The following is a 144,179-nucleotide window of genomic DNA, read 5'->3' as shown; positions in this document are numbered from 1 at the left end:
AGATTATCACAGTGTCCGTGAAAAGCATCACTTTGTTTTAAACCATCAGGCTTTTTTGTCTGTAGGATGTGTTCCAAATGTCTCAGCTTGCCGTTTAAAGCTCTCTGAAGCTGTCTTTAGCCAAACTTTACTACATTATTCTCCCAAATCTCTTTGCAGACCATTCAGGCTGTCTTCTGATTGTGCTGGACAGATCGCTGCAAACACTTGTGAAGCTCTGCGTGCACACGTCCCTTATCATTACTAATCCTACTCATATTTCCAGATGCATCTTAACTCCTGTATCCACCAGGGCATCTTCCCTGGCAAACTTACTTGGGAAAAATGTTTGCCTTTTCTAAAAGTACTCAATATGCCATTTGCAACTATCTTGTAACATCATTAATCACTGAGACACACTACAGTTATTTATATAGATGTCTTATTTCACCAATAAATTACAAACTTATTAAAATCATAGCTTATAATTTGGCCTTTGTTATACACTCAATACACAGTTTCTTGCACTCAGTAGGTGCTAAGTACATATTTTCTTTATGCTAATGCACCATCTTAAAGTGTCCTTTCACACCCTCACTCTATCTCTGCAATTTACAATATAAACCATTCTTCAGTTCCATCTCCTGCATGGATCCCTTTCTTGATTCTCTAATATTGGAGGGCTTCCCTGGTGGCGCAGTGGTTGAGAGTCTGCCTGCCGATGCAGGGGACACGGGTTTGTGCCCCGGTCCGGGAAGATCCCACATGCCGCGGAGCGGCTGGGCCCGTGAGCCATGGCCGCTGAGCCTGCACGTCTGGAGCCTGTGCTCTGCAACGGGAGAGGCCACAACAGTGAGACGCCCACATACCACAAAAAAAAAAAAAAAAAAAAAAAAAGAATGACTCTAATATTGGAAATAAACTAAAAATATGATCCAAAGCATCAAGGACAATATATCAGAGTTTTTATGTGTAAGATTAGGAATTTTAGGTTAATAGATTAAGGTGGAAGCAAGATGGCAGGGAAAACTAAGTAGGAGATGAGAACGTGAAGCTCAGACTAATTCATGGAACAGAGAAAAGAAAGGCAAGACAGCATTTTGAAGCACACTGATGAGTTAAGGAAGGGCTTTATTAGATCATATTTACAGAAGGAGTAATGAGGCATGCTGAAGATACAGGCCAGAAGAAAGATCGATTAATTCAGAATCCTCCTGGAAATACAAATGTGTTTAGAGTTTTAAATCTTATCTGAAACTTGGAAATATGTAAATATCGAAAAACTGATATATACGAGATGGTTGAAAAACAAGCCCTGCAGTCAGGGTTCCGTATCACATTCTCCAAATGCCCCGGCGTTACATTCACAGCTGAGGTACAGCAAGAGCTAGCTGAAGAAGCTGAGTGAAGGATCCTTTGGGGCAGCAGCGACAGCACCTGCAGGAGCTCACAGCAGACCGATTAGAAGCAGAGAACTTGAGCACTACATTCCAGACTCCGTTTTTCCAGGTCCCCTGGGGCCCCGTGGCAAAGCCAGGCAGAAGCGTATGTGTTCCATCTTGCCAGCTCGTGCCCACACCTATGGTAGGAACCAGTCCCGGCACCATGATACTCATCTCTAAAGAATCTAAGGGCCGGGCAACACTCCTACCACAGTCTACCTCCCAGGCTGATGCCAAAGGATTTTACTCACTGAGTGTGATGATCTTCACACGAATAAAAGTTTTACACACTGTAGTGTACTCAATTGCATTTTTTGGAAAATGCTCTCTCTGGCTTGAGTGACTGGATGAATGAATGAACACCGAAGTGCTTGAGTGAAGACTATTGTGGTCCATCGGCTACAACACATTCTCTTATCACAAGACTGTAGGGGCAATACTGTCTTTGCTGCCACCTTTCTTCTATTACTAATGTGGTTTCTATGTCTTGACTCTGAATACAGGCCTTCCCCTTTGGTGGGCTCTACCACCCTCCCCTCCCCACCATTATCTCTCTGCCACACCCCGCAACACTGTCAAGTAGGATTATCTGGACCAAGATAGTGGAGAGTGCAACACAGATCCGGTCTTCAATACCTCCTGAATGAAAAAAGGATTTATAACAATTCTGTGAAACTGATATCACTGGACAAGAATTTGAGGGTTCTTTTTACTTTTGTTCAATATTTCTGACGTTACTGATATCCCAGAATGAAAATGTAGAGCCCTTATCATTTAAAATTAGTTGAGCTGGAAGTAGGATATTTCGATGACATTTCGGTTGTATTTCAGTTGCAAGTGTTTCAATTATGAACAGCCGCAATCACGTAATTCAGGAGAAGATTTACGTGACAATATTTAAGGCAAGTAGCTGCCCCCCCTCACAGTTCTGGCTCCCACCCTTTCCTCTCAAACTCTCCAGTATATTAGAGGGAGCTCTGTCAGACCTATTTTTGGAAAATTCCATTTGATGTGGAACAGCGTGCATCCTGTTACTTTTACCCTTGAACAATTTCTTTCCTCTGGTCTTCAAATGTATACGTTTGTTAAAGGAGGTAAATGTTTATATTGACCTCTAAAACATGTACTCCTCCCCCTTCCTGGTGCTCAGTTAAAGCATCTATATAAACCATTCTCTGCCCACAAAGCTAATTGATTAACTATTCAACAGAGCACTTTGTTAAGTTGGTATCTTAAATCTTTAATGGACACTCCTTTATTGGCTGATTTGTAGCAGGGTGTTATGGTGTTAGAAACAGGGATATACCAAGAGTTTTTTGGGGTTTTTTGTTGTTGTTGGGGGGGCGCTTCCGGGTTTCCAATGGGAGGGGCCTGCTTTCTGCTCCTCCCAGGACTGTCCCTGGGTTACTAGATGATGTTCTTATGTGGCTGTGACGGCCAGGCTGACAAAGTCACTGCCCTTCACTTCCCCAGCTCAGATATGGCGACCTACCCCTCCCTCTGACAGCTTCTTCAAGCTCTAAGGAGCCTAAGCTGCAAACAGGATCCTCTTAATTGCAGCTCATCAGTGGCCACTGCTGTAAATCTAGCTGCTTTTTGTCTGGTTCTCCCTCTTCTTGGTGGGAGTTCTACTATTCATGGTCAGAGTTCACAGTCACAATGATTTTCTTTTCCTGCCTTTCCTCAGACCTGGCAATTATTAGCTACATCCTGTCCTTGGGGAAGGGCCTCTGGCTGCTGGCAATGAATTAGAAAAGCATCTGTCAGCCTCTGGGTCTCACTCGATTTTAGGAAACCACCACACGCTCTTCAGGAAGGGTCCAGCTGGCAATGAAGCAGGAGTAGACACTGCTTCCTCAGCCCTCGTGACTCTCCCCTTACCCGACACTGGCCAGGCCAGCACCAGAGGCTCGGGAATAGGCTCCAGCTCATTTCCAACAGCACACACGGCCCAGCATTGACCTGAGCAGCTTCCGAAATTCCGTTTCCCAGCTATAAATATCTGGATGCCCCCATGTGCTTGGGCTGAAGTGCCTTGGTTCACGGGCAAAGCCACGGGCTGCCCACAAAGGCTTCCTTCCACGGGGTGGACGGGTGAGGGGTGCTTCCACCCCTGAACCTGCGCCAGTAGTGAACCTGGGAGCCGACCAGGCCTTGAGCGCTATGCTCTCCAATTTCACGGGTAGCGTTTAACCTCCCTGATCACGGTGCTCCCGAGTCAGTCCTCCAGGCACAGGTGCAGGAGCGTGCAGCCCCGAGTCACGCTGCCGTGCTGTGAGTCCTCAGTGCCGCAGCGAGGACCAGGGCAGAGCCAGGCTTCTACATGGGTGTTTGGTCCTTGGAATCCCTGCCAGAAAGCAGCTCTGCTCTAAGCTACGGAACTGGACAACGTGGAAAAGCAGAGGGTTATTTGAGGGCTTACACTAGAAAAATAAAGGTCTTAACATTATCGGGCTGAGAACATAGAAGAACTATTTTTTCTACTTCTCAAGCCATTCATGAAAAATACTTTGAACTGTTTTTTTTTTTTTTGCGGTACGCGGGCCTCTCACCATTGTGGCCTCTCCCGTTGCGGAGCACAGGCTCCGGACGTGCAGGCTCAGCGGCCACGGCTCACGGGCCCAGCCGCTCCGCGGCATGTGGGATCTTCCCGGACCGGGGCACGAACCCGCGTCCCCCGCATCGCCAGGGGGACTCTCAGCCACTGCGCCACCAGGGAAGCCCTATTTTGAACTTTTAAGAATCTTGGATTAACTCTTATCAGGCTACATCCCTCTTGTTGAGCTAAATTTGCATAACGGTGCTGGGTGCTACCAATATTTTAAAATGATCAAGTTATAATCAAAGCACAATTAAAGCATCCTGCTATTTCAGCCTCTTCAACTAGCCAACATTCTTAGAAGTGTAAATGCTGGTGAGGATGTGATGAAAAAGGCACTCTCATCCACTGCTGGTGAAAGTATAAATTGTCACAAGTTTTTTCTGAAATAATGTGGAAATATATTTCAAGATACTTAAAAATATTCACATTGTGTTAAACCAAGGAATCGATCTTGAAAAAATAATCTGAAAGTTACAAAGTTTCATGCACAAAGTTACTATACGGCAAATAATAAAAATCAAACGGTTTTCAGCGGAAGGAAAGAAGCTAAATGCGTTAGCGTACATCACATGATAAAATCACATGCGGTCACTAAAAGTAGGGTTCCAAACTGTCCATTCAACATGCAAATAGATCAATGAAAATATCAGAGACTATCCAGACATATATATATATATATATATATATATATATATATATATATATATATATATATATGGAAATTTAGTACATGATAAATGTTGAATTTATGTCAAATAAAGATTAACTATGTTGATATAATTTGCTATATACATAGAAATAATAACGTTCTCTTACACCATAGTTTTTCCAGATGGGCTATATACTCACACACAAACATATGTATACATTTAATTGGATATATACCCATAAATTTCTGTATTTTGTATACAGAAATTTATGTATGTGTTTATATATACATATATACCTCTTCACTAATTAGAAGAAAATATAATTTTTTTTGTAGTATTGTGAATGGTGATGATAGCCTTACAAAGCAACAGTAATACCTGGTTGTCATAAAGTAATAGATCAACAATTATCTATATAAAATTTAAAATATATCTATGTCTCTTACATCAAAAGATAATATGAATAAAGTTAAACTGGGAGACAGTATGCTTTAATAGAGACAGTATTCTCAAGATAAATAAGAGATAAAGGCACAACTTCCTCATATGTAAACAGCTTTCCATACATCTATAAGAAAAAAATATAAGCAATTCAATAAAATGTTGCAGAAGGCACATTAAATAGCAATTCACATAAGAAATGTAAGCAGCTTTTAAACACATGAAAAGAAAAGGAAGCTCGGTATCACTTGTAATAAATAAGGAGAAAGTTTCTTTTTAAGTTGTATTTTTTCTGTCACAGTGGCATATAGTAAAATAATTGCTGATACACAAAAGGTAGGAAAAGGGTGCTTTTATACATTGTTTGGGGAGTCTAATGTGGCACATATTTTCAGGGCAATTTGTTAACTCTATCAAACTGAGCTGACATCTAAAATTCTCAATACACTTTGACTGCAAAATTTCCACTCTTAAAGATACATTCTCATAACTATTCCTCCAAGTATACAAAGATACTTCAAGAATGTTTATTAAAGTGTTGTTTCTAATAAGTAAGTGTAATGAACCAAAATATCTAAAATAGGGAAACGGTTAAGTACATTGTAAGTCTACATATACTGTCTTCCTCAGATAACAGAGAGATGTATTCATTAAGGTGATGCTAGCCGTATAACAGATGCACCCTATAATTTCAAGGCTCCAACACATGGAACTGGTTCTCTCTCATAACTCGCCAGGGTAGCAGGTGTTTCTGGTGGGTGGGAAGTTTTCCTGCACCTGTTGATTGAGAAGGAGCCCCCTGACCCCCGTCCTTGAGGGTCTGTCACAGTGTAGGGTCCCCGAGCCCTCCCTCCAGCCTCTGAAAGGTGCACACAGCCACCTGCACAGGGGCTACACCGGGAGGGGCCCTCCGGACTTCCACTGACTGGGTTCCGTCACGTGGCCACACCCACTAGGGCGGCTGGGAACTCTGGACTCACGGGGTCCAGGTTTGATGGGCAGTGAACAGTCCCCGCCCGAGATGACAGCTCCCTCCCCGCTCCAGCCCCTCTACTGGCAGAAGAGGAAGAAGGGCAGTTCCCGGCTTCCTGGCACCAGGGGAGTCATTTGTTTCCATAGATTTCAGAGCATTTCCCGAACACACAGCCAGAGGTGTTAGATTGCATAAGCCGAGGACTTTCGCGTGCTCACAGGGGAGCAAGTGGAAAACCCCAGACTGAGACTGGACTTTCAACGAAGCCAGGTAGGTGGCAGCCACAGCAAATTCAATGTAAAGACAATTCAAATAGTCAATATTTTGCAATAAGCTATAATGGAAAAGAATCCGGAAAAGAATAAATATGCATGTGTATAACTGGATCGCTTTGTTGTACACCTGAAACATTGTCAATCAGTGGTACTGCAATTAAAAAAAAACAGAAACAAATTCGTTCACTAAATAAATAAATAAATAAATAAATAAATGAAACCATTCAAAATGTAAAGCAACTGTTACGTTTCTTAATCTTCTGAAATATGTTCCCTGCTTTGAACTGTGCAATAAGGAACCAGGAGATAAACTTATATCAGCTTGGGGTAAAAGTCTGAAAGAATTAGCCAGAAGGAGGCCAAGCATCAGCCAGAGTGTGGGTATCACTGGCAGGCTGATAAAATGCAGGTAAGAAAGAAAGGAATAGAGTTCCTCCCCTCCCCCAAATTGCTATGTTATAGCCTCCAAAAAAATATATGTACCCCCAGTAAAATGTATCATCCTTGGTAAAAAATATTTCCTGGACTTTCTTTTCTCATTTTAGAATTTTCTTTTTTTCCAGTCACCTGAGGGATGTGGAGGGATGTCGGGCACACCTTAAACATCAGTTTGTGTTTGGTTTGGGTACGGCTTCGAGAGAGCAGCAGCTTAGCTGTAGAAGAGGTAGCAGGGGTCTGTAGCCAGAGAGCAGAGGCAGGAGGTGCCCCTCCGTGTACACTTAGGGGCCAGGAAGATGTTACCTGGAGATTCCCAGAGAGACCTGGGAAGTATAAACAGACCAGACAGCACACAGCCACATAGGATGGAGTTCAATGTACTGCCCTACGGGTATTCAACAGAGTAATATCCCTGAAATTTGATACATTTGGGTCATAGGGATCTATATTTACATTTTTTGATCCTGATAGACACCCCTTATCATTTGTAAAATGAGATCCATCTTTCAAATCATGTAAATGTTGGATAAGGTGGTACCTATGTCCTTTCATTTTCTTTTTACTTTTTTCCAAAACGCCCTCATATCATAATGACACATTTTGTAATCTTAGAGCTGAGGAAATATGTTGTTAAATATATTCAAAGAAACACTGGAAAATAATGCACAAAAATATTAATCCCAGTTATCTGTGGGTGATAGAATTATGCACTGTTGTGCATTTCTTTGTACTGTCTCAATTTTATAAAATTTCAATAGATCAAAGAAAAACTAATAAATGTTATTAAAAGCCCGGAGAGTATTCAAAGCAAGGAATCTGGCCAGAAATTAAACAAGATTGCCGATTGCAAACAGCAGACAGTCACTAATCCACGTCATGGCTGTGCTCTGGCTAGACACCCCCCCAGGGGAGTGACAGAAAGAACCACACTAATTGCGCCACTGAGGAGCACACCTCAAGGCCCCGCCAGAATTATTTCCTGGCTCACCCGAAGGGCAAGGTGCCCAGAGCCACGAAAAGCAGTGCACTAAGCTGTAGGGAAAAAGGAAGTTCCACCTTTGCGGTTCTTTGGGGGTTCAGCCTGGACACATTTCTTCCTGCTGTGCAGCATCTAGAGCCCGCTCCATGCTGGGTGTTCATTCGCTCTGCCACCCCCAGACCCAGAACTGTCTTCTCCCCTGGCACCGTTGTACCTTGCGTCTCCCCCTCTTGGCGTTAGAAACCCCAGTGACCCATCTCTGTTAACCTTAACTTGTTTCCTGGTCTCATTCCCAGATGCAACCTGAGAAGGAAAATCTGGGCTCTTGTGGCATTGACTAACTACCTTTTCCCCAAAATACGTTTGCAATTTAATAGGAAGAGACTCCAAAGATAGGAAACTCAGCTCCGCAAGAGTTTACTGGAGAAGATAAAATAAGGGAGATATTTTTAGGTCTGTTGCTCTGTTCATGCTCCCCAAAACACCCCTGCAGTCAGCTACTTACAGTGAGCTCTACTGCACCATGGCAAACCTGCAGGCTGGGTGGATTTATCATTGAAAGCCTAACTTGCTGGTGCAATAAATGTATTTAATGTGACTTTTAAGAAGCATTTAAGTATTTTTCCTTTATACATACAATTTTTAGTTTCTGAAATAATTGTCTAGGTAATTATATATTATTGTTTGTATTATCTTTTGAATCAGATATATTCTAAAAAGTAAAACCATGCTCATGAGAACATGTTTTATTTAAAGTCTCAACTCCCACTTTGAATAATCAAACAGATATTGTGTATTTCTCTTGGAGTGTCTAGAGCTCAGACAAGTGGATGGTGCTACAATGTTCCTGAAATTTCGTTTCATGAGAAGTGGGTGTTTTTGACGCTGCTCTTGTATGTTTGTTTTTCTACTGATTCTCATTTTACTTACAGCCTAGCTGAACACCTGACACTCAGTAAATCTTTTTTGATTTTTGAACAGACCGAGTTGGACTGAAGCTGGGGCTCCTCTCTTCAAGCGATGTAATATTTTTGAGAAGATGGGAACCATGCATGGGAAAAACAAACCAGCAATGGAGGAAGCACATGATCAATGCCAAAGACACTTGACTTAGTTATATTAGTTACATTTCAGGTACTTAGAAAAGCAGATATAATTTCAAAAAACATGCAATATACAAAAGTCAAGTGATTATTTGGTCACCTACAAAAGAAATTTACTTATTCAATGTTCAAGTTAGATCAAAAAGATGTAAGGCAGTAGGCAGTTAATATGAGCCGTGCCTATAACTAAGTTTTCTAGTAACCACATCAAAGGAAGTGAAAAGGAATAAATCTAAATTTATTTTAATAATGTATTTTATTAAACCAAATAGATCTAATATATGATCATTTCTAAGTATAGTTTACTTTAAAATATCAATTAGATATTTTACTTTTTTGTAATAAATGTTTAAAATCTACTGTGCCTTGTACCCTTTCAGCACATGTCAATTTGGACCAGCCATGCTTCAAGTGCTCAAAAGTTACACGCTGCGGCCAGTGGGTACCTTATTGGATGGTACAGATAAGGCTTCCAATAAAATTATGCCCATATTTCAAAATGGCTAGTTTGGGGTTATCCTTCACTAAGTTTGGAGTTAGTGAAAGTGAAGGCTGTTTAATTTTGTAGGAAAGAGGATGTAGTTAGACAGACTTAGTTATTCCCAACAGTCAAGTCGGCCTTTAACAAAAGACCATTCCATTCCAGGCCCTTGAAGAACATGCTGTGTTTTGTCCAGGTGGCTCATATGTCTGTATCATTCTTGTTGATAAACCTGCAAACCAAAGAAAAACCTAACCGGACTTGAATTCATTATCTTCCACTCACACAGCTGACAGGCTGTTAAAGTCTGTGCACACCAGCTCTTGTTATGAATTCACACCTTGTGCGGCTCAGAAAGCCCTTGCATTAACCCCACCTCTGTGGCACAGGACACGCACTGCTGTCACGCACACACATTTCATTAGGCGTCTGACAGCAAGTGGAAGGCCATTCACAGTCCTTAAAACGAGTGATGAGGGGACCACATTCGAATGAAATGGATTCGGTGGTGCTGAAGGTTCAGGAGCATATTTTCAGCAGAGAGAATAGGACTTGGATGTGTGATTCGTTTGACAGTTGATGAGAATCGAGTGATGGAGGATCAAAGCTCCTGCCAATGTGGACCATGCCTGGCTTCATCCCTGCACCATTCACCTGCATCCCTGACCTGTTCCCCTGCATCCCTGTCCTTTTCCCCTGCATCCCTGCACTGTTCACCTGCATCCCTGCGCTGTTCACATGCATCTCTGCCTTGTTCCCCTGCATCCCTGAAATGTTCCCCCGCATCCCTGTCCTGTTCACCTGCAACCCTGTGCTGTTCGCCTGAAGGTCAAGAGGAGGGTTTCCTGCTTGGCACTGCCCTTCCTTGTGCAGCCCTGCATACATGCTGAAGACACAGACACAAAGATCTGTCTTTCCTGAATGCTGTTAAGTTAGACTTGACAGGCCCCTTGGGATGACGGGGAAACAATTTCTGTTATTTGGTTTGTTAATGGAAATGTTCAAAGGAAGAATGGAAGAACATGGAAGACATAAACTATGTATACAAATTTTGACTGGGCCGTTAGGCGGTCATGGGCCACAGATGACCGAATGTCTGGCCCATCAGCGTAGTGAGGGTTGGAACTCCGCCTAAACTGCCGGAATGTACCTCATCACAATGTTTCATTTTAGGACTCTTAAGACTTCATTACCTACTGCGGGGCCTGAGGGAGAGAACGATGATTTCAAGGAAAGCAATCCCAACACTTTGGTTGGGTTGTTTTTATAGGCGCCGAGGTTAGAGTTTTGACATGAGGGATTTGACTGAAGCAGGAAAATATGATGGATTTTCACATCAGATTTACACGGTTGGAAGCAAATACTTACAGGCTAAAGCGGAATCTTTCCAAATCACATGTTGTAGACGAAATGGGAGATTCCTATAGGACCACACAGAAAGAGAATAGGGCCCATATGGTAATAACTTTATATTAGCCAGAATAACATCGAGCATCTTCTACGATGATTTGAGTACACAGGTGTGCTTGCTAATAGATTTTTGTATAATCTACTTTCAAATTGTGTGAGTTCTAAAAGTGGAAAATCTAAGTCAGACAAAATTTCACCTGGCGAACAACTTTACAGCTATGTCATGTGGTTGTGTACCATAAGAGCATGTTAATTTCTTTTCAAGATGTCAAACTCCAGTTTCAGAAAGAGGACTCTTAACTCAGAGATGGTTTCGTCCTGATTAGTATCTCTGGGGGACCATTTACTGCTAAACACATCCTTCCCACTGCCCTCCTGCTTACCCATAAAAATGTTGTAGTGTCAATAGAACAGTCAAAATCAGTGAATTAAAACGAAGTTACGTAAATCTGCCTAAGGATATAAAAGTTTGGTAACCACAGCCCAAGGTTGATGTCACTGAGTTTTTTAGAATTTCTTATGAAGAAAGAACCTTCTATATAATCTTATGTAATCGTCTCCCTCTTGCCAGTTAAGAAAACTGAGGCCCCCAAAGAAGTCGTTCCTCCAAGGTTATATAGAGCTAGAGGCTGCACGAGTCAAAGTATAACAAGTTCACAGACCAGGAAGCTACGGCCCTTTCCAGCTCAACCTTAAAAGTTCAAATAGACACGTGAAACACTGAGCCTGGATTAAGGAGGACTTTTTCATCCCGAGTAGCTAAATTGGCAGGCTCTTACTCTGGCTTTGATCTGAGCCAGTTTTCTCTAGACATTTGTTCTCAATCTTGGCCTCAAATGAAAATTATCTGGAGAGCTTGTTGAAAACACAAGCTTTACTCTCAGAGATTAGTAATTATTTGATGTGAAGTAGACCAAGGGAATCTGTCTTTCCAACAAGCTTTCTGGTTATTCTGATGGAACTGGTACCCAGATAAAGTTTTGGAAATCGCTGTTTAAGGTAACACTTTACAAACTTTGAAATCTGTGTCATATCTGTGAACTTCACTGGAAACATCAGAATGAAGTTCGCCCTTTCAACCACACACACTCAGAACATATCAGGAGGCAAGAGAAAATACCCAGCACCAGAAAATGCTAATATCACCTTCACAACACACGAAGTTAGAACTAATGTGGCCAGATTGTGGGAAAATGTGGACATTTTTCTACCCATCCCTCATTTTTAGGCAACCTCTTCTTCTTTACATTTGATTTTATTGGACAGCTGGTTTGGGGTCCAATTATGATAATATGATTAATTAAGTAAATTGACAGTGGCTCCCAGTAACTATCTTTCTTTCCTCAGTCCAATCCCTTACTCAAAATGGCTTTAAAAATAAGAAAATAAATTAACTCACATAAGATTGTGTCTACAAATAGGGTTCAGGGAATGGTTGACTCAGTGACCCAAAAATATCATCCTGAACCTAATTTTTGCCATGGCCGAGCTCTCTACTGCCATGACTGAAAGCCCACTGGCCAGTAGCAGGAAGTGATGCTGACTCTTATAGCACCATTCTTTGAGACCAGATAACCCCTTGGTGGCAGGTTGATTATGTGCAACTTTTCCCCAGACCAGTGGACTCGATTTTATGGGCAAGTGATGTGAGTCAATAGGCGTGTGTCCACAGGTATTACCATGAACCCCATCACATGGAAGCATGTAGCCTGATGGAAAGGTGCACTGTCTGGTCAAAGACTGAGTTTGGTGGTGGACGTTAAGAGGTATTGGGGAAATTACTTCCAAGATGCAGCATATATGCTGAACCAACAACTGTTACAAGGTAATGGGTCCTCAATAGGTGGAATATATAAGCACGGTGTCCAAAGATGGAGGTATGATTGGCCTCTTCACCACTGCTCTCATTGACCCTAATATCCAAATGTGGAACTCTCTCAGTGGGGACAAGCAGAGATTACACTGACCTGGAAGTTCTGTCTACCTTCTCTCTCCATTGATCTCCCCAGGCAGTGGACCGGGAGACCAGAAAGCATTATTAATGTAATTGAACCTGGATGATGGTCTAAGATTACTGCTCTGGTGCTTCTAGACCAGGGGATGGATGGGCAGAGACTGATGGCTGTCAACAACGAGACAACTAGGGGCTCCTATCCTTCCAGGAGGAAGGTTGGGATCACCCCACCAAAGAAGCAAACCAAACTGCTCAAGCTGCTGGCCAAGGGCAAGGTGAATATAGCAGGGTAAGGGAATTCCCAGTAGGTCTAAAATCTCTGAGCGGGGAAGAGGAAGGCAGTGAATATCAATGTGGTCTCCAGATCAGCTCAGCGGAGAGTTGTTTTCTTCTCTTTGACTTTGTTTTGTCAGAAATATGGCCAGGACTTCCCTGGTGGCGCAGTGGTTGAGAGTCCACCTGCCGATGCAGGGGACACGGGTTCGTGCCCTGGTCCGGGAAGATCCTACATGCCGTGGAGCGGCTGGGCCCGTGAGCCATGGCCTCTGAGCCTCCGCGTCCGGAGCCTGTGCTCCGCAACGGGAGAGGCCACAACAGTGAGAGGCCCGCGTACCACAAAAAAAAAAAAAAAAAAAAAAATATGGCCAGTCACCACCTCAAAGGGGACTCTATGGCTCTATTTGTTATGACAAAAAAAAACCCTTGAGATTGGGATCCGTATATAACAGAGGCCATGATTTCTGGGTAGTGCAAGGTATGGGTGCATGGGTTCCTTCTTAGGTACCTCCTGGCCCCTTGGACATTTGCCCACACAATGCATTGGTGTCCAGTGTCAGGGGCACAGCCCCACAGCCCTTGTCCTTGCCCATCTATGTATCTGTCACCTCAGTTGGGAGGTGCCCTGTTGTAGCTGAGCATGAAACCCTGTGAAACCCATTTGTGCCTGTGCAGCCTACCAGTATAGGGACTTAATGCCTCCTAGAGTGAGCTTTGGCCAGTGGGAGGTAGGACCTAGTGGATAAATCCTCCCCGCTCCCACCACAGATGGAGCTCCAGAGAAGTCAGTGGTCCATGTGGCATCTCTGAAGACGGCTCCTTGGGATGGAACAGGAGGCTTTTCTTAATGCCAAGCAGAATCCAGCTCGGTGATTCACCCCTTGTGCTTTATTACCTCCTTCACTGTCTCAGTCCCTTTTCCCTCAAGCCTGATGATGCCCTGGAATTGTTCCAGAATTGCCTGGATTTGCTCTGAAACAAATAACAATGGTTAAAGTCTGAATTATAAAAGTTAAAGATGGTTCTGTACCTGAATTGTGAATGTGAAGACGTTGCAGAGACGATAAGTACCTGTAGCTGACACAAAAGTTCCAGTGCACAGAAGGGATCATTCTGACTTGGCCAGTGTGGTCCTTGAATGGCGCCAGACCCAGCAGATCAGGGGTCAGTGAACTGACCACAGGCCAGATCTGCCTTGCTACCTGGTCTTGTACATAAAGTCTTATTGGATAGCAGCCGTGCTCGCACGCTTGTGCTTTGTTTATGGCCAATTTTGAGCTACAGCAGAGCTGAGTAGTTGCAACAGAGATCATATGGCCCCGAAAGTCTATTTACTGTCTGACCATTTACATACAAAATTTGCCACCTGCTTCCATGAAGAATCAGACATAAGACCAGATGGTAAAAGAAAATTGTTTGAACAGGGTCAGGACACAAATGTTTCCCTTACACATGCTGAATGGGGGTTTCAACATAGCCTTAGTTGGGAGGAATTTGTAAGTAACCATACAACCAGGCTATCCATCATCTGTTGATGGGTAGACATACATGCATTTGTGAGGTTTTGTACATACACGCACTTGGGTTATTGCTAAAAGTTTAACACATAAGTCAAGGTGTTACTTTCTAAACTTCTTGAAGTCATCTTTTATTCATCTTTGCATCTTCAGAATCTGTCATTAATCAATTGAGAATATAACTAATAAATATAAGGTGTTTAGCCATTTTAAAATATTCTCAGAAAAGCCAGACAGGTAACTTGCATTCTTTCCAAAACAGCATTTGAGAAAGGTCCTATCTGTGTTCTGAAGATTCCCGGCCCAGCTATGCTAGAGAATCAGAATGAGAGGGGATGCATTTACGATTTTTTTTTGAGAATTAACACTGATTTCCCGTCCCCCACCAGAAGGGTGCTGAATCTCAAGAACGATGATAAAACCTGGGCAGGAGGAAAGCTCCTGAGGAGCAAGACCTTGTGATGAAGGGCGTGGGGCAGGGATCAGGTAATGACCCAGGAGGCCTCCTCCAAGGATACCTAAAATAGATGCACTGCGCTGGCTCCGTGGTATCAGGATGCAAGACTTCTCCAGGGAGGCAGCCCAAAACAGACCGGCTGGGAGAGGGACAGGTAAATACCAGCTACCGCACAGGGAGAGGAACTCCTGGAGCACCAGTGGGCCCCAGACACACAGGGAGGCCCAGAGAATCACTGCCCCCAGGGGAGAAGTGGAGTGTAGGGACAAATCTTAGTTCTGCATTTTTGGAATGAAAATGTGTCTGTGTGTCTGTGTGTCTGTGTGTGGGCATGCTTGTGTGTATGTGTGTCCGTGAATGTGCATGCATGTGAGTGTGTGCATACACATGTATGTCTAAGGAAGATGCAAAGTGCAAATCCAAAGGGAGGTTTGGCACGGGAATCGGTGTTTGTTTGGACACAGGTAAAAAAATGTAGACTGTCTATAGTTTCCGTAGCCCTGGATTCAGCTCCTTCTGTAACCAAATGGTTTGCAAGTGCCCTTTTAAGGGAAGAAACGACAGCGAATATATATATATATATATATATATATACTATATAGTCTATATATAGTCGAGCTAATATAGACCTTGAAACCTGACAGCACTCACTTATAACCTATGGATTGCTCTCAGTTCCCTCATTTTTTTTTTTTTTTTTTTGTATTGGCTGCACAAGATGATTGCAATTTTGGAGAAGTGCCTAGGACAGCACCTCGATAAGAACCAAGCTACGTAAATGCAGTTGAACTTGTGTTTGGTATCGAGTGCAGGAAAATGGACTTCACTCTGAGAGGGTCTGGGGGGTGGGTGCAAAGGCCAGCTCTGACCATCACCCAGCTTAGAAGCTTTCTGCAGCATACAACACAAGGCCCCGGGCCAGGCCTGCCACCGAGAACAAGAAGCTGCGTGTACGCAAACACTGGAAGGAGAATGCGATGGCAGTTGAAGACGTGAGGCCCAAATCCAATCAGGAGGGTGGCGTTGTCACTTCCGGGTGGCTTCTTACAGCACTTGGGGAGCTACTGGGAAGTGGAAGCTGATACTCACGATTCACCCGCTGGTGGATTTTGGGAGAGTGATTTCTTCATGCAACATGGGAAAAGTCAACTAGCAGAGACTCGTACTCCTGTTAGATAGGAAACGTGTGACACATCTAACTGTTCATCTCCATAAACTCATGAGTCCATCCATTCTGAATGAGGCTGTGAAGCTTTTTAATTTTAATAGTTATTAGTCTACTCTATATTGCTGAAAATATATTTAAATTTCACCAGAAGTATGGTTATGACTATGTTCTACTGAAATCTCATTTCTTGCTGACAGATAATGTAGTGCCAGGAAAAATGACAGGATTGGGTGTCAGGAGGAGAAGATTCAAGGTCTGGCCCAACCACTGTCCATGATTGTACATGCGTTGCTAAACCACCCACCACTTATCGTTTGCACCTGTAAAGTATGTTAACATCCTCTACCAAAAAAGTCGTAGTCATAACTAAATGAGATAGGTTGTAAGAACTGTACAAATAAAAGGATTTTTGTGTGTCTAAAGTGAATCTTACTCTCATTTAATTTTTTATGAAAGAGAAAGGAAGATGCCTTTCCCTCATTCTTGATCACCATCATTAAAATGGATTTCTAGGGTGGAAATCACAGTTCGGTACCCACTCATCATCTCATGACCTGTGTTATGTTGGACAGGTCACGTTTGAGCTCTCCAAACTCAGGTTCCAATGTCTAGTTGGGGTAATTACATCACCTGAGTACTAGAAGGTGTGTGATTCCATGAAGCACATGGTAAAAGTTCACATATGTCAGCTTTGTTCCTGACTCAGTCAGGACAGCGCATCCTCTGCTCTTGGAGAAGGGCTGAAGCATGTTCCATTGGACCTTTTTCTGGGTAGAATTGTCGCCTTTTGAAGTAATGAAATTACAGTCAGGGATATGGTCAATCATAATTGACTTTTGGTTTATTCATCCCCAAAGGCTCATGTGGTTCATGTCAACGGTTTCCTCATTTTTGTGTCCAAGCACCACTGATGTGTATTCCTGCTTCTCGGAGGCTATTACCTGCAGCACTTTGTCTAAGTGCTGGGTTTGTATTTTCTTCATGCACCCAATTGCTCTCAGACCAGTGGAATGCTTTAAGTCTATCATGTAAATAAATCAAATAATTTCCTCACAGCAGGTGTCAAGGGCTGAGTGACTGTGTGCCTGATTTACTGAAAATCCAGAGGGATTATTTGGATTTGCAAAAAAGCAAAGAATTCCTCTCCCCTGATCCTATGCAGAGTAGACTGAGAGCTTCCTACTGCTCAGTTTAACTCTTCCGGTCCTTCTCTCCACCGTGTGGATTCCTCTTTTCTTGCTAAATTTTCTTGCTCAGAACAGGGTAGCTCAGAGCAATGCTAAAGGAGAGATTCTTATAAACACTCATTAAATAGCAGGAGCAAAGCAGTAGAGGTTTCCCGGTACAAAAGCTACTTGTGTCCCAGATCCAGATCCAGACCCAGTTGGATCTGTCCCAGATCCAGTTGGAGGAAGCAATCTTTTCTCAGATCACAAAGCTAGCTGGTGGTCAGTTCTTCTGAGGCCCACCCTGCCCAATGTTTTTTGGTAACATTGCAAAGGTATTTAGATGTTGCTGCTGCTTTATAGATAGATATAAAAGTTAGATTTCGCCCATATTTCCTCTTAGGAGAGGACCCCTATCCCCTACCCAATGACCAGCCAAGTCCTACTTGGGTTTCCTTTTCCCACGTTGGTTCCAGCTCAGCTCTGCAGTAAGAGCCCCGTGACTGTAGCCCACACCTGCCCCCTCCCCACCCAGACACTGGAGGCCAGCCACTTCCCAAAACCGAGCTGTCTCAATGCTTGTTTCTTTTGATCTTAGCTCCTGAAATATCTCGGATGTCTGCTGGCTCCATCTCTGGCTTTTATCTCTAATCCTCCCTCCACTCTATTTCCATCTATAGTCTTTTCTCTGACTCAAGATTTAATTTATGATTTCCACCCAGCCATACCAGCTCTAAAACCTTCTACTTGAACTCCCTAAACAGCAGTGAGAGTTCATTGTCTTGAGAGACCATTGGAGGCCAGTGGGAGGAGCACGGCCAGGAGTCCAGCACGTGTCAGTTGTCTTGAGCATCTGCCTGGTCTAAGAAACCTCCCCCAATTACTGGTACCCACGTGAGTGGGTCTGGAGAGTCATCCTGACACTCATGATTCTGTCCATCAGCCACAGCTGAGGACCATAGAGCTGGGCTCCGTACCCAGGGCATGACAGACATTCTTTCTCCTGGGAACTCGTAATGGGGATTCAGCCGCACTAGCTGGTCTCTGCTGTCTGTTTAAGCTTTGAGTGTGTAAACTAGCAGGTGTGGGATGGTGGTGATGCTCTAAGAGATGGAAAGCTGGTGGGGGTGGGGAAGAACGAGAGATGGGAGCAGAGGGGACAGTGGGAGACAGGCAAAGAGAAAGAGGGATACAGAGGCGGAGATGGACAGATGGAGGGGGAGGGAGAGAAGGAGAGGGAGGGGCAGAGAGACATGGAGAGAGGAAGAGACGCAGGGAGAGAGAAGCAGGGAGAGGGGGTGGGGAGGCAGTGGTTCCCTTAGTTCATTGTGACTTTTGTAATCTGCACTTTCTCCTCTGGAATTCCCTAATAAACTTTATAGTAACGCCTTTTCTTTACATTTTTTAATCAGGTTTGAGGAAACTAAAATAATGTTGAGTAACATTCTCCTTGTTCCCTCTCTCAACAGCTTTTTCCCCCTCAGGAGCCATGTCTGTCCCCCTTTCTGTCTCTTCTCCTCTCTCCCCAGGACAGAGGGGCTCAAACGTGAGCACATCAGAATCCGCGGTGGGTGGTGGCTGGCGAAAACACACACTGCTGGCCAGACCCCCAGAGCTTCAGAGTCAGCAGGTCCTGGCTAAGCTGGAGAATGCTCAGCATTCACAGGACCCCAGGGCTCGTGGGCTGAATTGTATTGTCAACATCTTAAACCCTAGAACCTGTGAATGTGACTCTATTGGAAATAGGGTGCTTGCAGATGTCATCAAGTTCAGACGAGGTCCTACTGGACTAGAGCAGACCCTAGTCCAATGGCTGGTATCCTCACGAGAGGCGGAGAATTTGAACCCAGAGGCTCTGGGGAGAGCTCCACGGATTGAAGTAACGTGTCTACCAGTCGGGGACACCAAAGATTGCAGGCAAACGCCAGAAGCTGGCAGAGGCAAGGAGCAGGTCCTCCCCCAGAAGGAACCCACACTGATGACCCTTGATCTCGGACTTAACATCCAGAACTGTGAGGGAATGCATTTCTGCCGTGTTAGGCCACCCTGTTTATGGTACTTCACTGCAGCTCTAGGACATTCACACACCTGGTGATGCTGCTGCTTCCCGGGGGACTCCACCATGACACCCACTGACCTCAGCTACAGCCAAGGTCTCCAAGTGGACTCTTCTCTCTGCTTCACGGCTTTCCAGTAATTTGACATTAGCAATCCGAAATACAGATCAATGATGGCATTTCCTTGATGGAAAGTAAGCTGAGGCTCTTAGCAAAGCGTTCAAGGATCTCGGTGATGTGGTTGCATTTTGTGGGTGTGTATGTGTGTCTGTCTGTCTCTCTGTGTGCCTGTGTACCCTCAGCCCTGGACCTGACATTCAAATACCTGCCTGGTGCCTGGCATGCTTGCCAAGCTCCACACCACTGTCCAGACTTTAGCTGCACCCAGAATGCTTGTTCAGCCTAGAACATCTATGTCCTTGACCTCTAGAAATCCCTCTCATCCTTCAGTGCTGAATTAAAGATGGACTTTCTCTAGCCGCACGGGTACACATGTATGTTTACATGATATATATTTTTATTACAATGTTTTGACAGCTTTAATCATTTGATTGATATTATTCCTGTGAAGAATAGCACAAGTATCATTATTTTTATTTCCTAGAGGGAAATTCAATTCACTAAGGTCCTATAGGCAGCTGGCAGCAGAGATGGGATTGGAACCCAGAACTTCTGATTTCAAATTGGATACAAGCTACCACTTGTTCTGTGCCATCGCATAAAAATGCCTCTGCATCAATGTGAGCATATATTTCATTTCTTTGTATTATTGTTAATTGTTTATACATAGAGTCCATGGGAAGAGTTATTTTTGGACCACTTAATACACCTGGCTCAAATCTGCTATATATTAGAAAATTAGTGTTTTAGAAGCAAGAAAGGAAGGAAGAAAGAAAGAAAAAAAAGGAAGTAAGGAATTTCAACATTATATCAGATTGGATTGGGGCAATACCTTAGATGACATAATCTATTTACAAACTTACATTGCTAAGCGAAAAGCAATTGTATCTGTGTGCATATATTTGAGCATTACATGTGTGTATGATTGAACCTATGTGCTGATCATACACAAATGCACATGCCAACTAAATTCTTAATTTATCCCCCGAAGGTACTTGTTTTGGATACTGTCCCCATATCAACATTTTTAAATAAAGGATACATTTCAGAGCCCTGGGCCCTTGTAGCACATTCGCTGTTATTCATGTGTTTTTACATTACGATTCAATCTATTTTTTTTAGTATCTTTCAGCCATATGCTGCTCTTGATCTGCCTTATAAGAAACTCTCCTAATGGGACCTAGATGAATCCAGGATAGTAACCAGCATTCGTGCCATGTTTTTGTTTGTTTTGCTTTGTTTTAAGAAACTGGCAAATGCATGCATTTCTGCTTTCTACTAAAAATGCAAGATTTTGTTTTCCCAAATCCTGCCTCTTTATAGAGCCAGTGGTTGGACCCTTTTAACGGTAGAGCTTGGGAGTTGTCTGAACTGCTATCAGAGGGGATCCTGGGGGATGGACTAGACACAGGCTGGTCTTCTATGAGAAATGCGTATAGCGATTCAACTTCTCCAGAACTGAGCACCTGGGTGTCCTCTGAAATTTTGGCACGTCCCTCCCTCCATGCTTCCTTGTTTGGCAAAGGCATTTTCCTGGGACTTTTTAGCACTTTTCATAGGCCCTAGAGTCAGGCCTTACCCACTAGCTTGTGGACAAGCAGTGGGTAAGAGCTACCGCTCCGCAGGGCTTTGTGTGCAAAGCCGGCTATCCGCTGGGGTACGAACACTGCCGTCCAGGCCCGCCCCCAGATCAGCGCGGGGCAGGGAGGAGGGCGCTTTAGAAAGCGCAGTTTTCTGCCCCGCACCTCCAACCGCAAAATGCCACCAGGCTCCTTCACCGCAATCAAAAAGCAAAGGAAGAGCTTTCACCCACGCATGTTGCATGTGAGCATCACCCCAAGTTATACAGACAAGGACGGTCGAGTTCAGCAGTCAAGCACAGAAAGGGAAACCCAGCTAAATCCAGTTATTAAAACCCAGAGAGAGGCCTGCCTTGCTGGGTGCCTCGCAGCAGCCCGGGGCACATTTCCCTTTAAGATCAGAGTTGGGGGACCTTTGCTGACTGTGATTTGAAACTCCATCCCCGAGGGCTGGATGTCGACATCTTTGTTCTCTGCACACAAGCACCAGGCTGTGGCTTAATTAGGGCCGTGTCTTTGGGGTGAGCCAAATTTTATACCCTGGCCTTGGGGGAGGTGTAAAGTTGCAGCGGCGGCAATTGTCTGGCGATGCCAGTGGAATCCGTGTTCCCTGAGCCTGGGGCTCCGCGGGCGGGGGTGGGGGTGAGGGTGGGGGTGGAGCTTGGTGCCTGAAGCAGGCTAATAAACAAGAAATGAAGAAGGCAAGTGCTGTCCAGGATGTTAGTTAGTAAGATTCCCGCTGTCATCTTCTGGTGAAACTACATCATTTATGAGATTTTTTAGGCTTGAATCTGCAGGACGATTATTTTCCTTCCCCGCTATTTGCATATTTCCTAGGAGACAGGGCCTCATCTAATCATGGATTAGGATTTGGGAAATCAGTAAACCTTATGGTGTTAGAATATCATTTTCTCCGTGAAAATTGAGGTACGGGTAGCTACTCCTTGTTGTAACGACTGTGTTTTCCGTACCCAATGTAAATCAAAGTGCATGTAAACACTACTTTAGGAAAATGCATATTGGATTCAAAAGAACAGGGATACTTTCCGTAAAGGCTTGTCAAAATACAGGGCTTGTAATATATGGTCTCTCAATATCTCTGCATCAGAATTCCTCAGGGAAGGAACACTAACCGGTCATAAAATGCAAATTAAAAAATCATATATTTATATATATATATATATATATATACACACACATATATATGATAGAGCATATATATATTTAGAATAAAATAAAACATTTTTCTATGGCTAATATTTGCAATGTTATCGTATTTTAAATACAGTTTAAACATGTATTGATATATTTAATCCATATAATAGATAAAGTGTATTTAAATATCTTAAGTATACATACGTGCATATGTATGTATAGGTATACGTGTAAACATATATACATATTTTTGGTGGAAAATAAATTTCTATGTACTTATTCTGAGACATTTTAAGTAGAAAATAAAGAAGCAGTACAACTGGAGGATGAAGAGTGCCCTGTGGTGTGTTCCTGGGCTTGCAGGATGGCTAAGTGCTTGAATTACATTACGCAAATCTGGTTCCTCCTTTTTAAAAGGATGGGGCTAGACCAAGTCCCTCTGCAGGTCCTTCCCAGCACTGTGCCAGGAGACCAATTCCTCACAAATTGAAGGTCTTGCTTTCTATATCAGATCAACCATTTACAGGTACTATTATTATCAGTTTAAAATAAGAAAATTAGAATTACTGGGCACAGAAAAAACAAAGAGTAGGTCCTGACATACCAAGTGCTTTGGAAAGCATCGATTTATTTTACCACCATGCCTAAGGCCACATGCAAGCTACTTCTTCCTTCAGCAATTCTAGATCAGTGCCCCCTCCTGCCGGGCATTCAGGAATCAGGAATGAGAAAGAGCTAGATCATCATTGTGGCTTAACTGGGCTTTCCTTAACTTGGATGCTCTTTGGAGAAAAGAAAAACGAATATGGGGGAAAAACACACACACACAGTCCCAGCCTCCCAAACATCTCTGGGGGTTTTTCAGAGGTTTCCAAAGTCGGTCAGTTGCCTCTTCTATCAGCCAGTGATACTTCACTCCACGCACACAAAACCCCAGACAGGCAAGCTGGAGGAACTTTGCCAACTGTTATTTTGCTCATGAGACCTATTCCTAAAGACGGGAACAGTGTGGGCACCCCAGGGCTTTGCTTTCAGGTGCAGCAGGAGAAATCAGAGCTGGATGAAACCTCTCTGATTAGCTTCGGAGCCCTGTCGAGGGTCCTCTGTGCTGGCCTCCAGGGCCAACAAGAGTGTAGATGACCCTTCCATGCTCCTTCCGAGGGCACCTTCTCTGCCCGCTGCAGGGCTTGCTTTCTTTGTCTCTGACTGGAGGATGTCACCTGCCATCTCTACTGTGACGTTAACCGGTGCCACAGTTGTGGACTCTGGGAGGACCCCCTTTGCTTCCCTTTGGGAAGCAAGTCTGGGGGAAGAGCAGATACAGGAACATCACAAAACAAGCAGGATCCACTTTTCAACAATGATGCAAATCCTTGCAGGAATCCAGAGCTTAACCGGCAGGGTTAGATTGCATTTTGGAGACGGAGAGGAGCATGGGACACAGCGGAAGGAAGACGAAAATGCTCATCTGGAAACTGCGGGCGTCAGAGGTCTTTGAACACCGCATGTGACCCTGCAGGTCCTACATGGACAATTCCAGCCCATGATAGATACATGGAGTCTTTCTAAGACCCTGCTGTGACCCGCTTGAATAATGTACATGCTTTGACTTGACTTTTTTTAGACATTTCTAAAGATATCCCCTCATTAAAAAAGTATGTTTCCCCTCGCAGGACAGCAAGCTGACCTCCTCTATTTCTGGGAGCACATTTTACAGGACGTGAAGGCCCCTGATTTTATCCATTTCCTCCCCACTTCACCCTCTGTCTCACTGAGACTGCCTTGTCCCCGATGTCTCTGGCCTTCTTTGCTCAGCTGACAAAGGCTGTAGCAGAAGCAGCTCTCCGAGGAGAAAGCAACCTGTTTAAGGCACAACTTCCAGGAAAGGCTTCAAGGCTGTGTGGTCAGGTGGCTCAAGAATGTACCTTCTGAAACAGCCTCTTGGGAGACAGAGGGTTTGAACAAAGTGCTTTCGGTGCCTCCCTCAGCATCTGGCCTCCTTGACAAGTAGAAGGTCAAGACAGATCCCTCAAGCTCTACCCTCTCAAGTCACCAAAGCAGCTGTGTTAGCAAGATGATATGCCTGTATCCTAGGTGTGTATACGAAAATAAAAACAAATTTTAAATTTCAGGAAAATGCAGACAGTACCTGTGGGCAGATTCTATGTGGCTAAGCCTTGTAGAAATGCCAACAGCTTAGAACCCTGCTGAGTACATGGGACGTGCTTAACCTCATCCATCTGACCGGAACTGAAACACAAGGAAACAGCGGTGTGACTAAATGCACCCCTGCCAAAGTCAAGCACAGCTAGTCGTGTTAAGAACAGGGCCTTCGCATAAGGCTCTGAAAGACTTCACTGGCTGGGCAAGGAATTTTGCAGCCCAGCCAGCAGCAGAAACTATCAAACTGACATTTTAATTTGCAAGTGTGAAATCTGACCCGGGGCGGGGTGGGGTGCAGGTAGCCCTGGGGTGGGCTGCCCAAGGTGCTTTCTGAAGAAGCCTTACCACAGCGTTTACCCTGTGCCAGAGAGCGATTTTTGAGTCGCTTTCTTCCAGCACACTGCAGGCTCCACTCAACTGGCCAGACAAGGTCTGTGGCAACTCATGGGAAATAAAAACCTTGCAACTTGCAGTCGGAGTCCTGGGCATTTCCTCTGAGGCTGAAGGGGGCGGAGCAAGGAGCAGAGAAGACCGTTTGTTTCTGCTTCCTCTGAAAGGCACCGGCTTAAGGACCCTCCCTGGTCTGCGCTCCCCACTGGTCACCCTGCCCTCAATTCCCCGGGATGGGGGCTGGAACTCCTCAGGAAATGCAGTAACACAGCCGCAGCTGGAAATCACAGCCTGGAAACCCCAATGTGGCGTCTGATAGTGTTCAGGGCTGCATCTTGGGGAATAATTCTCGTTTCCTGCCTTGCCGTGTAGACGGGGTGTGTGTGTGTGCGTGTGCGTGTGTGTGTGCGTGTGCGTGTGTGTGTACACTATGCCTAGGTTTTTAAAAGTACTTAAAAAGCATTTCCTGCATCAGCAGAGTAAGACTGCTTCCCGATATCTGTCTGTCTGTAGGCTGCACCCTGAAAACTGCAGTACAATCTCTGATTGAGATAGAACATTTGGTGATACATTGATTGATCAATCAGTTGATTGAATGATTGATCAATCGATTGATAGATTGATTTCAGGAGACTTAGATATTCCAGGGTCACCACTGCTTTACTATAAGGAAGTTAGAGATTAGGGGTGTATCGGATAAGCCCCAAGGTGTTGAGAAATGGGATTCCAAACGAATTCTTCCCCCTGACTGTGTGTGTGTCCCTTCTTTCCGGGTCAGTTTTCCATCTGTAAGTTACAGTGGTGATTTCTGGGATAATTGAGAAAGAAGATGGAGAAAGGGGGGTTTAGTCAAAAAGAAACTCAGAAAGTTTTTGTTAATGCACATGAGATAGTCAAATTAAGGTAAGAGGAAAGGTGGCAAAAGATTGATTACATGTAAAAAAAGAAGAATTTTTCCATGCTGAAGGAAAATACAAAGAAAGGTAAAATCAGCAAAAGAAATGCTTGTCTTATGTCTAAATGTGAACAGAGCCAAAAGCATGGGTTGCACAGTCGGTACCTTGACTTAATTCTTGGACCTGGAGTAGATGACATTTCCCTGAAAGGACCACGGGGGTGTTTCCTGTCTCATGTTTTTCTAGAAGCTCTCGGTGTCCCATGAAGAGCTAGGGTATGCTTCCTCTCCCACAGAAACTGGCGGGCCTCTGGGACCACAGCAAGAAATGCAATACTGAGGCAGCCATGCCTCTTAACAGCTGAGGCTACGTTACAGAAAGCAGTGCAGCAGCTGCTGGAGTGGATCTCAGCACATTCGCCCTGGGAACCAGCCACCATGTTGCGAGAAAGCTCAGACGGCACAGAGATCACATGGTCCAGGACCCGGCTAAGGAATCAGCTAGTCAGTACCAGCCCAGGCTGGTGAGTGAGTGGTCTGCAGGCGTCACAACCTTCGACTCTAATGCCAAGTGGAGCAGAGAGGAGCTGTCCCTGCAGAGCTCCACTCACATTGGGGATTCAGGGGCCAAATGAAACTGTGAACTGCTGGGGAGGTTTGTCACATCACCATGGTAACCGGATCAAGGCATAGGTACCAGAACCTAGTGAGAGAAGAGGTTTTACCTCTTGAGGTGAAAAATCTATGTCTATACGTGTTTGACTGCTGTGTCAAAACTAAGTTAAACAGGGGCTGATGGATAATGCGGATCTCTGTTAGTGACTCTGGGTACGGGGCAGACCCAACAAGATTTCCTCACCCGGCAAAAGAAGTGCTCAGAATAGTGCTGATCTAGCATGCAGGAAGTGCTCCATGGTATGTGTTAAATAAGATGAAAATAACTGCGTTTTGTCTGCACAGCGATGTGGAGAAGGGACATAAGAACATCTCCCAAAGCCAAGGAAACGTGCAAGCTGCTGCCCATGAGTCCTGATAAGAACGTTCGTGAGAGTCACTTTTGGGGTTTCTGCTCCAAGGCCCCAGAAGAGCCAAAGCCGGGGTTCCTACCTTGCCAGCACCATCTTAAAATAGGTTCCAAATCCTGTACTTGCCAATCTTGTTGTACTAACTGTACCTTAAGATTTCATAGGTTGGTTGAAAAGGCAGACTCCCTGGGTGGCCCCCATATCCAAGAACTCCTAAGGAAATGAATACCATCCAGTTAATCTCCAGAGTGAAGGCTGTCATCATTGCACCGAGGCCAAATATCTCACATAAGTTTCTACTTTTATCTCTGAGACACAGAGAGAGGACTACTTGGAGGACAGCAGAGACTGGAGTGATGCAGCTGTAGACCAAGGGGGCCAAGGATGGCTGGCAAACTACCAGAAGCTGGAAGAGGCAGGGGAAGATTGTCCCCTGCAGGTCTCAGAGGGCGCATGGCCCTGCCGGGACCTCAGGTTGGGACCTCTGGCCTCCAGAACTGTGAGAGACTAAACCTCTGTAGTTTGAAGCCACCCGGTTTGTGGTACTTTGTGACAGCAGCCACAGGACACAAATACTGTGTGGAGGAACATAACACAGGGCTGACGAATGTGATATCTGGAAACAGTGCCCAAGTTCCAGCATTCCTAGACCTACCATGTTCCCTAACAGTGACACATTACTCAACCCTAAATCTCCCTTTTTGTCCCTAAATTTTGTGCTCTGCAGCTGGCATTTGGGGTAACAATAGTAGGTAGCTGCTAGGAGTCCTTTGAGCATGAAGGGGTTTTGTACAAACAGCACTTGGTACAGATCCTGGCACGTAGGAAGCCAGTGGGAGGAATCTCAGTGTCTTCTCATAACATTGACCTTTTGCCCGCCCCTGTCTGGTCCTTCTCTGCTGTGTTATAAACATTGTCAGGAGTGGGGACCAGATGTAACCCTGCACTCTGGGTACAACAAACCATCATGGTTTAATACAAGAGCAGAATAATATTTTCCTTTCTCCTTTCGGTGCAAAAGGTCATGCAAATCCTGTGCTTCTTATCACTGTTTAAATTAAGTTCTGCCACTCAACGCCTGTGCCGTTTGATAAGACATCGTGTTGTGAAGCTCTCGGTCCAGAGGAAGACAGAGCTGGAATGTATTTATTTGCCACATTCTATGTATGTGTGTGTGTGTGTTTGTATGCAAGTGAGTGTGTGTGAGTGCCTGTGAGCATCTGTGTGTGTGTGTGTGTGTGTGTACCGTTTAAAATGGCCAGGGGAAAAAATTAAAAAATAAGATAAAATGGCCAGGGGATGATATTGAATATTAATCATTAGAATTAGTGGGGATGGATGGCCCGTATGGGAGAAAAACATCAAATTCAAACTCTATGAGTCAATACGAATGATCAATTTAAGTTTACAAATTGCAAATATTCTTTAAAAAGACTGTTAGTGCAAAAAAAAGAAAAAGTGCATTGAACTTACCAGCGCTTCTGTTCTCCAAACACTTCCTTCTGGCCTTCATCTGTTCCTGTCTTGGCTTCCTTTGAACATTGTCTAAGCACTCACATTTGCTGGTCAAAGCCTCGCGCGCCCAAGGCCTCCTCTTCGTGGCCTTGCCTGCATTCCTCACACTCACACCCAGACTGGCAGCCTCTGTTTGGAACATTCACACTTCCTCGTGGCGTGGACCACATTCGCCCCGCAACTCATAGGTTTGTCCGCTTTGCTGAGGAAGAAGCTGGGCGAGGTACACTTGCCCAGAGAACAGTCTCGGACTTCCTCACCTCTCCTTCCCCTGTGGCGTGTCGCACACAGCAGCCTCATACATGTTTACGGTGTTCACCATGCACCCTGCGCCCACGTGTGCCTCGTCCAACTTACCACAGCCACGCGGGGAATAAGGGAACGCCGCTCACGTTTCCGGGGACATAAGACACACCCAAACGCTAAGGCCACCGGGGACTGTAAGACCCCAGAAGAGGACAGAGGGTGGCCGACCGGAGATGCTGGACCAGCAGGGCAGGGTGTCCACTTCAAAGCACGCTTTCCCTCTTTCTAGGGGTGTGAGTCATTTTTTTAAATCCCTCTGATCTCCAACGTTTTCCTCCATCGAACAGGCGTAAGACATATCTCAGGGAGTTGTGTTGGCAGTCTGGGGGGTCCCAGTGTAGGACAAGCCTGGCCTAAGGCCTCCCCGAGGGGGAAGGGGGCTCAGGAACTGGGCAGAAGCAGAAGCTTAGAAACAGCCCCTGGGGCCACCCTCCTCAGCCTCTACACTTTCCTTAATGACATTTCCTCTCCTGGTCTCTCCAAGGCTGGCCTTGAGGGTGGTTTCAATCAGATTATACCGGCATTTATAGCTTGAAGGGAGTAACCAAGGGGGTGCCGGCAGGCTCCAGACAGAAACAAATGCTAGCAAAGAAATCTCCAGGGAGACATCCAGAGCTTTCCAGGAGTCCTAATGTACCCAGGACCCACCCCGGAGTTCTGATTAGTGTTCTCTGAATGTCTGCCACGAGTGGGCTGCTCAGGAAAGCTGATGGGGACTGACACTTGCCTGAACACTGAGTCTTAGCTGATTAATTTAAGAAGCTCTTGGTAGGCACAGGGCAGTGGTGTTTCCTTGAAATCTAGGCAACTTCCGCTTGATTTTTGCTCGATAAGAAACAGTGTGAGGTCTCCAGTGGCCGCACTCCCAAGCCCACCCCTCTTGAGGACTTCTGGGCTATTGGAGAGTTCAGTTTTCTCCCGCTCCGACTCTGTCTCCGTGGCCCGGTGGTCTGCTCTGCTCCGGCATGGCCATGTCGGGAGGTGGTGCTCCAGGCGTCCTCCCATGGCAGCTGCCAGATCGACCCACTCCCCGGAGTGAGAATCCCCTCACTCTGAAGAATGGGCAACTCTTACTCACCCATCACTGGAGACATTTTCATGTATTTCATCTTCACAACAGTTTTGGAGGGAAGTCTTAACAGCCTACATTTACAGGTGAAGACAGTGAAGCCCCAGGGAGTCAGGCCATGTGGAGTCAAATTCTCAGATTCAAACCGAGATTCAAATTCAAGACTGTATGGAAAGTCCGAGCTCCTTTTTTTTTTTCTCTTGGTCGCGCAGCATGTGGGATCTTAGTTCCCCTGCCAGGGACTGAACCGGTACCGCCTGCATTGGAAGCGTGGAGTTTAATCCCTGGACCGCCAGAGAAGTGCCTGAGCTCTTTTAGAGGGACACCTTGGCTATGGGGAAGAGGGAGCAGCAGGGGAGGGAGAATCCAGCTGGAACAGACAGTCGTGGGTGGGAAGCTTGGCCAGCTGGCATCAACGGCGCATTCAGCCTCCACTCACCTGGGGGCAGGTGGCAGGGCAGGAAGGAAGCAATGACAGGCTGAAGAGCTTATGCCAGCCGAGGCCAGGGCTCCCTTTCCCTTTACTCTTTGGTGAGTCTGGAAGCGTGTTAAGAAGTAAACCACGGCTTCTCTGCTGTCACAGTGGTTAAGAATACGCCTGCCAATGCAGGGACACGGGTTCGAGCCCTGGCCGGGGAAGATCCCACATGCCACGGAGCAACTAAGCCTGTGCGCCACAGCTACCGAGCCTGTGCTCTAGAGCCCGCAAGCCACAACTACTGAGCCTGTGTGCCTAGAGCCCGTGCTCCGCAACAAGAGAAGCCACCGCGATGAGAACACATGCACCACAACGCAGAGTAGCCCCCGCTCGCCGCAACTAGAGAAAGCCCGCACGCAGCAACGAAGACCCAACACAGCCAAAAATAAAAACAAGTAGATAAATAAATTTATTTAAAAAAAAAAAAAAAAAGGGGTAAGCCAGCTCACACTCTGCAGCCGAGCAAGAATTTGAACTCTAAGGCTCCAATAAGTAACAACAGCATCGCCTCTTTATTTCTCTGCTATTTCGCATCTTTCTTCTTTCCCATCAACACTGGCTCCCCTCCCACCCCCGCCTCCCCTCCCACTCCCGCCTCCCCTCTCACCCCCGCCTCCCTTCCCACCCCCGACATCCCCCTGTATCTATCTTACTCCTATACCTCTGTAGACACGCTCATTATTTACCGGATGATAAGATAGGTCTGCACTGCCTTCTAGGAAAAACGCACAGATATTATTTGCAAAGGCTAGAAAAGCAGGTGTTCTCAAGCTTATCTGAATATTTTGAGTAAATCCCTATTTTGAAATGTAAATGCTCCTGCAGCCTGTCTGGTTTGAGATAAAGCAGTGAACAATGAGTTAATCCTTATTTTATGCAGTTCATTATCAGAAGCCTGTGACCGGGCAGCCACCTTTCCAAGCATAATGGAGGTCACACCCAGGTAGATAACTCCCTGACCCCCGTAAATCGCATTTATTAGGTAGATTATGTTGGACATAAACGGACCAGGGTATAAATGTTTTATATGTGCTTACATATGCAATACAAAACGATGATTACCTTAAATATTTATTCAATATTAGATATCTCAGTACTTTATAAAATTGGTTCATTATTGTTCAGGTAAAAAGCAGATTTTATTTTTTTCCTTCCCAGGGTAAAAGTGAATGTATTCATCTCACTGGGAAACATGATTTAATCTTTCAGAGTGGCAGTGGGAAGGAGTGTGGAATCTCTTTGATTTTTTTTTTTTATCTTTAAATAATTGCAAAGAAAAAAATGAAGTACATTAATCTGCCCAGGTCCATTAAAGTAAATCCTATCAACATTCTCCTTTCTTCTCTCATGCCTCTCCAAAAACAAACCAGCAAGCAAGCAGACAATTGGACCCCGAAAGCACCCATGCTACTGCACAAGGAAAGCAGGTGCAAGGCCCTGGTGTAACGGACGACTTTATTTCTGAGGACATTCTTATTGTTGCCATAGCACAGAGTTCATAGCTGAAGCAATTATTAACAACTATCTAATTCTGAATTCTTTCATTTTACCTTCAGTCCCAGATAATACCTACTTCATGCATTTTATAATTGTTTTTTTCCTAATTTTCCCTCTGTGGCTTGTTTTATAGCCTCCTTTCTTTTCATTCTTTTCCTTTGTCCTCTTCTCTCTCCTACCAGCTTCTTGGTTCTGTCTTTATGCTCCCCATTTTATGGACACTTCGGCCCCTGTCTGCTCTGCGGTAGCTTTCTACATCAATGACACCCCTGGGAACTGAGGTTTTCGTTTCCCGGTGCAGAACCGTCAGTCTGCCTGCTCTATTTATTATCCTCTTGATTCCACGGCTCCTCCTGGCACTGGCTGGACCTTGAACATTCCATACCTCTGCACGCTAAGCATCAACTAGGGAACTTTCTCCTTTTACATATTCTTCTGTGTAACTAGAATACTTAAAGGAAAGAGACAGCCTTGGAAAAAATGTGCCTTGGCTGTACCTTGGCTGTGAACCGGTAAGGGTGGCACTGAAGGACATTTCTTTGGGTGGAATCTGACAAAGAAAAGCACCCTTTTCTCCTGTGTCCCTCAGGGCCACCTACAGCGGCAACTTGCTGCCTTGTTTGTTGAAGACCTGGCTGTGCTGGAGGAGATAAGAGCTGATTTGTGTATTTAGAATATCTGCTGGGAAGTAGGTGTTTGCATAGCTTATTACTGGGCAGCCGTGTAGGTTTCTCAGACATGGCTTAAAAGGTAGATCAATTTGTTTTATTTAAATATTTGATTCTATTTTTAATAGGAATGATGCAACTGTGGCCGTATGCTTCAGCTTCTATTGACTGCTTACTGATGGCATTAAGTAGTTTGAGAAAATGTGCGAATCCATATTTTATTTATAACCAAAGCAGAACCACTAAAACTAAAATAGGACCCCAGGGCTACATCTCTCAGACACACGCCCATCACAAGTGGACGTCAACACGAATACCAAGTCTTGGCACCTTCTGGTTTACAGCCCTTAAAATAAATCCATCCACAGATATCTGATGACAGTCAAGGTCCCAGCAGCAGGAAAAAACAGATGAAGACATCAAGGATGCATTTTTCCAAGACGGATTTATTTTACATGCAACACCAGCTCAATCACTGGCACTGGACGGGCTCCTTATTTCTGAGGAACGTCGATGGATTTTTAGGTTGTATTGACCACTTTAATTTATTAGGTCATTTCACTCTAAATGGTTAAATTGTTTTGCTCACAAGAACTCTGGCAGAACAACGACCTATACTCCATGGGGGGTCCCTAGGAGAGGAGGGCACCGGATAAATTTCAGCCCCTTGGATGTCATCGTAGTGAAGATTTTGCTTGGTTTCAAGGGCAAGTCCACAGACGCTAATACTTAGTGAGCACCTGCTTTGTGCCAAGCATGAGGTTCCTACTTCTTATGAATACTGTATGGGTTTATGGGAAAGTGGCTGTATCTGAGCTGAGGGTCGTCCTGGAGCAATGGCTTTCTACTCGTATTCATAATGTTGGATCCATTTACTTAAACAGGGCCTCCTAAATTGCATTAGCCTCGGGCCTTACCAAAGCCAGACCCTCCATTTATATATTTCACTACAAACTTGCAGTTGTGTGAACTTGATTAAGACTTAATCGACCCCGTTACACCAAAAAAGCAAAAGAATAAAATGAACAACCAATGAGCTTCCAAAACATTGCGTTTTTTGTTTGTTTGTTTGTTTTTTGCTTTGGGTTTTTTTTTTTTTTTTTCCTTTTTCTTTTGGCCACACTGTGGCTGGCTTTCGGGATCTTGGTTCCCTGACCAGGGATGGAACCCAAGCCCCAGCAGTGAAAGCGCCGAGTCCGAACCACTGGACCGCCAGGGAATTCCCTCAAAACGTATTATTTTTATGAAACCCAACTTTGGTACTTTTATTACAGCAAAACATCACTTTTGATTAGGCTTGCTAATTTGAATTGTATTGGTTTTATTGCTGCCTTGTATTAAATATGTAAATGTGCTATTTACACATAGTCTGGGTCAGACTATACCCAGAGGGCTATATAGGTGATCTTAGATTTGTTAGCATATAGTTCATTCTAAGACAGTTTATCTAAGTTAGCAAGGGAATCCATAAGAATTTTACCCTCCAAAGAGAAATTTAGAAAAGACTCAAGTTTGAAATATACCACAGCAGCCTAAAATCTGAGTGCAGTCCGTAATCAGAGAGGTGTGGAACACGTAGATGTCTTCAGCTTCCCAGTGAAGCTGAGACAGCAGTGCGAGGATGGAGAACTGCCCCAGTTCTCAAGCCCTCACAGGTGACCCTGCCCACTTGACCACCTCCTGAACTTTATCTTATGGACTGATTGGTTGATTGGCTGTGGCCGATGCCTAGAGGCTGCATGTGGCCTCTGTTTGCACTGCCTGAGGAGAAGCAGCGTGAAGCCCTGACAAAGGCGGGCTTGACGGGGACCTGGAGCTCTTCTATATTCAGTGGCTCCCACTGCCTGCAGGCCAGTGTCCAGGTTCCTGGGCAGGACACACGCAGCCTCCGTGACTGCCTCTCTGTCTCCCCTTGCTCTCGCGCTGACGGGCCCTTGTTATCCCTCAGCAGTGCTACCCCTCTCCATCTCCAGCCCCATGCCCTGGGCTCTGGACAAACCAGCTTCATCATACCACTTCCTGCCCCACTCAGCTCACTCCAGACTCAGCAGCCACCACCAGGGAGACCTCTCCCAGCACCCTCTCCACCATCATCTCCCTAAGGACACCTTTCCTGTCACTCATGAATGAAAAAATGCTGCTGCCGTATCAGTAAACACAGGATGTTGGGCCATCGAGCCATCACATTGCAGCCGCCCAGATGGTGAGCCCTGAGGGAGCTCAGGATGGAAACAGGATGCCCGCCACCAAGCCCTCAGCCCCTGCAGCCACCTGGTGAAGACGGGGCCCCCTGCGGGGACTCAGGATGGGAAAGCACAGGATCCTGGTCCCAGGTAGCTGAGGTGCGGATCAAAGGAACGATTCCGGTGAGCCCAGACTCTTGCATCTTCCCATGCATAGAAAAGGGCTGAATTCATTAACCTGAGATGTCTGGTTTTCTTTAATGAACAGTAAACTTTTGATGTTCCAACTACCTGGTCTTTGTTGCAAAAACCCCTGTAGATCCTGATTCCTCCCCGACCTCTTCACAGAGGTCCCTCAGCGTGATCTGAGAGGCTGCGCCCTGGGCTTAAGTCCTCAGTTTTGTCCGCCAAATAAAACATAACTCTCAACTTTTAGGTTGTGCTTTTTTTTCAGTCACCACCACCCTGATATTCCCTGCATGACACAAACCTTTTTCCAGGGCAGGGTTCTAGGACCCCCAAGTTCTAGAATATTTATTTTACTAACTTGAATACAGGACCATCTCCCCAGTTCAATTATCCCCCCTGTGTTGGGCTTAACAGCATTCAAGTGTATGGGTTCTATTTCATCAGTGAAGGTTTCCCTGGTCTAACTGTAAAAATAATGGAGTGCACTTTTACATCCTGTAGCTTTTGAAGTTGATCGTGTAAATTTCTTTAACTTCTGACTTGTTTTGAAACTTGGATCTGTAGTGTTGAAAATTGTCAGAAGGAAGTAGGACTTCAAAAGGTATCCACTGAATGAATGAGACCCTGAATTTCCCCGTATTTCTCTAGCACAGACTAATAGGCCACGGTGATTAAAAATAGGTGATTTTCATCATTTTCAAATCAATCTTATTTAATACAGTTTTTTTCTTTTTTCTTTTTTTTCTATAAGCCAATGCAAATGCAGAGGATGTTTCTCTCTCCCCAGGGAGAAATAGATTTCAGAGTTTGAGTTTAGTGGGAGTTCATTTTCAGTTCAAACCAAGTGTCTGCAAAAGTCAAACTTTGCTGCTAGTTTTTTCCTTCCTTTTTCTGAGTTAAACGGCTGAGCCTTATCTACAGAGGAACGTGACTCACTCATTGCTGCCGCTGTACCCCCCAAATTTCACAAATGTTTCCATGTGGGATTCCCATGTTGATAAGATAACCTGGCCAATCTGTGGAATTTTATAACTAGAGACAAGATGAGCAGAAAGAAAAGTACGTTGGGGAGTTTTAATATAATTCAGGGAATTATTAATCTATATTGCTGGGGATATTCTCTGGTTTAACCCTCACTTAGGAGGGAGTACAGGGTGATGATTATAAGCCAGACACCTGACTCTGAACCCCATTTCCAGTCGGCATGTTGCGTGACCTTGCTCAGCCTTGCTGTGCTCATCTGTAAAGTAGAGATAAAAATAGAGCTCCAGGGCTTCCCTGGGGGCGCAGTGGTTGAGAGTCCGCCTGTCAATGCAGGGGACACGGGTTCGTGCCCCGGTCTGGGAAGATCCCACATGCCGCGGAGCAGAGAGCTCCGGTTCATCTGTACCATTTTTCTAGATTCCACATATATGCGTTAATATACGATATTTGCTTTTCTCTTTCTGGCTTACTTCACTCTGTATGACAGTCTCTAGGTCCATCCACGTCTCTACAAGATGAACTGGCTTGCAAGACAAATAGAGACTAAGACGTAGAGAACAAACGTATGGACACCAGGGGAAAGAGTGTGAGGGGGGTGGTGGTGGCACGAATTGGGAGATTGGGAATGGCATGTATACACTGATATGTATAAAATGGATAACTAACAAGAACCTGTTGTATAAAAAAATAAGTAAATTTAAAAAATCGAGTTCTGTCATAAAGCTCTTGTGAGGATTAAACGTGACAGTGCACCCAGTGAGCGCTGAATAAATGTTAGCTGTGATTGAGACGAGGCTGCCCTTCAATCAGAACACTTTCCCCAAGACACGTTTAAGTTTTTCTGAACTTAAAGGGCATAAAAACAGCTGAGAAGCTGCTTACAAGCCTGATTCCTGGACCTTCCCCTGGGTGAGTATGATCCGGGGGTCAGGTGTGCCTTGGGCCTGCACCTGGATCACGTTCCCACAGTGATTCTGATGGACCATCTGTGGCCTGAACTCGGAGCAACACAGGGCTACCATGTCACCTTCCAGGCAACTTTGAAAGCCGGGTGCAGAAATCTTCATTCCTACTCCCTGATTCTTCGCTAAGCCAATGCTGTAGGCCCACAGGAAGAATTCCTGCTTTCTGGAGCACAGGATGGCGTTGGCAGGGATTCTTGGACTCCCCAGCATCAGAAACGTTCATCCTGTGTCTTCAAGCTTCCACCAGACCTGGGCACCCACTTTGTAACCTCAGGAAGATGCTCCTTAGGTACATATGTGACAGAGTGTGATGGAAAGAAATTCAGGCTCGGAAGTCAGACAAACGTAGGACTGGACCCACTTCTGTCATTCACTCCCTCCATGTGCTTGAAGGAAAGGAAGAAAGAAGGCAGGCAAGAGGCAGAGACAAAAGAGCGAGACCGCTCTTGGCCTCCATGCAAAATAAGGTAGCACCTTGTGTCACCAAGGCTTGATTAGAAGGTCTGCACGAGATGTGTGAAGCCTGCAGTGTACACTCCCTAAGTGCTGGTTTCCTTCCCGTGGCTTTCCTGAGACCGTGGCCTGCCCATCTCTAACTAAGCAGTCAGTTCTTAACCACTCACTTAACACTGGATGATATAATGGAGCTATATAGCCACGTAACTGTTGTCCACGTCGCCGTTTGTCTTTCGTTAGATTACAAGCTGCCTGAGATCACGACCTGTGTATCAGCTTTGTTCTGTCTTCCACCGCCCATTCTTACATTTCCCCGCAGCCCCAAAGCCCTGACCTCCGTGTCTGTCCCTGCGAACGCTCAGCCGTCCGAAGTGGTGAGAGAGGAAACAATAAACAGACCACAGATTCAGTGCCTGACCCAAGAGGTGGATTATTGGGCAAAGCCAGAGCCGGGAAATACCAGCCGATGACCCACTGGTTGACAAAAAAAACCAGACAGAGGACCTGCCGGCAGTGGTCAGGGCTTCCAGGAGCTAGAGGCACTGCTCAGCATTTTCTGAACGTGGTGCCTGGACCTTGTGTTTGCCTAAACCCCAGCGAGCCCACACCCTTCTAAAGCTGCTAAGGAGGTCACATTCCAGCTGGGAAGGCTGCCCCCAGCCACTATGTGAGCCTCACTTTAGGTGTCCGTGGCTTGGAAGAGTAAGATTATTATACACATGGACATTGAAGGCACTCAAACATTTGTTGAAGGAAGAACGTGGAGCCTAACAGTTTGTGTGTGTATCTCTTAAGGGTACAAGTTAAAATGAGCCAACGATATATGTCAAGAACTATAGCATTTTCTTGAAAACAAATTGCGCACAAGTCAGACCAAAGCTTACAGAATATCCCTGGGTAATTTAGGAGCTGTGCTTCTAAAGGAGAGAGTTGTGAGGCTGCCCTTTATAGGTTTTGCTTTGTTGGAACCTTCTCGCAGTGTCTGGGGACACAGTTACAAGTTGTCATCTGTCTGCTCCGGGCTCCTTCCGAGTCCCCAGCTCCAGAAAGGAAGGTGTGCCTGGAACTGTCCTAGGTCATCCTCACAGCAGTCTCCTCCCTCCTCCTCAACTCACAGTGCTGAGGGATTCTTCTAGATGTCTTCTTTCTTTTCTCTCAAAAGTTCTAACCCTGCCTATAAGCTAACGTTTTAAAGAAAATACTTGTTCATAAACCAGAGGAAGGTTCTCTTTCTGGGCAGGCAGGGAACTCACCCGTGAACACTGAGTGCCCTTTTTCCCCCTCCACCCCCGAACATTTGATTTATATTAACCGAAACAGGCTATCTTTACAAAAACACATGAAAGGGTTTTGTCATAATCAAAACTCCATGTGCGTGAAGTTTAACTCATTCTTTCCCAAGTAGATCACAGTCTCATGCACCTATCACTTGGGGACTGGTCCCCTGTCTCTGTTAGGTCTGCTCCTCTGTTTGTAACATGTAGAGTTCAGCCCATTTAGTTTGCATTGGAGGCTAAACCTCCACCAAAAGACGAAAGGCGATATGTTGCACTGTTCACGTGACCGCTTCTATTAAACCACACCATTTTCCCACCTCCAAGCAAGCTTTAGGGTACACTGAAATAAGCTGTCTCCGGAGGCCCCAGGAGCCCTTGTAATTCTATTTTAATTTATAATGACAGTAATACCGATGATAACAGCAATAACATCTATCACTTATAAAGCAGGATTTTAATGTTTTCATGTACATAGTACCCACTGGCCCCCTAAAGAAGGCAAGAAAGGGAACCTTGATCAATTACGCAGGTGAACAACACAATTTTTTAAGTTTCTCCTAAGTCAGAAATCTCTTTTTCTTCCTTGATTATAACAAGCTATCGTGACCACTTAAGTTAGTTTATATCACTTACCGCATTTTTCCTAAGACAGAAATCATTACTATTTTTGTTACACTACCTTACTCTCATGAAATCTGCCCAGACCGTCTATCTATTCTGCACACTGTATCTCATCTCATTCACCCCTACCCCCCTTGGAAGTCTTTTCATCCCCATGTTCCCGGGGATCCCTGGACCCCAAGGCTCTGACTTTCCCAAGATCCTTTCCCAAGAGCCTCCAAATTTCTAATTCTCGCTTTCTTATCCCAGGTCTTTTTGACTTTAACTGAAAGAAACAGCTTTTTTTAATCAGGGCTAACGTTTTTCTATACCACGTAATAAAGTTTGTATTGGATACACTAAAGGCTGTAGACTGACCAGAGGCCTCAGGCTTTAGGACCCGAGTCCATGGCGCTGGAATAATTTAAAGAGAAGAGTCCAGAGTTACAGTTGTTACCACTGCCGGCTAATGGAAAACAGCCCTGCTTCGAAGCCATGTTCTAGTAAAAGGAATTCGTTTGCAAGAGACATCCAAATGGCAGCTAGGTTAGAGTCTGGGCAGTTTTGATCTGTCCCGGTGTCCCTGGTTACTCTCTTCACCAATCTGGGTCTCAGTTTCTGCAGGAAAAAAAAAAGGAGACATTTGTAGCTTGCCTTTCAAATCTAAGAATCTATGAAATCCCCTGAACATAGCATAAATGGGGATTAACCTGAAATCCAAATGTGCTCCTGTTTTTGCTACAATGAGTGTGACTTCTTCTGCTTTTGAATGCAAGGTTTTAATGTACGGCTCGATTTGGCAGTTCTTACTGAGATAAACTGCATTCAAGGCCAGAGAAATTTCTGGGGCAGAAGCTGAAAGACACAAGTGAAAAGTCCAAGGAGTGTGAAGCTACGTAAAGTTACATAAATTTCAGATGCAAAGAGTTGTTCTACTGAATTTAAAATTAAAAGCAAACAAAACAAACAGAAACCATAAAAGAAAACGGAGTTCCTTAGCAAGGCCACCTAAATAAATTCCCTTTCCTGCACACGGACCGGCTTCTGCTCTGTGACTGAGACTTGCCAGCCTTCCTGAGGGGAAAACTCCTTCTATCAAAGCAAATGATGAGGGAATCTCTCCTGTATGTGACCTCCAACGCTGTGGCCCGAAGTGTGAGAGAAGCTTGGGAGACACTTTTTTTTTTTTTTAGTTTTGTATTTCTTTGGATTTTCAAATGATAATTTCACCCAACCAAGGGAGCTTCATTTAGTCATTTTCCAGGACAGCTTTTTAAAAGGCCTCACATGAAAGTTAAAATAAATTGAAAAAAAAATAAAAATAAAAATAAATAAATTGAGTTAGAGATCTTGGCCACCCCATATTTATCAACATTATAATTGATTTCTATTCAAAAGTAGGTGACAATCAGTTTGTGCTCGGGCCACTCGATTTATGAAAACACAGCTGCCAACTTCTTTAGAAATCATTTTTTTTAATTGAAATGCATTTTTTAGGGTATGGGCTGTAACTTGGAATAAAGCCTCAAGTTAAAGGTAAAAAAGCCTATTAAAACATGACAGCTTTTCTTGATATATATATATATATATAGATAGATATCAAAATACCTTGATCACTATATATCAAGAATATATATCATATGATAAATATATATGTATTTATTATATATTAGCATATATTAAATAATTTAGATTTATATATTTCTATATGTAATTCTTAATATATTAAAAACATATATACAATCACATAAATTTGACTCTCTGGAATAAAAAACATTTCACTTAAAAGAAAATATCTATATTGATCCTTACGAATACCTCAAACGAAGCAAACAGCTTGAACTAACACGTTTTCCCTAATATGTATCTTATCACGGAATGTGTATTTTTCTAGGCTGGTAGACTTTCACATATATTCAGTTGCAAGGGTAAATCATTCCTTCACTTGCTTTATGGCTCCACTGAGACCTTCCAGATGTCAGTAAAGAGAGAGAGAAAGGCTTTATCAATTCAATCAGAAATGGTTAATTCAGTAATAAGGGCTTAGAGCATTTTAATGTCCGTTTATGATGCTAATGTATGTTAATTGCCATTCTCTCCCAAGACTTTCTTCTTTTTCAGGACTTTTTAGGTGAGGTAGGGGAGGTGTGCTCTGCATTTGTTATCCAGTCCTGGGAAGGCCTCCTTGTGATTCGAATGGAGGAGCTTACCTGAAAACAAAAGTGCAGGCCCTCCACCTGCGGTTCCGGGTATCAGCCCTAATGCCTAATTCCTAAACTCTAAGGCAAATCTTCTGCTTAAGGTGTGAGGGCAATTTTCCCACCTCTTTCTTCCCACAGCTTCAGAATAAAAAGCCAACATTAGTAAATCTGTTAGACATTTCCATCATAAAAGTAGCGTATATACATTACTGAAAACTGAGGAAAAACATATATATACACACACCACTCACCACACAGAAAATCACTGCTGGCATTTTAGTGTATTTCTGTCCTTATTCTTTTTTCCCACTTCTTTCCAGAAATACAATCGTATGTCCTACTTATTGACAAATAAACCAAGCAAAGAAAAACTTACTATTTTCGTACAATTTTGTCACCTGCCTCGTTTCACTTCACAGCACCCGAAACGTCTAAGAGGTGGGTGGCAGAAACACAAAGGCTAAAATGCCGTCACAGTTTGGGGCTGCTGTTTTCTGCCACCTCCCCAATGCCTCCTGGGGCAGCCTGGCTTTCCAGAAGGGATCTCTGAACTGTTGTTAAAATTGGGGTCATCCTCTGCAACCTCTGGGATCCAGCATTCAGCTTTCCCTGTAGTGAGAGGACTGGAAATATTCTGAGACTGAGGAAAGCCATCATTTTAATGTCTCAGAAAGAAAAATAAGACCGTTTGTTTGCACTACTCAGGCTGCAAAAGTCCACTTGACTTTGGGGACTGTACTTTAGATCCTTGCAGGAGGTGGGGAGGGAGAGAGACAGACAGAGAGCGAGAGAGAGCAAGGGAAGCAGAGTGGTCCAGAGAGAGCCCCAGACAACCAGAGTTTGCTCTGTCACAAAGGCTTTATGTCCAAAATGGTTCCAGACCCAAGATGAGGAAGTGGCCGCCCTCAGCCCTGTGCCTCCCCCGATGCTTAAGTGCGCTGTGTGTGTGCATTTGTTTGCCTTTCCAGCCTGGAGCCAAAATCCTGAAATCTGACACCTCGGAGGGCACAGCCCCCTGAGCTCAAAGGCATCAGCATTTGGGCTGGCTTCTCCGGGCCAGCCTTCCCGAGGAGAGACAAGTCGAAAGACTTCTAAACAGTAGTCTATTCAGCCCGGGCTCTGAAGCGCTCCAAAGAAATAAATGTGTTACAGCTGTTCCGTGGGGGAGGCCCGGGCCTTTGGGGACCAGAAGGAATTCCGGGACTCAGGGAGCAGTTTTGACTCGGCCGCTTCTCTGGAGGCTGGCTGCCTGGAGGTGGCTTTCTGGTGGGGCTGACGGAGCCGGGTCCATCTCCTGGAGGTGGGGACATGACCGTCCGCGCATCTGCTTTGTGACAGCTGCTGACGCCACTGCCGCCCGCTCAGAGCAGCGTCCCTGATTTTATAAATAGGCACTTGTGTACGCCGAGTGCGCAGGCACACAGCTCATGTTCTGTTATTAATTTAAAGTTTGGACCATGTTTTGTTTTTTTTTTTCTAATTCTTAAGAGCACCTTCCTTAAAAGATCTTTAAGACGTGAGTGACAGACAGCAAAACCATAATGGCAAACAGACAAAACCCAAAACAAAAAAATCACAGCGATTTTTGTCTCCTTACTTGTGAGACACACAGTTTTGCTTTGCTTGGTGCCAGTTTACATGGACGTCAAGCTCATTAAGTTAAGATGTATCCTAAGCAATTCTTTAGTAGCATTGATTTTTTTTTTTTGATGCACGAAAACTTCATTAAAACCATTGTAATATCCAAAATGCTATAAACTAATTTAATAAAGATCTAATTTTAAAGGACATTATGACAAGACCTAAGTATTGTTATTGGTTTTTTTTTTTTTCTTAGTTTGCTAATTTTAAAGATGAGTTTTTTTGACTCCTGTAGGGGAAAAGAACATTTTAAAATAGTAACTGTTAATATTTAAATAAATGTTTCTTTTCCAACTTTATTAGTCTATCTTCCATTTAACTGTTGTTTTTCACCCCCTAAGAGGACTTTTAGTTTTAAGAGGAAATGTAATTTTCACAACAAAGTGATCAAGAAAGTCTGATACTTTCTGGTTATTTAAAGTATTTCATGCATTTATTTATTCAGGAACATGATGGCACCAGATGTATGTGTGTATCTAATGTAATGTGTGTGTGTGTGATGCAGCGTGTGTGTGATGTAGTGTGTGTGTGTGAAGCAGTGTATGTGTGATGGAGAGTGTGTGTGCATGTATGTGATGCAGTGAGTGTGAGGAGTGTATGTGTGTGAAGCAGTGTGTGTGTGATGCAGTGTGTTTGCGTGTGTGTGATGGACTGTGTGTGGTGTAGTGTGGGTGATGCAGTGGGTGTGTATGTGTGTGATGTAGTGTATGTGTGATACAGTGTATATGTGATAGAGTGTGTGTGTGTGTGTGTGTGTGAGAGAGAGAGAGAGAGAGAGAGATGGAGTGGGTGTGTCAGTTGACAGAGGGAATAGCTGGAGAGGTCTGACTCCTCCCTCCAGCTGTATATACTCTGGTCCCAGCGTGCTGTGTCCTTTGGGATTTTCCGGTGCCTTCCTGCTCAGAGGGATGGAACCCCACGGGCACGTGAGCAGCCTATTTCTCTTCGCTCTCTCTGTCTCACAGAGCAGACTTGCCATATCAGGCTCTGTGAGCTCTGCCTCACCAAAGCTGTTTAATGCTGTATTAATAAATGTTCCAATGCAGAAGAAAGCCTTCCCTGTCTGTCACCCAAGAAGGACTGAATTTATAAAATGTAGCATACACCCATCTTTATCTAGGCCAAAAGTGTTCCCACACGATATCATTTGATGCCAAAACCCTCTCCCCCATCAGAAGCTTAAATGCTTAGAAGTGAGGTTATCTGGGTGAAGTCATCATCACACCACACTTGGTTTCCTACTTTGTCATCATCAGCATAATTCAGATAACTTTTAAGGGATCCAGGCTTAATCTGCTTCTAGCTGCTTCTTCTTAAAACCCGCTTTGGTAGGTCACTTTCCTGCTTAGAAATGTTCCATGTCTATCGCTCTACGCAGAATGAAGTCAACTTTTCAGCCAGCAACTTAAGTCCTTTTGAAATATTCTAAGTAAAGGATGTTTCAAGTGTTATCTCTTACTGCTTCCCAAGGGTAACTTCCAGCCCAGCCAGGCGGGACAAGAGAAAATCCCTTAAACATCCTCCCTCTTTAGTTTCCTCTACTCTTTACTTCAACTTTGTACCACTTCTGGCCAGTTCTTCAGCTCACTGAAAGCACGCTTGCCTGCCGTTTCTTCTGTTCACTGAAAGCTTCCCTGAAATCAGTGCAGTGGACCTTCTGCTCTTGGGTCAGCCTGGAGCACTAAGGATCCTGCCATCACCTGAACGTTGGTCTCCTTAGTCCCCCCACCCAAATGGGGAGCTCCCTGAGGTAAGTGATTGTGGCTTCCTGTAGTTAACAGTCTTTAGGTGTGTCTGCTCTCATGACCATGATGACTTATCACAACACAAATAAGTATGTTCCAGGCACAGACGGTTGTAAGAAATATTATATATACATAAAGATACAGTTGAAGAAATTATCTCAGACAGGAGTGAAGGAAGCTGTGTCCAATGCTACTGACCCCTCAAATAAGATGGGGAATTGATCACTGGAGTTTGCAATAAGAAGGACATTGATGACTTGAGAATTATTTCTTTAGAGTGATGGGGGCAATAGCCTGACTTCAGTGACCTAAGATGAACTGGAACAAGAGGCTTTGGACGCAAAGTGATGTGGACCATATCTGAGGGGTCTGCAATAAAGGGGGATGAATGAAATGGAGAAGTAGCTGGAGGAGAGGTAGGGTTGAGAGACATTTTTAAGGTGAGAGAAATTACAGCATGTTTGCACATGAATAGGATGATACAGGGGAGAGGAAAAGATGGATCATTTAGTCAAAATACAATAATGTTCACAAGTAGACACAGGAGCATGGGATCCAATTCCAAAGGGGTTTGGCTTAGGAGAATGGAAAGGTCACTCATAAGAATAGGAGCAAAGGCAAGGGTGTAGTTTCCTGGATGTGTGTCATAAGGACACAGAAACTCTCCTCTGGTTGCTTCCTCCCTTGGTTTCCAGAGGGCATTGGTTCCAGGACCCACCATGGATACCAAAATCCACAGATGCTCAAGTCCTACAGTTGGCTCTTTCCTCCGGATCCACAGTTCCACATCAGCAGATTAAATCAACCACAGACCCTGCAGCACTATATTTAGTATTGAAAAAAGTCTGCGTATAACTGGACCCATGCAGTTCAAACCCAACTTGTTCAAGAGTCGACTGTATTTTCCTCAAGGATACAGGAGGCAAGGTCAGCAGCTGAGAATAAGGAAGAGGAGGAAGTACTGGAGGTTTGATGTGAATGAGGAGCAAGGTACTCGTCCAGTAAAAACAAGAACTAAGTAATCAGGAGAACTGGAGGGTGGATGAGCAACATGAAGGGCTCAGGTGAAGCTGATGGTCATGAAGGATAATATACTGAAAATGTGAGAACCATTCACTGGGTGAGTTAGTTTAGTATCTTGGTTCAGCTGGTATATAAAGAGAATCAAAGTAATCATGGTTTAAACAACAAATACATGTATTCATACTACCAGGTAAGTAGTCCACAGGTAGTATGGTGGCATCACCACCAGACACCTACTGTTCGGTGTTTTGCCATCTCAGTACAGCGTCCACAGAGAACCTGTGAGGGCAGCTCCTGTTCCCACTTTGTCTCCTTCTACCCTGTGGGAAGGAGAAGCCAAGGACCTGCTCCTTCCCTGAAAGTGCAAATCAACACATTATGTGAACTACACCTGGTGACAGTCCATCAGCCAGTGTTTAGAGACATGGCCACTAGCAGCTACACGGAGATCTTGAGAAGGTGGTCCTCGGCCAGGCAGCCAGGTGCCCAAATAGCAATATCATTTCTATGTAAAATGGGGAGAGTGGACATTGGAAAACAATCAATAGGTGATGGAAAAAATCTCAAGGATAGACAATATTTAAGAAAGAGAGACTCTATGGGCTATATTCTGTGATTTTAATCTAATGAAATTAGAAATAAGTAATGTAAAACATCTTAATTATTTTGAAATTAATAGCACTCCTTTACTTGAAATCAAATGAGGAATTTCAAACTATCTAGAATGCAATGAAAAGAAGACGACTTTATACTAAAACTCATAGGTCACCATAAAATTTGTATGAGAAAAAAATGTATATCAGTAAATACTTTCATTAGAAAGAAAGAAAGAAAGAAAGAAAGAAAGAAAGGGAGGGAGGGAGGGAGGGAGGGAGGAAAAGCAGGGGGAAGATCATATCCTGATTTTAAAGAATTATAAAAAGAATAAGAAAATAAACTAAAAGAAGGCATGAAGAAAAAACATGAAAGAAGTCAAGTTTGGTATCAGCAACAAACAAAACAAAACTAGAAAAAAATTCAAATGTTGATTCTTTATAGAGAAAAATTAAAAAAATAAAATCCTTCAGTCTGAGAAAGAAAAGAAAAACGAAAATGGGAGAGATTAAAAATGAGAAAGGAGACATATGCAAGTCCCAGAAAAATTAAAAGAATTACAGAAAACACAGCATACAATTCTATGATATTTGTAACCCAGATGAAAGAAATAAATGTGTAGGAAAATATAAATTAACAAAACTGAATTAAGAAGTGGAATTTTGAACAAAAAAATTCCCATAGAAGAGATTGAAAAGATAATACAAATATGCATTGAAAAGATCGTCATAGAAATTAAGCCTCTTAAGTGTAAGCACATGTACACAAGGATATTCGCTACAGCATTGTAGTGATTAAAAAAGAAAAAAAAGAAAAGAAACCATAGTAAATGGCCATCATGTGGACCAGCTGAATGAATTATGATTCATTACACATGGAATCTTACTTGGCCACTACAAAGAATGAATTAGAGCTATCCCAGTTGACCAAGGAAGAGTGTCAGCAGACAGAGCTGAGTAAAGGAAATAAGATTCAGAAGCATGTGGACAACATAGTTTTATTTTTGCAGAACAATTAGCAAAATGCACTACACAGTTATACGTGTTAGCATGGAAAAAACTGAGAGAATAAATTCTGAGCTGTTGACTAGGATCACACGGGTGCGGGGTGAGCCCCATAAGAATATGAAGAGGAGGCAGAGAAAAGGCTACCATGCAAAGGCATGAAAATATAGTGTACTAAAAGCAATGCACCACAATAAAACCAAAGCCAAGTTGTGTGTATGATACAGTGACACAGCCAGAATAACTTGCAATGAAGGCATAGAAAAGAAATGTTAGCATATATGGGAGTCATTCCCAGTGTGAAGCCAGGTTTCAAACCCAGGTTTAGCCGACAATGAAAACATTGCTCTTCTGACTGTGCTGTGTTCCGTCCAGCCATGACCTTCAGTCTGCCCCACTCGCACCCTTTTATCTACACCAGGAAATGTAAGCCCTTGGTCCTACCATCTGTTCACACTCTCTCTCATGTCTTCCTTATCTTCCTAACCCAGCTCAAATTCTATGGTTCAGCTTTTTAAGCACTCACTCATATATCCTCAATTCTTCTGTGAACTTCTCCAAAAAAAAAATCTAGCATTAGTTTAATTCTCTACCTCTTCTTTGCCTGTATTTCCAAAGAGCTGAACATCACTGAATAAAATATAACCATGTATGACTCCCAACTTCCAATCGTCTATTAATCATGCCTGGCAATCCTACTACATTTTCCTAGATGAATGGTTTTCAAACTCCATTCTCCTTCAGAATCACCTGGAGAGTTTGGAAAAAATAGCTTGTTGGGCAGCATCCCTAAGAGGTTCTGATTCCGTAGGTCTGGGAAGGTTACAAGAATGGGCATTCCTAACGGATTTGAAGACAATGATGATAATACCAGTCCAGAACCCTCACTTTGAGAACCACTGTCCTAAAACAGTCTCTCTTACTCTCCTCCATGACTGTGGTCTTTCAAACCGTCTCCGCTGTTAAGTCTCCAATAACTAGCCCCACTTTTATACTGAGTCAATGATCTAGTTCTCATTTTTGCAATTAAAAGATAAAAGAACTATCAGCAGAGAATCTCCGCACCTCTACCCCACATCAGCCAACCTTCGATCAGCACCATACCTTGACATTTCTTCGTGGTGCGACCAATGGACCATCCATGTTACCGTGACAACCAGCAACACCTGTGTACACTCCTCGCCCCTCTTTCAACACCAAGCCAGTGCTACAGCAATCCGCCCTGTCTCTCCTCTACCACTGTTATTTCCTCTTTATTTACCCATCCCCATCAAAATCGAAACATGCTGGAATTTCTATCATTGTAAAAAAAATCCAGTCCCCAACTCACATTTCTTTCCAAAAACCACTGTTGCATTTCTCTATTACCCTTCATAGCAAAACTTCACAAATATGTTTTCTATGTTAATCATCTCCAATTCCTCTCAACCCATTCTGTCTTGAACTCACTTCCATTAACCTTTCGCTCTCAGGGCTCCGCAAAAATCGTGCTCACAAGTCACTGATAACATCCTGATGCTGGATCCAGTTCTCAGTGGTGGCAGCAGCAACACCTGTTCCATCACTCTTCTGTCACAGTGCACAGCCTTCACTTGCTTCCAGGGGTCACACGCTTCTGGTTTGTTTCCTTCCTTATTGGACACTCTTTTACCGGTCCCTCCTCCTCCCCCTTATTTCTTTTTTTTTTCTTTTTTTTTTTTTTTTTTGCTGTATGCGGGCCTCTCACTGCTGTGGCCTCTCCCGTTACGGAGCACAGGCTCCGGACGTGCAGGCTCAGCGGCCATGGCTCACGGGCCCAGCCGCTCCGCGGCATGTGGGATCTTCCCGGACCGGGGCACAAACCCGTGTCCCCTGCATCGGCAGGTGGGCTCTCAACCACTGTGCCACCAGGGAATTCCCAGGTTCTGCATGTTTTGCAATAAATTTTTCAAGGCAATTATGTCACCATCCATCTTAGTAGAACTTTGGCCATGTTATGATTTTCCAAGCCCACTTGGTTTTCCCTGTTTTTTTAGATTCATCCCAACATTTATTTATGTTCAAGTAGATAACACCAAAAACCAGACCATACCATCCAGACGCCTATATTTTTTTCTTTGAGTTTAGTGGGATCATTTGCACTGAAAATAAACCATGACTTTTGCTGCTGTTGTCATTTTAATGTTGCGTTAGCAATGATAACAGCCTTTGTCTTACCATTCTTGGAAAGGGAAGAGGGTCAAGGGAATCTGGTGAGAGAGGGGCTGGGATTTCTGTCACTGAGGCTTCTGGAGCCATCGTCATGGTGTGAAGGTGACAATTTCCATCTCACAGGGAGCCGACTCATTCCTGCCCGCTTGGAGTAGCCGCCGGCCTCACTCAGGGGCAAGGGGACACGCAGATGTTCTTCAGTGTCGGAGGTGGCCTGTGGGCGCAGAAACACAGACAGGCTAATTGAAAACTGGCTGCCTCCTGGATATGCCCGTTTCATTACTGCTTCTTAACTACCCGGAAAGGGTGAAGCCCTCAGATCTGTTATATTATGGCTGGAATGGCTCCCTGGGTCCCCAGCTTCACACCATTTTATTAATTTGGCATCTTTTTCCAAAAATAAATGACTCTGGAGCCAAGCTCCAGTTATTCATATTTTAAATAGTATAAGGCATCTGGCTGAAATGTCAGTAACACAAAGGAAAATGGCTACAAAGTAGATTAATATTTATTATCTTTATTTTTATGTCATCACAATATCATTAAGGTCATTCATAACAAAGGCTAATTTGTCTTCACCGATACCTTTAAAACTACAGGGGTAGGAATTGGAGCTGATGCAGGTCTTAAATATTTACTCAACTTATTTGTGACCAAGAATGCTGCAAATAAGGCTCTGATTAAATCCAATAAATCACATGTATGTTAATTATTAAAGTATGCATACTACCTCATCAGAATTAGTACTTGATATTAAAATATGCAGGCAACTATCTTGTCTTTTGACTTTTGGCAAGATAGTTGCTAATATCCTAGTCTAATTCCATGGAAATATTTCTCTGGGCCTCCTTAAAATGCCAAATAGTAAAATCTAATTTAAAATAGACATAAAGGTTTGATTTATAGCACATGAGTCCCATGGTGTGAAGAGCAACACTAACAAGACAAATGTGAGGGCCCAGGAGTTCTCAACTGCGGAGCGCGTGCTAGTCCAGTGCCGAATGAAGGCGCCATTGACAGAGAGAACTGATAAAACAGACTACACTGAATTTTCCCCTCACTTTAACCACAGTCATTCCATCTGTTTATTCCAGATCCGTAGAGAGAATTTCTTTCCTCAGGTCTTGGAGAAGAAGCATTAATTACACCACTTCTTACTTGGTTCATCTGGTAAAGGTAAAAACAAAAATTGACCTACTTGGGCTTCTCTGGTGGCGCAGTGGTTGAGAGTCCGCCTGCCGATGCAGGGGACACGGGTTCGTGCCCCGCTCCGGGAAGATCCCACATGCCGCGGAGCGGCTGGGCCCGTGAGCCATGGCTGGCCGCTGAGCCTGCGCGTCCGGAGCCTGTGCTCCGCAACGGGAGGGGCCACGACAGTGAGAGGCCCGCGTACCGAAAAAAAAAAAAAAAAATTGACCTACTTGACTTGGATCTGGACAAAACCAGAAGAGAGAGCTTGCAGCAGGAGCTTCCAAGAGCAAAGGTGAAATGCGACAGAAAGTGTCCACTGGTAATTTTATTATTTCCACAATTTTAGCAAAAAAGTAAGATTTCCATCTATGAAAATCAGAAGATTTTATTAATCTTTCCAGAAATACAGATATAAATTTATATAACAGATGAAACAAGAGGAAAGAAAGGAGTCCAAGGGGAAAGATCAAGAAAGTGGAGTCTTCCCATTCCTGCTGAATGTACAGTACAGATTCCAAAAGAGATTCCAAAGTTTCACTTGACCAATGAATCGCAGTGAGTTTGAATGGGACCCTGATTGTGTTCTGTGCCACCGGAAGATAATCAGAACTTTACTGCTGTAAAATTTCTTTCTAAAAGTAAGTGCACTTATAACATGTACCTGCCACCTTAGCTAAGAGGAGTTTAAGTTCTGAACATCACTGCATCTTTTTCCAAAGACTGAAGACCATTCAGATTCTTAAGCTTCTCATTCTCTCATTCTGAAACTCAGGGGTCGTTATCCAGGACCAGGTATTTTGTTGTAGAAGGTGTAGGGGATTAAAAGACGGCATAAAAATCTTGCTCCTCCCCCTACTTTTTTTTTATTACAAAATAAGATAACTTTATTGTTGTATTTAACATTGGTCAAACACAAAATAGTTTAATAATGTAAAAACCACCCACAATTTTTCTCACCTCAGTTAACCAATATTAACAGTTTTGTACGTCCCCTGAATACCTTCTCTGATTTTCTCTCCAGCCAATATCTGGTTGATGATCTCTGTTTCCCAAGTCCAAACTATGTTTTTATGTTTTCTTGAGTTTACTATGTTTTATCCTTGTTCATGTTACTGCTGCCTATAATCATTTGTTACATGGTGTTGTGGTTTGAGTTTTGTTCCTTGCCCCATTTAATTTGAAGGAATAATCTGTTTTTATTTATACTAGTGATAAACCAATATTAAACAACAAAAAAAACCTTTCCATAAAAGATAATTATTTTAGGATATCTACACTCTCACCTACTTCACATTCCGGGTTTGGCAATTAAGTTCTCAAATCTTTTCTCTAGTCTTTTATAGTTAAATAATTTCACAGGATTTTATTTACATGGAATTTTCTCCCACTTGGAGCTCCTTTCAAATCTCATGAATGAGACAAAAATCATGTTTGTCAAAATTGCCGTTGAAAATTCCCTAGGAAGTTGCACTACTGGAGGTTGATAAATCCTTTCAGTAAGACTAACAAATTCAGTTTTTTCTTTGAGGTTTTGAAAACAATAGCTATTTCTTTAGTTGTGCCAGATAAAGTAAGCCACTTGCTTTTAGGGGCCCCAAAGTAGATATGGTTAAACACTGGACCACAGTGTAGGAAGATGCTCATGTCTGGAGAGCGCCTGGGACCTGAGCCCTCCTAAGGAGACCTTGGAACTGCCTGTCATCTCACACTCATTCAGGGATGTGCCTTGAGTAGGATGGCAGGCCCAGCTAGTGCCACTATTTAAGTTCTTCTGTCCCATTCTTTTTTGGGGGGAGGCAGGAAGGGGAACTCAAGTGCATATAGCTATATTCAATTAACACACCCCTAATGCAGCATTCACATTACTGTGGCTTTCTTTCATAAAGGATAACATTCATATATTGGGAAACCATAATCCCTAATTATTTGGATTTAATTTCTTGTATAACGGCTTCAGTCTCATTGCCACATCTTTATACCACAGTATCCCATTTGTGGGATCATTTACCCTGATTATGTATTCATATAGACCATCCAGGGAAGGAAGTTAGAAGAAACAAATACCACTTGGCTTGTGTATGTGGAAATTTGTTTTCACTTGCAGATAACAACTTGGGTGTTTTTAATTCTCAAGTAATGCTGTAATAACATTACCTGTCTCCTTACTTAATTTCCTGAGTTACAAAAACTCCCTTTATATTTCAGGAGGTTGTCAGCAAATAATCTTTTATTTCTGCGAATCTTTTGTTTTTTGTTTTTTGTGGTACGCGGGCCTCTCACCGCTGTGGCCTCTCCCGTTGCGTAGCACAGGCTCCGGATGCTCAGGCTCAGCGGCCATGGCTCGTGGGCCCAGCCACTCTGCGGCGGGTGGTATCTTCCCATACCAGGGCGTGAACCCATGTCCCCCGCATCAGCAGGCGGACTCTCAACCACTGCGCCACCAGGGAAGCCCTCTGCAAATCTTTTTTTTTAAACTTTCTTGAACGTAGGATACATTTGATCAAGTATTTGTTTCTTGAAGTAAATCTTCCGAAATATACCATTAACACACGCCGTTTGTTGGGTTTATTTTCCTCTATTTCTGTCTTGGAGCAGTTTATTAGGCTTCAAAAGGAGGAGATTCTTGTTTGACCCCAGCAGGTTCCAAAATCATGGGGTCACTGTGTATCTCCAGCTCCTGTCCCCCTCACCTGAACTCCACTGGCCTGATGCCTTTGCAGGAGATCAGAGCGCTGAGTACAGGTTTATGTTGCCTGCTCAGCACTGCAGGGCCCAGGAAAGTGGGGTGGGTGTCGGAGCCCTGGCAGACAGCTTTGGGGACCTCTTCACACATGTTCCAGATTTGTGCCACAATCCCTGAGCTGCAAGAGTGCAAGCCATTCTTTTATGGGTGTTCTCCTGGGACACTGCCTATTCCTCCACTCAGGCTTAGTGGCCATGGGACACATAGAAGTCCTGTGTTTTGAGAGCTCTCTCTCTAGTTGACAGCAGGAGTTTTCTGTTGGTTTTAGTTTTGAAGGAAGTTTTTAGAAACTCTTCCATCTGTTTCCCTCCATAGATTGTTGCCCTCAGCCCTCATCAAACCCGCTCCCTGGTGAGGCGTGTTCTCCAAATGTGGGAACAAATTCACCCTCCGACAGAACAGGAGGAGAGCTCAACCGCGGCTGTTGACGTTTCCTTCCAGCTCTGCAACTTCTGCCTCGGCAGGTGCTACTGTTCGGTGGTGGAGAAAGGAGCCCCAAGCAAGGAACGGCCAGCTAGTCTCTGGTCCCGCAGGCCCCAAGCTGTGTCCTGCAAAGTGAGTTTTTCAGAATTTCCTTCATTTGTTTCCTATTCCACAGCCCCACTCTCTTGGGAGGCAGAACCTTGTATCTATTGCCTGTGTCTTCTTCATTTCATTGCTTTTCGCGCATAATCCTCAGAACACGCGTACCATTCCCCAGTTTTGCATTAACGCTCTTTCTCTGACATTTTTACTTTTTGTTTGTTTGTTTGATTTAGTTTAAGTCTGTTTTGGCAAGAGGTATGTTGAAAATTCTTGCTGAAAACCCCAGCATTCCTGGAATTCTACAGTTTCTTCTTTTTTTTTTTTAATTTTTATTTTATGATTATTTCCTGTTTTTTGCCTGTGCCACACAGATTATGGGATCTTAGTTCCCCGACCAGATATCGAACCCGTGCCCCCTGCAGTGGAAGCTCAGAGTCCTAACCACTGGACAGCCAGGGAAGTCCCCTATGGCTTCTTCTTAATAGCAATACTCTGAGCTTCAATACAGAGTTTCCAGGTGTGTTTGTCCTGAATCCACTTGGCCTGTGTGAGTTTTTCTACATCCTTACCCTGCCATACACTGGGAGTGCAGAACCCTCTCCTTGCTGGTGGTCTCCCCTGTGGGCATCCTCACCAGATGCCCCCCATCACCTGTCACCTTTCTCCAGGTCGGAGGCAGGCACCGATCCCTCTATCCCCAGACTCCAGACATGTCAGGTCCTCCCGAGAACACTCTTGTTATTCTCTGGCTGGGCTGTGGTTTCTGGTTTGCCGATTGTGCAGGTAGGAGGGGTTGGCGTGTGGAGACTCGGGGAGAGGTGAGCTTCGCCTGCTGGTTGACAACCCTAATCTCAAGAGGTGGGGTGGTCTTGAAGCTCCCTCGCTTCTCTTGAGGAGAAAGGACCAGGTACAGGAGCATAATCTCCACTCGTACAAATTCCCTTAGAAAAAACTCTCATCCCTGGTCAATTTTAAGGATTCTATTAAATAGGCTAAGGGTGGAGACTAGGGGGAGGGGCAGATTTGAACACCTGTTTCTAAGCTCAGTAGGGATGTGCCGAGCTTTTCTGCATAGGCACTATTATCTGGGGTCCTCAGTATAACGTTCTCATCTGAAATTCCAGAACAACAGGAGAAGTCCCAGTTAATATCCTAACAGCCCTGCCTCTTTCTGATCTGCATTTTATCACCACTCCTCCAGATAACGGGTTCTACCTGCCTGGAGGGACAGCCTCGCAACTGTCATGATGCAGGTAAAAAACAAGGACTTTAAACCTAAAGGACTGAAGAGTTTACAGGACAGAATGTGCTGCCTGACAGGTTTAGTGTTATTGGAACTGCTGACCTGAGCTGAGCCCCCATGGTCACTGGTACAGTGTACAGCTTCCATCTCTGGAGGAATGATGAGCAGGTAGCCACTGGCCTGCCCCCTGAGCCCCACTAGACTGGAAAGTGTCTGGAAGAGGATGGAATCAGCAAAGAGAACATTGGGAATGCCCACATAGGAGGAGGGTGAGGGGTCTGGACCAGTAGGCACACGGACAGACAGAAAGGCAAGCCACCCAATATCATTAGCAAATGCATTGCTTATCTGATGCTATCTAGCCTGCATTCGCTGAAGGACCCCTGAGCATTGTGATTTCCTTTTAAATATTCTTTAATCCTTTCAACATTTATTTTCCCTGTTTCTTGTTTATTCCTTTTTCCCTTTATATCCAAAGAATCAGTGGGCTCTCCCCTCACTCTGCACTAGAACATTTTCCAAAACTAGCAACACCCTAGGACTGTGAAACTCATTATACTGCACTTGGGTGCTTCTGAAATAAAACCACTTAGTGAAACCCACTATATGTTCCCAAATATCCCAAGATTAGGATCCCTTATGGATCTAAGCTTGGAACAAAGTTATTATTGATATAATTCAAATCCACTTGGGGACTGGAACAGAACTACAAAAAAAATCCTGGGACCTCTAAGTGTTTCAAGGTTTTTGATCAGAGAAACCATCAATTAAAAGGTTTGGAAACCTTTCAGCCCTTGCACTGAGAGGTCCTGCTGGGTGAGGAGGCCCAGAAGTTCAGCCCGACCTACAATCCTGAGGTGTCTGCCCCCAGACCTCGTAAATCCACTGGGCAGCACCTCCTGACATGACATCTTCTGGTAGCTAGGTCTTCCCGCTAATGTCTTTTCAACACAAGCCTGGCGGAAACCACCTTCTGGAGGAAAGCACAACTTCTCTGTTCCTTTTCAGCTACATCTCTGGATTAGCTCAGTGTCTTACACATCCTTACCTTCCTAAAAATGTTCTTATTACAGTGGAAGCTGGCAGACAAGGATTTTCATTTGCATGTGTGTGATATCACACTGGAAAATTAACAGCTCCTCAGAAGGTCGGTTTAATGATATGCACCGTTGGCTTCTTTCCAGGACATGGCTTAATAACTCATGCCAAACAGTGGTAGGAAGGAGGACAAAAATGACAGCTCTTTTCTTTACATCTGAGTGTGGGAACTGTCATTTTTAATGGAAAGAATTTTGTTTGCAACGTAGTGACCTCTGCTCATTTTGCAAAATCATTTCTCCTGGGTGCTGAAAGCTGGTCCCAGAACATCCCGAGGAGCTGTGCACTTTCCATGTCAGTTTTGGTCATTTGGCTTTGGGGGCAGATAACCGTGCTTCTGTGATAAACGTCAGAGAAGCAATGCCGTTTCAGGGACCCCAAGTGCCTGGGAACATAGGACTTACTCTGGGCCATCACTAGGCAGACTTTCATGTCCGGGGACTGTTTCTGAGCAGAACTGTGTTTGGTAATTTCTCTCCAACTAACCATCGTTATTATTAGGGTCAATAGCGGGATGTTTCACAAGTAAACTTGAGATGTTCAGTTGGTGAAAGGATTTTCCAAATCATATTGGAAAAAAACCAGAGTGATGTTCTGTGTGCTAACATAGGGTTGCCCCACAAGCTAACATCAGTTTCATAATTAACATGCCACGTATTCCCTGATGAGCACATAATGGGGTTATCAACAGTCTACTAATAAATTCAGGAAGCCCTCACACCCCTGTTCCCAGGACCCCAGGCTGAGAGGCAGCATTGTTAAAAGCTACTCTGGAGCTTGGACTTAACATTTTCTAATATCTGATACCAGCTGTCTGGCTCAGTTTCATCAGATTGGACTCTGCATCCAACTGCTACCAGATGGCAGGCAACGCCTCAGCCATCTGGGATCACAGCATCCACCCTCAGAGTCTGAGACACCAAATGATGCTGAGGCTGCCGGCACCATGGCCAGCCCCACTTCCTCCTCACAGTTCCTCTGCCTCAGCCCAAGTCCCGAATGGACCACATTTCATGTCTGGTGCCCTTTACCTGAAGCGAGATGTGGACATGCAGATTTTCCTCTTAGCAAATTGGTCTTCAGCTGCAGTTTTGTTTTGTTTTATAATTTAATTTTATTTATTTTTTTATATACAGCAGGTTCTTATTAGTTATCTATTTTATACATATTAGTGTATACATGTCAATCCCAATCTCCCAGTTCATCCCCCACCCCTCGCATTCCCCCCTTGGTGTCCATACGTTTCTTCTCTACATCTGTATCTCTATTTCTGCCCTGCAAACCAGTTCATCTGTACCATTTTTCTAGGGTCCACATATATGTGTTAATATACGATATTTGTTTTTCTCTTTCTGACTTACTTCACTCTGTATGACAGTTTCTATATCCATCCACGTCTCTACAAATGACCCAGTTTCATTCCTTTTTATGGATGAGTAATATTCCATTGTATATATGTACCACATCTTTATCCATTCATCTGTCAACGGGTGCTTAGGTTGCTTCCATGACCTGGCTATTGGAAGTAGTGCTGCAATGAACATTGGGGCACATGTGTCTTTTTGTATTATGGTTTTCACTGGGTATATGCCCAGTAGTGGGATTGCTGGGTCATATGGTAATTCTGTATTTAGTTGTTTAAGGAACCTCTATACTGTTCTCTACAGTGGCTGCTGCACCAATTTACTTTTAATTTAATATGGTGTATCACATTGATTGATTTGTGTATATTGAAGAATCCTTGCATCCATGGGATAAATCCTACTTGATCATGTGTATTATCCTTTTAAGGTGTTGTTGGATTCTGTTTGCTAGTATATTGTTGAGGATTTTTGCATCTATATTCATCAGTGATATTGGTCTGTAATTTTCTTTTTTTGTGGTATCTTTGTCTGGTTTTGATATCCGGGTGATGGTGGCCTCATAGAGTATGTTTGGGAGGGTTTCTTCCTCTGCAGTTTTTTGGAAGAGTTTAAGAAGGGTGGGTGTTAGCTCTTCTCTTGATGTTCGATAGAATTCACCTGTGAAACCATCTGGTCCTGGACTTTTGTTTGTTGGAAGATTTTTTTTATCACAGTTTCAATTTCATTACTTGTGATTGGTCTGTTCATATTTTCTGTTTCTTCTTGGTTCAGTCTTGGAAGGTTATACCTTTCTAAGAATTTGTCCATTTCTTCCAGGTTGTCCATTTTATTGGCGTAGAGTTGCTTGTAGTAGTCTCTTATGAGGCTTTGTATTTCTGCAGTGCCCCTTGTAACTTCTCCTTTTTTCATTTTTTAATTTTATTGATTTGAGTCCTCTCCCTCTTTCTCTTGATGAGTCTGGCTAAAGTGTTATCAATTTTGTTTATCTTCTCAAAGAACCAGCTTTTAATTTTATTGATTTTTGCTACTGCTTTCTTTGTTTCTATTTCACTTATTTCTGCTCTGATCTTTATGATTTCTTTCCTTCTACTAACTTTGGGTTTTGTTTGTTCTTCTTTCTCTAGTTCCTTTAGGTGTAAGGTTAGCTTGCTTATTTGAGATTTTTCTTGTTTCTTGAGGTAGGCTTGTATTGCTATAAACTTCCCTCTTAGAACTGCTTTTGCTGCATCCCATAGGTTTTGGATTGTCATGTTTTTGTTGTCATTTGTCTCTAGGTAATTTTTGATTTCCTCTTTGATTTCTTCAGTGATCTCTTGGTTATTTAGTAATGTTTTGTTTTGCCTCCATGTATTTGTGTTTTTTACGTTTTTTTTCCCTGTAATTGATTTCTAATCTCATAGCATTGTGGTTGGAAAAGATGCTTGATATAATTTCAATTTTCTTAAATTTACTGAGGCTCGATTTGTGACCCAAGATGTGACTTATCCTGGAGAATGTTCTGTGTGCACTTGAGAAGAAAGTGTAATCTGCTGTTTTTGGATGGGATGTCCTATATATATAAATTAAATCTATCTGGTCTATTGTCTCATTTAAAGCTTGTGTTTCCTTATTAATTTTCTGTCTGGATGATCTGTCCGTTGGTGTAAGTGAGGTGTTAAAGTCCCCCACTATTATTATGTTACTGTCAATTTCCTCTTTTATAGCTGTTAGCAGTTGCCTTATGTATTGAGGCACTCCTATGTTGGATGCATATAGATTTATAACTGTTATATCTTCTTCTTGGATTGATTCCATGATCATTATGTAGTGTGCTTCCTTGTCTCTTGTAACATTCTTTATTTTAAAGTCTATTTTATCTGATATGAGTATTGCTACTCCAGCTTTCTTTTGATTTCCATTTGCATGGAATATCTTTTTCCATCCCCTCAGTTTCAGTCTGTATGTGTCCTTAGGTCTGAAGTGTGTCTCTTGTAGTGGGTCCCATATAGATGGGTCTTGTTTTTGTATCCATTCAGTGAGCCTGTGTCTTTTGGTTGGAACATTTAATCCATTCACGTTTAAGGTAATTATTAATATGTATGTTCCTATTACCAATTTCTCAATTGTTATGGGTTTGTTTTTGTAGGTCCTTTTCTTCTCTTGTGTTTTGCACTTCAAGAAGTTCCTTTCACATTTGCTGTAGAGCTGGTTTGGTTGTGCTGAATTCGCTCAGATTTTGCTTGTCTGCAAAGCTTTTGATTTCTCTGTCGAATCTGAATGACATCCTTGCTGGGTAGAGTAATCTTGGTTGTAGGTTCTTCCCTTTCATCATTTTAAATATATCATGCCACTCCCTTCTGGCTTGTAGAGTTTCTGCTGAGAAATCAGCTATTAACCTTACGGGAGTTCCCTTGCCTATTATTTGCCATTTTTCTCTTGTTGCTTTCAATAATTTTTCTTTGCCTTTAATTTTTGTCAGTTTGATTACTATGTGTCTTGGCGTGTTTCTCCTGGGACTCCCTGTGCTTCCTGGACTTGGGTGGCTATTTCCTTTCCCATGTTAGGGAAGTTTTCAACTATAATCTCTTCAAATATTTTCTTGGGGCCTTTTTCTCTCTGTTCTCCTTCTGCGACCCTTATAATGTGAATGTTGTTGTGTTTAATGTCATCCTAGAGGTCTCTTAGGCTGTCTTCATTTCTTTTAATTCTTTTTTCTTTATTCTGTTCCACAGCAGTGAAGTCCACCATTCTGTCTTCCAGGTCACTTATCTGTTCTTCTGCCTCAGTTATTCTGCTATTGATTACCTCTAGTGTATTTTTCATTTCAATTATCATATTGTTCATCTCTGTTTGTTTGTTCTTTAATTCTTCTAGGTGTTTGTTCTTTAATTCTTCTAGGTCTTTGTTAAACATTTCTTGCATCTTCTCGATCTTTTCCTCCATTCTTTTTCTGAGGTCCTGGATCATCTTCACCATCATTATTCTGAATTCTTTTTCTGAAAGGATGCTTATCTCCACTTCATTTAGTTGTTTTTCTGGGGTTTTATCTTGTTCTTTCATCTGGTAAAAAGTCTTTTGCCTTTTCATTTTGCCTATCTTTCTGTGAATGCGGTTTTCCTTCCACAGGCTGCAGAATTGTAATTCTTCTTGCTTCTGCTGTCTGCCCTCTGGTGGATCTTCAGCTCCAGTTTTGAGGAATGTCATATTGAATGGTGTAGTGGTCCGTGTGTAGATTACCCAATGCTGCCAGACTCTTTGGATCCCAAAAGATGTTGCTCTGCTTTGCCACTGTTGTTGGAAGGTTGATTCCCAGCCTGGGGTTAGGGTGCTGGTTAAAGTTAATTTGAGAGGAGGTAACAACAAATAAGGATATATTGAGTGGCTTTCCTTGGAATTTGTCCTGTTACTTATTCAGCTAAATATCTCTTTGGACGATCTGGGTAGAAAAGACAAGAATAGGTTATATCTAATTAAGTAGGGCTTTTAATCATGTAAAGTTGTCCTGTCCAATATGGCAATCACTAGTCACATATGAGTATTTAAACTTAAATCAAATTAAATTAAAAATGTATTTCTCTGTGACACCAGCACTTCAAGTGGTCAGTAGTCACACGTTCAACAACGATATTGGACTGTACATAAACAGAACATCCCAGAATGTCACCCCAGAAAGTTGTACTGGAAAGTGCTTATTTAGAGGATAACAATAACTTCAAATTGTGCAATAAGACTAGTTAGAAAATAGCCAGTTAAGGATACAGGATGAATTTCAGCAAAGACATATACGATGTGAAGATGTACACAAAAGTGCAGAATGAAATGCACTGGTGAGGTTTGGCCAGAGTAGGGAAGGATCTCAGTGATATCAGCCGCGTATGTGTCAGCAATTCAGTAAAATTCAAGAAAAAAGCAATGTTCTTTTAGGAGGAATTAATAATAAAATGTATAATGTAAAGGGGGAGGAGAAAAACCCAAAAGATCTGATATTTATTGTGTGCCTGCTATGTGTCGGTCCCTGTGTTAGGTACTATCGATTTAGTGGTGGATGTGCTATGATCCCTGACCACAGCCAGCCACTGGGATAATGGCTTTAACTTTCAAAGTATCATCCCACTTTATTCTCAGAGCATCTTTATGAAAAAGGTAGGTACTGACATCCCTATTTCATGGAGGAGGAAACTAAGGACCAGTTGGCCCATTGTGTTAGGACCAGAAGCTGATCTTGAAGGGTGATGCTCTTTCTGTCCTAACACAGAGATACTAGAAAGTAGTTTTGTCATTAAGGATTAGGTCTATTTACAGGTTTATTATTTTTGTGCATGCTTTAACACTCCCCCAAAGACAATAAACTGCTAACTGACAAAAATAAGGGCAATCTTACAATTTGTTTTCTAAACATCTTAACACAGTGCCTGAAACCTAGTTGGTAAAATTATTTTATGTATACTTATATTTGTAATATGTAAGAAGATCCAATTTTATTTAGCACTTTACTGTTGGCTGTTTGTGTCAAAGATGCCAATCACAAGCTGTCATTTCACATTCCTCTTGGATAACATCTGCTTTTCACCTAATTGCTGCTGCCCCCAAAAGCCATTTTTCAAATACCAAATGTCTGGCTAGACTGGTGGGGGAGGAAGGATCCCAAGACCTAACCGTGTCCCATGGTCTAATTTAAAAAGAAAAACAAGAAGAGCAGTTCTTAGGAACTTGATGTAAAAAAAAGAACAAAGTTATCTGTTACTGGTTGGGTGTTACAGCCAAAAGGTCACATGAAGTCAAAGCTTGAGAGAAAATGGCTTCCATGTGCTAAATTATGGAAGAGAAGGCATGATAAGTGAGTAAGGGGCGATATTTGGTAGAAAGAGCACATGTGCAGAGAGAAACCGATATGGCATAAAAGAAGTCCACATTGCCCCCTTAATTCAGGTTCAGTTCCAAATTCCAGGAAGCTCAGGTGCTGTGACTACATCCTTCATTATCTGTGCCATAGTTTCGATGTCCTTGGGCTACCCTGAGTATGTCTTTGTAACATGGAGCCACGTTGTCTTAACCAGAGCAGGTGTGATGGTAGCAGGCAGCAGAAATCCTAGGCACAAAACAACAGCTGACCATTTTGGCTCCAGTAACTGCTTTGGTCACTCAGTTAAATATGCAAAAGATAAAAGAGAAGGTACCAGCAAATAGATCCTCTATAATTTGTAAAGTCTTTGGTCCTGAATCTCTGCTGAAAACCCTATAGTCTTAAATTGGTCTGCAATATATGTGAGCCCAAGAAATTAGTTTTGTCCCTCTAGCTCAGGACAGAGACTAGAAATTAGCTAGGCTAGGATAACACATAGACCCAAATTATATAAGGGTGAAAATAAAAGCGTATCCCTCGTCCACGTAATTCTCCAATATGGATGCTCCTGGGTGGGGTACTCAGAGACTTGAGGGTACTTGAGGGTACTCAGAGACTCAGGCTTCTTCCATGTGAATGATGTCACTGTCACTGGCATCTAGCTGGCAAAGGGGGTCAGAAGCCTGGACGAGGCTCACGGACTTCTGGAAGCCTTGGTCACTTCTGGTGGCACTTTCATGTCAGCTACATCCCCTTGTGGGAAAATAGCCAAAGGGGCCAGTTGCAAGGCAGGCTGGGAAAAGTAGATCCTAGTTAGGTGTCTATTATGGAAAGGAATGATGAATGCAGGGGATCAGCTGGACGTCTGCACCATGGAACCTCTTCCAGCCTTCTCTCTCCTGAACCCAGCCCTGGCCCCCATTCTGTTTTTCAGTTCTTGTCATTTCTTCCAAGCAGAAGAAATCCCAGAGAAGCAAGAAGAAAGGACACGTTTCACAAGAGAGAGGAGCAATCTACCATGTGAATTTCTAGTGAAAGATACACTTGAAATACCTTTATCTTTCTCACCACATATTCTGTTTTTAGCACCATGAACACACTGCATTCCCTCTGGACTGAAATACATCTCAGAGAGCCCCCTTTTACCGGGACGGGTGGGGGAAGTGAGATTTTAAACTCCTTGTTGAGATCTGGGGACACCACTAGCATTTATCACTTAAAAAGAATTTCCTTACACATTGACATAGTAGATCCTCACAAAGACATCAAGAAATAGGTATGATCATCACCATTTAATAAAAACCTAAATGACATCGCCAAGAGATGATTGGACTTGCTGGATTTCACATCTCTGGGTGAAATGGGGATTCAAACCTGGGTCTTCTTACTCTCAATCCTGTGCTCTTTCCACTAACCATTACCAATAATAGTTTTCATAAACATCGTGTCATTCATGTTTTCCAGAAAACTGCATAGGCCGGGGCAGCAGAAGCCTGGATGTGAAGGTGCCCCAGGTTGCAGGATGTTAAGACAACTGGTTTCCATGGCCCCTTTTGTCTGAGGCCTGTTGGCTGTGGGGAGATTCCCAATGTGAACGTCACACCTCAGGGGAGTTGGGGAGTTGCTGGAAGGCGGCACCTGGGAGGTTTCATCATCTAAGAATAATCACAGATCCTATCTTTGAGACGGTTTGTTTGTTGCTTCAGCCTAGAGGATGTGTTATCATCAATTATTCTGAATGAACCATACATTAGATTAAAAGGATTTAGGGATTCCTTGTTCGTGGGCATCATAAAAAGAACTCTTTTCGTTACTTTCTCCCTTCAAAGCACTTGCAGCTTGTTTGGAACAGCAATGCACATCCCCTGGAGAAGAAGGAAGAAATTCCTTCATTTCGCAAGCTACACACCTCCTGTGTTCTCCACATTATGATGTTGCTAGGAACTGAGAAAAAAAATCTCAGGTGGTCCTTCCCTTTGGAGCTCGACATTTCATAGTAGCACTGTCTATATCTTATAAAAATGGTCAGAATCCTTGGATTGCTTCAATGTGGAAGCAGCCAAAATTGGAAAGTCTGAGGATGCACGACATGCAGCCACCTTACCTCAAGGCCAGGTAAACACCAAACTCAAACAGCATCCTTGTTATTCAAGTGAAGAGGGTGTCACTGCTGCTTCCCACAGGTCAGGATGAGCTGGCCCTCCTGCCCCTGTGGGGCTGGGGTCTCCTCCTGCAAGCTGACCTTCTCCCTTCATTCCGGCTCCTTCTTGAACATGTTCTGCCCAGCTTCTTTGATTCCACGCACTCCTGGTTCCTATACTGACTTTTGGTTACTCTATCCTGGGCTTTGTTTTCCTCTCTGCCAGGACATTACACTCTGAAATATATTCTGGGTTTCCACTTTCACTCATCTTCTTTCTCCAAACACACTCCTCCTGAGTGGTTGTCTTGTACTCAGATGACTTCATTTACCATCCATGAGCCGATGGCCCGCCTACTCCATCTCTCCTAAGCTTTTGGCTCTTATGTTCACTCCGTGATTAGGCAGGTGATTGACCGACATCTCAAAGACACTTCAAATTCCATAGATTCCAGACAGAATGTTGTCTTTCCTCTTCACAACACCTATTCCTCTTTCTGTGCTCCCATCTCAGGGAAGAGATGCAGAGACACAGCTTAGTCCTAACCGGGGGGAGAATCACTGCACTGCTCTGGATGTGCAGAGCATCCCTTGACAGAATGATCAGGCTGGTCTTGACACTCTCTTCTGTTGAATCCCAGGTTTTCACAAGGCACCATAGCCAGATCACTTCCTCTTTTATCTTTTCTGTGTTGGGAGTAAAGGTGGTCTTAAAACACTAACAACTGTCAGGCTGTGATTTTCAATCTCCTACCCCATTTTGAAAATATGAGTGTGAAAAAAATTAAAGTCACCACAATCAAACAAGGAAGTATAAGCTCAACCCTGATCACTTATATGCATGAAAGCATCCTATCTATCTCCTGCTTCTCCTTCCTCTGTCTTCATATATTCTGCAAATTATGGTCACGGTTCAGTTCACCACATTTTCTTGCTTTCAGAAGATAGAAACTACAAAAATTACTTCAACATCAAGTTTGATGTTTCATCAAAACAACAACAAAAAAAATGGCCATCAGCCACAGGAGTCCCTTTTAACCGGTTTCCTTTAATGAGGTACCAGCCATAGGAATGTGCAAGATGGACCAGGAGGGGAGCTCTGTGTGAACGGGGACTCTTTCCCGCGAGGTGAAAACACCTGATCTGGCAGAATTTCCATCCTCACTGACGGTGGCCCAACCTAATTTGCACACAGCCCTTGTGTGAGGGTTCACTGCTAGTTTCCTAATCACCGGGCCTTTTAATGTACTGTGTACTGCTCCAAAAGCATGTTCAATTACATTTCATTCCATTTCTTTCAAAGTTCCACTGTAATTCACTTGATTTTTTTTTTCCAGGGCTTTGAAAATAAGGTATCACATGAGTAGTTTTCAGGAAATGACCAGACCAAATAGAACATTAAGCAAAATGCATTATTGAAGGTTAGTCTACTTCTTCATGTATATCCTCCCTCACATGTGCATTCATGTAGAAAGCTGGAGGGGGAAGAAAACCAAGCCACAGAAAGCTGTCCAGATGCACTCTGTGTTTTGAAGCTAAGCGATGTGCAGAGAAAGTTCAGCTTTTAATATTTCAAAGTAGAGCACAACCTCTCCGGGGTGAATTTATCGCATGGTTTACTGTTTGTGTAGCATGCGCCTTGGATGGGGAATGCAGCTTCCTTGAAAATGTTTATTTTTCTCCAAGACACAACACCATTTGAAGTTAGGACCTAATTCTAGTAGATTCCTTTGGTGTGTGTGCGTTTTAACTGTATTCAGCCATAATACCGCCACCACCAAAAATGCCTTCAGATTTACAAGGTGGAATTTCCTTGATTTGCTACTTTCTTTTTGAGTTAACGGGACTGTGAGGTCTGTGTTGTTCCAGCTGACGTTAAACTTTAACAGAACTTCAAATGAAACAGTTTTCTGTTTTTTTATTTATTTCTCATTTACTGAAAAGAGTAAAAAGTTTTCCTCCATCTGGATACAGTACTCACTCTGGTTATTGTTTTGTTTTGTTTTTTCCCCTTAACGCTCAGTACAGAGCTAATTAGTTTTATTCTGCCCCCAAACACGAATCCTTTACCAAACACCAGTGGCACCCTGGCTTCTGCTCATGGAAGGTGTGGATAAGGCTGGTGTTGGGACGGTTAATCGGAGTTTCAAGAAGAGTCTTGGGACTTGATAATTCTTCATGGGAAATGGGATTAAAATTTGACACTTCTACTCTCTTCCCTCTTTGTAGTGAACATTTCATTTTTCACCTGTTGGCCAAATAATTCCATGCACAGTCGTCCCTGAATTAATCTTGAATTAATTTTGAAATCTCCTGTCTTCTGATATATAATTTGTCATAAGAAAAGGCAGAGCAGGTCAGTCTTTCATTAGACACGGGGTGAGAGGGCGGAGCAGCCTCCCCTGCCGGACTAGCATGGAAGCCCGACATGGGCTGCAGGCCGGGGTCTGGAGTCACGATGCCCTCCCATCCTGCCCGAGTCCTGTGGCTCAGGCCGGCCTCAGAAAGAGCGTGGCCGACCCCTGAACTGGTGACCTAGAGCTGGGGACGGGCCGCTCGTGCTTGGAGCTGGCTTATGGGCCACCGTGCGGGCCTGGAGCCCCAAGAAGTCTAGCGTCAAGCTGATCGGTCACACATTTAACAAGCTGTGCCTAATGTAGCCCATTTCCTGCAGAAAGAAGGAAAGGCATTCCCGCGGGCACTGGAAAGCCCTGATCCTTGGAGCGCAGGATACGCTCTGCTGGTGGCAGTGGCTGCCTTTCCAGCTGCAGGCTCTTGAATTCTGAAGGAAACACACACGTTCCCTCCCGGCTACTCCGAGCTCCACTGGGGACAGACTCCCTGCTCTCGGGACGTTCCCCTTCTGTGCCTAGGCACAGACCCACCCACTTCTTTTTCCGTGTTCTGCCTAGCATTGACAATTTAATAAAAAATCCCACAGCTCCCCAGATCGCCACAGAAGAGGGTGTGGGAGTGAACTTTATGTGGGAGAAGGGCTCTGGCCTCTGCAACTTTCAAAACTTGCAGAACACAGGATAGAATTGTGGTGCGTCCGTCTGGGATGGTTAGTTCACATGACTGAAGTCCAGTGCTGATGCGGGAGAGGTCACGGGTTCAATTCCCGAAGGATCCAGTTCACTTCCAGCAGAGAAAACTACTCGAAAACTGGGGCCACCTCCTGACCCCAGTCACTGACGGCAGGAGGTTTGGGGTGGAAACGAGTAGCCATCCCGGGGCAAAGCCGTCAGATAAAAGGCTCAGAGAACTGGCCTGAGGAGGTGACAGGAACAGGAGGCACAGAGGGCCTTGGCAAAGGCACTATTAAAAGGTGCTTTGTGATCACCTGGAGGGGTGGGATAGGGAGGGTGGGAGGGAGGGAGACGCGAGAGGGAAGAGATATGGGAACATATGTATATGTATAACTGATTCACTTTGTTATAAAGCAGAAACCAACACACCACTGTAAAGCAATTATGCTCCAATAAAGATGTAAAAAAAAAAAAAAAAAGCAGCTTGTGCAAAGCGCTGGTTAACAGTGGTTGGGTCCCCAGGGCCAGATAGGGGGCTCTAGGTGATGCTGTGTCCTCTGCTTGGGGAAGTGCTTTAGTGGTCCTGGTCTGCTCACAGAAGGCTCAAGTTCTGCCACAGAAGGAGATTTAAGCTCCGAGAGGCAAGGTTGGGGCATGGCTATGGGACTCACAAGGCACTGACCCTGCAGCTGAGAGACTGTTGAACTTCGCAGGCTGCCGGAAAACAGGCAGGAGAGGATGCAGAGTGGACGGAGGAGGGGGCCAGCGTGTTTATCCAAGCTCTCCCGCTGCAGAGGAGTCTTCTGCTTGTGTTTATGTTTCAGATGCTGATGGAACGGTTGTCCCTGGATTAGAGGATTACTCATCCAGTTACTGGTGTGTGTGTTTCCTGGTCCGGTTTGCTTTTCAAAGACACTCTCCAAGTGACAGAACCCTGCTCACAAACTTAAAAGCTGGCCGATGAAGAAAAATACCTAACACGGCCAAGGAGGAGAGCCAACCACTGTAGATGGGAAAGACGGATTTGTGACTGAGTCATTAATTTTCCAGACGAATCAAACAAGGGAACCATTGGTCCCTGAGCCCCCACCATGTACTCAAATCTACATATTTTCTCATTTACTCCTCAGAATAACCTGAGAGAACCTTCTGCGTTGCCTTTCTGCAGGTGAGAAAACTGAGATGCTATATATGATAGAGTTGGGATTCTTATGTCTTTTTGATAATAAATCAGGATTCTTGCCTCAGTAAAACTGGAAGGTTTTTTTTTTTTCTCCTTTGTTTGTTTTGTCTAAAAAAAGCAATATAAATATCCTGAGTCAGACCTCAATTGCTACTTCATTATTATAGAGATCAGGAAACACATTATTACAAAAATCAGGGAAAATTAAACATTGATATAAAAAGAATTATACTGTCTCTGTTGCTGTTAAATAAAATAAAAGTGCTCAATTTTGTCCACATCTGCAACAAAAGAGGTGAGGTGATAGGTTGGTTTCTTGGAGAATGCTCCAGAATGATTTACACGAATGTATCCTTTCACACGTATACATGCAATAATCCAAGAAAATAGGAAACAAAAGTACCTACATGAAAAGTGGTCCAGTCAGCCCAAATTACTGCAAAATCCAAGTACCCATCTTTATCTCAGGAATAGCTACCCCAGACCCATGTTTTATTTTATACACGCATGGCTTGATATGTGGGGAGTTGCCTGGACTTGTGGTTACACACGGCAGTAAAGAGGCCAGCCAACTCCACTGGGGTCTGCAGATTTAATCAGAAGCTGTGGTCCAAGGTAATAAAAACCAGCACCACAAGGCCAAACACCAGACACTCGCAAAGCCCAGCCTCAATTATTTAAAATTATTTTTTTTTTCCATTTTCAAGGGTGACTAGAAAGTTCCTTTCATCTCTAATCCAGAATCAATGAAGACATTGGAAAAATTAAAAAGGACAGTTGAAGTTTAGAGGTGACTTGATCTTTGTGCTAAGAGTTTGAGATCATGAACTTAGCAAACAATGATGATCATGTATATTACTCACAATAATCAAATGCCTGCTTCTAACATCTGCTTTGCTACTGCCGTAATGAACGGATGTTGTCTTCATCTTATCATAGACTGGCACATCTTTCAGTATACACATAGTTTTCCCCTGGTTATATGAAAAAAACAAAAACACTTGGTTCTCAAGAAAAAAAAAAGATGATAAAAAACATGGAGTAGAAGTGTAGGTAGGGAAGGAAAAAAGGTAACCAAAGAAAGAGTGAAAGAGAGCCACTCTGCCTCACGCTTTCCTCCTTAGTCTACAAAGCAGAGGTTGTAGTGACCCCACCGATGTCCACTCCCACACACATGATATGATTCATGTGCACCTTAGTATGGTAAATTAGAAACTCTCAAGTTCAAATCCAGGCTGTACAGCTAAAGAGCTCAGCGATCTCATGCAAGTTATATTTTTTGTCTGAATTATTTCTGTATCATGGGGGAAATGCCCATGACTTCTAGGTTAGTTGTGGGGATTAATAGAATTTTGAAAATGCAAGATCCTAAATGGTATTTTGCATATTATAGGCCCACAATAGACAATTGTTATCATTTTACTTCTTCTCTGGTGTTTGACAGTCCTATAAACAAATACAGACAGACTTTGGAGATATTGCTAGTTCAGTTCCAGGCCACTGCAACAAAGCAGTCACACCATTTTTTTGATTTCCCAGTGCACATAAAAGTTATGCTTACACTACGTGATGTAGTCTATTAAGCGTCCAATCGCATTATGTCTAAAAAAGTACATCTCTTAATTAAAAAATACTTTATTGCTAAAAAAATGCTACCATCTAAGCCTCCAGCGAGTTGTAGTAGCAATCAAAGATCCCTGATCATAGGTCATAATAAATACAATGATGATGAAAACATTTGAAATATTGTGAGAATTACCAAAACGTGACACAGAGACACAAAGTGAGCAGATGCTGTTGGAAAAATGGGGCTGATCTGTTTGCCACAAACCTTCAATTTGTAAAAAAAAAAAAAAAAAAAACGCAGTATCTGTGGAATGCAAGAAAGCAAAGTGCAATAAAATGAGGTCTGCCTGTATCAAGAAGTGAGTGTCTCCTTAGCTGGCTAACTCAACTAATTTATCAAGATTATAAGAGATCTAACAAGTAGTTCACACACTTTCTATACTTTTTTTTGTTTTGTTTTGGTCCAAAGTTTCTGGACCTAGGCAAAGTCTAGAGAAAAGTGGCTTCTTCAATGAAGCATTGTGGCAGATTGGTAATTTGAAAGGTTTGAATTGAAGGAGGAAGAAGGGCATAGAGGGAAGGTCATACTGGGCTATGAAGGTGCAAGATCTGGGCTCTAGTCTCACCACTACTGTCCTGAGACAGTTGCTTAACCATCTAGGTGTCAGCAACCTCATCTGTAAACATGGACAGCACCAGCCTGTGGCGGAAACTAATGTGCCACAAAGGCTTCAAAACTCTACCATCTTAGGAGTGTATGAGCTTACTGGTCAGTACTCTCTCACTGATGCCATGTAACAGTAAAAACAGGCTCATTATTCATGAATTCAATAAATACTTGAATATCACTCTTATTACACACTAAATATTTGTGCACTCGCAAATTCATATGTTGGAAGCCCTAACTCTCAATGTGATGGGATATTTGAGAGATGAGCAGGTTTAGATGAGGTCTTGAGGGTGGGGCCCTGATAATGGGATTAGTGCCCTTAGAAGAAGAGACACCATCATTCTCTCTCTGTACCATGCAATTCAGTACGACAGTCCTCCCCAGGAGCTGAGTTTGCCATTGCCATGATCTTGCTCTTCCAGCCTCCAGAACTGTCAGAGAAGTGAGAAGAGAAATAAGGTCTGTTGTTCAACCCACCCCATCTGTGGGATTGTGTTACGGCAGCCTGGGCTGACTCAGGCTACTATGTACGTTTCAGTGAGCTGGGCACCATGGGGGACCTAATAGGATGCAGTTATTCTTATCTTAAAGAGGTCAGGATCAGCAAGAAAGTATTTTCCCAATAATCATAAAGTTTTACTAAAGTCCTAAATTCAAAATATCAAAACTCAGAAGTCGGGGACAGATTTTTCCCAGTCAAGATGATTCCAAAAGACTTTAAGGAAAAACTGATATTTTAGCAGACATGAAGGGCTATTTTGGCTTTCTACAGAGAATGATGGAGTGGAGAGGTAGAGAGAGAGAAGGAAAAAAGAGGTCATGTCTAAAAATGATATTTAAAGATAACTACTAAAGTTGGGAGATTTCACAAAAAATTGAAGATTGTGAAAATCCCCAAAATTGGCTTTAATTTTGACCATATTTTGTACTTCCTGAATTTGTTAGGAGGGGTATTTACTTTCTAAAATGTGTCCTTCTTTATGTACCAAGAGAAACACGTACATACTGAAGAAGTAAAAGTAACCTGTTTTTATGCACCAAGGAAAACAACATTTATTGTTAATTTGATAAAATTAAGAAGACGACAATCCATGCAAATTAGATTGATATTACCCAGAGACACACTCAGGCACAACTCGAAACCTTGACTAAACCCTACCGGTGGTCACCTCCCCTTCCCTACTTACTACAGTGCGAATCTACAAGAGACAAGTGTGTATCACGCAACCCACCTTCTGATTTCATCCAGATGCTTTATTCAACACTGACTATTGGCTGTTTTTGCACGATCATCAGAGCATTGGAGCGCAGAAAAGCAAAGTTGAATTCCAACTCCCCATGCCATTAAGTCTCCTGGAATTCACTTTCCCTGGAGATTAAAAAAAGAAAAAGGGAGTCGAAATAGATTTGCATTTGCGAAGGATACTTCTAAAAACATGGATGGGTGGGGTGGTGAGGGGACATTTGGGGTCCTCCATACCACACAGCCATCTTGGGGCTCCTGACTCATCAGGGAAGAGGTCTGCTCGCTCTGTTACCCAGTTTATTTGGCCACAGGACTTTCATTTGTATTAATATTCATGAAGATCAGAAGGAAGTTAACTTGAAAAATACTGAACCAGATAATCTTGAAGTTCACTTTGAATTTAACAGCGTATGTCTCTAGATGTCAATTTAAAATCATTGAAGTACCCAGATCAATCTACATAAAAAAGTTCATTCACGTGTTAAGGTTCCCTTTCAGTGGATACTAGTTTCTCAAAATCCTGGCCTAAAGAAGGGATAGGCAAACCAACTGCCCACTGGACCTAGACACGTACTGGGGGACGTGAACTGGAGGGCCCACACTTCTTGAGAAGGTTTGCTGCTCTTAATCTGGGTGGATGGTTTGCATGAGTGGGGCAGGACCATGGGCTCTGTGTTGCCTGGTCTAATTCTGAAGAGAAGGCTGCAATTTGGAGATTTATATAAAACCCATCCACTTAAAAAATGTTGGCGGGGCTTCCCTGGTGGTGCAGTGGTTGAGAGTCCGCCTGCCGATTCAGGGGACACGGGTTCGTGCCCCGGGCTGGGAAGATCTCACATGCCGCAGAGTGGCTGGGCCCGTGAGCCATGGCCGCTGAGCCTGCGCGTCCAGAGCCTGTGCTCCACAACGGGAGAGGCCACAATGTGACAGGTCTACATACCGAAAAAAAAAAATGTTGGCAAATCATTAAAGGAAATAATCCTTCACAGTGGTACTCACTTTGGCCCTGGACTCATCGCTGTGGTGCACCATGGCCGCTGTCTCTCTTGCCGACCGTGTGCACCCAAGCACAGGTGTCCTGCCTGCTGTGCCTTCAGAGTCTGCTCGGCACTCCAAGTTTAGCTGTCAGCATCATACCGTCATCCTGTACCGGCCCACTCCTTTGTGGTTTGTAACAGGGCTTCTTGATCATTTGAAGAGATTCTTTAAAATGCTGATTGTGTGTCTAATCACAGACTGATGGAGAAGGCAGAATTTCTTGGAAAGGGACTCAGAACCTGCCTATTTAATGAGCTCCCCAGGACTTGCCTTGCCCGGCAATGTTCCAAACCACCACCTGACAGAGCCCTGCTATTCCCACAGAAAAGTGCGGGCTTATAGGCTCCATGGCAAACTTTATCAGTCGTCAATTCCAACACTCTTTGCTTTAAACCTGGGGAGGCAAAGGCCTAGGAAGTGAAATTTACTAGAGGGATGTAGACAGTAGGTTAGTGGCAGAAGCCCAGCTGAGACTCAGCCACGTGGTTGATCCTCCTCTGCTTCCTTCTATCCTATTCCATAAGGTGCTCAGAGCAGACTGACAGTCCCCTTTACCACAGAATCGCCAGGCACGGCTGGCACAGCATAAGCGATATGGGGTACGATACCTTCTTTCCAACCATGCCCCATAGGAAGGGGCTTTGAAGCCAGCACATCTTCCTGCAGCCTGCAAAAGTTTTAAAAAAATCACGAAAAGGGGGCTTCCCTGGTGGCGCAGTGGTTGAGAGTCCGCCTGCCGATGCAGGGGACTCGGGTTCGTGCCCCGGTCTGGGAAGATCCCACATGCCACGGAGCAGCTGGGCCCGTGAGCCATGGCCGCTGAGCCTGCGCATCCGGAGCCTGTGCTCCACCACGGGAGAGGCCACAACAGTGAGAAGCCTGAGTACCGCAAAAAAAAAAAAAAAAATCATTAAAAGGCACAGGGCAAGTCAAAGTACTTTATGAGTAACAACGCTTCCTGTTTCAGGATGGTTCCGTGCTCATCTCCCCCTCCCCTTCAATCAAAGCATCATCTGGAACCAGAACTTGGCATTTGAGGAAAATCAGAAATGACCAAGAGTAAGAATCATCTCCTCAGGAGAACATCAGTTTACCCCCTCTTCCTCCCTTAGAAGTTGGCACATGTTCCAGTTCAGGGTGGCACGTGAACCATGGCGGATTGAGAAGACCTTGTTTAGTCTTCAGATTACCTGAGACACACAAGCCCCCTTAATCCAGCTGGATCAGCCTCAGCATTGTACTATCACCAACTCAATCCGGAAGCACCAATGGTAGCCTTGTCCCATGGGATGTCATGCTTTTATCCCAATGAGAATTCCACCGTGGGTCTTCCTGATCTTCTTACACAACACGTATTTTCTCTTCAAACTGAGGCTGGAAGTACGTGAGCTGTCCAAGCTCGCCTACCCAGTTAGTGGAAGGTTCAGCAGAGGCCCAGACCCACACCTCCATATAGCACCCTGAGGCCTTGCTGAGGCTCATTAAAATTAAAAGGATTCCCAGAGAATTTGCCAACTAACTTTTCTCTTTTACATAAAGGACAATAATCTATGAAATATATAATCACATCTTTTAAGTGAATGGAGTGCTCTGTAATTCTAATAGAGCTCTTTAACAGTAAAAAATAAAAGGTAAAAGAAAAAATTAAATAAATTAGAGTGGACATGTTCCTTCGCTGAGCGATTCATTTTAAACCAGGCAATTCTCAAAGGTAATGCAAATGTCAGCTTCTTTGCGATTCACCACATCCTGGGCTATGCTATGTCATAGTCAGAAATGACCTAAATCGTCTGAAAATTCCCATCCCCCAGCAATCAATCCAGAAGCTCCCAAGTGAAAATGAATTGCAAATTGAGAATATCCCACAAAAATGGCATGCATTTCTTGCCAGAAGAGAAAGCTCTAGGCTCACAAATGACATTTACAAAAGTGCTTACTTGGGGCTTGGGCTATGTACGTGTAATTTTCTTAGGATTGCTAAAGAGTACTTTCTAAATATTTGAGTGTAAATTACCACAGTTATTACCCATATTTAACATTCAAATGGCCAGAACCAATGGCAGTCTGGAAGATTTCATTTCCTGCAGCAGTATCAACATAGGCATGCGCAGTGAAGCCGGATAGCAGCCAATTGCAAACACCGTCAAACACTCTGGTCTGAGCACGGGCGGGATCTGCATTTGGGCTGCTGATCAGACCACACGGAGAGGCGGCTGGACTTAAACATTCTAACCAGCTTTCAAGTCGGTTTACTTTACCCAGACAACACTTCCTATCTCTTGATTTCTCACCTTCTTACAAAGAGACCTTTTGAAAGCCCGTTCTTAATTAGTTTACTTTAAAATATGTTCTCTGCAGCTATTCGGACAAAAGGAATGTGATCCTTGGCTTGTTTAAACGGTATCCAACTCATGTGAAACAAATTATTCACATAAAGCAAGGGATTACCGGCAAAATCTTTACAGTCAGGAGAAAAAAAAAGCCTGAGTTGACCTGGATTTCTTTTCTCTCCATAAATTTAATGCAGCTCAAGGAATGGGAGACTCCCTGTGTATAGAGCACCAAGCTCGGGGCTGAGGATCCACCCTGGGAAGCCTCTCAGGTCAGAAGAAACACAGCTCCTCTCATTTCATGTGAGATCCATAAGATCGTGACCGCTCATCCTTGTTCTTTTGCCAAGACATTTCTTGGTTTCTTTGACATTCTCCGATGAATGGATTGTAGTCTCTGCTGAATACATCTACAATTGTTTTCTATTTATTTTAACTCACTCTATCGTTGGCATCAATATAAACCACCATAAACTATCATGGAGATAAGAAAGATGTAACTATTTCTGTTATTTACTTACATCACAGTAATTGGCGAGAGTAATTGAGAGAACGGAAAGGGTTGTTCATGTCACCTACTCCAAAAGCATCCGATTACAGAATTCCAGTATGAAAGGCAGAGTCCAGGACTCAGCTCCCCGAACCATCACTCAGTGATCTTTCCTCCAACGCAAAATAATCTTTAGTGTATATTAGAGTCTTCGGGAGGGCTTGGTCACAATTTGGATGCCTGGGTCCCACCACAGACATTCTGTTTCTTCAGGCTGTGGTACATACAGGAGTCCACATCTTAAACAAGACAGCTCAGATGGCCTTTGACACACATCAAAGCCTGGACACCCATTACTTTTCAATTAATTATAGCTCTTTTTTCAAGAAATATTTTCTCATTCTTATAATTAACCCAGGAAATAATATGAATTTCCTAAGATCTTTTTAAAATCATTTTTATTGTGGAAAAGTTGATATAGGTATAGATCATAAAATTTGCTAAGTTACCATTTTTAAGTGTACAACTTATTGCCATGAATCACATGCCCAGTGTTGTACAACCATCATCATTTTTCATCTCTGATCATTTTTCATCGCCCACAAGCAGACACTTTGGAACCATTAATCAATAATTTCCCATGCCCCCTCCATGCAGCCCCTGTAACCTCTAATCTACATTCTGTCTCCATGCATTTGCCTATCCTAGATATTTTGTATATGTGGCATAATTTAAGATTTGTCCTTTTGTGCCTAGATGTTTTCACTAAGCATAATGTTTTCCTTATGTTGTAGCATGTATCAAAACTTCATTCCTTTTTATGGCTGAATAAGATTCCATGGTATGACTAGACTACATTTTGTTTATCCATTAATCTGTTGATGGAAACTTAGTTTGTTTCCATCTTTTGGTTATTGCAAGTAGTGTTGCTATGAGCATTTGAGTATTAGTATGTGTTTGAGTTCCTATTTTCAATTCTTCCTTTGTGTATCCACCTAAGAGTGAAATTGCTGGGTCATATGGTAATTCTGTTTCACTTTTTGAGGAACCGCCAAACTGCTTTCCCCTGAGCATTTCCTTTTATAGATCTAAAAAATTTCACACCATAGTATGATGATGGTACAATACATATTTATTAAATGAATGAACATGTGATCATTACTCTTCATTTTACTTAGTAACATCCAAACTCATTCTAGAAAGACCTGAACTGCCTTTCAATAATATGTAAAATACAGTAGATAAATATAAATGCATATCTCATGCCACAATGATAAGACTGGAAGATAAAATTTATATCTGTAGGCCACAAGAACCTATACAGTTTGATTCTGAGTTTCCTGGGAACCACTGCGAAAAGGGAAATAGGATTGACTGCATTAGTGTTCCTCTAGAATGCTATTGAAATCTCCTATGTGACTGATAATTACAAGTGGCATGAACCCTAATCCAGAAACACTTTGCTTGATGTCCATTATGTGCCGGCACCACACAGCCCACTTGCTCCTCCGCCCAACATCCACAGCCCCTGAAATAATTCCACAGCACACAGAGGGTCCCTCAGTTGGGAAACCACTGAACTATCAAAGCTTCATTGTCCATAAAGTTAAAACTTCTTGGCATTTAGGAATGAAAGGATGCCCAAGGCTGGCTCTGAGTCCAGAAGCGCTAGGGTGGTGCTGCAGAAGCTGCAGACAGGCTCCTCACAAGCACCTCCAAGGTCAAGTTATCACTGGCTTCCCAGAGCTCTTTCTTAAGTCCTGAAATTTAAACCAAATGCTGTCACTGAGGTCAAAATCTCAATACGTGTGAGATGAGAGCTGTGGATGAGAGCTGAAATTTTTGTTGGTCCGGTTTAATTCAGCCTTGAAACTTAGATTGTCCAGATATACTGCCCTTCAAGTAAATCTCTAGTTTGGGTGTCTTGGTTGACACGGGAGAAACAACTGGTTGACCTAAATGCAAAATCCTAATAATCCTAATTCTACAATATGTGAGGAAAATACAACTCTGTTTCAAGCCTGTCTCCTCTATTTATCCTATGAAGACCAATGAAAGTTATTGAATGTCTAATCATAATTTTGAAATCAGTGTTGTGTACAAATATTGGCTTAGTGAGCACAATTTAAAATTTTTTGAATTGTGGCCAAAATTTGATTGTAGAGATTTATATTTTGAAAAAAAAAAAGAATCAGGAATTTCATCTTCTTTTTTCATTGGAAGTCGCTGCAATGCTGCATTCCCCATGACAGTGTTTGGTGGGGGGGGGAAGGACAACTGATCCCACTGCCCACAACCTCCACATCTCTACCTCCTCACCAGCCCCACCAGCCCCATGGTCTTCATCGTCACCATTCCTACCATCGCCACACTTTTCCTTTCTGCCTATTTCTGATTGGTGGGGTCTCTGGTCACTAAAACAAGGAGGAGTGTCTAAAGGAAAACCATTTTTCTCTAAGTCAATGTCATTTTTACATTTTTGTTTGTGCAAAATCACTCCTTTAAGATGAGTGAAGACTCAGGACAAGAGAAGCCTCTGAGCCCCTCATCTGAATCTCTGTGCGTGAGCCCAGCAGCTAGAACCCCTGGGAAGAAACTGTCGCCAAGGCAGCCACCTGATGATCTGCCAAGACTTCAGCCTAGGGAGACAAGATAGAAGAGGCGAGGGCAGCTAGGGGCAATGAGGAAGACTCAGAAACAGCCACTTATACATGTGAGAAGGCGGTGACAGGTCTTGGGGGTCCAGGCTAGAGAAATTCAAGCAGAAACAGAGGGAGATATTAAAGCAGCACAACCCAGAATTTGCCTGTAATTCACCTATAACCAAAGCATTTTTGTGGGGCATTGGGGCCAGCATGCGTGCACACACACACACAAACAGGTCAGGAAGATTGAAAAGGGGACAGGAATGTGGGGATAACACTGTTAGCCTGTGTGCTCAATGCAGGCGGGACGTGTCTCATACTTTAAAATCCCAGCCCAGGGCGTGGCCCACTAAGCATTCGTGGCGCTGAACTAAATCACAAGCATGGAAACTGCTCCTACAATTAAATAAGAGGGTGAATATCCTGTAATGTCAAAGGAAAAATTAAACAGAAGGAAAGGAGTCTTGAGAATCCACAGGATCGCCTAGTAGCCATGAGGATGGCGGCAACTCAGAAAAACGACGCGGCTTTCCTAAGTCAGATCGGTGCTAGTGGAGATTGAATTTGAGCCCAGCTCAGTGTGACTACAAATTTATGTTCTAAACCCTGTAATACACTATTCCCTTGGTCTTCTATGCAAGGATTACTCTAAAACAAAACATTGCTATTTTTCATATAGTTACTGAGGCCAAAACTTGAATTTCAGCCAGCAAGGTGAGGTGACTAGGAAAAACGTTTAGTGGTGAAATTAACAGACTGTCAAAATAAAAGCATTTCACCAGGAGCTACCTGAGGTCAGGGCACACTCACTCAGCAGATTAATGCACGCGCCCTTGCAAAGAGCGGGGCAAGGACGCCGTGTGAGCATCACCACGCATTGGGAAATGTCTAGGCAGACCTCTGATCCTGCACTGGCTACTGGAATAGTCTACCTGAAACCTTAGGAAAAGATACAGTCCTAAAAACCTATCTATTAATTATTGAGAATTTTGCTTCATGTGACTCATTTTTTGTGCACCGATATTTTGTCTTTATCCTTCAAGTAATGTGTTTATCCTTTTTCCAAAACCTCACCAATATTCTTAATTTTACGAATTAAGAATTTCGAATTTTAAGAATGAACCTCATGGGGCTTCCCTGGTGGCGCAGTGGTTGAGATTCCGCCTGCCGATGCAGGGGACACGGGTTCGTGCCCTGGTCCGGGAAGATCCCACATGCCACGGAGCAGCTGGGCCCGTGAGCCATGGCCACTGAGCCTGCGCGTCCGGAGCCTGTGCTCCGCAACGGGAGAGGCCACAGAGGCCCACGTACCGCAAAAAAAAAAAAAAAAAAAAAAATGAACCTCAGAGACACATCTCTCTTACTAGTAAAATTACACAGGGTCCCAGGAAAACCACACCGTCCATCCTAGAGCACCCCTTTACCTGGGCTGCAATGGTGGGAGGGTAGGTGGGCACAGCACAGCCGAGCCCATCAGCTGGCTTCAGTCACCCCCTCCCCACAACTCTGTGATGAACTGAGAAACTCACAGAAGTAAAGTCACTCTGGAGGAGCTAAGACCACTATTAAAATGCACCCTCGCTTTCTGAGAAGAAGAAAAAGGGTGCATTCGTACAGTGGCAGTGATTGTAAGTGGTCTCAGGCCCCTCAGAAGAACTGTGTTGATGATATTCCTGCAGTGAGAGGCCTGGGGCAGCCTCACCAGCTCGGGGATCTGGCCCAGCTCAAGGGCAGCAGGGTGGCACGGAATCCTGACCCCTGGGGCGGCTGTGACAGAGGCTTGTCTGCAGGCTTCCCTTTCTCATACAATCCCAACTTGCCTTTAAGTTCCAGAAAAATGTGAAACGCAGGGAAGAAAAGTTATTTTCTGTGGTGTTTTTGTTCAATGCAGATTCGGGAAAGGACCGGAGGATGCTGGAACTGGGAGGTGTCTTGGAAGTGATGCGTCCAGGTCATCCCACGCATGTAGCCAATAAGGAGATGGAAGTCTCCCGAGAAGCAGGCTGGGCTGTCCGAGAGTCTGTGGCAGTCTCCGCCACCGCCTGCACGCAGCCCTCTACCTGGGGGCCCTCTGAGAAATCCTCACTTCTGAAACATTCCATTTCCTGGACTTTCCCATCAACTCAAAAGACACTTTTCCAGTTACCATATTGTTAACATGCAACTCGTACCGTTAACCTCTAGTTTTGTGACGCATCTGGGGCTGGATTCCTCGAGGGAGCCCTGACCCCCTAGTCCCCTTGCGTTTGCACAGCGGCGGCCGTGATGGACAGGCTGGGGATGGGTGTACATTGGGAGGATCCTAGGAAAAGAGGCAGGAGCCAATGCCAGCCCAGGAATCGGGGCTACCTCCACAGGAGAATGGACAGCAGGAATGGGGGAGGGGACACCGAAAACCTCCGCAAGGGAGGAGCACAGCAACGAGAAAGGGGCCGTTTTTTAAAATAATCTTTATTCGTATGTATGTATGTGTTTTTACTGGTTCTCACTGTGTTCTCTAACTCTGCACTCTCTCCTGGGCTGGAATTGTGGAAAACATCTCCCGCAGCAGCCTGGCACATCACATAGTTCAAGAGCAAAGTCCTAAAAAAACAAAGGGAAACAAAGGAAAGAAATCGGAACGTGAATTTGCATGTGTGAAATGCAAATGAAATTCACATTACTCCTTATCTTGGACCAACACACCAGCCTACTAGAGTTTTTATTTCTACACTTTAGGATCTAGCTGTGAGTGTGTGTGTGTGTGTGTGTGTGTGTGTGTGTACACATACACGTAATATTTTAAATGGAGAGCCAAAAAAATCTTTAAAAACGTTGAAATCGATTTGATATTGGCATACGCATTCTTAGAGTTATATGCGCACATTGCTAAGTCCACAGACTGGATCAGAACTATGTGCTTAAAGATGGATGTCGAATCCCTGTCAGAGGTCATCAGTTAAAACAGACTTAGCTCAGTGATTTAAGACTCTTAAGGCATTGTGGGAACAGACCACCACATTTTAGCTATAAGTTAATAAAGATGGACTATATAAAACAAAAAATTCTACTGTGAGTTCTTAAGTTTGAAGCCTGGGAAATACATAATGTTTGCAATGAAAATTAAATCACTGAATTTGCCAAACTTAAAAAATTGTGTGTGCGTGTGTCTGTATAAAGAGTCTGATTCAAATTTAACTTATCTTTTCTGTCTTGCCCTCTAGGCATATGTTTGAGTTAAGTAGAGGAAAGTGTATTAAATCTAAAGACTTTGTTATTTCAACATTAAAGAATGTGCACAGTTAAGGTACTTAGCAAAATAATGCACCTACTTTCCCCGAAGTAGAAAAGTTCAGAAAGAACAAAACAAAACAAACAAAAACAACAAAATCTGCTTGGTGACAATACTTGGTAGATTTTACTCCAAAACCTCACATTTCAATGGCAAATAAGCTATATGTGCCCCTTTCGGATAGTTTGAGATCAAATTAGCAAATGGCTATAGGCACTTGCCTTCAAGAGGCTGTGATGAAGACTGAATTCAAGAAAGCTAATAAGCTGACCTTCACATTCCATCCGCAGATGAAGACAAAGGGATCAAGAATTCACTTAGAGGATGAGAGAAGTCTACTTTTCTTCCCCGTTAAATAAATCAGTGTTATAAGTGCCTGTCAAAATAGTTTGTAAATAACTGGATTTTCTGCAAGCACGGGACCACATCTTTATTTCATTAGAGGCTGGTCATTGAAAGTAAATGCTATCTATGGAAAATGGGGCAGAATGCTTACATTTCTACTTTTCATATTACAAAATTCTCCCTTTCAGTTGGCAATAGCAAAAATCCCCCAAATTATGAAAATAAAAGGTTTTTGCTTTTCTCAGAACTGTCTCAAATTTCAAAATAAAGTACCTTAAATTACTTAGGAATAGAAGGAGATCAGCACATAAAAGAAGAAGAACAACAAAAATACACTGACAAGCTCTCCTTCAAACAACACTTTTTGGTTGGACGTTGAGTTGAAATTTGAGAGGTAAATCAAAACACTTACATGTGAATCACGTTCAAAAACCAGCCTGATGTATCCCTGGATTTCTCAAATGATGCTATCGGTTTGGCACCAAATTCTGGCTATCTATTATTTACCAGTTGCAAAAGTTGTATAAATCTGTACTTGCAGCTTCAAAATCAGTCTTGGAACCCATGAAAACATTGATATGCACAAGTGGAAACTCCCTGATAAATGCACGAAACTAACATAGCGGTTACAGCCTCTAAGTTCTGTAAGCTTCAACTAGATTGATTGTTTTCACACATGGGCCTTATACACACCCCATTTCTGGTACACTTCTTTTCATTATGATGGTGACATCTTGAGAAAAAAGAATTCAGTACAGTAATTACATCTCAACTGCAATTGTTACTGCAGTCAGTTCTATACAAAGTTGTCACTTAGAAGAGTAAGGGCACATCCAGACATCTTAAAACAAGTGACCAAGACTCCTTAGCTGCTTCGAGGGCAATTGTGAGCAGCGTGCTGGTTTTTCACAGTCACAAGGAGGACACAGTCTCCAAGAACAGATTCACAAATACATCTGCACAACTCCAGACCTTGCAAGGCTTCCAGCTCAGCCCTCGTTCCTGACCACAGACACTCACTCTGCAACTGTAGTTTAATGGCAGTCCCTTCTGCATCTTTGTTAAGCAGGTGACTGCATTTCTAAGTGAGTTTGCTCAAAATCGGTGCTGGCCATCGTTGGATGGCGACCTACAAACACTCCCCAGGACGCAGCATGCATGACTCAGGCCAAAGAGGACAGAGCCAGTTGGACATGCTCTAAAAATAATCACCCGTGTCTCTCCTGCAGAAGAGATGATAAATAATAAATCAGTAAGTAAGTAAATAAATAAATAAGTAGAGGAGAGACGGTGGGCAAACAACAGGTGAGGGTCCACAGGGGGAAACGGAGGGTGTTCAGTGTCACCAGCTGGAAACACACAGAATGTGAGAGCAAAGCCCCAAGTCAACTGTGCTTTGCTGTTATCACTGTTCTAGGAGGGCCTTTCAGTAGGTAATTAACCTTTTTTTCATATGTATGTGTATGATTATATGTATATGCATATAGAGAGAGAGAATCTAAACTAAATAACCATATATATAATATATACACATATTACACATATTCATTTCAGGGAAACATCTTACTTGGTGCCAAAGTTCATTATTTGTCAACTATAGCTGACATAAATACACCTAGTAAAATGTTACTATTTCTATTTCTGTCAGGAAGAACCAACCATCTGGTAAATTTTGCTCCCCAGTAAATTGAGAAGATTAAGAGAAAACCACATGGGAATTTCATTACCAAGTGCAATGTCTTTATTGCTCTTGGACAAGTGAAATTTCATTTAAATTATTTAGGACACTTCATTGCACACTTGTGAACATACCACGTATCTCTTTGTGAGCATGATGACACTTCAGAAATGTAAGCCCTCTCTGTGTTGCCTGTCAGGAAAAAAGCTTTTAATAGAAAACTGGGGTAATCACCTCTAATGTAATTCCACCAATTTAAAAAAAATAGGTTTGGGGGTAAATTCCACCGCAGTACTTAAAGTAATCTTTCTGTTATGATTCTAGTGATCTTAGAGAATTGTTCACATTATGAGATTTCAAGTCAAAGTGATCATCCTCATCGTGAAAAACAATTACAACCAGGAAAAGCAGATCGCAAAGGGTCCTCGTTCGTGGGGCGAGGCTGACCCGACTCTCAAAGCCCATCACCCATGACAGTCCTGCAGAAACCCTCTTTCCCAGAGTTTAACCCCAATTCTAGAATATGGTCACACAGAGATTTTCTTTACATCTGGAGTCAGAGAGCACGGGGTGTTGGTAGGGCTGATGGAAATGCTCTCCCTTTAGCCACAAAAAGTTCTGTTTTCAAGGAAGGAAATAGGGAGGCAAGTCAGAAGCAAAGGCCACGTGAAGGGTGGTAGGAAGTACTGGGCAGCTGGGCAGGAGGACGCGATGTGTGCTCAGCTGAGCTCAGGAATCAGTGAGGGGCTCTCTCTGTCCTTTCCTCAACAAGGTGCGACTTTAGGTTGTGTGTCTACAGCCATCCTTCACGGTGCAGCCAGCTCTGCAACACCTAATTCTCCCCAGCTGGCAGTGCATGGAACTTCTCAAGCAAGCCCTGCAGGTGAGTGTGTGTGTGATGTGTGTGCACCTGAGTGTGTGTGTAACGTGGTGTCGTGTGTGATGTGTGTGTGTGTGTGTAGATAGAGAGTGTGAAGGGTCTCCGCCACTGCACAACAAACGTGCTGCCCAGGGAGAGACCGACACAGGACCTTTTCCCTTGGAGAAAGAGCCTCCTTGTTGTAGGACACTTGCTGAACCTTAGGGGAAAATGTTCAAGAATGAGTTCAGATTTCCTCCTGAGTCAAAGAGAAGAGAGCTGAGCCGCATAACAGGGCCCAGAGTGCCCATCGATTTGGGCAGGAAAGGCAGGAGCAGAGGCGCTGGGCCCCAGGACGGGTGGTGGATGCCCCTGGGCTGAGGAGTGGACAGTCAGACATGTGAGGGAATATCAGGCACAGGCATGGCGCTGGGGGGTGTCCTGCTTCCCTGGGCTGGCAGGGGCTGTCTGCCCCTTGGTCCTCAAGACTCCTACAGAAGCCCTGCCATCCAAGAGCTGGGCGCAGATGGATCCCCAATAACATCATATAATGGCAGTCTTTCCTAAATTTTCAGGAAAAGTTAAGCATTCTTTTTGATAAAGAGTTTAAAGTTTTTCTTTGCATTAGTTTTTCTTACAATTTGGTTGCTTGCTACCACAGGCATAGCACAGCTTATCCTGCATGAGGTGTATCTGATTTCATGTGGAAAACAGATCCAGCCGTGATAAATCAAACTTCCCTGTACTGAGAGTGGATGCCATAAGGAGGGGCTGCCCGCTGTGTCTCTGGGCTGTTGTGTGTGCCCTTTGTGAAAATTCAATGGTGTATGGCTGGGTGTGTGTACTTTTCTATAATGTGTGTTGTACTTTTTTTCTTTTTTTTTTTGACTGCATTGGGTCTTCCTTGCTGCACGTGGGCTTTTCTCTAGTTGAGGTGAGCGGGGGCTACTCTTCGTTGTGGTGCATGGGCTTATTGTTGTGGCTTCTCTTGCTGCAGAGCACGGGCTCTAGGCACGCGGGCTTCAGTAGTTGTGGCACATGGACTCAGTAGTTGTGGCTCGTGGGCTCTAGAGCACAGGCTCAGTAGTTGTGGTGCATGGGCTTAGCTGCTCCGCGGCATGTGGCATCTTCCTGGACCAGGGCTCAAACCCGTGTCCCCTGCACTGACAGGCAGATTCTTAACCACTGCACCACCAGGGAAGCCCCTGTACTTTAATTCAAAGTTAAACACAATTCTGTTGCTCCACACATCGCACCCTGACGTCTATCCAGGTGTCCCTCCATCTGGACCAACTAGAGCCCAGTGCTTCACCATGACGGGCTTCTCAGGAAATTTCTGTAACAAAAGGTGATCTATTCATAAGACAAGAACATGCTCTAATACAACTCAGAAATGTTTTCAATAAGTATCAAAACAGGGTTTTACCTAAATCTGAATTCATCAAAAATATTTCAAGAACTGTAAAAAGATACCTTTATTACTAAACCTCTAATTGAGATTTTAGTGAACACAGAACATCATAGGGGTCTGTGATAGGTCTCAAAGTTCTAAAACACAAGCTCCAGTGCTTTTTATTTATTTTGTGAAGAGGGAATTGAAGTATTCTCTGTCGTGGATTTATGAAATAATACTGTCAAAAACAACACAGAAATTATGACTAGAGACCAACCACAAAAGCCTAAAATACTGCCTCTTGCTCTCTGATTGATCATTCATCAGTAGCACCATTTAAAATAAATCTGTTTATTTTAAATTCTAGGAAATAGGGTGAAAACACCCCAAATATAATCACACAGAGAGTGAAAGATAGATCTTAGCTACAGAGAGCCAAATATATATAACTGATTCATTTTGTCGTGAAGCTGAAACTAACATACCATTGTAAAGCAATTATACTCCAATAAAGATGTTAAAAAAAAAACAAATTAAAAAAATTCTTTTAAATTAATTATTTGTGGTTTTACAAATATAGCATTACTGTAATACTGATACTTAGGGGTTATTTAATTTCTCTGAGCAAAGCCAAGCTTTGGTAAGAAAAAGTAATATAATTAGAGTTTATTATAAAATATATTTTATAACAATGTTCCTCAAGCCCTTGGCATTGATAGCGGCATATATATATATATATATATATATATATATATATATATATATCTTTATTGGAGTAGAATTGCTTTACAGTGTTGTGTTAGTTTCTTCTGTATAACAAAGTGAATCAGCTATATGCATACGTATATCTCCATATCCCCTCCCTCTTGCATCTCCCTCTCACCCTCCTTATCCCATTCCTCTAGGTGGTCACAATATATATATTCTTTTAATGACATCCCTGCAGTATGCAGAAAGGAAAAATTCTCTTGTGTTTAATTTCTCTTTCTCTTTTCTCTCTCTTATCTATTGATTCATTTTTCATTCATTCATTTATACATTCATTGTTTCAGGGGTAGAGAAACCTGCCATTTAGATTTTTTTATCAAAAACTATTCATTAAATCTTATTCTGCCTGCCCAGAAGATCCCAACTGTACTGAGGAGGAAGAAGGCTCATAAAATGTCACTTTGGATTCATAGATCGACTTATTTCATGAGCACTTTCTCCTCAGTACCACTGGGCTCCATGGTCTCAGAGAGTTGGGTCTGAGAATTTGCTTCTTCTACTACTTCCTGAACACTAGTGTGCTTGTTGAAAGAAACTGAAATTAGGAATGCAGTGAGAAGAGGAAGGTTTAAGGTATCCTTGTCACCAAGGTAGACCAGTTTAGACGAACTGCCACCCTCATGAAATAGTTTGTGAAGTAGCTTGATTAGCTCAGTATATACAACTCAAGACTTGGCATCAGTCATTCAGGGATCTGGTTACTCACACAGAAAATCCCATCACTTCAAAATGTGTCTGCTGCTCTCTGAAGGGTCCTCCTGGGCTTAGAGCCAAGGTCCAACCCTGACCTTGCTATTCACCAACAAGTTGGCTCTAACCATGAAAGTCAGCAAACCTGGGACAGTCAAGGAGGAGATGGGAGCATGGGCCTCCCACCCAGAGAAGACTATTTGCTGGGACTTTCGCTATGCAGCCCTTTTGTGGCTTGCTTTTTTTTATAAATCAAGGAAGGAGTCTCTTTCTTAGCTATGAAAGCAACTTGAAAGAAAAGGTACTCCCCAGGAACATTTAACATTTAATATTACCCCAATCACTTCTAATATCTTTTCAATTATTTTATTTCAGAAAATAATTAGAAAGACAAATAGAGCAAAGTTTCTCTTATCAATTATTTTCTTTAAAAAAAAAAGTGTTCTTAAGGCCACTGAATTAAAGGACAAAGCTTAACCAAAAAAAAATCTTCAAATGATGGTGAAATTACAGGAAAGTGAGATATATGCTCACTGCATTTCTGAAAGATGAAACAACTGTAGTCAAGTTTATCAAAACCTTCATTTTTCAAAGGAGTTGAGATCAATGAGTGTCTGAGATAAACCACAGAAGATTAGAAAATAGGGAAAAATTGTGGTGAAAAATCTGGTATTCATCAATTTCTTTTTAAAACTGTTCATATTTTTTTGTTTTTTCAAAAAAGGAAAACTAAAAGGAATGAAAGGAAAAGAAGTTTCTAACAATTCTCTCTGGGTATTCAACTACAATTTGAATAACGGAGGCTACCTATCCGTAAGCTAAGCATGAACTCTGATATGAAAAGATCCAGGCTTCTTACAGCTCTGGGGGAAGGAGCTACAGAAATCAAAAGTCATTACAAAGGAGCCTTTTGTCATAACCCCTGGTAAAGGTAAACACAATTTAAGTCAATCAATAAGCAACCGGAAATTTATCTAAAATTATATTTTAAAAGCTCTTGGCCAAAATGGAAATGTTGTTACCCATGTGGTTTAGGACCCCATATTTTTGTTACTGTTTCATAAAACAAAATAAAACAAAACAACAACAATAAAATAGATTTGCATTTAGTGCCTGCCACGGAATAAAAGTGTGGAAGACGTGAAGAAGAGGACATGGTGCATGGCCACATGGGTGCATCACATGGTGAGTAAAACCAATGCAACTGCAAATAACACTCAGGCAACCCAGATGTCTCCAAAACCCCACCAGTGGCAGGATCCTTGTCAAGGTCATTCTGAGGATTTATATCTAGGTACGTCTAGGTTGGCTCAGTATCCCCTCACCCCTCACCTGACAAATGTAGAACTGCCTCTCTTCCTTCCCATTTCTTGAGATGCTATGGGAGTCCCCAAAGATGATGTCGTCTTATATCCAAGTCACAGTTTTGTCAGCGCCTCTGATGTAATGGCAGTTCTTGCTTTCCCTGCATCTTGTCTGATATAGATGTTGCTGACACACATCCAATGACCTGCCAGTACTCAGCCCCACGGACTCCCATGGTGGCATTCATCCACTCTTGGCTTCCTGCTCACCCTGTCTTTGTCCTGCAGGGAGTGTCCTCCCTGTCTCTGGTCTATGAAGGAGGAAGGGCAGCTCCCAAAGGGCCATTGCTTGGGCCCTCAGCGTGGTGCTTCCTCAAGCTGACTGCCTATCTCTCCCTTTCCTGATGTTGTATGTGCCTCCAGGCAGGCTGAGATGGAGGGAATTTAAGTGTCAAAGCATCAGACAGCACTCTACATAACAGCTCCATTTCCATTCTTCCCAGGGCTCCTTGCTTAGTATCAACAGGGGCCACATTCCATCCATACTTAAAGGTGAGATAGACATAGATGTAATTTATCTTTTTCTCCCAGGGAGCCTGTTTTCCCTTTCAAAATCTAGTTTCCATGACCAACTTCTTCCCACCTTTCCTGCCCTTGCACCACATCTAAACCTGAGGACACTGTTCACCTTCTTTTCCATGGTTCCTGTGTGCCACTCGGAAATAACAAGTGACCTGTCGGCAACATCCAACTCCACACCTCTGGATCGCCGAGCTGCATCACAACTCAGCTGGAGGGTCTGCACTTCCATAAAAAAGGTGGTCTACTTCTTTTGGTTCAATTCTCTCTGGAAAGATTGTTCTCTTTCACTGAGATTTAATAGGTTCCCTTGCAGGACAGTAAGAGGCTGTCCCTAAGCAAACTTATCTGTGAAATTAGTTCTGGTCATCAGTGGGGCTGGACTGTATCCTCTACCATCCAAACAAGCAAAAGTTCAATAAGCCTTATAACATAGGTACAAACAAAAGGAAAGACGTGATGTGTTCTGACCATAGGGAACAAAAGAGTCATTATGGTAGAAATGTCATTTACCCTGAAGCTTGAAACAGAGGGATTTATGATGGGCAGAGAATGATACTGTATTCTGTGCTAAGAACACAGCTCTAAAAGAAAAAAAAAAAAAAGCACAGAGTCCTGAAAGCAGCTGCTGTGCTTGGAAAATTAGCAAGTAGTTCACTATTGCTAAAATATAACATGCATAACTAGAGGTGCTGGAAAGGCTGAGGGAAGCAGATTTTAGAAGTTTTCCATCCCATGATAAGCTGTTTGAAGCTTCTTTCAGAAAGTGAGCTGATGACATGACGTAACCTGTGCCAAATTACACTGATGTATTTTGCACGATACTAATTGACTGATACAGTTCTTTACACACAGAGGGAGATTTGCATGATCAGTCGATCAGGGACAGCCCCACAGACTCGAGAACAGCCTCCGGCTAATGAGTGTTCCGACTGCGAAGTCCCCACTCAATGAGGTCTCCACTGTACCATCCTGTCACGAGAGTGCATGCCTTGTCATGCCATTTTGGCATTTATGTTCCATTCTGGAAACATTTTTGACTCACGGTGTTTGATCGATACTGTGCAAATCATAGTGCTGGCATGCTGCAAAGAAACAGTGGAGGAATATCCTGTTAGGTGTGAAAATGTATGTTTAAAAATAACTCAAGTTACCCTCAAGGAAATAACCAAGTCAAAAGAAGGTAGAGAGCACTGCTTAGTGGGAACATGGGAAAATCATTTGACACCATACAAGGCTTCATAAACTCCTCTGCATTGTCCATGCTCAAACATGCAGAATTTTTAATCCCAACCAGGCACTGCCACATTCTTTACTATAAACAGAATGTTCATATCCCCTCACAATTTACACATTGAAGCCTATGTCCCTAACGTGGTGGTATTTGGAAATGTTGCCCTTGATAGGTGCTAAGGTTATGAGGGTGGAGCCCCCATGAGTGGGATCTGTGCCCTAATAAAAAGAGATCCGGAGATCTCCCTCTCATCCTACTCTCCACTCCCATGAGGACACAGCAAGAAGACAGTCACCTTCAATCCAGGAAGCAGGTCCTCATCAGACACTGGGTCTGCCAGCACCTTGATGTTGAACCTTCCAGCCTACAGAACTGTGAGAAATCAATGTTTCTTGTGTACGCAATGTGGGCTGTGGTATTTTGTTATAGCAGCCCAGATAAACTAAAGCAGCGCCCAAACCAGCAGCATCAGCTTGCGGTATTTGGTCCATACACTCCACATCACGTGGCATGATAGTCATTACAGCTGTTCACCCAATCCTCTAAGAATGCCTCCTTCCTGGAGGAATGTTCCCTTGTAACATTAAGCAGCAATATGACTTGCTTCGGCCAGTAAAATGTGTGCAAAAGGGAACCGTGTCACTTCCAAAGAGAAGAACTCAGAGTCTTGCTGTACACCTGAAACTAGCACTACATTGTTAATCAACTATGCTTCCATGTAATTTTTTTTAAAAAATGTATTATTGATATTAAAAAAAAAGTCATGTGCATCCACCATATTTCCATCCCATGGATGGAGTGATCACGAAAACATGTGTCAAGATGGAGTTTCCATTAGCCAGGGCCCCAGAGTGAGTAAAATGAGCAGAACCCAAATGCTGACCCACATTAAACCTGTCATGTGAGCCAGAAAGATTCTTGTGCTGTTCTAAGTGTTCAAGGGTTCAGATTGTTGGTTACTGCAGCATAGCTTACCTTACCCTGATACACAGGGCCAGTTTTCTCTCCAGATATGTATTTACATGGGGAAAGTTTCCAATTCTGGAAAACTGAGAGTGGAATGAAATTGTCAAGTCGTAAGTTTATTTTGAAAGACAGCAATCTGTCATTGAAGAAATTAAAGTAAAAAAAAAAAAAAAAAAAGCAAGGACTATGTAGAAACTAAACCAAATAGATAGAAATTGAATATTTCTTATTGGTAAACAGTTAAGACTGAATCCTAAAATTGACACATTGAACAGACAGAAATACTGAAGGAAGGTGTGCAGCTTTTCTTTTCCTTTAAATTGAAGGCTAAGAAACATATGGAAAAGGTTACAAGACTATGCTGTTGAAGGCAACAGTGTAAATGAGTTCAATAACCACTTCGGTCTTTTTCTGGAAAAGGAAGGGATTAAAGGGCCGAGTGAAAATGCAGGCCGGCAGGATTAAACTAAAACAGAGAGTCCGGAATGATGGACCAGATGGCCCTTTCCTCCTCCTAGAACCTCTTATAGAATATTTCTGACATGCCTACATTATAAACCACAACCCAGATAGAGTGTTCTTAGAAAAGGCCCATATTCCATTCTTGAACTTGAACATCTCACAAGGAAATCATTTTCAGATGTTTCCAAATTAGGAACATCTACAGTTAAAAGGAAGGTTTGCTTTGCTCTCTGAGATGTGTTTGATCTTTTCTACTTTATCAATTAACTGTCCATGTTTTTCTGTTTCCTCATTGCTTGGTTAGAAAATCCACACAAAGTAAATGAATTCATGTCTGTGTGGAGACCACAGTATGTCCTAACCATCTCCTTGACAGCTGCTCTGCCCACTCGGAGCTGCTGGTACTTGGCCTCTGAAGAGGAGGTGGGGAGTGTTAACCAGAAAGACAGAGGTCATGAGTCTGCAGTCCTCTTTCTTATCAGAGACCAAGTAATTGTGGATACCAGATTTTGTACCTGCGCTAAGGCATATAAACACAGGTTGCAAAATGAGAGAAACCCTTTCAATGGGGTAAATAGAAAATTCTTTCAAAAGTCATAGCTCAGTAGGTGAGTTTTTTAGGGCATTTTTCCTTTATATATTCCTGTGCACAGACAAGGGAATGGAATTAGTATCTGCTGTCTGAGTCTCAAAGAGAGTAACAATACACTTAGATTTTTCTGATCTTTAATTCTCTCAACAATCTTATGAGTTTGATGTTACTTTTCACTGTCAGGAAATGAGGCAAGTTATTCTTAGAGAGGTTAAGTAGCAGTCTGAATTCCCACAGTAAGTAAGAGACAGAAACGGAAGTGGAGCCGGATTGGACTCCAGAGCCAGCACCCTCTCCATTGCCACATGCTCCTTCTTTTTGGAGAAAGAGAACAAAGGCCCTTTGGGCATTCAGCTAAAAGCCAGTGCTAAGCTTGCCTGTGAGCTGCACCAAGGGAAGAATGAGGGCTTTGATGAAAGTGATCAACTACATATGTATATATAACTTGAAGTAAAATATACTTACAGTAAGATACACTGATCTTAAATTGCAATTTTATGAGTTTTAACAAATGTAAAATCCCTGGGTAACCATTCTTGCCCATCAAGATTAAGAGTTTTCAAGGCTTCTAACAATCCATCCCCTCACTCCACACTGACAGTAGGTTTTTTGCTTTCTGCGACTACAGATTGGTTTTGCCTGTTCTTGAATTCCCCACAAATGGCATCATATAGGTTTATTTTATACCTGGCTTCTTTCACAAACTTTGACATAAACTTTTTGAGATTCTTCCATATTGGTTCAAATATGAGCACTTCTGTCTTTATTGCTGAGTAGTATTCCACTGAATATATGTCCAAATAATTGCTTATACATTCTTACATATTTTTCCGTTGATGGACATTTTGATTGTTTTCAATTTGGGGGCATTATGAGTATTGATGCTACAAATATTTTTGTTCCAGTCCTTTTGTGCCCAAAGGTTTTCATTTCTTTTGGATAAACGCCTGGGTGTGCAATTGCTGGAACACATATAAGCACCACACAACTTTCCAGTGTTTTTAACATTTTATGCTCTTTCCAGTAATGATTAAGGTTTCCAGTTGTTAAACATCTTATTGTTCAACATCTTATCATCAATTTAAAAAAAAAATGCTTAGCTGTTCTAGAGAGTGTGCAGTGGTATTGCACTAAATTTTTTAACATATATGTTTTTTTCTATTTGTCTTCTGTATTTTGACTTGGTTGATGGCATGTTTTTGGCCAAGTAAAAGTGTGAGCCTTTATATATCTCATTGTGATCTTAATTGGTGTTTCCTTGCAGACGAATGATCGTGAGCCTCTATTCATGTGCCTATTGCCCATCCACATGTTTCCATGTGAAATGTCTGTTAAAGTAGTTTACCCGTATTAATTGGGCTCGCTTGTCTTTTTATTGTTGATTTGTAGGAGTTCTATATATATTTTAGATATAAGTCCTTTGCTAATTATATGTATTGCCATTTGTATTTTTTTCAGTCTGCAACTGATTTTTTATCTCCCTAATAGACTTCCGATGAGCCAAAGTTATTAATTTTTATGAAGGCAATTTTATCATGTTTTTTTCTTTTTATAGCTAATGCTTTTATGTCCTACCTAGGAAATCTTTGTGTCCTCTAAGGTCACAATAATTTTTCAAAATACATACATTTTCTTTTAGAAACGTTATGTTTTATGTTATGATACAGTTACGTGATGGCATGAGGGGGCAGTCAAGTTAACGTTTTACACAATTATTGCTCTCTTTGTCCCAGCAGAACATGATAAATATACTTTAGTCTCTCCCACGGAATTACTTTATAACCTTTGTTGAAAATCGATGGAATGCATGTGTGTGGGTCAATTTCTTGACTCCTTTTTTGTTTGATAGATTTGTCTATCCTGAACACATTGTCCTGGTTAGTAAGGTGATCTAGTAAATCTTAATATCAGATAGTGTTCATCCTCCAACTTTGTTCTTCATTTTAAGATTGTATTTTTTTAATTACTTTGCATTTACATATAAACTGAATCCACTTGTCAATTTCTACAAAAATAACTGACTGAGATTTTGATTGGGAATGCATTGAGTATACAGATCAAATTTGGGAAAATTGCAATTGTAACAACATTGAATTTTCTAATCCATGAATATGGACTAGCTCTCTCTTAATGTGGATCATTTAAAAATATCTCTCAGCAGTGTTTTGTAGTTTTCAGAATAGAGTTGTTGCATGTCTTTTATTTACTACCATTAACTTTGTGTTTCTTGATGATATTGTAAATGGAATGTTTTAAACTTTTCTAATTGCCTTGTTCTTGGTAGATAAAATTTTAATTAAGTAAAGGAGTAGTTTTTGCACACAATTGAAGTTAAGTGATTAACAATTTAAACTAGGAGGCTAAAACTTTAAGATGTTTTAGGTAACTTCAATGATAACCACAAAGAAAATATCTACCAAATATAATGAAAGGGAATAAGAAGGGACTCAAATAATATCACTGTAAAAAGCCAATGAAACACAAAGAAAGGCAGTGAGAGAGGAAAGAAGGGACAAAGAAACTACAAGACTTACAGAAAACTATTAACAAAGATTGGCTGAATAGATTAAAAAACAAAAACAAATATGATCCAACTATGTGATGTCTATAAGAGACTCACTGTAGATCTAAGGGTATATACATTGACTGAAAATGAAAGGATGGGAAAAAATATTTTATGCAAATGGAAACCAAAAGTGAGCAGGAGTAGCTATACCAAAATCAGAAAAAATAATAGACCGTAAATCAAAAACTGTGAAAGAGACAAAGAAGGACATTATATAATAATAAAAGGGTTGATTCACCATGAAGATTTGTAAATATTTATGCACCAAACCTCAGAGTTCCTAAGTATATGAGGAAGAATTGAAAGAAGAAATAGACAGCAATGCAATACTAGGAGACTTCAATACCCCACTTTCAATAATGGGTAAAACAATAAGGCAGAAGATCAATAAGGAAATACAGAATTTGAATTTGAAAAACCCTAAAGACCAGTTGGTCCTAGCAGACCTATATGGAACACTTCACCTAACAACAGTACAATATAAATTATTTTCAAGTGCACATGGAACGTTCCCCATGGTAGATCACATGTGAGGACAGAAATAAAGTTATAACAAATTCAGGAAGATTGAAATCATGCAAAGTATCTGTTCTAATCACAATGGAATCTAACTAGAAATCAATAGCACAAGGCAAACTGGAAAATTCACAATATATTGAAATAAAATAAATAATAAGTAAACAAAACAAATGTGTTCTTTAACACACTCAAACAACAGATGAGTCAAAGAAGTCACAAAGGAATTTTAAAAAATTGATTAAGACAATTGAGAATGAAAACACAACATATCAAAACTTGTGGGCTTCCCTGCTGGCGCAGTGGTTGAGAGTCTGCCTGCCGATGCAGGGGACACGGGTTCGTGCCCCGGTCCGGGAAGATCCCACATGCCGCGGAGCGGCTGGGCCCGTGAGCCATGGCCGCTGAGCCTGCGCGTCAGGAGCCTGTGCTCTGCAACGGGAGAGGCCACAACAGTGAGAGGCCCGCGTACTGCAAAAAAAAAAAAAAAGATTAAAGCCACCTCTGACATTGTCACTCTATGATTCCTTCATATTCTTGAAATCATGCCATAGGTACATATTCAAAAGTTGATTATTTTCTTGGCCTGTTTTCTAGTTTCTTGAATTCAAACCCTATTCATATAACTAGAGGTATTCTATTTTTTTTAAACAAATCCGTGTATAATTTGACTGTTTTGATCATATATGTGTAACTTTGCATCATGTTTTTATCATTCAACATTCAATGAGAAAATACCAATAAATTCTTTATATCCCTTACTTAAACAATTCATAGTCTGTCCCATGATTATGTCATAGCTTATTCAAATATTCCATTACTGTTGGAGATTGGGACAATTTCTACTTTTTTCACCATGATAAATAGCACTGAAATGAACACTCTATGCAAAAATCTCAGTCTGCCTTTTAGTCCCTGCCAACCAGTTGTTCAGGAGGAACGCCCAGAAGCACAGCCCCCTGAACCTGGACAGCTTATCAGATGAAGACGGTCTGCGATCAGCCTCTTTCCCTCTCGGGGTGGTGGCTCTTGCTCCCTGGGCAGCCGGGAGCCCTTACATCTTGGATGTTCCTCTTTCTCAGATTCCTAGGGAAGCTTTCTTCTGAAAGTGGGCACTCCTGCTGTCTTTGCCATGCGTGGACTTTCACATGGTTGTCTGAAGAAGGCTCTAGTCCATTGAGCACACGATGCTCCTGTGGGGACATGCGTGTGTGGGCTCCAGTGGACTATTTGTGGCTGTGGAAGCAGCGGGCCATGTAGATCCCCAAGGCTCTATGGCGCTGCTCAGTCTTCACACTTAATTCAGTTTCACAAATATTAAAGCCCTACTAATAATGGGGCCCATAAATATTGATGCTGGCTGCTGGAGACACAGCGGGGAAGAGCAGGCATGGCCAGCCTACCCGCCTAAGGCTTCGTCTCACTGCAACACTCTCTTCCCAGCTTTCTTCTTCTTCCTCCCAGGGAACGTCTGGAGATGTGCATGGCCATGTGCACAGACAGTTAACCTTGCTTTTTCTCTTAGTCATCTTCTTAAGGAAGCATTTCTGAGACATCTCCTCCAACACGGGAAAGGTTAGGGCCCCCTCGGCGATGCAGGTGGAGTACCGCGTGCTCACCTGTGTTCTCGCACCTAGTACACGGTGTGTACCCATAAAGCACGCCCCCCCAGTAACCAAAGTATCATCATCAAGGGCAGATGATCACTTGCTGTCCAGAGCTGGAGAGCTGATGCTTAGCACCCTGCCTTCTGCCTAGTGATGCGCAATAAATCTTTTGATTGAATAAATGGGAGAGTGAATCTCGCCCCTTCAAACACAATTATAGGACTCTCAGGCATTACAAATGAGTGTGAAAATGCCTTGGATTCTGTTGCTAACTGGCCAATGGATGAAACGTGAACTAATGGCAATCAATCTAGACTCACCTGCCACAGGGATCAAACAAGTCCAGTGCCCAGAACCACAGCAGACTGAGAGCTTGACAGAAGGAGGATTCCAGGCAAAGCTTCAATATTTAACCAACACCATTGCCTGTGCTCACCAGTGTCTTATCTGGCAGCCTTTTGCCAGCTGCACAGCTTTGCTCTACAAGCACCAAGACGGGGGCTGGACTCTGTAACAAGGGCACCAGTGCTCTGGGGATGACAACAAGAATGCTATGTTTGAGTCACAGCCGTATCAGAGAAAAACGCTTTGGTTCTGGAAGATGTCACCTGCATAGTACACAAGGCTGCATCCAGAAAGAGGGAGTCTGGAAGCATCCAACTTTTTACTACTTTCTGGACACAACACTCCTTTCTTCACTCAAACTTGAGGGATAGTCGGAAGCCCCATGCTGGGTGATGATGTTAAGGGAATTGCTTCTTAAAGGAAATAATAACTATGTTCTTGTTCAAGAAACCACTTCTCCATAAATATTTCCACCACTTTGCCTCAGTTTTCAGGGTCCCCTGGCAGAAACGCGGGAGTTATGGCAAAGCAACTCCTGAATAACTTCAGATTGATCACTTTCCTCCACTCATTGTAGAGATGCTCTAACCAAAGCAAAGGTGAAGGGGCAGACTTAGAAGTCTTGAGAAGAAATTAAATAGAGAGGGTCCCACATTTTCTGGGAGAAACTCATTCCCATTGTTATTGATTTCAGAATATTTTAGGTGGTTACTTTCACCTTTCAGCAGAGCAGGCAGCTTTTTATTGATAGTAATAGAGAACCACTGAATGTTGTTTTTCTTTCCCAAAAGTCTCCCTCATCTCTCTTAATGGCCTTCTCCCGGAGCTAAAATTCCTGGAATTACTCATTCTTTCAGATTAAGACCTTGAAAGTTACAGTTATAAACTAATTTGTGTCAACAAACGTGCTTAACCTGTGCAGTGCTCTGGACAGATACAAACTAGATTCACTCCCCAAGTGAAGCAGGAGGGTAGGGATGAAGGGCATTGGATATGCACAGTACTTTACAGTAAAACACACACACACACACACACACACACACACACACACACACATGGAGAGGCAGAGATAGAGAACCAAATGGAACACAGAAGAAGAGAGCTAGCATTTATCATTAATGATGCTATACTGCACATGAACTTCAGATAAACAGATTTTTGTATAAGGATGTCTGTCCCATGCAATATTTAGCAATGCTAAGTAGAGGCAGAAAGTTGGAGATCAGAGAGAAATCAAGAGCAAATTGGTGCTAAAATCCAAAGTCTCTTTTCACTTCTAGCCTGAGGTTTCTTCACTATATTCTGTTATTTCACTCCAAAGATAAACTGACCTGCTCGTCCTGGGTTCTGATTAGATTCACGTTATAGATGAAAAGAAGCGAGCTTCTTTTACCTGCCAAGTGGCGTTCGTTCATTGCCACCGGAAAGCATTTCAGGAAACACCCACACCCACGTGGTCCTGCATTAGATGCCGGGGCAGAGTCAGGGGACCCAAACAGCCCAGCCTTGAGGAGCATCACAGTCACGGGGTCACAGCAGGGAAACGGACTCCAGCACCTGCAGATGGATGTGGCCGGGCCCCTAAGAACAGAGTAGATGCACACAGCAGCCACAGCTTCCCTCGGGAGGGAGACAACGGGCGTTTGCAAAACCACCAAACAAGAGGAGTTCTGGCCCTGGTGCCTGCGCCTCAGCTGCCCTCTGACTTCAGGTGATGCTGGGCTGGAGGCCGCTCTTTATCTCCGGGAAATTCTCAGACTGACGGCAAGAAAGCAGTGTTTGGCTTGGGGCAGTTCCTGAAGACCACCCAGAAGTTTCCACAGAAAGCTACTCACCATCTGGTCAGAACGGGGAACACATTTGCTGAACACAGAACTGGTTTAAGACACAGGCTGGAGAACAGGGGCCGGGGCTTATCTTGTGAGATGGGGAGGGCAGCATGTCCCTAGCATCCCCCGTGTTGCCCACTTCTGCAGGGGAATAAGCAAGAAAAGGACCTGGTTTTTCTTTCCATCGATAGTGAAGGAAGATCAAGAGAGGACTCATGGGCTATTTCATCCCAGGTGGAAACACGCAGAGAGGCTTCTGATTGGAGCTTCAGGAGGTGTGGGCTTGGGTACTCGTTCTGTCACCAACCAGCTGTGGAACCTTGGACTTACTTAACTTCCCTGTTTGCTCCAACGTGAAATGTGGAGCTTGTCTCAGGTCAGTGGATTCTCGTAGTGGGTTTCCTGGAGCCCGGACCTTCCTCTAGGAGCAAAACAGGAGGGAGGGCAATGAGCCCAGCACCTCCCCCACCCCCCACCCCCAGGCAGCCTTCCCCTCAAGCCCCTCCCAACAGCGAAGGGACAAGTATCGACTGTACAAGCTGAGGTTCCTTGTAAAGTTTCTTGTGAAAAAGTTTCCCTGCTAATATGTAGAAACACTAGTCTAAGAGATATTACTATCTTCCCAACATTCAGTGGTTTGGGGATTTTCTTTGTTTTTCATCTCATCAAGGACAAGTTTTTCATATTTAAATTAGACATTAAGGATGAAGTGGGAACAGAGTTCATTTTTTTTTTTTTTTTTTTTTTTTTTTTTTTTTTTTTGGCGGTACGGGGGCCTCTCACTGTTGTGGCCTCTCCCGCTGCAGAGCACAGACTCCGGACGCGCAGGCCCAGCGGCCATGGCTCACAGGCCCAGCCGCTCCGCGGCATGTGGGATCCTCCCGGACCCGGGGCACGAACCCGCGTCCACTGCATCGGCAGGCAGACTCTCAACCACTGCGACACCAGGGAAGCCCCAGAGTTCACTTTTTATGTTACAAAATTAAGGGCCATCGACAGCCATCTTATCACTGTCCCGTTGGGGTGATGACAGTTGGAAAATTCTGAGGCACTTGTGAGCTGCGTTGTAAGTTTCATGCACTGAAAATTAAGCTGAGCGTCAGGAGACCAGGTCAGATAGTACTCGTGGTGGACGATGGGAAGAGGAGGGACTGATCGAGTGACCTCGATGGGGAGGGTGTGGCTCCAAGCAGAGTTGTGGAGTGTCATAAAGTCCAGGCAGCGGTGGTGTTCAGAGCAGACTAGACGCTGGAGGGAAACCAAGGACACAGGAACCTAAGCAGCCGCACCAGCGTCCTGTGGGCTCCAGTAAGAAAGGCTTCCATGGCAGGAGCTCATGGGACCCCAGCAAGGCTGAGGGTGAGCCGTGCAGAAGTCCGTGCCCGGGCTTCCGCCATGTGTGGGCATAACTGGGCTTGTTTCAAAACCAGGTAGAGTCCAGCTTTCCCCTGTGGAAGGCACACTCTGATGCCAGGGGAGGATGGGCCCTGCAGAGAGGGAACAGAGCTCGGAGCCCCGGCTTCTATACCTGCAAACATCCTCACGATGGCCACCCCAGACCTGCATTCTCTTTTATCAGTTTCCTCCTAGAAAATGGAAACATTGGGTAATAATGCAGGCATTATTACTACTATTAAATTTTAGTTATTAGGGTCAAATAAACGATGGATACACTGTGCTGTGAAAAGTGATAAAAACTAAATTATTTGGATGCCAAAATACATTGCCTAATATTTAAATACTGCAGTAGTTTAGTCCTACACATGGGCTGTAGATAAATGACCTGATTTGGGGGGGTGGGAAAGATACAATGGTCTTCGGGAAAGCTGAACATTCAAGAGGGGTTTTGCTCTATTATTTTTCTTTCTACCTGAGTCTAGACGAACCAAAATATGCATGAAGTTCAAAAACAGTCTTTGCCTGGGGGCTGCAGGCTTGCTGTTTCAGGCAGCTGGTAACCAAGGAGTTAGCTGAAAGTTTTACATGAATTCATTCTGTGTGCTTTCCGACCAAAATGTTTCTGTTTTTATTTTAGGGACTAATAAAGATCAACCATAGAAGGCGAAAGAAAAAAACAGCTCAGACCTTGTGTTCTGCTGGAATTCGTTTAGGTGTACAGTGAGAAATGTCCACGGGCAAACCACCCAGTAAAATAAACAGAGACTCTCCTGGATATAGTAAAAGACGACTGACAGCAAAAGCATACCATTAAAAAACAAAAACTGAAAATAAATTTTGAGGTGAGACAAGTATCCTTAGCCTCTGTTTCATTAAGAAGAAAATCATTTAATATGATATCAAGAGATACCCTCCCCCAAACTCAGAAAAAAGGCCATTGCTTTTTCAGGCATCTGTCTTACTATGTCTCATGGAGTGTAGACTAGAAACGCATCCCTGAGCAAAACATTTTCTATACTGGGTGAAGTTGTTTTCTTATTTGCCTGACTCTAACCTCCAGCTTAGAAATTATTAACTCAGTGGGTGCTTGGGAAATGTTTGTAGAATGAATGAATGAATAATTAGTGATGAAGGATGATTCTTTTGCTCATTGGTGCTCCTTGGTGCTGGGGTTGCTATAGGAAAGGGGAAGATTCTTCCAAACTCCTGGGTGATTAGCTTCTGCCTTAAAAAACCTGAGATTAAATCACTGTTATTGGAACAGCATGACTACAAATTTTTACGTTCAGGGTGTTTTCTGACTATAAGAAGAAAAATAGGACAAGATCACTCAAGACACAGCTCCAATTTTCCCAAATTTTGTATGTTTGCACACACAGATGCACTGGGACTCAGGGTGACTAGTGCCTTGAGTGAAAGATAAATCCTCAACGTCAACCACTCTATTTCAGTCCCCATCCAGGAAATCTCCTTAGATTTCCTGTGCACACATGCTCCATGGAACAATTGGGTCCCTCCAGGGTTTGTGTTTTGTCTTCTCATTAGGGAAACCCAGCAAGTCCAACTTTGACTCATACACAACCATGGTCAAGCTCAGGAGGGATTCCATTCTCTGCAAGACAATCTGAATACACTTGATTCCATCATGCACACACACACACACACACACACACACACACACATACATGTTTGCACCCAAGAATACAAACGTATGTCTCAGTCCATTTGGGCTGTTATAACAAAAATACCACAGATTGGGTGGCTCAAACAATAAACATTTATTACTCAAAGTTCTGGAGTCTGGGAAGTCCAAGGTCCAGGCACTGATAGTGGTGAGGGTCTACTTCTCGGGTCATAGCAGCCTTCTCACTGCGACACGCACGGCAGAAAGAGGAACAGGGAACTTTCCAAAGTCCCTTTTGTAAGGACACTCATCCCAAATAAAGGCTCCACCCTCAAAACCTCATCACCTTCCAGAAGCCACACCTCCTAACACCATGATCTTGGTGGTTAGGTTTTAACAGATGAATTTTGAGGGGACACAGATATTCAGTTTATAGTATACAGTCTGAAGAAATGAAGAAGTTATATTGTCTTCATGCTTTAAAAACCTGAGGGAAAGTCAGGACATATAAGTTCACTAATAGAGACACTTGTCAAAACCAAACGGATAATGGGAAAATGCTCAGAGCAAATGTTTTTCTGCTAGGTTTATTCTTATTGCCCAAGAGAAATATTTCTCACAAAATAATGGCTATGATATCCATTTAACCATCTCAGCCTCAAACCATTATGTTTGGGCTTTTAATCACTATACTCAAGAAAATAAGTTTTTTCAGAGATGCAAAAGACTCTAAGAGCATAGAAGCTGCATAATGGATTAGTCTATAAGGTAATGGATTTGAGTTACACAATCCCAAGTAACCTGCTTTTGAACTATTTGCATTTCACATTAAAATTCTTTTGCCCGTGGATCATTGCATAAGCTCATCACGACTCCATCATACCTCCACTGCAAAGAGCGAGTTTATTCAGTCTAGAATAGGGGCTCTCAAGCATATTCCGTTAGTAGAGCCCTTGAAAATCATAGCAGTCTTTGTAGTACATCATGGAGTATTCATTCGTATGTAATCCTATTACACAAATGTAAAGAATGTTACTACAGAAGAGATGACTGTCTTGTATGCATGCGATATGATATCTCAGTCATGAGAATAGGCACCCAAAAACGCCCAGGTAAACCAGATATAATCATCTGGTCTTGAGTGTTTTGATTAATATTTGTTGCCTCCTCAAAGTGTTGTTTTATATTAGACTTATTAGCAGCAAAGCTTTCAAAAAAATAATTGGAATAAACCCTAAAACAGAGAAAAAGCTCTTCATCAAATAATCAACTCTGCGGGTCTGTGTGTGTGTGTGTGTGTGTGTGTGTGTGTGTGTGTTGAGAGACGGAGAGAAAGAGAGAAAGACAGTTGGGAAAATATAATTACTATGGGTACAAGCTCTAGATACAGCTGGTAGAATATGAATGCTTCACAAAACATTGCTTAAAAAAGGAAAGAAGCTTATATGATTACAGTTTACAAAATTATAAATGATTGGATAATTCTTTAATATTAGAACAAGGTGCATCTTTGAACGAACATTCTCTTCTAGCCACTCTAGAAAAGCAATGAGCTCCTTTGATGGAGCATTTACACTCCCGAAAGATTACATAGAGGTTGTGCTTTGAAGGAGCTTAAAATTTGACCTGAGAGATCAGATACTTACAGTGGTAAAGTAATTACACCTAAACCACATGTAGAAATGTGGTTTTGCAGAGAGATGCACAAAGAATTAATGTTCTGGTAATTCAGAGGAGGTGATCAGGGAAACTGTAGACTAAATGTATTGTCAAGAGATGCTACTTCACCAAACTTATAAAAAGATGAAGTGAACTTAAACCCTACAGGGCTGGTTGATTTGGGAGCAGAAAGGGAGAGGCAGTGAAGATGGAGACAACAGCAATAAGCAAAGGCTAAAATCAAAGCTGCACAGAGCCTGTTTGTTCCTGATTCAATGAGTGACCTTTTCTGACCAAGGGTTTTGGCCATGCCAGCAAGAGGATAAGGCAAGTACAATGCAGTGCACAAGTGGACGTGCATAAATCATTCAGAAAGTAGTACAATTTTTATTTCAATAGCATGTACATGTGATATAGAATACTCTCATAATGTCATCATCAAAACTTTCATAGCTTTTTGGTGTGTCAATTCGGGAATTTTTGGGTTGTGAGAGCAAACGCAAATTACTGGCTTAGGCAAATCAGGGGTATATCCTGAGGTGGCTTTGATCCAGGAGCTAAGTGGAATTATCAGGGCCCAGTCTGTCTTCATCTCTCAGGCCGACCTTTTTCTGTGTTGGTTTCACTCTCGTTTTCTATGCAAAGGCAAGATGTAAGATGTTCTGAGGTTTAGGAAAAGTAGAAGTAGAACATCTTTCTAGTAGACCACCACACAATTCTTGGAGTTCCTTAGGTTAGATGTTTCTTGTAGCTCATGTTCAGAACTGAATAATCATTGTTGCCCAGGAGGGAATTTCTGCCCTGATTGGTCAGGTCTGGGGCACACTCTGCAGACCTGTCTGAGCTACTGTCTGAGAGTGAGGGAGCGGTGGTCCCCAAGGTAAATCCCGGGGTCTGTGGCCAGGAAAAATGTGTGATTCTAGGCAGGAGAAGGGCAACTTCTCATGCATATTTCTGCCCCATTCCAGACCCTGACTCCTCAAGGACCTCCAGGATCCACTCTCACTCCCATGTCTTAACTCTTATGCTAATGACCCCCCAGATGGACTCTGTCTTAGTTTGACTTCTCAGCAAAGAGTTGTGAACTCAATACTGGTCTCCATCAATGACATTTGCTTCTGTAAACTCTGCATCGTTCCTGAAAAATAACACGGAACATCAGGTGAAGGACTTCCATGTCACTCACAGAAGTGATGGAGGACCTTTCGGCATAGGGTGAATGGGATGTTCTAGGTGATTACTCAGGCAGCAGTGTGGAGGTGAGTGGGGACAGGGAGAGACCTAGTGACCTTCCATCGGTTTGGTTTGCTGATGAGTAGCTTTCCAACTTACCAAATGGAAGGGGCTGAAAGACGGAAGAGTAAAAGCCATGTTTACTCAGAATGGAAGATGGAAAAAGTATTAGAAAAAGGAAAATCAGAGGAGAAATCTGTTTGGGGAAAAGTACACAAATTTGATTTTGACTTGTTGAGTTTAAAGCGATAATGGGCCATCCAACCAAAAATGTCTGAAAGGCATAGAGACGTCTGTAACTTATTGAGCACAGATTCTGTGCCAAGAATTTTACAAGACTGATTTCTAAGCCTCACAATAATCCTGTAACGTAGATATTTTTGCTCTCATTTTATATAAAAGTGGAGACAGAGAGATTCGTTATCTGGCTCAACTTGTGAGAGGCAGAGCTGGAATTTGAGCAAAAGGTCTGTCTCGCTTCAAAGTCTGGACCAGATCCAAAGATCAAATTGCTTGAAAGTTGCAAAATGCTAAATCTGCCCATATCAAACCAAATAAACTCCTAGTCTAAATCCCTCTCCACTGCAACTCACTGCTTCTGGTGGGTACAGGCCAGGATCCTGATATCTGCTAAATTCACACACTACCAAGATGAATCTGGATGGCGGCCAATCACTGCTGGAGGGGTGCCGGAAGCCAGATCACCTGCCACTGGGAGTCTGTTTGGGGCGAGGAGGGTCATTTTTCCATTTCTTCGTGGAGGTCACCCACCTCCGCCCCAGGGCTCCAAGTCACTTGCATTCCCCATATGGGACTAAGGACCCGATGTTGGCTGAATTCAAGCCCAGTCTCTTCCCAAGTTAAACACCTTTTATCTTTGTGGTCTTGCTTTATATATCTCAGGTCAGCTCTGAGACAGTACCAAACATTCTTGAAAAATTATTAGCCCCAAACAAGAGCCAGATACAAGGGCTTTATAAAGATCCAGTGGCTCAAGGCAAGCCGTGGGTTTATGTCAGGAAGAAATTTAAAAACCCAAACAACAAGCGAAGAAACAAAAACAAGATACCTTATAGTTTCATTGCTGATCCAGAGTAGGAAAACATTTTCTAAATAGAAACTGCTGACAACTTCACATTTAAGATAGCTGCATAGACCCCAGGATTGTTGCTCACAGACTTCTGCAGTAGAATTCAGAAATACGGCAGAATTCCATCAAAAGCCTTGGCCCCAGTGAGATAAATTGTGCTACAGATAAAATATGTTACTTTATACATGTGTAGCATCTCTAATTGATACAGGGCAACGACATTAGTTTTACGACTCACTGTCATTAGTGAAATATCACTATTTCACAGTTTTATTGGTAAATTCAAGCTCAGAGTTGTTAAAGGTTTGCTGAAGGCTACATAAAGCTGAAATCTGAATTCAATACCAGTGTTAGTACCCTATTGAAATCCCCAATCCCTGGATAGTTCAGTGCAAGCCACCAAATTCTAATTGCTAGGATCTGCGTTATTTTGTATGTGTAATTTTTTTTTTTTCTGGCCACCAAAGCCCACTCTGTCTGCCCACAGGCCAGCTGGAAGTGCCAGGGGATGGATATCACCTAACGACCAACAACGTGTGTCCCAGTGACCTTGCCCCTCTGCCCTATGAGCTCTCAGACACGAGGTCCATATTGGCTCTCAGATTTCTCCAGGAAGATCAAACTGAGTTAACTATAGTCGTACTTGTTTGATAACAGATCCTTTATTGGATCCCCTCCCATCCCTGCCTCCTTCCTAGAATAACTTCCCAAATAAACTTTACATTCAAATCTTTGTTTCAGGGGCTGTTCCTAGGGGAGCCTAAATGAGCTCAGTCCAAGCTCACTCTTCCTACTACATGATGTCAAGGCCGGGAAAGGCTGTGCCTTGGGCCCATTATTCTAGGTGGGAAGAGCAAGACTGGGTAGATATGGAAAGTAGAGTCCAAGCCGACTAGGAAGCCGGACTACCTAGAATGTGGTGGCAAAGCCAGGCTAAGTAATTTTGGAGGCACCTGTACATAAGACATTAAAGAAAAGCAATAGATCATTGTGGGAACATCAGGGAGATAACGAACACTTTCATCCAAAGCATCCAACTGGCCTCTCCAATCAGTAGCTGAGATGCAGACAGAGTCCCAGGCAGGTGGGCAGCAGGAGCACGTACGAGACCCGAGGAAGATGGAGAGGACAAAGGAGGGGCTGCAGGGGCTGCAGTGCTGGGGCTTCCGTGGAGCCGTGTGAAGCTCCCGCCGTGTCAAACAAGGTGGGTGGAGGGTCAGCGATTCCATATGGTCAGCCCTAGAGACTGGGGCTCAAAATACCTTGGTTCCAGTCTTTCTAGGACTCTCCAAACTTGGTCTTTTGTTTGCAAAGCAGTTTGCCCCCCTTGAAAATGAGAAACCTGGGGTTTAAATCTTGAATGGCTATGTGGTAATGGACATGTCACCAGCCTCTGAGTCTGGCGCCCTCATCCGTAAAAATGGCAATAACGAATCCCATGGTTGGATGGACGGGGGGCATTGGCAGAATTAAATGGGATAAAAAGTAAAGTCTAGGTCACAGTCGTCAACACAAAGTGGGAGCTCAAAGGCTGTGATCCATCCCACTGTGGAGCTTCTTTCCAATTTGAATCTGCATCTGGAAGAAAACAGCAGCCCAGACATGGGGGCTTGCAGCATCACAATGTACAGCTGAAAGTAAGCAAGATTTGTTGGTGATTTGTGATTTTTATATGAGAAACGATCCACATTAAGATAAAAGTAAAGTATTTGACCTGATTTAGAAGTGCCTTAGGAGAATTTGTGCTACAACATCAAGGGGAAAAATCCTTGAATGGCTTACGCTAAAGTTTAAAACTGCAATTGTAAGATTTCTGGCATTAATAAATAGCTAAGGGGGGTTATTTAGGGGCGAGGCAAGAATTTAATTTTGATGCTCTTGAAATCCAAATGCCAAAGCAGACTAAATGTTTATGATAGAAAGTTCTCTGAATTTAGAGTTTCCTTTGAACTGAGACTTGTGTGCAAATGTTAGATCAGAGGTTCTAGAAGGTAAGATATAATTTGTGGAAGACAAAATTTAAGTTCACACGACCTGGGCCCAAGTCCTGCCTTTACCACCTCCTTATATATAATTTTCGACAATGCAATGCGCTTTTCTAATTCTCATATTTTGATGTATAGCATGGGGAGACTAATACACCCATATCACATATCATTGGAAGGTTAAATGAGAGAATGTCTGAAAATATTACTGGTTTAGACACTGAACACTATTTCTTAGTTGATAACCTGATAATCTGTACACCTGCAACACGACTTTCCTTCTTACTCCTTTATATGAAGATGCAGCAGGTGCAGTTTAGAAGAAGAGGAACGCAAGTTAGCACTACCAAGATAGTCAGCACAATCAGTTGTATAAGCAGTGGAAAATGTAATAACATCAAAAGGCCTCTTTGGGCAAATCATTTAATTGATTGTCTGTGAGGTGAATTACATGACTTGACCTTTGCAAAAACATGGAGCACTTTGAACTTTAATGTGGTAGATTTCATTCAATTCTGGGTAGCTGGGTAGGTAGGCATCACACATTTCCTTTCACAGGTAAAGCTACTAAGAAACATGGAAATAAACTGACTTCACTCATCCATTTTTCAACAAATAGTTCTTGAGCATTTAACTGTTTGGACTTAACATGCTCCAAATTGAACTCATGACCTTCTAACCAAATCTGCACTTTTCTGGAGGCCACCATCTCTCTCTGTAAAAGACAGTTCTGGTATACAGTGGTCCAAACTGGAGAATCACACTGTACACTGATTTGTCTTATTGTTTACATAAAACCAATTCCCATGTCTCCTTGACTCTAAAATGCACATCAAAGCTGTGTGCTTTTCTCCATCTCTACCAATGCTGGCTTGGCTGAGCCACTGTTATTTCCACCATCTGGACCAAGAGGTAGCTTTCTCCTCATCTCTTCGTTGGGGGTTGAGCACAGGAAGCCAGAGTGAGGGGGCAGTTGGAGAAAAATGAGGAGACAGAGGAAGACCATGAAGGAGGCAGTCTGGAGCTGAGTACAGATGTAGCCAAAGGCAGGTGAGTGCACTGGGGATGCTCTGAGGAACCAGAGAGAAGGTGATTCAGAATTGCCTCCACAAGGTGGGAGGGCTACAGCATTTATCTGCTGATTCCTGGCCGCATCAGTGGAGCATAGCCGCTGGAGGTGGTAACGCCCGACCTCCACATTTCTGGGCTGCACCTGGGGAGAGCCCCAAGGTTTAGTATTAAGCCCCAAGGCAGCCTATGAGAGATGCTCCTGGTCCTTGAAGTGGGAAGTCATTAGTCTCCTAGACACCGGCTCAGGATTCATCTCAGGACATGAGGGGACCTGGCATGAGAGAAAACTGTGCTTGCCAGAAGCTTCAAGGAGGTACAGCCGTCTTCCAAGATAGAGAACTTCAGAATTGACTGGCGCTTCATGAAAAGGGGATATCTTTGTCTAATGATGCTTAAGAAAACTGTGTCCTTGCTCAGATTAACAATGGGGAAACTAAAACAAAATTTTAGTAAGCTGGGCTCTGTCAAAAATATTTGAAATATACTGTGTACTCGCTAATACAGAAACCATGAACCGATGTGGTTATTTAAATTTAATCAATTATAATTAAATAGAATTGACATTTAAACCCCGAGTTATATTTGCCATTGTTCAAGCACTCAGTGACCACATCTGGCTGGTGCTACTGTACTGACAACACGGGGACAGAACATTTCCATCATTGCAGAGTGTGCTATGGGGCACACATACATTATCTCTGGTTGATCGCAAAAACGGTTATGGATGCCTACCACCCTCTACTGAGGTCCCTTTATAATGTCATCTTACAAGAACTCTACGGAGAGATGATGCCTCTTTTTCTCCTCCTTGGATGTGTGTACCATGTGACTTGCGTCAACCAAAAGGAGTTGAACCGATGGGATACCAGAGGCAGGATGACAAGCACACGTGCATTGTAGCTTGTTTTCCGGCTGTCTGTGGTTTCCATCACTTCCTGACATGTGTGTCACCCATGTTCTAGGTATTCAAGCTTTTCCCTCATCTCTTCAAGCCTTCCTGAGCCTGTGCTAACACCCTTCCCTCTGCTTTGTCTATCTCTACCATCCCGTATGTATGCATGTATGAAGACCCCACACAACTCTCTCTCTCTGTAACCCTTTCTGGATTCCTTACTAGGCTGACCCCTCAGGGGGAGATACTTTCTCTTAATCCATGTCTCTATGCCTTGTATCTGCTGCCACGCTTGGTGCTTAGTAGGCACCTCATAAATCCCCAGCATAGGCCTGAAAATATTTCACTGATTTATTCTGAACTTCATTTAACTCCTTGTAAATTTCTTACATGGATGCAGTTCATACAGTAAGAAACATCTGCTACCCAATCCTCCTCTCCAACTTCTAAATATCCCTCTGCATTCCAGTAACTAACTGAAGTTCTGTGCATTGCTTTATTGACATACTGTTACCCAGGTTCCCTCACTGTGACCACAATAATAATTTCAGACCACAGAGAAAGAACTGTGCCCTATAAGACAGCCACAAATCCAGGCAATTCCCAAATCCTGCTACTGCATTGCCACTTGCTCTGAGATGCCATTCCCTTACCCCAACTGTCATCCTTCAGAGCTGTGAAGTGGGATCCTCAGATGGAAGTTTCCACCAGGATAGGACTCCTGGGGTGGAAGTTTGGAATAACCTGTCTTCTAACTCTCTTGCCCAGAGTCAGTGTGGAAAAAATGGGAAGATCAACCTGAGAATCTTGAGTTTAGCCCCAGATTTTCTACTTGCCTATGTTTTGATCTTGGGTCGGGCACTTACCGTCTCAGTGACTGTATTTGCTCATCTCAGATGTGTATAATGACTGCCTTGCACAGTCACTTGGAGAGTAACAGACCACGCATGTGATGCGTCTAAAAGGCAGCTCACCCAGTGGCTGGTACTCAGCAGGACTCAGCAAGCAGCAGCTACTGAAGATCCAGAATCTATTACTTGTTGGGAACTTCCTAAAGTCTGTTTCCTTCCTGTTGGAAGCCCCACCACGGCCCAGAGAAGTGAATCTTCCTGTCTTTAGGATGTCAGACTATTCCCTTGAGTTTGGGAAAAACCTACTGGCCAAAACCGACACAGATGGGCAAGCCGATGAGGAAAGCAGAGGCCGTCCAAGTGAGCTGATGCTCTTGGGATGGAGGCCCAGCAGCTCAGGTGGCAGCAGGAGGGCACAGTCCAGGGTGAGTGCCGGGAAGAAGGGAAGCCCTGCAGGAGGGAAAAAACCCACAGAGTCTCTGTCTGCTTCCATGTCTGCCCCAGGCCGGCTCTATTCCAGATGGGCCCTCCCAGCATTTATAGACACTAGTATTTGTGAGGAGCTTTCAAAATTCAAATAATTTTTTGGTAAAGGGCTTGAAAGAAACAGTTGGGACCATGACTGTTTTAATGAAAGAATCATAGACTCAAGCTGGGAGGAGCGTCAGAACTCTCCCCTGACCCTCACATTTTATAGAAGAGAAACCCAAGCCTGGGGTGGGAGGGAGAGGACTGGGCAGCCTGTGAGGGACACAGAACTGGCTAGCAGGATACCCAGGCTGCAAGTAAAATTTTAATTAGGAACAAAGATCTTTCAAAGATTTCATTCTCCACTTCAAAATTAGGAGCCAGGGAATTCCCTGGCTGTCCAGTGATTAGGACTCCAAGCTTTCACTGCCACGGGCCCAGGTTCAATCCCTGGTCGGGGAACTAAGGTCCTAAAAGCTGCGAGGGGCAGGCAAAAATAACAAATAAAAATTAATAAACAATAGAAAAAAATTTAAATGAGGAGCTATAATAAACTTTCGCTTAGGTTTCTCAGTTGAAATCCTATTTATAAGAAAAATATATCGGGAAGATGTAACGCATAGAATTAACTTAGGCCTCCTTAACTCACTGGCTGGATATGCACAAGCTTTCAAACGCAAGGCTGCATTTCATCTTGAAGTGTTGAAGGCTATCATCACATCAAATGAACGTCTTCTATTTGGGCTAGGATGTCAAGGCCAGTGATTGCTTAATCCCAGATACAAAGAAGCAAATAGCTTCATATTTCAACTCTGGTCATATGGAAAGCTTTTCCCTTAAAACCAGAAATCACAATTTTTCAGATTATCAGAATGAGAAGGGTAAAAGAAGAAGGAGGACGTGAACAGAAAGAATGAAGGAGGGGAAGGAAGAGAAGGAGGGATGGGCAGCGACAAGGAAAGGAAAAGTGGACAGAGGGAGGCAAGTTTTAGGAACTGGATACAATTGAAAACATGTCATTTCCCCCCAAAATAAATATTTCAAGGCAAGAGCTCTTGAGAGCTCACAGAGGTCTTCTGTTTTCACGACACACACAAATCCAGTACTGCCTCATTTGGGAATTGTGGGGTCCTTGCTCTTAAAGATGAATTGTTTCAGTTTGTCACTTCCGAGATAAAATCATCAGAGATGCTCCAATTTCAGAAGGCAGGGACATCTCAGCAGACTCCTGAAGGACCTTTCTGAGCTGCCCTGGGTCAGCGCCTTTCTCGGAGGCTGACTGGTTTCCCTGCTGCTTGCATCCTTCTGTCCCACTGACTGTGACCCCCGGTGCTTCTTAGTCACTGTTCACTGGAAGCCGTTACCTCTTAACTCAGCCTAGACCAGCTGCCTTTGTTTATGACCGTGATCTATAACTGTCATTGGCTTCCCTACTTTATATTTTTGCCAACAGGTTCAAAAAAAATAACAACAAAAACACTGTGGTCTATACAGGGCGATTGACCAAGAAAATCCTTTTTCTTTCTGCAATGTGAAGGAGACGGCTGCACCCCACTCTCTGGACTCTGGGGAGGGGACCGTGGGGAGAGGGCAGTGGAGGTGTCTGAGTGAAGGAGGTGCAGCCCAGGGACCCAGGCTGAAGGGTGTCAGGGTGGAAAGGAAGCAGGAAAGAGGAGCTTCTGCACAGATGTAAGTGGAAGGTCTTCAAACAGGACCTTAACTTGCAGCCCAGACTTCTTGAGGGTTAATCCTATTTAGCAAATGCATCCGATAAGGGAAATCCTCTCCAAAGGCTGCTAACATCTGTGGAGCTTTCCTGTGGCAGGTTTTGGATGAAGTGAATGTTCCATGTGCTGAACTGTTAGACTCATTTTCCTTAAAAACCTTAAACTACTGCTGAGACTCAGGGCCAGGCTCAAGTCACCTTTCACTATGGTGGCAGCAACGGGCTTGAGAAACATGCCTGTATTCAAGTTCCAACACTGCCACCAGTTATCCAGCAATCTGGGCATCTTTGTAAAATAGGGATGGTGCTAATTGATTTACACCCTTCCCACTGACCTCAGGTGCATACTGCACAGATCCCAGCAATGTGAAATTGCTCTTGTAAAAATCTATTGGCCTCTACAGAGCTGGGCTTCAGGCATGGAACATGGGACAATCATCCCACCCTATCTCCCTGGGCCTCAGAGTATTGTACTGTAATATGAAGATGGTAATACCTACCTTATAGGGTTATTTAATGATTCAATTACCTGGCACAATACACAGGTCATCAACAAATTTCTGGGGTCTCCCTCACTCAAGTCTTCCCCATTATTATTACTCTTACAAAAGAGTCAATATTTCCAGTGTGGTGCATTCTTAACCTGGATTACAGGTGGGCAGGAAAGGGAAGCTTGTAAAAACCCACCAGGCTTGTAATGGTGGTTCAAACTGAGCGCAGAAGCTGAGTGATAGACTATTTGTAAATCTTTCTATTTTGAAGAAAAAGGAAACACTGGACTAATGCAGAGACTAAAAAAAAATATATATATAAATAAAAGTGAATAATAAAAATTATTTTCCCTAAAACAAAATAAAAAGAATCCAATTCGGCCAGACTCCTTTCGCTGGATCCTTCAGGGGAGGAGCTGCCTGTGAGCTGTTTGTGCAGCCACCTCCCGGCACTTCCTGAGCTCTCCCCCACTCCCTCCCGGCCACTCTCTGAAGCTCCAGGATGCTGGGTCTGTTCTTAGTTAAGGACAGGAAAAGAATGAAGTGAAGCTGGTGCTATTTGCTGTAGTTGTCAATCCCATGAAAGATCACAGGCAGCGTGTCTACGTTTTTACAATGTGGTTCTGTATTCTCAGTTTTCTGTCTCTTTTAGTTCCTGCTCCAAAGCTCCTGGTTGCAGACCCTGTTCCATTTCATGTGGCCTCTTCGCACCCCTCAAAGCAAACACTGGTGTCGCAGACCCTACCTTCCCATGCAGAACCCACTGATTCTTCTGAACTCTCTTTTTTAATTCCAAATAATCATGGTTTAGAATAACTTAAATATAAGAGGACCTGGTGTTCACCAATGTATTTTTTTAGTGAAATATAAGCTCCTATATGTTAAAAATTTCAAACGGCTTCTAAATTCTAAGAAGCAGAAATCAGCCCTGAACCTTTTCTTTCTCAAAGCCATGGTCCTGAGGGGACCCAAACAAAATATAAAATGTTTGTTAGTCATAGACAGGAAAGCAGAGATAAGGAAAGATCTGCTCTCTCCAAAGAGTGTGTGTATTTCCTTTTATTTTTCATTTTATGCTGATGAACATCTTCCTGGCTATGTTTTTGGTGAAGCTGTTTGGACATTTAGGTTTCTAATTTTGAAAGCCTAGGAAATTATCAAAATTATTATTTTTTTAAAGTTCCTGGGTAAAGTTGAAATAATGTAGTTGTTTTTCCAGCATCTTTACCTCTACTTCCTGGGTTGCTCCACACCCCTTGTCGGGCCAGAGGTGATGGAATTGACAGGATGTGGGGATTGGTGGGGCTGGAGGGAGGAAGGAGAGGAAGAGGAGAGTCAAAATGAACTGTCAGGTTTTTATCCTGAAATTTAAAAACATATTAGTGCCATTGTCTCAGTTTACTGCACTGAAAGAAGAACATCTTTGGGGATTATGGGAATTTTGAGTTGATTTTGGACATGTTAATTTTCAGGTACCCATGAAGCACGTGGTTGGAGATGTTGAAAAGGCAATTAGATGGTCAGGGCAGAGCTCAGAAGACTCCAGCTTCGAGGCGTTCACTGGAGGTCATCAGAGAATGGAAGGTCGGTGAAGCCACTAGCACCGATGAAAATACTATGGAACCAACTTATTGTAAAGATGAAAGTTGTCCATGAGGATTTCAACATTTAAATGGAGGGAAGAGAAGCCAGTGTTTCCAGTAGAGAATGATCCAGCCCATCAAATGTGTTGAGGGGTCCAGTGAGAAGATGCCGTCAAAGTGTTCCTGCTACTCGGTGACGTGGGGTCCTGGACAACCCAGGAGAAAACCATGTTGGGAGTACGAATGGGGTGGAAGCCAGACTGAACAGATAAAGGACTGTGTAGGGAGTGAGGGGAATAGTAGAGGAAGTTCATGATTCCAGGTCATTCAGCTGAGAAGCAGAGGGAAGAGGGGTAATAGTTGATGGTAGAAATTGGACTTGGAAACATACAATGACTTTTAAGATACAGGAGATCTGAGTATGTTTACATGCTGACCCACAGGAAAAGGGCAGGACTCTCAAGGAAGAGAATAAGACTTCAGAGACACAGAAAAGGAAAAACTTAACTGGGCAGGAGACAGGCCCAAGATGGGAAGAAATCAGGACAGAGTGGCACAGAAGGATGGCTTTAAATTTAAGTCTCAGCTCTGTCCCTTTCTAACTGGGTAATTGAATTGAATTGTGTTTTCCAAAGACTGTTGAAGTTCTAACCTCAGAATGTAACCTTGTTTAGAAATAGGGTCTTTGCAGACAATCAAGTTCAGATGAGGTCATTAGTGTAGGCCCTGATCTGATACTACTGTGTCCTTATAAAAAGAGGAAATTTGGACACAGAAACACACGTGCACAGAGGGAAGACAATGTGAAGACACAGGGAGAAGATGGCCATCGACACGCCGAGGAAAGCCCGAGGTTCTCAGAAGCCAGGAGCAAGGCCTGGAAAAGTTCTGTTCCCCACGGCCCACAGAAAGATCTCAAATGGCCTATACCTCAATCTCAAATTTCTAGGGTCTCAAACTTCTAGCTTCCAGAAATATGAGAGTAAATTTCTAGTGATTAAGTCACCCAGCTTGTGGTTCTTTGTTACAGCAACCTCATGAAACCAGTACCATCAATCTTAGTTCTTCAATTTTAAACTAAATTTTTCTTAAATTTGATATCTACCCTTGAAGCATTGTTGTAAATAAGCTACAATGTGTAAAGCACTTAGTAGGCACTCAATAAAAACTTCTTCTGTATCTAGGTAAGGTTTGGGCAATAATTATAAATGTCTCTTATTAAACATCTATAATTAAAGCCTTTATTGTTAATTATATTAATTATCCTAATAGGAACAGCTGGGGAAACAATCACAACACTCATCTAGAAAAACGGTTCTGGGTCACACTGCAGTTGGCAAGCTCAGGGGTGTTTCAGCGCGTGATTACTGTAATTCTCACCGCCATGAAGCCTGCTGAGTCTCAGTCTGAATGAAAGCAAGGGGAATGAGACTGGGCTTCCTGGGAAACTACAGAGATGGCTTCCTGGGAAAGTCACTTCATGTAGGGATATCCACCAGATAGGATGAACATTGGGACAGTATCTTCAGGAGAATCAAATATTCTGCAAGTGAATTTCCAAGTACTCTATAACCATGTCTTTATCAGAAAGGAGGAGTGATGGGGGATGTCCTTTGAAAGTGAACCTTGACAACTTAAGGGCCATATTACATATATTTGGCTTGTAAAATATTATTCTATTTCAGCAATGGATAAAGAATAGCTTAGCTGACATACAGGAGGAATTTGAAATTGTACTATCTAATCCTCCTTCAGTGCTGGCCATGTGCCAGGTGTTGCTCTAACACATGTTTATAGTTTATGTACTTTGTTAATCCTCACAGCAACAGTGTGAGGGAAGTACTGTTATCATCCCCTCTTTACAGATGAGCAGCATGGTTACTTAAGGAACAGGTCCGTGGCCCATTGTCATACAGATAATAAGCAGCCTTGCTAGTTTCCTACCTCTGTACCTTTAATCTGAAGAACAGATCTGGAAAATCACCAACTGAGGGAGGAAACAAAGGAGGAAGACAGTTGTCCATTTGTTGGGGTGGCTATGGGATCCTATGACGATAGCTAGCAGGAGGTATGTAATGAAGTCTTGAGTCTGTCATTAAGAAGAGACACCAAGAACCAAGCCTGGAGACACAGATTTGTTTAGTCATTGGGATAGTGGAGATGCACATGAAAAGCAAAGGGGATGCAAATGGAAACTTATGGGAACCTTTAAAAACATCTCTAAGACCTGAGAGTAGAAGGCCTGCAAAAGGAGAATGAGAATAAATTAAAGGGCGCACACAAACCTGAGATGCTGCAACAGTAATTTATCCATATATACAATCGTAAATGTTAAGTGCCCTAATCTTAAAGTTTGAAAGGAACAACTTTAAAATGTATTTTGTTTTGTTTTTGAGCCCTGTTCCGGAAAGATCCCACATACCGCGGAGCAGCTAAGCCCATGGGCCACAACTACTGAGTCTGCACTCTAGAGCCCGCAAGCCACAACTGCTGAGCTTACGTGTCACAACTACTGAAGTCTGCGTGCCTAGAACCTGTGTTCCACAACAGGAGAAGCCACTGCAATGAGAAGTCCACACACCACAACGAAGTGTAGCCCCCACTCACCGCAACTAGAGAAAGCCCGCGTGTAGCAACGAAGACCCAATGCGGCCAAAAATAAATAAATAAAATATAAATAAAATTTAAAAAAAAAGATTTGAAGATCTAAATAGACAGTTCTCCAAAGAAGATATACAGATGGCTAAAAAGCACATGAAAAGATGCTCAACATCACTAATTATCAGAGAAATGCAAATCAAAAATATGGTGAAGTATCATCTCACACTGGTCAGAATGGCCATAATCAAAAAATTTACAACCAATAAATGCTGGAGAGGGTGTGGAGAAAATGGAACCCTCTTTCACTGTTGGTAAGAATGTAAACTGGTACAACCACTACAGAGAACAGTATGGAGGTTCCTTAAAAACTAAAAATAGAGCTATCATATGATCCAGCAATCCCACTCCTGGGCATATATCCAAAGAAAACCATAATTTGAAAAGATACATACACCCCAGTGTTCACTGCAGCACTATGTAAAATAGCCAAGACATGGAAGCAACCTAAACGTCCATCAACAGAGGAATGGATAAAGAAGATGTGGTACATAAAAATGCAATCTCAAAATGAAAACAAAAAAGTATTATGGGCTATATATATTAAAACTGAAACACATATCATAAATAAAATTCAAAGACAAGCCACAGACAGAGCAAAGGCATGTGCAATTCACAAAGCAGGAAAGAAATTAATAACCAGAATATATGAAGAATTACTACAAGCCAGTTAGATAAAGAACTAAATAAAAACCAAAGTATTATCTATTATCCACAACCAAAATAGAAACATACAAATAGAAGGGGAAACCTGAATATCTAAAAGATATAGGGAAATTTTCTGCCTCATGAGAAGTCAGAAGAATGTAAAGGACAACAGTGAGATGCCATTTCAAAACTCTCAAAATGGCAAAAAAGAAAACAAACAAAAAAAAACCTTTGATAATTTCAACAAGAACTCTCATGCACTACAGTCAGGAAGGTAAATTGGTACAACTAATGTGGAGAATAATTTCTAGTAAAACAAAAACTTGCAGGCACGTGACCTAACAATGTCCCCGATGCATGTACAGGACCTAGTAAAGGCTGCTCATACGGGGACAAGGAGACATAGAAGGAATGTTTGTCCACCACTGTCTGCAACACTGACAGAGACGCTCTCCTTGACCAAACAGTGGTCAGGTTCCTGACCCTTCTCCTAGGCCCACCTGAGCACGTCTGTGTAAAATCCAGTTTCAGCAGCAACCCTGCTAAATCGCCTTAGCAAGAACACCCCACCTTCAACATCTAATCACCCCCAATATCTGGCCTCACCAGGTGATGCCTGATCCCCTGACCTGCCTTCAGCAAGAATCCTTGTAGGTCCGCTTACCCAGAACGCCCCCATCTGATGTTTTCTCATAGTAGTTTTCCATACACTGACCCCCACCCTGCTCCTTCACTGTGAATTCCCACTTGCCCAAGCTGTATTTGGAGTTGAACACAATCTCTCTCCCCACTGTTTGGGATTAACATATACACACTACTATGAATAAAAGAGATAATCGGCAAGGACCTACTGTACAGCACAGGGAACTCTACTCAATATTCTCTAATAACCTGGGAGAAGAATATGCAAAAGAAAGATATATGTATATGTATAACTGAATCACTTTGCTCTATACCTGAAACTAACACAACATTGTAAATCACCTATACCCCAATATAAAATAAAAAAACAAAACAAAACAAAAATCCTATCACAGTGATGCCTACACCTACTGCAATGGCTCTGAATAAGGTCTGCCTTACCATCTTCAATAAGTTCCCCGAATCATTTTTCCATAAAAACAATCCATATAAAGTTAAGACAAAACTAAATAGTATGTAACTTATAAATATGCTAGTGTGTAGGTCAAGTTTAACAGCAAGCGAATATGGAGAAACAAAAATTCAGGAAAATGGTGAACTGTGGGAAAGAGGTGGGAATGGGACTGCGCAGAGGAATCCTCAGGGGATTCCAATGATCTCTTTTATATAGTTCTTAAATTAGGTGTTTATTATATTATAGTCCATATGTCTGTATGCCTGAAACAGTTCATTTTTGAAAACGCAGTTAAAGCCATATGCTCAATCTTTGCCCAGTGAAATTTAGCTGGACCTCCGTTGATGTCTACTCTTGTCTCCATCACTTTTTGACATGGTTTAATTACTTGTTTACACAGTTCTCCTCTGGATTTAATGGGGACCCTTGGAATTCTGATGCTTTCTTTACCTCATTTTATCTGAGCTCTTCCCTGTTGCTGCATCCTCCCAACAGACCTCAGTCCCATCTCTAAGGGGCCTGGTGCTGTTCTACCCCAGATGAGCGTGCCCAGGACAAGGAGCCCTTGACCTATTACACACTGGCCAAGGATTTCTTTCCTTCACAGAGTTGCTAGCAGTGTTGTGGTAGCATTCCCATTTGAGGAGAGCAAAATGAAGAAGACCCATTGTCAAACATTGGAAATAACATTAAGGGAAACTGGAGAAACAGAGAGGTGGGATCCCAGAATATATGGGAGTAGAAAGGGTCAGAAACTTGACCAAAGTCAAAGAGTCACAGCAAAGAAGGCATTGGTTTTGACAAATGGAATGGGGCCATAGCTTGAAGGAAAAAGGAAATGAAGAAAACTGTACTTCCAAGATGGGAGATCAGTCCTTCTTCTATCCAATATGCAGACTCTGGGCATGATTGAAAAAAAATCATTCCTTACTCCAGAAATGGTTATTGTGTTTTTCCAGAAAACTACCAAAATAATGTACAAATGTGTAATATCTCCAAAGTGGTTCGCACAACATGGGAGTATGAGGGGTATGTTTATGGGATGAGAAGGAGGTAGTGAAGTGAAAGAAACTGATTATCCAACCAAGAAATATTCCACCTGGATATTTCATGGAGGAAGATGCCAACAGGGAAGAAGGGAATGAATGGGATCAAATAGCGCACGGCCATGGCATTGTTTTTCTCTAGGAATGGTCATTATCTCCCCTGAGATAAGCGAGGAGGACGCAGAGAGTTTGAGATGGAGAAAACCAGTGGAAGTGAGGACGGGAGTTACCTTTAGTGATTTCTATCATCCATGAAACCAAGAGAAGCTCATACTGAGGGTGTGAGGGTCAGGGATTAAGTGAAAGTCACAAGAAGGCTTGAAAAATTGTCACGGTCACTTTAGAGAATGAGAAACTCACAAGAGATCAGTTTAAGGATGGCTGGAGCCGCTACACGTTGAACTGAGTCTGGAAGATTACAAACCCGTCGTGGAGCTCACCAGTGCACCTGTGTAGGTCTCGGCAGGTGAGGAGCAGGGCTGGTTTGATATGACGATGGAGCTTGACAGTGCTGTGAGGATGTGTATGGGAAAGAAGGAAAAACCACGGGATCGGCCCCTCAGATCTGATTGTCCTGCTTGGCTGTAAATGTCAGGATGTATTGGCTGATAATGAAACTGTTCAGGCTTCTCTCAGAATCCAGCCACATGTTTGGGTTCCATGATATTGTGTGGCAGCTTGTGGTGAAGACCAGCTAGGGGCTCTCCTGAATGGAATCTCCGGTTTCCCCTTTGGATTGCTGGTCTCTCCGTTTTTCTAATCTGTTCTGGTTTTGTTACTGTATTGGATTCGAAACTGGTGGGTTGGATCTGCTTTGGGAACAATCTGCACAGCTTAGCTAATATGCTTCCTCATCCTACTTCTCCATAACTCGCAGAAGAAGACCTTTGTAGAATTGCTTAGATTCAGGAAGACAAATGGAGGAAGCTATACAACGAGCTGTGGCTCACTTTCACAGGCTTGGGAACCTGAACGGCAACATCACTAATAGCTGCAAGCTTCAATTTCTAGGCAACATCTAGGATTAAGAAAAAAAAATGGACAGAGTTTTGTTGAAGAAAGAGGGACAGAATAAGAAAGATGAATTTATATATATATATATTTTTTTTGTAACAAGGGAGGCAGAGTACCCCAAACAATCATCAAAGCCCACGTCTATTCATCCCTTTGAAGTTCCCGGATCCCTGCAGCATCCCTTTGTCTGATTTGAAACTTAAATACTCCAAGGATTATTATTGTTGTGGTTATTATTTTACTAAGTCTCAGTCAAGGAGATCACATTCTGAGACAGAAGGATGAGTCTCTGAGTCTCAGAGATTGCATACTTTATTAAGGGATAGAGACACACCTTAATGCTCAAGTTCAGGTTCTTCTACCACCGGCCCAGAAAATCAAACCCAATCAAACATTTATTGAGCTCCCATTATGCATGAGGCATGGTCTTACTCCTGTTGTTATGGAGCCTCTCTGACTTCCTCTAGCTTTGCTGGAATAACTCATCCTGGAACAAGGCAGAAATTGTACATCCTTTCAAAATGTTCTGAGACTGATGACCCGCACTGGGAAACAACACTTGCTGAAACACAAATTAAATATCTCATATGGTTTTGCTGAAATTCTGAAAAGAACAACTGACTAATCCTAAGTTAGTTCTTCTGCTTTTGTCAATGATGGGCAGCTGATTCAATTGCCTTGGTGGAACATGATATAGCTCTCTTTCACAGACTATTTTCAAAAGCTCATAACATTAAGAAACTCATTTGCTATTTTATCGAGACCCCCATGGAGTCAATTTATACAAAGCATTTGAATAGTTTCACATTTCATGGAAAATGTTAGACTAACTTTTTAATAAACATCTTTTATTATCACAGTAGATATTTATACTACATTTGTGCTGGTGTATTTATGCCTGTAAAATGTGAATCTCATAGGTGAGGTTGAAATAAAATCATTATTCCCTATGGATTATAATTTTCTCATACGCCTAATTCTATAAAAGCATGGATCTGGACATCACTAGACTGATTAATTGGCAGTTCTTTCAAAATTTGGGCTTGATTTATTTAGAGTTGTATGAATCCCACCAATTTTTGTACTTGCCTTTCTAAAATTAACTGCCCTTATCTTTTCTTGGGCTCTCTTTCATTTAATTGTAAACCTTATATATATTTTATTGTCTTGATATATCCAGTGACTCTTCATCTAGGATGTATAACTCATTTCTTACTCTGTGAAAGAGAAAATATCATAATTTTTTCAGAGGAGTATAACATGTTAGATCTGAAAAGATAACTCTATATCATTAATCCTCATGGTACAGACACAGCCATCTAGGAAAGTTTCTCAAAGCCAAAGCACTAACTAGTAACATAACTAATAGTTAATGCTGCATCCTGAAACATGGATCTCCTGGCCTGGTGGTCTTTCCATTACACTCTTAAGGAAATGTTTCTGTTTTTAAACACTCTTGCTTTGAATACAGAGTATCTTAAATCTGCTTTATTTGGTGATTATCATAGACAGAATGTTTGTGTTCCCTCAAAATTCAGATGTTTTAATACTAACTCCCAAGGAGATGGTATTTGGAGGTGGGACCTTTGAGAATTGTTTAGGTCATGAGGTGGAGACCTCATGATGAGAATAATGTCCTTATAAGGGAGACCCCAGAGAGCTCCCCTGCCCCTTCCATCCTGTGAGGAAACAGGGATGATTGACGGTCTATGAACCAGACTCTAAATATGCCGATGCCATGATCCTGGACTTCTCAGCCTCCAGAACTCTGAGAAATAAGCCACCCAGTCAGTGGTATTCGGTTATAACCCAAAGGGACGAGGACAGTGTTGAACTCAGATTTTCTATTTGACTCATTCTAAGTTAGGTATTCAAGAGTCTCTATCACTCCTTTTTCCTTATCTTCATCTTTTCCCCTTTTCTTATCCTAGTTCCTCATGTTCTCCCAGACTCCTTCTCAACTTCTCCCATCAGCACACAGAGCTCATCTGTGGTCCAGGTAGCATCACCAGGGATGGCGGAGGTGGAGCAGGTGGAAAGGTAGAAGGCAGCTACCACTGTAATGAACCTGACTACTTGCTTATTCATCTTACCTACTAGAATGCATCTTTTAGAGATATCTAGTTTCCTGTTATTTATTCAGTGTAAATATAAATCCTTGTAAAACAAATTTATTAAGCACTTGCCAGGTATCGTGTACTCTGCTGTATTTTCTTACAGTAATCTTATGAAATTGAAAAGAATATGTTCATCCACTTAAGCCTGGATTCTACAAGGTTAAGTAATTTATTCGATGCTGCATGAAAAAGTTGGTATATCATACAAAACCTGTGTTTCTTTAATATCCCAAATAACCATTTAAGAAAACATATAGATACAAGTGAGCCTTTTCTGAAGCCCACGTAAGGTCTTACCTCATTACTATTTCTATGAAAAGTCTGTCTTCATATTTACTAGGTAGAAGAATAATTCATCTTTTGCCTAAGGGCACTGCCGTCCTGGAAATGCAAACAAAAAAACAAAAAATGAGTATAAAAGGCTATCAGTTTGAAAATCAGTTTCTTTCAAAGATTAGTCAGGCAGCTCCAGTACAGAACTGAGGAATAAACATACATGTTTGTCCTCTAACCTCCAAAGACTTCCACTGAAATGGAAGCTTAGGGAAAAAAACAAAAACAAAAACAAAACAAAACAAAACAAAACAAAAAAAACGATTTGGGGATAAGTAATAATGAACAAGCTGAAAGATTTCCAAAAAAATTCTGGAAGGGGATGGAATGGCAGAGGATGGAAAGATGAAACAAGTAAAGAGATATATGACTCAGAGGCTTTAAAAAATAGGGAAGCAGTCTAATTATTGGAATTCAGAAAGTGTCTGGGTTCAGAATTAGTAAATAGTACAGCAGTTGGCTTTAGAAATCAGACTAAAAACAAGAGTGCTAGTCGATAGTATACAAATGACTCAACTACACCACTGGACACACTCACCTTTCTTCAATATCTTAAGCTCATTCAGGTTGTTGGAGAACTTAGTTCCTTGCAGTGGTAGGACTGACACTCTCATTTCCTTGCTGGCTATCAGAGAAGAGAGTGCTTTGTTTCTAGAAACAGCCTACAGGAGAGAGGATGCTCTGGGGGATGAGGGAGAGTAGAAAGCAGATCTCTTAGAGATCAAGCATATGACCACTATTATATTTGAAATTTACAATAGAAGAATTGGAAATTATATTTGAAACATTTCCCGGACCTTAAAATGAGATTGAGTATACCAGAAAACACACACAAGGTTAGTGCAAGAGGAACAATATGAAACTGATAAAAATTCCATAAAAAGAGTAAAGAAAATAAAATGGAGGAAATAAGAGAAGTAACAGAAAGAACTTCCTCAGACCTAAAGAAGGAAATGAGTCTTCAAATGAAACTCCCCATCAACAGCTCACGCACTGAAGGCATTACAAAAGAGACACACAAGACTGCATAGAATCCACAGAACCTCTTCCTTAAAGGGTAGAATTCACCAGTGAAACCATCTGGGTCTGGTGCTTTCTGTTTTGAAAGGTTATTAATTATTTAATTTCTATAATAGATGAAGCCTCTACAGATTGTTTATTTCTTCTTATGTGAGTTTTAGCAGACTGCATCTTCAAGAAATTGGTCCATTTCATCTAGGCTATTAAATCTGTTGGCGTAGAGTTGTGTGTAATATTCTTTTATTCCATGAGATCTGTAGTGTTGCCCCCTCTTTCATTTCTGATATTTTTTTAACCTTCATCTTCTCTTTTCCTTTGTTAGTCTGGCTAGAAGCCTATCAGTTTTATTGATCTTTTCAAAGAATCAGCTTTTGGTTTTGTTGATTTTCTTTACTGATTTCCTCTTTTCAATTTCATTGATTTCTGCTCTATTTTTTTATTATTCCTTTTCTTCCATGTCCTTTGAATTTAACTCGCTCTTCCCCATATTTTTATTTTAAACATTTCTCCTATTTTATTCAGTTATTATTAATAGCAAATACTGTGCACAGAATATTGGATGCAGCTTTATGGATCCTGTTCGTCAACCGACTGTAGTTCTTTTTGAAATGGTAGAACTCACACCCAAATACAATAGAAAGTAAAAGAAGACATAAGAAAGTGATGACTGCCACATACTATGCAGGGCAACGTCTGGGATTTGGCTTTAGATACACTTGGTCTAAATTTTGACTGTGACAGAGATGTTTGGCCTTAGGCAGTTACATAAACTCTCTGAGCCTCAGTTTTCTCATCTGTGAAGGGGAAACAGTAATATAGATATTATTAAAATTAGGGCATGGGATTGAGAAATAAGGAAATATTTAGCATTGTACCTGGTGATGCTATACCTGGTTAAGCTCCTTCTTTGAATGAGTAAAAGAAATGAAGTAGAATTAGGATTGAGGGAAGGGAGAGAGGCAGGCTATGTGAGGACAAGAGTAGAATAAAGCGATAGCATGCTGAATTAGCTGTGATTACTTACAACCTACAACAGAGAGAAACTTACTTAGTTTAAGATACAAAATACAATGGAACACTACTCAACCATAAAAAAGAATGAAATAATGCCATTTGCAGCAACATAGATGGACCCGGAGATTATCATACCAAGTGAAGTAGGTCAGACAGAGAAAGATAAATATCACATTGATGTTGCTTATATGTGGAATCTAAAAAAAGATGGCATAAATGATCTTATTTACAAAACAGAAATAAACCCTCAGACATAACAAACTTATGGCTACCAAAGGGGAAGGAGGAGGAGGAATAATTAGGATTTGGGGATTAACAGATACACACTGTTATATATAAAATAGATAACCAACAAGGACCTACTCTATAGCACAGAGAACTATACTCAATATTTTATAATAACCTATAATGGGAAAGAATCTGAAAGAGAATATATACACATATATTTATATGTATAAACACGTATGACTGAATCACTTTGCAGTACACCTGAAATTAACACAACATTGTAAATCACTATACTTCGATAAAAATATGAATACATAAATAAATAAAATACAAATCACTTTAAAATGTACAGCCTCTAAGTGACAAAAGTACTATGCTTTTCATCTGAAAGTAAAATCTGTCTTTGTCCTGAAAAGAAGAAGGATAAGAATGAGAGAAAACAAGTGTGTGGAAGTAAAGTATGTATGCATGTGTTTATATATTTGTACACTTATATCAGAGAAAGAAAAAAATTGTGAAAATGGCCTTAGCACAATGGAATAGCAATTATTTTGTAAAGATCTCATCTACTTATATGTTCTAAAACTGGTCACCTCCCATGCTCTCACTGACAAGTGTATGGCTCATTACTCTCTTTCTCTAAGAAAAGAGGTTTAAAAATGTAATTGCTGGTAATAAACAAGAGGAGGCATGTACATACAGTGGCCCATTATTCAGCCTAAAGAAGGAAGAAAATTCTGAAACCTGCTACAACATGGATGAAACTTGAAGACATTACACTAAGTGAAAGGAATCACAAATACTATATGACTCCACTTACATGAGATACTTAGAGTGGTCAAATTTATAAAGATAGGAAGTAGAATGGTGTTTGCCAGGGGTGGGGTGAAGACAGGAATGGGGCATTAATTTTTGATAGATACAGAGTTTTATTTTTGCAAGACAAGAAGAGTTCTGTGGATGAATGGTGGTGATGGTTGCACAAGGATGTGAATATACTTAATGTTACTTAACTGAACACTTAGAAATGGCTAAGATGGTAAAGCATATATTATGTATATTTTCTTTAAATTTTTAAAAATAGAAAAAAGTCTCCTCGTTAGTATTTAAAGAAATGCAAAATTAAAATGAGAAATTTAAAAAAAACGTGAACTGCTATATACAGGCTTTTTGGCTGGGTGTATGCTTATGAGAATGAGTCCCTGTTTAAATAGATAAAGAATTGGTCAGTGAAAGTTTGATGGAAGGAAATTTAACACAAATGTGACAAGCTTCACAAAACGTCCCCCTTTTCATTCACTCAGTAAGCTTCTCAGGAAAGCCTACCCTAAAGCAGTAGAAGAGGAGGGTGCTATGATCATTGTGTAGCCTTGCTGGGTAACAGCCTGTGGCTGTCCTAGACTCAGCACCTTCCAGGTGCACGACCCAAGATCCCCACGGCCCTTCACAGTAGGAAGTCATTTAGTCCACGTGCCTTGGAGCAGGAAACCAAGGCTTATCTCTACATCAAATCCTTGCTCTTCTCGGCTCCACAAACCATATTTAAACAAGACTTGTATGATGCTTCCTATTCAAGGGATGACGGTAAACAGGCGTAAGAGGGAGAGGACGGCTGTTTTTTTTAATAATTTTTATTTTATTTTTCATTTATTAATTTTATTGGAGTATAGCTGCTTTACAATGTTGTGTTAGTTTCTGCTGTACAGCAAAGTGAATCAGCAATACATATACGTATATCCCCTCGTTTTTGGATTTCCTTTCCATTTAGGTCACCACAGAGCACTGAGTAGAGCTCCCTGTGCTATACAGCAGGTTCTCGTTAGTTATCTATTTTATACATAGCGGTGTATATATGTCAATCCCAAACCCCCAATTCCTCCCAGCCCCCCATTCCCCCCTTGGCGTCCATACCTTTGTTCTCTAGTCTGTGTCTCTATTTCTGCTTTGCGAACAGGTTCATCTGTTACCATTTTTCTAGAATCCACATGTATGTGTGGACTGCTGTTTTTGAAATGCAGTCTCTTCTTTCCACTAAACATTTCCAGGAGCGGGCATCCCTTCTAACTTCCTCCTCTCCTTACACTTTTTCTTTGGCCTCTCTGCCCCACCCCTGGACCCTCCCCTGGGCTATCTGGGTTGCTGGCGGGGTGGGGGGGCGTCTTCTGAGGCCGGCAGGCAGAGGGGGAGCTGCTGGCATCACTACCACGCCCCGCAGTTGCCCTGGGGACCAGGCACGTCGGGTATGCAGCCCCAGCAGCTGTGGAGGGGAATTCTTTGCCCATGACCACAGCAGCCCGGCCCTGCCAGCTGTCCGCCCAGGACGCCGGGGATCCGGGATCGCCGGCCAGGGTGGGGATGTTGTCACAGAGCCGTCACCACCGCAGGGGTTAAGCGTCAGTCAGGCCGATTATGGCAACAGAGGAAATGACACTTTCCCAAGTGTCCTCTTTTACAGACCGGAGCAACTGTGACCGTCCCTGCACGCGGCTGACTCAGTCTTCACGCCGCAGGCAAGCAAGGGCTTCCAAGTCGCTCTGTGGATGCTTTTAGAACTATTGCCAAGCTCATGGTTCCTGCCCCAGTGATGTTTTTAATCCTATCCAGGGAAGAGGCGTGTTGGCAGAAGGAGCCAGAGACTGAAGAGGAGAGAAGTGGGGTTCCCGGTACCCACTCACTCCTGCTTCCATGTTACCATCTACCTTTAAAACGGAGAGATGCAGTTTAAACCAAATGCCTGCAATCTTGGAAATAAGTGGGCCTCTTTGCCTTTTCTTGATAAGGTACCTTACCTGCTTGTTTCCTAAATTAATAAAAGCAACAAAAGTAAGACAATTCCATCCACTTAACATGTTGTAACCTCTTCACATCTAGGTGAGACACCTTTGATTAACAAAACCCTTATCTGTGTGGCTTTATCCTTCAAACAGTGTCTACACCACTGAGATATTCTTGTGAGCTGGGCAAGTTGAGTATTCTCTTTCCATTACATAAAGGAGCTTCAAATTCCCCAGCTACTCACAGGAGGAAGTGGTTTGGAAAGCTGATTTTCTGGTGCTCAGCTCCAGACCTGCTTCTCCCCTACAATGCAGGACTGACTTTTCTCTGCATCAGACTTGGGCAAAGAGCTCCAGATGAAAGCACCCTGGTATGGAAACGCTCTCCTTAGGCTACTCCGTGTAGCATCATCTGCTTCCTTTGAACTCTAACACCACATGTGTATTTCACAGGCTGCTCTCCAAGCAGACTTATTCATACAGAAGATTCTAAGTAGCTGGAATTGTCTAACTTGTGTTGTTTTATTAATTTACAAATCAATCAGGTAAGAACAAGGAAGTAAAAAGCAAGAAAGAATGTGATCCGAGAAATAAAGGGTCATGGCTGAAGGAAGGAACAAGGGGGTTGAATGCTGCACATGGGCTGTTCCACTGCAGAGGGATCATTGGAACAGCTTCAGCCTCAGGACAGACCACGACCCAGACCACGGTGCCACACGCTGCCCGTGTGTTCTCTCGCCATATGTTTTCCCTCCTATTCTAACGATGAGAGATAATTTCAGAGCATCTCTACATCAGCCAGTCAGGGGAGGCTCCTGAGGGTGGTGACATCTGAGGGGAGTTGTAAAGGATGAACAGGAGTTTTCCAGGCAAACGAAAGGAAAGGAGCGTTTCGAAAGGAGGGAGGAGCCTGGCACATGTGCACAAGTAGGAAGCACATCCACGGACTGTGAGTGCAGGCACAGGTGGGAATGGGCCCTGCCACCAACAAGGGAGCAGGTGCACGTCCCACGGCTGCACCGAAGACCCTGAGCTCCCTTTTGCTGGCTGGGGTGGGGCAGCTGTGGGGGGGGGCGGGAGGAGGGAAGGGGTGCCTTCCAGTTTCCTGTGTGCAGTTGTTCTGAAGGGACAGTGTAGGAAGGGGAGACTCTGGGCAAGAGTGCCCTTCAACTTCAGATAGAGAAGATTGAAAGCTTGTTGGAAGGGGGTGGAAAAGAGGGGTGGACACTTCAAACGCTGTTCAGGAAGGAGTGTGCACACACATCCTGTGCTGAGAGGTTCACCCCGAGTTCTCTACCAGATGACTGACTTACCTGTGTTGCCGTTAAATGAAGTAGAAACTTTGGCTTCTCTAGAAAGAAGAGCAAAGTCAGCACAAGCATTTCTTGTTTCATTACTCTTCATTGCTTTTACTTTATTGCTTTTTGCAGATATTTCATTTTTTACAAATTGAAGGTTTGCAGTAACCCTGCATGGGGCAAGTCTGTAGATGCCATCTTTCCCGCATTTGTTCAATTCTTGTCTTTGTGTCACATTTTGGTAATTCTCAAAACATTTCACACTTTTTCATTATTATTATACTAGTTGTGGTGATCTGTGATCAGTGATCTTTGATGTTACTATTGCAATCATTTTGGGTACAACAAGCCATGCCCATATAAGACTGCAAACTTAATCCACAAATGTGTTTGTTCTGACTGCTTCATATCAACTAGCTAGTCACCCATTTTTCTCCCCCTCCTTGGGCCCCCCTGTTCCCTGAGATGCAACAATATTGAAATTAGACCAATTAATAAGGCTACAATGGCCTCTAAGTGTTCAAGTGAAAGGAAGAATCACATGTCACTTACTTTAAATCAAAAGCTAGAAAGGATTAAGCTTAGTGAGAGGGCATGTCAAAACCCAGATAGGCTGAAATTGAGGCCTCTTGTACCAAACAGTTAGCCATGATGTGAATGCAAAGGCAATATTCTTGAAGAAAATTAAAAGTGATACTCCAGTGAATACACAAATGATTAGAAAGCTAAACAGTATGGAGAAAGTTTGAATGGTCTAGATAGAAGATCAAAGCAGCCACAACATTTCCACAAGCCAAAGTTCAATCTAAAGCAAGGCCCTAACTCTCTTCAATTCTGTGAAGGCTGAGAGAGGTGAGTAAGCTGCAGGAGAAAAGTTTGAAGCTAGCAGAGGTTGGTCCATGAGGGTTAAGGAAAGAACCTGTCTCCATGACATAAAAGTGCAAGGTGAAGCAGCAAGTGCTGATGTAGAAGCTGCAGCAAGTTTTCTTGCTTAGAAGATCTAGCTAAGATAATTCATGAAGGTGGCTACACGAAACAACAGATATTCAATGTAGACAAAACAACCTTCTACTGGAAGAAGATACCATCTAGGACTTTCATAGCTAGAGAGGAGAAGTCAATGCCTAGCTTCAAAGCTTCAAAGAACAGACTGATTCTCTTGTTAGGACCTAATGAAGCTGGTGACTTGAAGTAGAAGCCAATGCTCATTTACCATCTAAAATCCTAGGGCCGCTAAGAATTATGTTACATCTACTCTGCCTCTGCTCTATACATGAAACAACAAAACCTGGATGACAGCACATTTGTTTACAACATGGTTTATGGAATAGTTTAAGGCCACCCTTGAGACCTACTGCTCAGAAAAAAGTTCCCTTTCAAAATATTACTGCTCATTGACAATGCACCTGGTCACCCAGGAGCTCTGATGGAGGTGGATGAGATTCATGTTATTTTCATGCCTGCTAACACATCCATTCGGCAGCCTATGGATCAAGAAGTAATTTTGACTGTCTAGTCTTTTTGTTTAAGAAATACATTTATAAGGCTATAGCTGCCATAAATAGTAACCCCTCTGATGGATCTGGGCAAAGTCAACTGAAAACCTTCTGGAAAGTATTCACCATTCTGGATGCCATTAAGATCATTCACGATTCATGAGAAGAGGTCAAAGTATGAACATGAACAGGAGTTTGCAAAAAGTTGACTCCCACCCTCATAGATGAACCTGAGGGGTTCAAAACTTCAGTGGTGGAAGGAACTGCACATGTGGGTAAAATAGCAAAAGAGCTAGAATTAGAAGTGGGGCTTGAAGATGTGATGGAATTGCTGCAATCTCATGATAAAGCTTGAATGGATGGGGCGTTGCTCCTTAAGGATGAGCAAAGAAAGTGGTTTCTTGAGATGGACTCTACTCCTGGTGAAGATGCTGTGAAGATCATTGAAATGACAATAAAAGATTTAAAATACAACATAATCTTGATAAAAAAGCTGCAGGGTTAAAGAGGATGGACTCAAATTTTGAAAGAGTCTACTGTGGGCAAGATGCTATCACACAGTATTGCAGGCTACAGAGAAATTGTTTGTAAAAGGAATAGTCAGTCCACGTGGCAAATTTCATTGTTGTTTTATTGTAATAAATTTCTGCAGCCACCACAGCCTTCAGCAAATACCACTCTGATTATTCAGTACCATTAACATGGAGGCAAGACCGTCCACCAGCAAAAAGATTCTTACTCACTGGAGGCTCAGATGATGATTAGCAATTTTTCTTTTTCTTTTTTTTTTTTTTTAGCAATCAAGTATTTTTAAATTAAGGTCTGTGTATTGTTTTTTACATATAATGTTATTTCATACTTAAGAGACTACAATAGAGTGTTAACATAACTTTAAATGCACTGGGAAACCGAAAACTCTTGTGACTAATTTCATTGCAGCATCAGCTTTATTGAGTGGTCTGGAATGGAACTTGCTATACAGGTGTGCCTGTACCAGACACCAGTTATATGTCTTCTAGGTTTTTGGTTTTTTATTAGAGGTACTGAGGTGTTATCTAAATTATTTCATTATCTTCTAGAAGTAACACTGTGAAGTTTATTGCCATTTTTTAGAAGGGAAAATTGAAAATTAGAAAGGTCAAGTAAAGTAGGAAGTGTCCACACAGCTAAGAAGTGAAGTCTGCCTGTCCCCAAAGCCTATGCTCTTGGCTGTTGTAAACATCTTGAACTCAAACTGTCCATGAGATGTTCAGATAGAGGGATTCTAGAGGTGCATGAGTCTGGAACTGACAAAGTTCCAGGTAGAGAGTTTGATGCAGCACTGAGAGTGTGGGCAGGAGCTGAAGCTATGATATGAATGAGCAACATGGTGGAGTAGGGATCGAGGGATCTTGTTATTGATGCGGAGATGTCTCGAGAATGTTTCCAAGCGACATGATCTAGAGCTGGTGAAGAAGAGGGGACGTGGGAGTGAAGGACCTGGCCCAGTTCAGGTCATTGGAAACTCAACTTCTCTGAATTGCTTTTATGACCTCAGTTACCACCAGTGTTATTGCTGGCCTATTTAATTTTTCAACTCTTGTAGAAATGATGATCCTTTTTTTTTTTTCCAAAAGAGTTTATTTTAAAAGGTTTATCATCTCATTTACTAAGTCGCATTGGGGAATAAAATATTATACAATGTGATTTCTCTCTAATAAAGTTTATTCTTATAAATTCCAAGAGTTTTAGTTTAAATCAAACCTAAGTTTTTTTTCTTATATTTTATTACACTGTTTGCTTCTTTCTTAAATATAGCCTAGTGTAGTATTTTCATAGAAAATTAAATGCCCTCATTATGAAGATACATCTTTAAATTGAACATTTTTACAGTGATGTTCTCAAGAGTGCGGTCTGGATGATTACTTAGTACTATCGGGAATGATTCCAGAAGACTGCACATTCATTAAGTTCATCGACAACTTTATTCATTTAACAAGTACTTATTGAGTTACTTCTATAGCAGGGATCAAAACAAACAAAAGTCCCTGCTCTAGTAGAGCTCAAGTTCTACTGCTCTTATTGCCTTTCCGACTTCCTTTGTCTTTACTACATGGTTCCCCTCACACTGGTTTTATATAACATTTGGGAACTATATGGTTTTATCATTATGATTAACAGCAAAGATAGTTTATAAATGGCAGAGAGATTATTGCTGAGACTGTAGTGGTTCAGTGTGAAGGGATGAGCAAGAGAAAAATGGAATTTTTTTGGTGATTGAGCCAATAGGTTTCTAGGAACCAACAGAAAATAAAATTACCAGAAGGATTTATTCTGAAAAATGCAGATAATTATTCGAAATGTCATTAAATCTAAAATGCCATTGAAGAACAGAAATACTTTTTTATGCACTAATGTAGAATAATGCTGAAATTAAATTATACTTCTTAATTATACAGTTGATCACTTTATATTCTTTTACTTTGAGCATGTATCTTTATGTTTTAAGTGTGTTTCTTATAGACAACATATAAACAGACCTTGCTTTGTCCAATCTGCCAAAATTTCTACTTTTTATCTGTACATTTAGCTTATTTAAATTAAATATAATCATTGATATAATTGAGGTCAAGTCCACCATTTATTTGCTTTCTATTTATCTCATATTCTTTTTCTTCCTTTTTCTCCCACTTTTTCTGCCTTTTTCTGAACTGTGTATTCTTTTTTTTAACTATTCAATTTTTAAATCTCTACTATTTGCTTATTAGCAATGCCTCTTTGTTTTAATTTTTAGTAGTTGTTCTAGTGTTTACAAATTATAGCTTTAACTTATCACAGCTTTGTGTAGAGTGTAAGAAAATTATGGCAGCATAATTTCACTTTCCCTCCTGTCCTTCACACTATTATTGTCACATATTACTAATATATACATTTTATAGTTACAAATCCCAGAATACATTGTCATTGTTTTTGCTTTAAACAATTATCTTTTAAAGAGATGTAACAATTTTTTAAAGTTTTTTAGATTTTTCAGATATTTCCAGTGCTCTTAATTTCCTTTTATTTTTAGGTCAAAGTTTCCTTCTGGTCTCATCTTCCTTTTACTAAAGTCATTTCCTTTAACAATTTGTAGTAGTAACAGTAGTGTTGCATTAAAGAATTTACTCAGCATTTGTTTTTCTGGAAAAGGCTTTAATTTCCCTTCATTTTTGCTGGAGAAAGAATTCTAGGTTAGAAAAAAAGGTGGTTTTTTTTAGTACTTTAAAGATGTTTCTCCATTTTCTTCATAGTTACATAGATTCTGATGAGAACTCTGGGGTATTCTTTGTTTTGATGTATGTAATGAGCTTTTATTTTCTCTTGTGCCTTTTTTCTGCCTTTCTCTCTGTGTCCTCCCCTTCTGGTGTTCCAGCTACATGTAGCTGGAATGCTTGGCATTCCAATGCTTGGCATTGTCTCAAGTGCAGCGCTAGGAGAGAAGGTTTACTGGCAGCAGACTTAGAATATAGGGAATGGGAAGCAGCATCAAATACTAACGCACAGTGAATAATCATTGCAGGTCATGGGTCACAAGTCTACTCTCTACCTATTCAACTCTGATTTAGCCTTAGAATTTGTCTCAGGATTTTCCAGAAAGCCGTCCTTTCTCACCTTAATTCTCTGCCTCACCTCCATTACTAAGATAAATGGCTCTTTTTTTTTTTTTTATTGCACTACACACTGGATGTCCCTCTATCTTTCAATGTATTATTCTTCATTCTACTCTATTGTTTTATTTGCCTATCTCCACGGCTAGACTGTGAACTTTTTCAGGGCAAAAACAATGGTTTTTATTTTTACCTCAAACAACTTCCCTTTGTCTGGGACCTATCACATTCTCAACAAATGTTTGATGGAGAAATGGATGGATAAATGGTGTCTTCCAAGGAATGTGAGTTCCAAGAGCAGAGATTGTTCAATTTTTTTTATAACCTCAGTTCAAGATACAATGATTGGCATAAAATCATTGCAGGACGGAAGTTCTGGTTGAATAGAAAACTTGACACTAAGTTTTCTGGCCACTAACTCCAACACTAAAGAATGAGAGCAGAGCCCAGGATGGGAGAGAAGCAGGTCTCCTAGCCTCCCGTGTTCCTCCTTTAGTAAGATTATTGCCTGCCTGGGAATCTGACGTATATGCCACTGGTTTTCAAAACATCTCCCTGGCCTACAGCCTTGGAGTGGAGGGACAAATATGTGTTACATAGCCGTAAAAAAAGGAAATGAGAGGATTACTTATTTCCTGCCTTGGTTTGCATCTCTATTCCTGTCAATATTCCTGCTCTGCTTCCCTGCACATAACAAGGATTTAAAAAACACATAACGTTTACTGAGTACTAATTGGGCCAGACACCTGGCAAGGCATTTTTACAAAGGCGATCATCGTCATTTCACAGATTAGGAAACTCAGACAGAGACATGACTTTTGCCCCAGGAAATATATTAGCAGGAAAAGCAGCCGAATTTTGAGTCCTGGTTTAGCTTGACAACAAAATCCATATTCTTACCATTAAATAAACAGCATTCTACCAATGTCTCTTAACACATAAAATACAACTTCACAGCTACTGACCAATGATATATTAAATGCAGACCTTAAAGTCAAAGCACATAGCTTCACATGCAGGCTCTGCTCTCCTTTGGAAAAATTCTTTAAATATCCTAATCTTCAACGTTTTCATCTGAAAAACAGAGATAATATAAATATCACAAGCTTCTTATAAGATGAAATGAGATTATATGTATGAAAGGTATTTTACACATCGCAAAGCACTATATGTGTATTAGACATTATCCCAAACATTATATAATTTAAGAAGCAGCAAGACTTCTACCTTAAAGTATATCTAATGAGGAAGCTATAATGTTTTACTAGGAAGTATCCCCTTGAAGACGCAGATGCCTTACTGGAATCTACTCATTAGGTGGCTGTCATCTTTCCTAACCTGAAATGAATTATTCCTATCAGATTGATATCTTGGCTGCTGGATGAGGTCAGTTTCATCTAATGGCTGAAAAATTTTAAGTGAAGAAAAAGATAGTTATTGAGCACTGCACACTGCGTGATAAGTCCTGTAAGGGGAAAGGGTGGCTAAGATAAGGAAGACCCACTGTTCTGGGACCAGGAACGGGTAATCCTAAGGCACTGCAGTCGGAGGGAGGAAGGCGACTCCAATCAGAAGTGGACAAGAAGACAACTTTTCAATTCCATCTAGGGCTCTTCCTGTTCAAAATCAGAAGTCCACAGGTTAACATTATTTGTGATGTAGTGAGCCAGGTGTAGAAATCCTATTTCAACACTAATTATCCATGGCTTCTGCCAAGCACAGAATTGTCAGAGCAATTGCCCAAAGCTCAGGTGAGAAGCAGGAGCCGGTCTTGTTTTCCAAGGACGTCTGTTCTGGCTCTGCTCCCCGACTCCGAGTCTTCCCATCACTGAGCCCCGCTTTCACTCCCTTGCCTGTGTGGGTTTGAGATGAGATTACTGAAATCCTTCTCCATCTGTGAATTCAGCTTATGTGAAATTTTAGGAAACATGGTTTTAATTCCACAGGGGTATTCCCTCCCGTGTATGTGAGTTACACATGTTGGGAATAATTAGAAACAGGAAAGAAAGGAAATAAAATAAAACAAAACAAAAAGCAAAGCAGGCAGAGCTGGGCAGAGGTCTTGCAAAGAGGCTTTGAGAGAGAGAGGAGGTCTGACACCAGGCTACCTCCCTCTCAGGAGAGATAAGTGACCCCATCAGTAAGGCTGGGCACAGGTCCCCAGGGAAATGTCCTCTGTCCCTGTGGCATCACTGGCCATCAAAGCTGCCAAACCGGTCCCCAACTCAACCAGACATCTTATGGGAAAAACAGACTCAGGAGAAGCAAAGCTAAGGAAATATATCTTTCGATGGGGCATATTAACCGCAAGGAAGCCAAATGGATGTGCAAACGTCTGGGTGAAACTGTCAGGAAAGGAGAACCTGGGAAGGTTCTTCCAGAAAAAAAATGTTCATGGGAAATAAACTTCAGAGAATTCAGTACATTAAGATGTGCAAAATGCCTGGTAGAGTCTTGTATTTTCCCTCCTTTTTTCCAAATCTTCAGTTCCTCAGTAGCTCTGTGTCCCAGCACAGAGATTTTCAAAATACAAATTCCTGCATTTGGGAAGTATTTCTGCATTTCAACCAGTTATTTGTACCTGCAACTAAGAGGTTACTGTAAAGGGGAGCAATGCCATTCAACATGTGTATATGAATATTGTCATCTTTACTTTACACGTGTTTATTTGCTTACAGAAAATTACATTGTGTAGCAAACCTATAAAAAGGCAGGCCCTCTTGTCAAGAATTTTAGAGTGACCAAAGAAAGACAGAGGAAAGCCCATAATATGCTCATTACTGCTTACACTTTTAACTCCAACTAATCATATCCTCATGTCCCCTGCATGTACACATTAAAGAAAATGTCAATAATTAGTGGAAAATTTAACATAATGAATCCATGTAAAAACAAGATTTTAATTATAACATTTACACAGGTTACAAATTCCAACTTGCCTTTGTATAAGAGGCAATCAAAACCATACTTAATTTTTTTAAAGCCATTTTAGAAAAAGAAAAACTAACTGGCCTTTGATATTTGAGCCATGCTATATACTTCCAGGACAGTATTCTGGCATTTTTCAACCAGATCTCATTCCTCATTGGGGAGAAAGGGTTGTTCTTAAAGCTGAAAGTATATAACTGCTATCATGGAGAGATATGCCTTTGACTTTATACTGGGGAATTTCTTCCTTGTGATTCGAGCCCCAAAGACCTCTGCTCAGGCTAAACCAGGACAGAAAAGAATGGAACCCGGACATTCGTTTCAACAACTTCTGATGTTGACGATGCTTCAAAGACCCAGAGGCTCCCAGGTCATCAGTAGTTGGTGGCTGATGGAGTTTCTTTCATTCCACAATCCTAAGAGAACTAAAGCCCTAGTATAGACCAAGAGACAATAGGACTTACCTGGTCCACTGGACCAAAGATACAGGAAGTAGGCTTTAAAAAATAGTCTATTGGGTCTGGAAATAAAATGTTAGAATTTTTATTTCTAGTATCTTAAAAAATAGGGAAATATGTATGTTAGTGACATTGAATATGCAGAGTGACTGTGGAAGCCCACTCAGTCTTACCTTGGGGATTTTCACATCAAGGAAGAGGGTGGTTTCCTGGCAGAAATGTGGTTTTACACAGCTCGGGGAGTTGACCTGAGACCCTCACACACTAGTTCCTATGCAACGTCTAGTTAGGGAGGGTAGTTCATCTAGCCTGGCTAAGTGCATTTAAGGATCAACTTGTCTACTTTTAACAAAACCAACGTCAGCACAATGTTAAGTGGCTTAAAAAGTTTCCTGCAAAGAAATAGCAAACTAAACAAAATATAAGAATATAAACTAAAGTTGAACAAGAAAATATCAGAGCTTTATTTTTATCTTGTCTTTAATTTGTCATGTATGCTTTTGTCAGTCACATAACAGTTTAAAACAATGACAAGTCAGCCCCAAATTCTAAATTCTGAAGAAAGCATTTTGGAATATAGATTATATCTACTGTCATCAATGGAACCAGATGCTAAGTTTCATATTCTAACCTGAGATATAAAGTAGGTGATAATATTCAGAAAACGTACAATTTGGCTACTCGTACTAAAGGCATGGGACACTTAAGCAGCTGCTTTACAGATTTAATTAAACTTAATGACAAAATTTAAGTCTCTATTGAGAAATCTTATCAAAAAATAAAAGACAAAAATATGCTTACCATTGGGAGAAATCTTTGTTACTTATAAAAGCTTACTTTTTTCAATTATTTTGATACAAACAGAAGAAACAGCACATGAGAAAATATAACAACAAACTAAATAAGTAGGACAAAGGAAAATACATTAGCAAACGGAAATATATTTCTTTGATATCTCCTACTATTAGATGATATATGGAAAATATCGCCAGACACGTAAAGAAATTAGTGTTGAAACAAATTATACTGTGTGGGAGGTTTGTATAGAGGTTGCTTGAAAAGTACTGGTGTATCTTCCAGGTCTCATCGTGTGAAATTTTCTAGACTCTGTTCCAGGAATTGTTTTAGAAGCTACTAAAGAGAAAGATATAAGAAACGATGATGAAATCTTTTTTTGTTGTCGTTGGTTTTTGTGTGTGTGTATGTGTGTGTGTGTGTGTGTGTGTGTGTGTGTGTGTGTGTGTGTGTGTTTGCAGTATGCAGGTCTCTCACTGTTGTGGCCTCTCCCGTTGCGGAGCAACAGACATGCAGTCTCAGTGGCCATGGCTCACGGGTGCAGCCGCTCCGCGGCATGTGGGATCTTCCCGGACCGGGGCAGGAACCTGTGTCCCCTGCATCGGCAGGCGGACTCTCAACCACTGCGCCACCAGGGAAGCCCAATGATGAAATCTTTTAAATAAAAATAATGTGTATTGAGAAATAGTGATCATGAAAATTTTTTTCATATAGCAGTTTGCTGGTTTTCTCTTGACAAATTAAACAACAATGTAACTTAAAAAAAATTTTGTGTTTTTCTCTTACAGAAAGATGATCATACAAAATTTGCTCAGCTTTTTTGTAAAGCCATGTACCTTATAGAAGTACATTACCTAACACACATTTAAACCCACTCATACAGCTAATCTAAACCTTCAAGTAAATAAGTTATTTAAGAGCCAGGAAGAAAGTAACTGTAATGCAAAATTAATTTATACTATGAAGGGAGCATTGTGTAAAATCTGTTTGACAATCTTTCTCTTATCTGATAGCTTAATCTAAAAACGAAGTCAGTTTATCACCTTCCAAGGACTTATACCTGCTTTGGGAAACAGAATTGACTGAAACTTTTACAACTGTCTGAATAAGGTGCCTTGATAAGGAAAAATCCTCCTATTTCCAACTGACTATTTAGTATTTCTCCTTGGACGTCAAATAGACATCTTAAATGCAACATGCCTAAAAGTAAACTCCTACTAATCTGCACACTTGCTTCACCTTTACCTGCCCCATCCTAGTTAGTGGAACCACACTGTTCTAGTTTCTCAAGTAAAACACTTGTATCCACCCTGAGCCTCTTCTCCCTCCCTCCTGACCCCCATACATCCCACACCAAACGTGTCAAGAAGTCCTCGTAGCTCCACCCTCAAATACATTCAGTCTTACCTTTGTTATTGTCTCACCTGGCACTGGCCAGCTACCCTGCTCAGCTGTTCCCACGGCTCCTAACCCTACTCTCACCCTTGTCACTGGCATTTGTCCTTCTCACAACATCCAAGACATTCTTGTAAAGACACGAATCATGTCCTTTCGCTCCTCTGCTCAAGACCCGCCGTTCACACCCAAAAGTTCTCTGCTCAGCCCCACCCTCAGGGTGCCTCACCCCTGGCCCTCCCCGCCCCGCAGCCCACTCTGCTCGCATGCTGACCATGCTCCTGGGAAGGTTGTGTCTCGCCTCCCCTCCTACCATGAAGAGGGTCCTTCCTCCAGCTACGCTGACTCCTCTTAGGTGTCCAGCCCTGGAACACGGGCCCTGCACACATCGCCTGCTGTGTGACTGTGTACACACAGGGAGAATGAGCTGTACTCTAAGGGGTCGGTCCTCACAGGCGTGGAGCCTAAGAAGTCCCAGCATCCGCCATCCGCAGGCTGCAGACCAGGAGAGCCAGGGCTGGGGCTCCAGGGCCTGAGAACCAGAGGACCGACGGTGTAGGTTCCAGTCCGGGTCTGAAGGTGGGGAACTAGGAGCTCTAGGGACAGAGAAGAACATCCCAGGTCACAGGTCACGGTCAGGCTGATCGGGGCCCTCCTCTGCCTTCTGCTCTATTCAGGCCCCCACTGGGTGGGTGACGCCCACTTGCATCCAGGGAGGGGCGTCTGTGTCCCACGGTCACCTCGGCTGGTGGCAGTCCCTTTGGCACACACCGTGTTCTCCACGAGTCACTGGCTTAATAGAAGGGGGAACAGCGTCCTGGAGTGGAAGACACCCTCGATGACCTTATTTGCACACCTTGAAATCCCATTTATATGTAACAAAGTCTCTTTTCTATCTATCACTTGTATAAAAGGCTTACATAAAGATATAAATAGATATAAAGAATACATTTGAAACTTTGTACTTTTCTTTACAATTTACAAAGGCGTATCATATACCAGGCTCCATTTCCTTCCTTCTCAAGCCCTACTTCACAATGTTTTTCCTTCCTGTTTTCCAATGAAGAACACAACACCAACAAGGGACAGTAACTCACCAATATCCGTAGTTACATGTGAAAGACTAGGACTTAGATGCCTGCGCCTTTTTCTCTTTTTTTTCGATTTTAACAGTCATTTATTTATTTTGATTAAAGTATAGTTGATTTTCAGTGTTAGTTTCAGGTGTACAGAAAAGTGATTCTGTTATATATTCTTTTTCAGATTCTTTTCCATTATAGATTATTACAAGATATCGAGTAGACTTCCCTGTGCTGTACAGTAGGTCCTTGTTGTTTATCTATTTTACATACAGTAGTATGTATCTGTCAATCCCCATCTCCCAATTTACCCCTACCCTCCCACTTCCCCCTTTGGTAACCGTAGGTTAGTTTCCTACACCCTTTTCCCTGTTGGGGACAAAGTCAACTACAGGAAGCAAAGAAAAGGTGCTGCCTCAGGGGCAGCCGAGACCCTCCTGGGTTTCCTCCCAGAGTCACAGAGCGCACAAGCTCCATCCCAAATGCACAAGCTCTCAGGGCTTCTCAGCTCCAAAAGAACCAAATAAAATCTGCTCAACAGAGTAACGGCCTCATGACTCAAGAACTTCTGCGAAAACAGTGAGTACCTGCTGAACTCAGGCTGAGCAGTGCGGAAGTAAAAGGATCTGCTGGGGGGCTTGAATCTTCTCTTTACGGACAGGGGTTTTGTGCAACCCCGAGAAACCCAGCCAAAGGCATTGTAGTGAGTGACCTCAGCAAGACTCCTGTAAATGTCAATTTTCCTAGAATCCATGAAATGGAGGCATAAAAAGTGGATTTTATTCCTCTTGTTTATTCTGTATCTTAACAGTTCTGAAAATATATTGGCACATGTTTAGGAACTCCATTTACAAAGCATATTCATGGTTTTCATCTTCTCTGACGCCCCACAAAATGCTGTGAGAAACCCAATCATGTACTGTTTGTATTGTTTTACAGGTGAGAATCTCACCTGTGGAGGGGTCAGGAACCCATCCCATCACCCAGCTGGGGAATGATGGGGTGTCCATCTAAACCCACAATCTCACATCTTCCATTGAACTGCTACACCTGAAATAGAATCAGTAACAATTATGGGTCAGAGACACACTTTAGAAATATTTTTAGGGTGCAGCAAAGATTCAAACCAATCACCTAAAACACCTTTATTTTATAAACTCATTGGTGGTCACTGGCATTTAAGAGGACCCAGGAAGATTGCAAGATCATAAAGGACTTTTCAAATACACTGGGTGATATTTTGTTTACTGTCATTTATGTATCAAATTTCCTTTAACGTAGGATAGCTGTATAAAAATAGACCAGCTATTTCTGGAATAGATTTGAGTCTTAGTTGGCTAAAGAGATAAACCAGTTATACCAAATCCTTTGGATAATTAGGAGTGAACAGTAAAAGAGTAATTATACTTCTCTAATAAAAACATATGCTTGGTTATACATACCAGCACTGCTGAAAACATCAAGAAATTCAGGATAA

The sequence above is a fragment of the Delphinus delphis genome, chromosome 12, assembly GCF_949987515.2.
Source record: "Delphinus delphis chromosome 12, mDelDel1.2, whole genome shotgun sequence".
NCBI classification, from domain to species: Eukaryota; Metazoa; Chordata; class Mammalia; order Artiodactyla; family Delphinidae; genus Delphinus; species Delphinus delphis.
This window is presented reverse-complemented; position numbering follows the sequence as displayed.